General features: G+C 26.9%; 1 protein-coding gene across 2 annotated transcripts; it reads left to right on the forward strand.

Moving 5' to 3' along the window:
* The first annotated feature begins 2,660 nt into the window (after nt 1-2,660).
* On the forward strand, nt 2,661-105,667 carry LOC129610864 (serine protease filzig). Of its 2 annotated transcripts, XM_055523631.1 has the most exons (8): nt 2,661-3,886; nt 6,265-6,500; nt 82,621-85,782; nt 86,345-86,531; nt 86,744-86,928; nt 91,581-91,696; nt 92,070-92,189; nt 105,158-105,667. In XM_055523631.1, the coding sequence occupies exons 3-8, from the start codon at nt 82,725-82,727 to the stop codon at nt 105,320-105,322; spliced, it is 3,831 nt and encodes a 1,276-aa protein (XP_055379606.1). In that variant the 5' UTR covers nt 2,661-3,886; nt 6,265-6,500; nt 82,621-82,724; the 3' UTR covers nt 105,323-105,667. The 2 variants fall into 2 exon arrangements, with proteins under 2 accessions (XP_055379606.1, XP_055379607.1); XM_055523632.1 differs by lacking the exon at nt 6,265-6,500 and having other exon boundaries at nt 2,661-2,990.
* Nucleotides 105,668-109,166: the final 3,499 nt, after the last annotated feature.

Here is a 109,166-nt window from a genome sequence, read left to right on the forward strand (position 1 = left end):
TAAAACATTTGGTTTTATTGGCGCACTTTAACGATTTTGGTATATATTTAAAGAACTAAATGATAATCTAAATAATGATAAATAATAACAAACTAATCGTGTATCTCGCTGTTTTATCTCATTTTTTATTCAATTTCAAATCAGGATTTTCCTTTTTCTTAATGGATATATTATATTTTTCCAATAAATTCCAAATTATCGACTGACCCTGTCACTTTCAGAAACAAAGTGAATAAATAATGATCAAATTTTGTTCAACATTTTAGAAAAAACGGCATACGCAAGTAAAAATTAATACTTTTAATATTTAATGATTTTAATAAAAAAATGAAAACAAGAAATGTAACTTAAATTTTATTAGTTATTTAATTTAAATAAAAAATTAAATTATAATTTAAAAGTGAAATATTTCATTTAAATTCACGACATTATTATGTTTAATAGGTTAAAAGACAATAAAACTAAGTAACGATATTAAGTAGAGACAATGAATAAATTATAAATTAATTTTTAATAAATTCTCAACCAGTGATTTTAAAAATATTCATTTATAAAATGTTTAACAAAAAAAGAGAATATAGGAATAACAACGCTAATCGTAATTTTTGTAGAATAATTTTAGTTTGTGTATTAAATATAATCAAAATATATACAAAGTAGTAAATAAAAATTAAATTTTATTATTCATTTGTTAATTTTTTTTATATTATTATTAGTGAATGAGAATATAAAGTTAAATTTTAGCTTCAAAAATTCTATATATATATATATATATACATTCATAAGTGATTTAAGTTAAAAGAATAGTGTAGAAACAAAAAAAAATTATAGCAATTGAACAATTTTATTATATTTCACAAAAATTATATTATAATAATTATACCATATACATATTTATATATATATATATATATATATATATATATATATATATATACATATTATATTACATACATATATATATTAATTTTCGAACATTTATTTATTTATTTATATATTAATACTTTACTATATTAAGAAAATTCAATTGAAAATAAACAAAAAACAAAAAAAAGATTTTCTTTAAGGTATGTACTTTTTTTGCTTTTGTGTTCTCCTCCGATTTATTCTTACTAATTTTAGCAGCAATAGTTTTTCAGATTAGGTTTTTCTGAAAATGCAATTCTAACATAATACTGGATTACAGCTTGTATGTATTTGATAAGAACTGCTTAAACTGTAAAACGGTCCTTTTGTAGAAATTATAGAACTGTTAGTAGCTTTTTGAAAATTACAACTTCAAGTAAGACTGTGTTTGAAATTTCACGCAAATTTGCATTTTTCATTTTCTCACTGCGATACATTTTGTCTGCGATCAGACAAAATGTATGTACAAATTTAATTTTTTTATATCATCTTTTTCCAAAAATAGCTCTATTTTTAATTTTCATATGTATGACAAATAGAATAATGACAAGTTCAATTTAGTACTAGAACTATATTTTTTAAAAATAGCTTAACCTAAGATCTTAAAAAAGTCCTTAAAAAACCACTACAAAACAAACCATAAGTTTTCTTACTTAGTTTTAAGCAAGAAATGCGTACGCATATGCTGCGTTTTCAGAAAAAGATCATATTTTTTTAATCAAACTTCTAAACATTTTATTGTTTCGATTGTAATCTAAAGATTTGAAAACAAAAATGGTTATACTTTCGGCAGTGTTTTTAAATTTTAATATGATATTTTAATATAATTTTATTTTTGAGTGTATTCTGAATTATGATAAAAATCAAATTCTGAATCATCAGAAAATTACAGAATTTTATTACAACTTGTTTTCTTGTTCTTGGAAGCATTCTCTATAGTATTCAGTAGAATATTTTCTTAACATTTCAGTATGAAAAGTGGAATTTAAAATAAACTTTAAGTGATGAATTAATCTGTGATCTTTGTTCATATAAATTCAGTGTCCTTAATCTATGCATTTTCTATGCAAAGATTAAATTTAAATAGAATGTCTTACAAGGTAAAAATTTTCAATTCAATCTAAAGTTCAAATGGACTGACTTTTTTTGATTAGATTTGAACTTGTTTTGATCTTTAAATTTTCTAAAATATTTTTACTTATTTTTAATATTCTCCAATATTAATAACATAAAAAATTTATTTTATACTTAATAACATTTACGAACGTTATTTTGGAGACATATGGTACATATGTTACTACTAATATATTTCTCCTGAAAGTATGCAAAAAATTATTAGCGTTAAAAAACTACATGACCGATTAAGTTGATTTGTGTTTTTTTTCATAAGATGCGTATGTGTACATATATATAGTGTGTACCTATAGTTTATAGTATATTCATATACGATTTGTCACAAGTAATTATTTTAACGTGTGTATTAATATAATTCTTACTTTTTTATGATCTAATTATAAGACTGTTATAAAATATGTAATAAAAGGAATTTAAGTAAAAAGAGTGCTAGTTAAAAATTATAAAGTCTTTTCATAAAGTATATCGCGATATTGTAGTGAAAATTTCGATTTATTTGTGTTGAAAAGCAAATGTTTTACGTTATAAAAGAACCAAAGTGTCGCGTTAAAAAAGAACAAAAATTTAATATGAGATAACGTTGCCAATTTTATCATTTCAGTTATTGAATGAAACTTTATACTGCGTAAATTACAATGAAAAAATTAATTAGGATTTCTGACAATAAGATGAATCTTATTGTAATTAAAATAATTGGAAAAATCAATTCGGTCAGCTGCCATGCAATACAAGAAGATTTTAAAAACTAAAAAGAGTACTTAAGAAATATTTCCAGTTATATATCCGATTTCGGTTCAAATACATTCTTCATATTGTGCGATATCAGTGAGAGGTTGATAAAAATACTAAATACGAGCTTTGAGCAGTTTAATCCCAAGGTTATATGCATTAATGCAAAAATTTTGCATAAAGTCGAAGCCTTTCTATGCAATTTAGGTAAATTTATATATGTATGTGTGTAAGAATGTAGATTATGTATCATAAAATTATGTTCTGCTTAAAGATATGAACTCTTAGCATACATATATTCCGTGCTGTGCTTATTACTTAAGTGAGCTTAGTGAATAACTCCGTAAACTAACGTTCGACTAATAAACACTGCAAATTCGGAAATTGCGTTTGTGCTTAAAACTCTAAAGCGTTTTAAAAATAATGCTTCAACAAAAATGACATATTATCATATATGAAATTCGTTTTCCTTTTCAGAACTAAAAGCGCGAAATATCATATATATCGGCTGCTCCAAATAAAACTATTCGAAGTTGATTTACAATAAGAGCCTTCTCTGCTTCTATTTTTTGAACATCGATTTATTTGATTGAACACCATTTTAATTTTTGATGGTCTAGTTTTAATAGAAATTCAACAAAAAAAAAACTTTTGGTGTAAAGAATAAGATTTTTTGGAAAGAGTTACAATATTTTCATAAAAAATGCATTTGTTCTAACTCTAGCTCTCCTTACATTTGAAAACATTGCTATTTTATAATTGTATGCACCATTATTAAATATCGTCGGCTGAGGACTATTTTGATCCATACGCCATAACTTTTGAATCGAGAAAATCGCGTTTGAAGTTTAATAACACTTTATTTCAAACTAAACGATGGGATTTCTTAAATTTTTGTTAGTAGTTTTATTATAGTTTTAAGAGTTTGACTATAAAGTTTAGTACAAATGGTACATTCAATAATTTGCATATACTATTATATTACAAAAAATGTTGCACATCGACATAAACTAATATCGCACAGTATAATACAATAAAAAATTTATTTACTTCGCGATTGTATGTCGACTTTCAGTAAAAATTTCCACTTTTTAAAGAAAGAAAATTGATTTTAAAGGTAATTAAAAAAAACTTTGAATTAAATTGTTGAATTAAAACAAAAGCATTCAATTTTAAGCAGGATTTATTAAAAAAAATTATTTCCAATATTTTATTTTTATAACATTACGATATTTCTTATTTATAACAATATGAGAAGTTTTTTGCTCCCCTAAAAACCTATGTTTTGGAGATATAATAGTTGTAACCGGAACCATCGATATCTAAAGAACCGAAATCTATCCATAGGACGGAATTATATCCATGGAGTCGAATTATTTCCACAGGGCTAAATTATATCGATAGGAACAAATTATATCCATATGACCAAACTGTATTCATAGGCCCAAAATTATGTCCATAGGACAGAAATATATCCATAATACCGAAAAATATTGATGGGACCGAAATATATCCACAGGAACAAATTATATCCATGGGGTGAAATTATATTCATATGAACCGGAGTATATCCATAGAACGGAAATATACACATAGGAACATAATTCGTTCCTATGTGTATATTTCTGACCACATCGGATTTTCTTATTTATTATCACCTTCACTGTGATTTGAGATAAAGTTAAATTAATCAGAAAAAACTAGTTGAAAAAATTTTCCAGTCCAATATTTTTTTATGCAAAATTTTAAAGCCTAATTTATTTACATACTTATTGCACAATAGAGTTTTTCATCCTGTACTTATTCTTAATTTAATTATGATTTAATATATAATTTTAAACTAAAATAACCTACCTACTCGTATTGTATACACAATACGGTCGGTAATTAACGGCTGTAACATTAGTGAACCCTGAAACGATAATAAATTTTTCATAAATTTTCAATTAAATAATTATCTTTGAACATATAGAAAATTATAAATAAATTGTTTTTTGGAAAAGTGTTTCAACAATTAAATTTCATTTGGTATAAATTCTTTTTCTTGAATTCTGAATTTTACGCTTCATAGACTAAAACAAAATTGCAATCACATTCTTTTCTTAAAATGCTTTTAGCACTTTACAAAAAAAAAGTTTTTGAAAAAAGTGCTTATTAGTTTCACTCTGTCCGTCCGTCCGTGGATATTTTTACAAAACTTCTATGCTCTTCGTGATATAAAGCCGAAATTTTATACATATATAATATAAAACTAGAAACTTATTCCCGTAAAAGAAAATTTTTTTCTATCTCCGCTCCTCTAAAAGTTATATCCCCCTAAAACCCTAAAAATGTCAATTTTCAACTATTTATTGCAGCGAAATCATAAGCATTTTTGTAATTCTGCAAATGCATAAAAATGGCGCCTCGTTTCTTCCACCGCGGCATACCATACTTGAACTTTTAAAAAGCAAAATGGCCGTTAAAATTTACTGTTATCTAACACCCGTTTTTTCAAATTTTCGATATCGTTTTTCTTCTAGACCGCAAATTTTAGGAATCTGAAATTTTAACAGCTTTTAGACACTAATAAATAGTTAATTTCGTTAGAAGAAATTTTTTTCTCCACTCACTCAGAAGTTATCGCCCCACGAAATTTGTAAAATTTGATTTTTTGGCACCTTATATTTCCAAAACTGCGAGCTTTTTCAAATTTCTAACTAACAGTGGATTCCATGCCACTAAAAATATAGTTGTTTGTCTTAACTCACGCATTTAACTCCAAAAATCGATTATTATGTTAACACCTCTTTGTTGTTTTTTTTGCTTTATTTCAAGGACTGCATAAATTCTTCATCCGAAATGTATGGAACCATTGAAATAGAATCATTGAATTTCGTATATGAAAGAAAGCAATTTTAATAATGTAATAATTCTAGGTACAAAGGTTGTTTTTAAAGCAGTATTTCGAGTTTCGAAAGCAGTAGTGTTATAAGCACATTCTTATTAATTCCGCAACTATGATGTTGTATTAGTAAAATTCATAATTTAATTAGTGCAATAGGCACAATCCTATAAATATATATGTTCTTGTTATTGTGTGTTTCAATAGTAGATTGTATGTAGCAATCAATGTAAGCAAAACAAATACTTAGTAATCATGTGAATTACAGTATAAGCAATGTAGAGAATATTTCGCCGGCAATTTCTTCATGCCTCTGTAGCTCAGTTGGTAGAGTGTTCGCCTAGAAAGCAATAGGTCACTGGTTCGAGTCCAGTTCGAGGAGAAAAATTTTTTAATTAATTTTTCTGCCGTCATCCATCTGTTCTGCAGCAGTTGCATGAAGAAATTTCCATTAAGTTAAATTGAAGCAGTATTTCACTTGTTGAAGGGAAAAGTGCTACATTGCAAACCATTGGTTTGACCCTACTTTATTTATTTTTGCATTAAACCCGTACTTGATATTTTTAACAAACTTTCTCTTGTGAATCTAATTTATAAATATGTTCGTCGAGTTTTATTAATCAAAATGAACACAACAGAAGTTTTTGACATAAAAACGCCCCAACATCATTGAATAAAGAATTCCTAAAAAAGAAACAGAAAATAAAATAAAAAATCGTTTTATAGAAATTTTTTTTAATAAAAACAATAAACCTAGGAAGAAAGTACGTGTGCAAAAATTTAATTACAGTCACGCTTTAAAAAACAAGAATTCTTGAATTAAAAAGAAAAAACTTCTCAAAAATCGGTAAGTTTTATTTAATAATTTCTGTTCAAATTATTTATTTCTTTAATTTTATTTTATGGGCATTATGGCCCGAGCAGAGATACAGAACATTTTTTGCCTAATGTATTACGCCAGTCCTTTTGGTACCGAACTACACATGGGAAAATTAGTTGAATAAAAATATATTGCGTACTTTTGTTGGATTATTTATTCGGGGTTAAGTTAATTCCAGTCGGGGCATGGTTTTTTATTAATTTAGGAATTATTTTTTTTTGTTAATGTAATTTTCTTAAATAATTTAGTTAATTAGCCATTTTAAAAGTTTAAATCATACAATTTTATCCCGAAACTAAAAAATGGGTTCCAGGTTTGCTACTACTGCTTTGATTTATCAGATTAATAAATAAAACAATAATAATAACAAAAACATGATGATGACCGTAAATGATGAACTGTGTTTTTTGTTGTAATTTTTCTACTTATATTGCCATGCAGTGGAGATGATGGTGTTTGCTTACTGATAATTCTAGCGCAATAACCTTCATCAAATATCATTTGAATTGCACTTTCTTTATTACAAAAAGAAGGAAAAATAATTCGAAAAAAAAAAACTTCTGTCGAAGTCAGAAAAAAAATTTTTTTTTTCGTTTTCACACATTTCAAAATATTTATAGACTTACGTATGTATATATAGAATTTATACGTATATACATATTATGTATGTATTCACATTTAAGGAATAAGAAAACCATTCATAAAAATTATGTATGAAGTGATTGCAGTCCTTATTAAACTTTCTTGCAATATTCATATGTATGTAAACATTTATAAACGAAAGTTTTATGTATGTACCCACCTTATTATAATAAAAGTAAGAGTTCGCAGCCAAAAACAACTTTAAGCAATTTTGTGCTGTTAATAGACAATAGACCTATTCGCAGCGTGTATGTATTTATAGACACACCATGTATAATAATTTTCTATAAAATTTGCAATTACATACGGTATCCAGAGGAAAATCAGTATTATTGCTTGTATGTTTGGGATATTCCGCAAAAACAATATTTTTCTAATTTTAGTTGCACTGGTCATACAAAAAATTTAGTTTTTGGTTTAAACAACGGTTGAACGTGCATTGAGAAATAATATGGTTGCCAAGTTATAATTAAATATAGAAACCACATAATAGAACAGCTGTTACTAATTACATACTATACAGCTAGTTCTTTTGTCTACTCATAAACTTGCTATAATATATGTATTTGTAACATATGTAATTTAAGAATATTTTTAAGGATGTTTCCATTTAGGTTCTTAACCTTAAAGTGCTTAAGCAACGTCTATAAATCGTAATAGTCTAATATTTAAAAAAATCCGAAGTGGTCAGCACATAACCGACCATAATGTGTTTTGTGTAATTAAGTCTATTAGTAATATTCTGTAACAGTTTATATTATAAAAATGCCTGTTAAATACTTCTTATAAAATTTTGGGCATTAGTAAGCGTATAGTTAACATACCCAAAAAAATGTAAATTTGGCTCTTAGTAGAGTTTCACTTTGGGCTATCCGAATTCCCTGAAATGCTTGTCTGTTAGTTTTGGTAACAACCAGAACTCAAATATGAAATTTCAAGAAACTCCATCAATTTGTTCCGTAGATGTGGTAAAAAATGTAAAACCGGCCCTCAGATCAGTTTCTGTTAAGAAAGAATTTAAATATTAATTTCAATCAAAATCGGTTCAGCCAAACTTGAGATACACGCGTACACACACAGACCGACAGGTTGCTAAAAATAGTTTATATCCACTTCCCTACGATGGAGAAGTGCGTTCCCACCGAAAACTCGATATGCAAAATTTGCGGTCGGTAATAAATAAGTATATAGATAATATTGAATAAATATGTCCACTCACATACATTTGAAAAAAATTTTTTCTTGTGCCAATCAAAAGTGTCAATCAAAAGCTTCTAATATTAAAATAAGTATTTAATTCTAAGTTTGCAAGAGGATTTTCCAAGAGTCAATTGAATCCGATCTTGTTCGACCTTGGTCAATTGAACGAAAATCAACATCTTTTTAAGGAGAGTTATTTTTGAATATTTTTCATTGCCTGTTTCCATTTATCAAGAAGTAGGGTAATGGATTGCAACTTGTATTGCTATTAAAGGCAGCACTTGTAGTTTGACGATGCATCGCGACCTTCGAAGATGTATTGAGTGCCTCGCAATCGTAAATGCGAGGAATCCTTTCATAGCACTTGCTTAAGTATAGGAAATCAATTTGAAAAGTATACTCGTATAAAATAACATAGCCTAAGTGCAATATGAGGACGTATTGGAACATTATAAATGATTAAATTAAGTTAACAATCATAACTTAAAATTTTTGACTCATTTCCAAATGAACGCATAATGGGAATTTCTAACAAGTTTCAGTTGTAATGAGTAAATTTCTGAATTAAAGTAGTACTATATTAGAATTACCCATATAGCCACAGGTGATTAAGTACCCAAAGCATTCCATATATATAATACAAAGTACTCTCTAATAGATGGCTACAAAATAATATTAAAAAAATATTGGAGAAAAATGATAAGCCAAAATATTCAATTTCTATTACAACATTTTAAAGTTAATAAAAATTTTATTTGCTTATTATTATTTTTAGTAAAAATTATTGATATTGATAGACAACGATGACGGAATGTGACGAGGATAACAAAATGATAATGATGATGAATTGGGATTTTTTAATATTAAGTATATTCATTCGACTATACACTCATAAGAATTGAAGAGAAAATTTTTATAAAATTTGACCCATTATATGTTGTGATCACAATCGAAACAGAGATAGCCTCAACGAAAATGAAATTTTTCTTTCTCTTAAAAGAAAATGAAACTTTAATTTTTCCAGTGTTACCCTATTATGGATTTTGTAATCAAAAAATAAAAATAAAAAAAAGAAAAGGAGAGGAAAAAACTCAAACTTACAAGTAAGTCTCTTGCATTTGATTCCAATTTCCAATTATGTTCATGATTTTATTAAGAATTAGTTGAATGATTTGGGTGAGAGTTTTCAACCTTTGTAGGTATACGTTTGATAATATTATAGTTATTATAGTTTTATAGATTTTTGAAATGTAAACATTGAAAAATTAATAATAATTTTTTTCTTATTCTTTATTAGTTAAAGGCGGTGTATGAGGAGGAAACGGCTTGCTATACATTGCCAGTTACAATTTTTCTTTACTTTCCTATCAATGTTTCAATAAAATACAAGAAAAACATGGAAATTTTCGACACAATAAAATGAAATTATTTTATTTGAATGAAAACTTTACATTTGTATCTACATATATACTTATATTTACCGGGCGGGTATTATTAACTATTGGAAATAAATTCGAATGTTAATGAATTTTCAAAGCAATAATTATACTACATATTATTTATTATTATATATTATTACATAGATAGGAAAGTTATAGGATTTTGTAAGATTTCAACTTGAAAGTTTAGCAATTGATACGGAATTCCATTTTATTCTGCACTATATGTTTGCATAAGGTGTAAATAAATTCAGTGATGATTCTTTGGTCAATTTCCAGCAAAAGATTGATTGCTTGGGGGAAGGGGAAATGCACTCGTTTTCGAACTACAGACTGTTGAAAAAAAAGTATCAGATTTTTTCTGCACATAAATAAATGCTTATAACTTAGAAACCATGCAACCTGGAAAAAATCTACATTTCTACGCTACAATCAGAGCTAAAAGTTAACCCATATAACATTTTCCTTTATTTCCCCTAGTTTCGCTAGTAAAACGTTTTAAATATGTTTGAAAAACATGCAAAAAGCTATGGATACTGAAGAACATTCTGAAAGTTTACTTCTCTATATACACATTTCGCGTTGCTTCAAACAAAAACCTTAGAAATTTTGATTTTCTTCTCTTCTACCTAGTCATAAAACATCTTCCTTAATGATTTTTCTTACCAAGCTTTCTAATATTATTTTACTTTCTAAAATTATTCTAATTTCAACACTTTTTTGAGTTCTTAGCTTTTTGGATATTACACGTTAAAATTGTAATCAAACAATCTAAAAATTTTTCCCAAAATTTCTCAAGGTACTTAATGGTACGTTACTAGTTATTTAACATGATTAGCAAAATTAAGAATTCTGCTAAATTGTGAATGAAATGCGCTACTTTAGATAATATTTGTAGGGATTGTGATAATTTGTGCAAACTTTAAAGTTAATGAATTCAGTATTTTTGTAGTGTCTACTGTTCTCGTACCGGTCCTTTATCCGAAGGGTCTCGGGTTCAAACCCCGGTCAGGTAACTATAAAAATTATATTCAATATTATTATAACTTAATATATACAATACTAATAAATATTATACAAGTAATTTTCAAATATTCCTAATATTCGATATTAAAAAAACTAAGAAAAATAAACAATAAATATTAATAACCTCAAATAATTGTAATATAAACAAAGCTACGGCAGGCTACTCACCTACCTAGTTAAACTATATGACGCTATGAAACTAGTGCATGATATCAAGCACTAGCCCTATGCTCCTTCTAGGAGTGAATAAGGAAAAAAAAAACTGTTCTCGTATATATTAATCAATTAATGATTTGATAAAATAAAACTGAATATAAAAAAAGAAGAAAAATCCTTGAGGAATAATAAAAGTTTCTCTTACTATTACCGCACATACATAATACTCGTATGTCTGTACATACATTATAGTTGTTTGAACTTTAATTATTCAAGTACGCAATAGAAATTATTTTCAATTTCTTCCCAAAATGAAAGTTCCACATACCTATTCATAATGCACTAAAAATTATTGTAAAAAAACAAAATTTTTATCACTAAAATAAAAAAAATTTCACTTTTAAAGTTTTCAATTTTTTCACTTTTTTGCACAATATTTACTTTTCACTTTTAAAGGTTATCAGCGTGGATTTATCCTAAAATTTCAAACACAATTTCCTCTCCTGTTCCGAATAGTTCTGAGATCATCATAAATCAAAAAATTTAAACAAAAACACAACTGTAAATTAAGATTCTCTTTTCTTTTAATTTGTTTTTTATTAATTTCTTAACTTTAAGAAATCGTAAGTAAAACTCTTTTGCATATTTATTTCACGCATCAGGCAACAATCATAGTTTGTAAAATTCGATATTGAATAAATACAATTTATTGTCAAAAACAAAAATAATTGCAGAAAAATCAACAAAGTTCAGAAAATCTTACTGAAAAATTTTTTGTCTTCCAAATCATACTCGTACAGCATAGATGGAATTTTAAAACAAAAGTGGCAATAAAATTTTACTTTTATCCGGTAAATAAATTAATTTTTTTTGTATTTTATACAAAATACCATAAGAGGGAAATAAAATGAGGTCCAAAAAAAGTTTGGAAGAAGTCAAATAATTTAAATTTCTAATGACATTTAGCATAATTGAATTTGGATACATAAAGAATTTTAAGTTTTGAATTTATTACGTGCATTGAGTATATCCGCGTAGTCTTCACATATTTAATATCTGAGGTCATCACAAATTTTGTTGCCTTTCTATAACAATTGCATACAATAATCTTCATTGAAGTAAAATTTTTCAGTTCTTTAAATAAATGTACTTCTTATGGTAATCTTGAGAACAATGATAAGCCGTTATATTTTTCTAGAAAGAACGAAAAAATTTGCTTCATTCTAATTCTTCTCTTAAAAAGTCAAAAAGAATGTATAACAATAAATTGAATCTTGCATTACCATACAGAATGCTTGCAGTTGTTTTAAGGAGTTTTACATATGATTGTTTAAGACTTAAGTGTTTACTATGCCGATTTTTTTAGCTATTGCTCTTATTAAACGAACTTTCAATTCCAGTTTTTAGAGATGATTCTGCTATGCCTATCAGAATTTCGAAGTTTAATTATGTTATCAGAACTCTTTTTTGCGCTCTCAAGATAATTTTTCAAAATTTTATAACAATAATCGTAATTTAACGGTGGAATATGTGATAAATAATGGTCGAACGACGATTGCTTCTGTCGAAATTTTAAATTGTAAATTCTTCGTCACAAATTTCTTCGGCTTTCGTGACAAATTTTTTGTCCTAACCAGCGCAAATTTTTTCTTTTAAACCGTAGACAGGGCCAATTTTACCAGATGAATATCTCTTAATATCATCTCCTTTTCTAATTCACATGTAATCCTTAACAATTTTTGTATATACAAGTGGTTAACTTTTCATTCTAACTGCCACTCATGGTCTAAATAAAATTAATTCCAAGTGCCTTTTCCCCAAACATTTCAACATTTTAACGGCCTACGAATTTTATATTGTACTTTGCCAAGTCTTTTAGGTTTTTTATTGATACTTAATGGCTAGAATCGCATTCCAGTGGTACCAGAGACCGAGGATTTTAATACAATCATGAATTTTAATAACTCTAATATCCGGCACTGTCCATTAGATACACTGATCCCATAAACGCCAAGATGCCGGCCTGCGAAGGAGATGGATTTATAAAGAATGGCATGCCATATGCAGTAATTCTTCCTTGCATTTTATCTATCATTTTTTGTATATATCCGGACAATCATTAGCATAAATTAAGATAATGATAAGAAGCACCCACTCAAATTTGAGCCCGCTGAGAAAACGTTTTAATGGCTAGAATCGCATTCCAGTGGTACCAGAGACCGAGGATTTTAATACAATCATGAATTTTAATAACTCTAATATCCGGCACTGTCCATTAGATACACTGATCCCATAAACGCCAAGATGCCGGCCTGCGAAGGAGATGGATTTATAAAGAATGGCATGCCATATGCAGTAATTCTTCCTTGCATTTTATCTATCATTTTTTGTATATATCCGGACAATCATTAGCATAAATTAAGATAATGATAAGAAGCACCCACTCAAATTTGAGCCCGCTGAGAAAACGTTTTTTAACACTATTATCTTAGTGCGGAATCTTATACTGCAGATTTTTCTATGACCAACAGATAGGCGATTTACAAAACTAACTCCAACGTGATATAAGTAAGACAGTTATAATTTTAGAAAAATCATATGCTCAGCTTAATAAAGGTAGTATGCTGTAAAATAGCAAAACTGAATCATATAAAAACAACTGTCTGCAGAAGAAATCATAGACATACCATAATATATAAACGCGAATGTGAAAATTTTTATGAGACTAATGCTCTGAAAATTTTCTAATATTTACATTAGAAAATTTTCAGAATATTAATCTCATAAAAAATATCACTTTTATTTTCAAATTGTCAAAAACCGAATATCACATTAGTTACATAATAACAGAAAGATTTATTTGTATCATTAAACTAAGGTTAAGTAAAATTTGAATCATTTAACAATAAAATTTCATGCTTAATCTGTATGAGGTTGCCTATATTAACGAAATGTTTGTATAACAATATTATTATAAGTAATTAAGTAAAAGGGAAAACATAAGAGAAATAAATAAAAGGGAAAATTTTTCACATGTACTAGAAATTCCCATTCATACAGGAACTTTTAATGTTATGGAAAATTACTTGTGCTTGTACGTATACGAGTATTATATGTTAAATGAACATCTAAATTATATGTTTAAAAAAATTTTCTTCTCAGAGAAAACAAAAATAAGTACATGACATTTCTTCATTAAAATGATTTTAATATTAAATTAAGAATTTGTTATAGTTTTATCAAAATAAAAATTCAAAAGAAATCATCAATTTAAATTCAAGTTTAGAAGCGATTCAGATATCAAAAGTGAAATAACCTTAACAGGTACCACTAACTGCATTAAAGGTATGCTGTTAATTCATCTTAGTCGTTCATCTAAAAATAAATGATGCAGAATATTTAAAATCTATTATACCTATATATATGTTCATACAATATGACAGAACCTAGAATCTAAAAATATTCAAAACTAGAATTATTTCAAAAATTTCAAATCTCTAAAATGGTGTGCAAATCTCGAAAATATATTATTCCATTTGAACACTTCTCTCCCCATTTCGGGTTTCTTCGAATAAAATTTTGCCAAAATAACTATTTTTGGTAACCCATTGCTTCGAAACCTCAAGTTTAAGTTTCATCAACTTTCTATTAAGGTAAAAAAGATGAAAGCAAAATCTTATCTACACCCTTATGTCTAAACAAACTTTATTAGCAATCTAATTTATTCTTTAGTTTAGTGCAACTTGAAAAATAAAATTATATCTTTAAGACATCCATTTAAATTTAGATTTAATTGTCTTCTCTCGCTAAAGATTTTACTATTAAGTTTTTACTTAAAATTATTAACAATATTGAAGCCTATGTCGCCTGTTATAACCCCAACAATAGCCTTACATTTTCGTTTTGTCTTTAATTACTTTTCATGAGAATTTGTAATTTTTTGTATCTACTCTGCAATAATTCATAGTTAATTGAGTAAAAACAGAAAATAAAATCCAAATTTTTAACACGAGAAACAAAACAATAGAAAATTAAAAAATTATAATAAGTATGTATGTTTGTATATCGCAGGATGAGTTTTCTTTAATGTTAAAAAACTCATATTAAAAATAAAGTAAATGAATATCATAAAAAATAAATGATAATTTCTGGCATAGGTGATTTAAGATGTTGATGAGAGAGAAATATGAATGAAACAAAATTTATTCATTCAAAATTTGAATCAATTAAAAACGCAGAAAATGTGATATTCATCTTATTTACTCCAGTTCAATGCATACACCATCACCCGAGCCGAAACATTCTTTAAACTTCTTTTATTCTCGTTTTATCTTTTTTTTCTGCCTGTAAAAGTTTATGTGCGTGTGTGTCAAAAAATATGACAATGTCATTAAAATTTATGGACAAATTTACTTTCATTCTATTGTTTCGTTTTTCTCCATATTTTTCATTCATAAAAGAGCAGGAATTTTTCGCATGTTGTTCACATTTTTCGGCCAGGTAAATATTGTTAAGAAGAAAAAAATTTAAATGAACATGAATTGGAACACTAATTAGTTGTAAAATAAAGGAAAAGCTACTACTCGTATATTGTGGTATTTTTTGTATTATTTAATGGAGTTTTTTTTTCTAATTATAGGTAAACAAAAATTTATTCGAGAAATGAGAGAAAAATAATAGGAATATTAAGTTTTAAAGGGAAAACAGATTCAAAAGGCATTCATAGAAAGTTTTTATTGTGATTTTTCAAGATGATTTCAATTGTAATTGTAAATTTTATTACGATGTTGTGTGGATTAGGATAATTTTGCTTTCAATAACATTTTAATTACAATGTTTTTTTTGCAAGCAAAAAGTAAAATTATGAAAAATAAAAATAATGAAATCTATTTGTGAAAATAGTTCCAAATTCAGGAAAATTCATGAAAAAAAGACATAAAAAAGATGTTGTTAATCGCATCAATGGTTTCTTTTAAAAATAAGATCAATATTATCAGTATGTAATCAGTATGTAACTATGTAGATGCAGGAGTAAAGTTTAAGATATTTATAAAATAGATTTTAAAAGGGCGATTATAAGGAAAGTCAAACGGTAAGTAGAATTTCTTCGAATTAACGTTTATGCATATCAACATTTTGGCTTTTGATTTGTATGTTGAGACGCAAATAGCGAACCAGTTTACATGTTTGGTACCATTTAATATGTTTAAATCGAAAATTGGCTTCAATTCCGAGTATCACGAACCTTGTTGGGATATGAACATTATTCCCTACAAAAATTTTACCTTCTCTGTGAAACGTTACCCTGGAAAGTATTTACACTTGTAAATTTGAATATGTGTGTATGTATATGATCAAATATATTATAAACAATACATAATTTTTACTCGCTTAAGGAGCGTAAAATAATTTCGTAACGCCTTCACTTGCACTTATTTCGTTTCCAAAATTTTTCAATTATTTCGACCGCTTTCATAATCGAGCTTCTTCATGCTTTTTTCCGTTTGCTTACTCTTTTTTCATGCGAATTCATTCTTCTCTGTCTAAATGCTAAATTGGTTTCATATTTGATTTGTTAAAATTGACGGTTCGTTCTATTCTGATCCAATTTTATATCAAATAACTTACAAAATAAAATGAGATTTTTTTTTTATTCTTATTATACTAGCTGTTAAAACTATTGACAAAATGTACATAATATATTTTTTCTATTAGTCAGCTATATTAACTACACGTTAGCCTCTATACCGTACGTAAATACGTAAATTGATTAACTGCTATTAAACTTCCTACTTTTTTTATGTGTAAAATATTGATTCATCAGCATTTTCATTAAATAATCTCTTCTTAACTTTACCAATATAGCAATCTCACCTTAAAAATAAAAGAAAACACATTATAACGTGTCACTTGTTGACTCAACATAATTATTTTATTTTTTAAATAAATACCAACATAAAGTTAAATGACCAAAGTTAAATACAAAAACTTCGAAATTACAAAAGAAGAGTAAAGTTCAGCATTCAAAACATAGCACCTTACATATAAAATATGTAAGTATGTGTTAATAATATTTATTTTATGATGTAGTTAACATTTTCATTAAAAAACGGTATAAGATCAGAGTGAAAAAGATAAGTAAAAAATTTATTATTCAAATGTAAGACAAAGTAAATCAAACATAGGCCAAATATGGGTCAACGCATTTTCATTTCATCATTGTCAACATCACTATCATGATCATCCTGATTGCAGTTTATGTACATAATAAAATATTTGTTGTCATATTGTGATGACCACTTCAGATTATTTTTTTTTACTACTGGTGATTTCTATATACCAGTGGATTTCAACCTTTTTTTTACTTTGTGACATAAAATTGCAGTATAAAACTCATTAAAAATTCATGAATCTCGTTGGGAAGTTTCACTTAGTGAACTTTTTTCTGATGTAAATAAGCCAATTTTCTCAAATCGGGCTCCATAATGAAAAGTAATATTTTTACAAGTTTAGATTCTGCTTCATTAGATGGAAATATCTTCCAGAGTTCTCTCTAGCATTTATCGCATAAGTTTAAATAATTTTCTTATAACGATTTAGCCGCATTTCGACTTTAAAGCAGCTTGCAGCATATCTCAGAGCATATGTAGACTGATAAACAGAAACATTTATTGTTTTATTATATATAAAATAGTTTCTATTTAGTAAATTGCTAATATTTTAAGAATTTTATCTTAGATTTACGTTACCCAGAAACAATGCATACTCATTACAAATTTTTGCAAAATTGCTGAGTAAAATGTTTTATATCCCAGAATATTTTACATTTTAGAATCGCTTTCATAACAATTTCTTATACGATTTTCTTAAAAATAAATACACAACTTACACCGGAAGATAAGCTCAAATATTCGCGTGTTTGAGTAATCTACCCGCGTTTGCAAATATTAGTAATTGTCACGAAAATATTTTTTTTTCTTGTTAATATACATGTATGTATAGTTATGTAGTTGTTTTTTATTTTGTTTTCTTTTTTAACATATTTAAAGTAATATGTTAGTGAAAATCACTGTGGCCCCCAAAAAGGTTCCGTGGCCGCTCAATTTTACTTTTTCTTTCCGGGCTGGGAACCACTGCTATCGAATACATATATCGCAATCGAATAGATATATTTTTAAATAATAATAACAATAATAGTAATATAGTTATAATAATAATGGCATGGAATAAAGTTTTAAATATTTTATGAATTGTAGTGACACTATGACATTGTTATGATGCCGACAAATTTTTTATAGTGTTTCTTTCTTTTTCATTACGTTGTTACTGTTTTAATTTATACACTTTTCTCATTAAAATTATAAGTTAGTATAAAATACATAGCATTTATAATATTTATAATAACAACTATAAGACATACATATCTTTGTATGTACCTGCAAACATAATTTATTAATGTATATGTATAAAATTATCAATTTGACCAAACCTTTGTAGAAATCCAAAATAGACACACAAAATTATGAAATTTAGATATAACAAACAGAAGTAAAATCACAAAAACAAAAATAGGTTGGTTTGACCATGTCAACTCTGTGACACCCATCCATATAGATATGAACCAATTAGTCATCTACGAATTCAATGAGAAATATCATTTCCTTTCATACAATCTCAGCGAAAGTTTTTTTTTGAAAAAATGATATTGGTTATAAAACAGTTCCGGTTAAATTTATAAATGATACTATAAAAATTTGATGAAAAATACCGCGAGACCTCAAACAACTTCGACTAAATATTTTGCGAACATCTGGCCTGAATATATGTATATTTTTGAAAAATAATAGAATTGTGTTTTTCCAGCTAATCGTAACAACTCACACAAGCTTAACTCCATTTTTATGGATGATAAAGAACTTCGCCCTGTTGCTTGTACTCGTATTCGAAATTGTCGTACGATATTTTCAATAGTTTTTAAAATATAGGCAACAAATCACTTTTGAAATTGCATAGAAGGTATGTATACCCGAAACACTTGATCACATTCAAATTAAATGCATAAAACTTTTTACTATGAACCATTTGTGATAATGTTTACAGATATGTTTACCTATATATACATATGTATATGCATTTATTGCATTTATATGTATAACCATTATTTCTAAATTTCGTAACAAATAGATTGGAATTTTTATTATATCCTACGCATATATGTTTATGCGAGTATAGCAAAAACAAAATTGAAATTCCAAAAATGTTTTTGGATAGTTTTGATGCTATCGTCTTGGTAATGCAGGAAATTATATTAATTTTTATACCTTTCTTTGGCAATAATATTATACAAAAATGAAAATCATAACTATGCATAAGTGTACATACAGAAAAGAATATAGCCAACAAACCTATTGAGGGTAAAATAGCACAATTCCATTTAACGAATTCAAGTTTAAAACTAGTGCAATATTCCATTTCTTATATTATGCAAGCATTTTAAAGTTATGGGTTACATAAGTCCCAAATTTTTTAAAAACCTACATCAGTCAATCTTTATGACAAGAGGAACACTTGTATCTCATTTCTTCATTTATAGAAGTGCATATTGTTCAAGAAATAGGGGGGAACGAAATTCATAATTTTTTACAAATTTGAAATATACAAAGAATTGCTGTATAAGAGAGAAAAAGTATTACAGTAGGAGACAAATTAGTTAGAATTTTATTATAAAAAAGAAATTATTAATCTTTTTGCTGTAAAAAATTAAAATATTTGGCACATCTACTTGTCAAAAACTTGTTTTTTAACAAATTTGAATTTTACTAACTATAACTTGACGGAAAGGCGAGATATATTAAAAATGTTTTACAAAAAAAATATTATGTTCGCTCAAATCTATTTTTCAAAATTTCACTCTTCTGCCTCAAACGTTGTAGAAGTTTTGTAAACAGGTGGACAGACACTAACTTTTTCAAAAATTATTTGGAAAAATATCTGAACAATACTGATATTTTCAATTTAATGAAAAGAAAATTGTCTCAAACAAAAAGTGCAGCAAAAGCAGCAAAAATAAAAAACCTATATTGTACCTACTTATATAGTTTGTAGCTATATTGTTTCAACACGTTACTATAATAAATTGTATGTGAATATACTAGTGCAAAATAAATGAAGTTGATGACATTGCAATTGTCAGATTTAAAACGTCATAACACATATTTTTTTCTTTATTCATAAATATTGTTAGAGTGCATATAATATTGTAAATTTATTATTCCATTTGCAATATTACAAAGACGTCTTGAAACATGTAATTGCTACGTATGTTAGTATTCAAGATAACCCAAAAATTGCATTTTTTGAGCCACGTCATTGTTGCGGCAAAAGAGCAATATGACGTACATATGTTTAATGACATTTTTTCTTTCAATTAGAGATTTGTCACATTGATATGCTTTTAATTATGAAATCAAATGGTTATGAAAGTCGACAATAATGCAACACACAAATTAATGTCACTTATTTAATTCCAAAATGATTAGAAGTTCCCAATAAAAATACCAAAATGTTTAAATTAAAATTAAAGTGTCGCAAGTTGTGAAATATAGTACCTATAATGCTTTCAATGCTACCTACAAAACTTTTCATTTTTCATATGCAATATACTTAATTTTTTATTTTTATTTAGTTTCTGTCATCTGTGTGCAATAAAAAAAATATCATCGTTTATTTTGTGAAAGTAATTTCACTTCTTAAATCGAAAAATCATTTTCCATTACATTCATAAAATTCCTACTTGCGTCACTCAATTTGGTATTTGGAATCATTTACAAAATAGACAATATTATATTCAGGACAATGACTTGAATCTGGTTTATTATATTTCAACTTTTTATAACAATAAAATATTATTATGGAAGTCAGTTGGTTGGTAATAATGTTAAAAGAAAAACAACACTAGACAGGAAATAAAAGCAATCTAATGATTTAATTATGAATAAGAAATAATGTGTTGTGTGTACGTTTATAAAATCTTGTTTAAAAATTACCTACTTAAAAAAGAAACATTTAATAAGAAAAGTATTTCTTTCTATAAAATTCAGTCATTTTTTTTTTTGGAATTAATGTGCAATTGAGGCTTAGTTACTTTTAAAGCAGGGAAATTTTTGTTCAAGAGGAAATGCAAATTTATCTAGAAATTAATATTTTTCTCAAGATGATTATTAAGTTAAAGACAGAAAATTTTTTGTAGTTTTTTACAGTTCTGTCTGAGAAATTTCTTATATTTTTAAATAAAGTATACGGTAGATATTAACAGTACTCTACTAACAAGTGTAGTTACTGTTAATGTCTATCAAATAGGTCTTTTTCGTGTATTTAAACTGTAAATTTTATAAGACCGAACGCACGGAAGTTATTGATAGAACGAACGCACGGAAGGATGAGCAAAAAAATTCTTTTTTGTTAAAAGTTTTTGTAGGGCTTGAAGCTGACTAGTTAAGATGAGTATTATATAACTAAGACGCATTCTGCGATCTTAGAAGAGAGGAATTTGTTTTTCCTAGAGATTTTAAAAATTTCGCGAACACACTAAAATCTTTCTCTTGGTATCCCACAAGATTATAATGATATTTGGTTCATTTCTAGTATTTCTGGGTAGATTAATTTAACTTCATATAATAAACTAATACATAAAATAACATTCAGCTCACCAGAACTTGGTATACACTTAAGTCGCATATTCAATATCTTACAGATTTGATTTCTCCGTGTTTACTTACGCACATTTAAGAAAAATTATAAATTCCACAAAACCTATACTCTTTCAAACTCTTAGTCTTTGAGTTTCTATATGAATTTTTATTTTTGATAAAAAAAATTTTCTGAGCTCTCTAACTCATCTCGAAGATATAGCATTTAATAATAATATGTACACATATTTTACATAAAAGAGATATTAAATAAATAATTAAATAAAAATTTCCACTTAAATTTTTATGAGCCTACATGCAAGTAGTATGTACATTATGTATATTATGTACCTACATAAAAATGTTAATAACAAAATAAACAGCAACCATTCATTACTCATATGACACTCTATAAACTTTCCCTTTTTTCAATTAAACTTATATGCTGTTCCATGTTTATATGCTGTCTTGAACGTAGAAAAATATTATTTGTAAAATAAAACATTCAATAATCATTTGTCTACAATTATTTCAAAACTCTATTTACTCTAGGCGACATTAGAAAAATTTGATTCTTGTGTTATCTTTCTAATAAATCAAAATTAAAGCTATAATGAAAGAGAAATTCTCTTCTTTTCATGCATGGTTTTTTTTGTTTGTTGGAATTATTCACATCGGTATGTATCTGAATAGAATAACAATGTAAGTATATGCATTGGGCAAAATCGAGTTAATTATGCTCTAACGACAGCATTAACTGTTTAACTCAAAATTAATATTTTCGAAAAAAAAAGTTAAATGAATTGAATAAAAAATCGGGCATGTATTTTGAAATTTAAATATTTATTTAAATAACTAAACAAATTAGTTTTTCGGATTACAATACTAATTCAAGCTATGTGTATATCAATTAAAAGAGTTTTACAAAAATTTGGAAAATTTTGTCGAATTAATATAAAATTCCACACCAATTGTAAGATTAAAAACAACAATTCCTACTCGCATGTTTAATGGCTTATAAAATAGATTATTTCCTTTAAACAACGTTTCCTCCTCCTCCTCGTCACAGCAGCTCCCAAGTTCCATGTCACGCATGCCCAAGTTCTCCTTTTCAGGTAGAATACCGAGGGTCGTTCCATGTCTCGCACATTATATTTATAGCTTTTATGCAAATTTAATGGCAAGTTTATAGTTTCGAAGACATTTTTCCCAAAATATAAAAATTGAAATGTTTAAGAAGTAACAACTAAAAGGAGGAATTACAAAGAAAACTTTTTGTATTCCTCCTTTACTCTTGAGAAAATTAAACAATTACAAATATTAATTGTTAAAATTTGAAATGCACGCGAAATGTAAGAGAAATGATTGTGCACTACTTGTGGATTCAAAATAATATTTTAAATTAGAGAATATGTCTTTGAAGGTTTCACAATTTATTACAATATACTGACATTTTGATTTAGACGTTTTTTCCTTTACATCACACAATAAATAGAAAACGAATTTAAAAACACATACAATCAATTTATTTTTCTCTTTATTTTTTAAAATTTATTACCATCTCAAAAGAAATCTTATTCTTTTCTTATTTTTTTTTTCATATTACTGTTTTTCTATTATATTAGCATTATTATAATTGGTATTGTTACTGGTAATGATTTATTACCACCTTTATAAAAATCTAAGGCAATCTTACATTTTATTTTTCTCTATATTTCATTATTTACTTTTTAGATGCGGATAATTATCATGATTAATTAGAAAAAATTAATTTTAATAAAACCGTGAAAATCAATCCTTTTATCGATAAAAAAAAATTTATTGGAAAAGTACATGACCTTACAATATAATTATTTAATTGAATTGTGTTACTGTTGAAAAGTGTAATCACTTAATAAACATTCGTGAACTGGAAAAAGGCCGAAAATTTAATAGTCTTTAATATAGCACCTCTTTCTAACGATAAGTTCGGGAATACTTAACAATTATAATGAAAAACGAGAAAAGATAGAGTTGACCGGGTCAACTCTGTGATATCCGTACGAATTTGTTATCCTATGTGCAAATAAATATGCCATAGGTGACTATGGGACAAACTATGACTTTAAGTTGTCGTAGTACCATATTAATTTATGCAAAATTTTACTACTGTGTTTTTAATATTTTCTTAGATATGGCCAAACTACTATTTAAGTTGTATGGCTGCTACCATAACCGGTACCCCGGACATGTCCAATTTAAATAGGGTTCTGGCACTTACTACAATAAATCATTTGTGAAAATTTGGTAAATTTACCCCAATTAGTTTTTGAGTTATCATTGGGACGAACGAACAGACAAAGCTAAATCAACTCAGAATTTGACGCTGATCAAAAACATACACTTGAGTCTATATCTAACACCGTTATTTCTTAGCGTTACAAACGGTAAGGCAAATTTAGTATACCCTTCGAACATACGTTCGTACGGGTATAAAAAGACAAATTTAGTATACCCTTCGAACATACGTTCGTACGGGTATCAAAATTACTTCGAAATCCTTTAAAATTTCTTCGTTATTTTAATTTCTAAATTAAACAGAATTCCAATCGATTGTTTAACTTTAATATCCCGGATAAAATTGAAAGTTAATATTCTAATATTCAAAATATAATTTTAGGAATACTTTACACATGGTATGTTATGGCAATGCAGTACGTTAAGCTTTGTAAGTCGAATTTTATTAATTTGACAAAATCATAAAAAGATTGTCTATAGAGAAAATAAGTGAAAATAGAAATGAATTAATTGCAAAACAAAAACCTATTCATTAACTTTTATAACTATTAAAACTAAAAGTAATGAATAAATTTAAAAAAATAAAAAGGAAAAACAAATATCAGCTTTTCCTTGTTTCATTACTTTTTCATTTTTCGTATTATTTTCTATTATTTTATTTAAATATTTGCAAAAACTCAATTTCACTTAAAACTTTGTTGTTTATCTTCTTTTTTAACATTTTTTCGTATAAACGCACAATAGATTGTGCAGAAAAAGAAACTGAGTTTTTAGTAAACAAATAAAAAAAGTAAAGCTTCAAAAGAACAATAATTGCAACTTATATTGTGTCAGGCAAACATAAAAGTACCCAGCTTGCCAAATACAAGAAAGATGTTCAAAGTAACAAGACTATATAGCGATGAATACTTGCCGAATCATTTACCCGATTAAAAAATTGTGAAAAAAAATCGCGAAAAGCTTGAAAAGTTCGCACAGAGTAAGTTTTGCTTTTTTCTCTTCAGCTCTTTTCGCTGTGTGCCAATTTCGCGGTTAATGTACACGCTACATACATACAAAAACCATTAAATTTCATTATTCTCATTATAATATTGTTGTCTGTTTTGTCAACATGTAAGAAAAGTACATTAAATATCCGTGATTAATAAATAATAATAATGAATAAAGAAAAAGATTGCTTTCTTTGGAATTTATTTATAATATGTAGATTTCACATACATATGTACATATATATAATACATATATAATTATTTTTATGGTGAATTATAAAATTTAGACAATAATTAATACCAATCTTCTTAATTTGAGTTCATTTTTCTGTTTTCTTTTGAAGCCCAACTTAAAACTAACATCGCACAGGGGAGATTTAATATCTCTCATTCTTTATGCAGAAAGCGAAATTATGTCTTGCATAATTTAGATCAAAATCTTATTGAAACAAGTAAAAACGTTTCAGTCGGTATAAACCGATTGAATTATACCCTGCACCTTTCGTTATTGTGTAGCAATTACTTGAACCTCTAAAATCATTTTATAGAAACTTCACGGACATGTCTGACCTATAATTGGACATACGACTGCCAAGTTTCATGAATCTGACCTTATAATTTTTCCAAATGTTTAAAATTAGCTTTTGGAGTTGTATGGTAGGTACCTGAACCTGCCAAGCAGTTCCACCAAACCTTCACAAATATATCTGATCTATTATTGAACAAACAACTGCCAAGTTTCATGAATCTGACTTTATTATTTTTCCAAATATGTAAAATAAGCTTTTGGAGTTGTATGGCAAGCACCCGAACCTGTCAAGCAATTTCACTAAAACTTCACAAATATATCTGATCTATTATCGGACACATAACTGCCAAGTTTCATGAATCTGACTTTATTATTTTTCCAAATATTAAGAATAAGCTTTTAGACTTGCATGGGAGCTACTCGAACCTGTCAAGCAATCGCACCAAAACTTTAGAAATATGTCGGACCTATAATTGGACACACGACTGCCAAGTCTAATGAATTTGACTTTATTATTTTTCCAAATATTTAAAATAAGCTTTTGGACTTGTATGGGAGCTACTCGAACCTGTCGAGCAATTCCACCAAAACTTCAGAAATGTATTTGAGCCATAATTGGACACATGATTGCCAAGTTTCATGAATTTGACTTTATTATTTTTCCAAATATTTAAAATTAGCTTCTGGAGTTGTATGGCAGGTACCCGAACCTGTCAAGCGATTCCTCTAAAACTTCAGAAATATATTTGACCTATAATTGGACACATGACTGCCAAGTTTCATGAATCTGACTTTATTATTTTGCCGAATATAAAAAATTTGCTGTTGAAGTTGTATGGCAGCCACCCGAACCAGTGCAGCTATCCCATTATAATTTTTATAGCATGTGTAGAATATAATTGGACACATGTGTACAAAATTTTATATTTATACCTTTATTAGTTTTTGAAATATTTAAAATAAACTCTTTCAGTTGTATGGCAGCTACCCGAACCCGTTGTCCGAATTAGTCCAATAACAATAGGGCTCGTCCTTGGCACAAAAGAAAAAACTTGTGAAAGTTTGGTGTCGATTGCATTATTCGTTTTTGAGTTATCGTGCGATCGGACGGACGGACGGACGGACGGACGGACGGACGGACGGACGGACGGACAGACGGACATGTCTAAATCGACTCAGAATTTTACGCTGAGCAAGAATATATATATATGTCCATACCGCAGATGACTCCTTCAAGTAGTTACAAACTCCATACCAAAGTTAATATACCCTTCACGAAGTGCAGGGTATAAAAACTTCTAATTAAGGTAGAACAAGTAAGTATAACGTAAAGTTATTTATGAATTGTAATGCAATAGTAGCCAATTAGTAAATAAATTCGAAGTTAATAAATATTCCAGAATTATTGTATTCTTATGGGTAAACTTTGTTATTTCAGATTATAATAAATATATGTATACCTGCAGCAATCGAATATAGATACCTGCACATTATGTAATTTTAAATGTAATTTTATTTATGTTAACCTCTTGTTTGTTTACCCATAAAATAAATTTGTTTCAGTTCACTGTTGAATTTCGGTAGCAACCAGAATTTAAATATAAAATTTCATGAAACTCCCTCTATTGGCTGCGTAAATTTGGTGCCATCAATTAAACTCCCTTACTGTATACAATGCGGTCGGTGGAAAGGAATTAAGTAAATTTAATTAAAGAATTAAGTAAATTTATTTCCCGCAAGTATCATCAAAATAATGCGCATAAGTCGTTTGTTAAACAAAATTTGATTTTCGAAATCTTCAAATAAACCAAAATGTTCTTTCTTTAAAATTTTGCAGCAGTACACACAAATTGGCTAGAAATCAACAAAAATGTGCATGACAAAGACTTTTGTCGCTGAATACAAGATCGATAATGTACTTATAGTTTCTGAAATAAAAAATTCAATATTGTTGATCGCAATAGACTTAATCAACGCTCAACAGTTTTCATCAATGTAATTGGCAAAGCGAGTTTGTAGAGTTCCCAAATTCTATTTCTAACATTATTTTCATTTTTACCGACCGTATTGTGTAAACAATAGGTAGGTTATGTGATGGCAACAAATTTTGCATATCGAGTTTTCGGTGGGAATGCACTTCTCCATAGTAGGGAAGTATAAGTAAACTATTTTTAGCAACCTGTCGGTCTGTCGGTCTGTCCGTCTGTCGGTCTGTCGGTCTGTCGGTCTGTCGGTCTGTGTGTGCACGCGTGTATCTCAAGTTCTGCTGAACCGATTTTGATGAAATTTTACATGTAAGTTTATTTCCACCATGGCACGGATTGATCAACTTTTGGGATATATCAGGCCTCGGGAACTGCACTTTTTAGCGAGCCTGTTTTACATTTTTGAACATTTTGAAAAAAGTATTCAATCGATTTACTTGAAATTTCATATATAAGCTTTGCTCGATCGTCCGCGAAAATTGCTAACTTTTGGAAGAAATCAGGCATCAGCAACTGGACGTTTACTAGGGGCCAAATATACATTTTTGTGTATATAAAGAGAAATAATCAACCGATTTCATTGAAATTAAATATTTGAATTGCTCGTATTAAAGCAATGAACATGTAAATTTTTTGGAAAGATCAGGCATCGGCAACTAGACGTTTACTACGGGCCAAATATACATTTTTGTGAATATAAAGAGAAATAATCAACCGATTTCATTGAAATTAAATATTTGAATTCCTCGTATTAAAACAATGAACATATAAATTTTTTGGAAACATCAGGGCTCGAAAACTGATTTGCGGGCCGATTTTACATTTTTCACCATATCTACGGAAGGAATTGATGGGATTTCATGAAATTTGATATTTGAGTTTTGGCCATTACCAAAACTAACTGGTGGGCATTTCAGGGAATTCGGATAGCACAAAGCGAAACTGTACTAAGAGCCAAATTTACATTTTTTTAGATATGTTAACTATAAGCTTACAAATGTCCTTAAAATTGGAAAGAAGTACTTAACAGACATTTTTTTAATATTCTGTATCACTTTCACTCAACTAGACAATACACAATACGGTCGGTTATGTGCTGACCACATCAGATTTTTAAATATTTTTTATTTCCAACGTAAACTTTAAAATACTAAAGCAGAAAATTATACTCTCAACAATTTTCACATTTTCTCTACAGTTATCAATAGTGTTAAAAATTAATACTTATTTTTGAAAGCCTTAAAAACTAAATTATTTTATTGAGAAAAGTTAGTAGCTTTATTTGAAATAAAAATTATTTGCAAATTTCAAACAGGTTCATATGAATAGGCTGAATTAAAAGAGATCGAAGTTTAAAAAAAATTGTATTCAAATTGTAATAAAAAGTTTCAGTATTTTTATTATTTTGGAAAGTTTTTCAAATACACTTTTTCTTTCAACACGTGATTAACTGAAGTCTCTTCTTTTATTACATCATCATAAATGAAATTTTGGTCACACCATAAAATATTTTAATTCCATTATTTTTAGGCATCATGCGCCAAAACTTTTTAACAATTTTAATTTTTTTATTTTTTGCAATTGAATATTTTGATAAATATTTGCCGATAATAGTGTTATTTATAATTCAAGTCAATAATAGTTAGAGTGGACAGAGCGTTATTGTATACTTATTATAAATAAAACACACCTGTATAGAAAAATAAATTTTTGGTTGAAAGAAAACTTTTTGCATATCTACATAGCACGTACATATAAGTACATAAGTATGTATTTATTTAAAAACTTTAACAAACAAGTGAAATCAAGTTTTGCTTCCTCTTTTTTGATTCAAAAAAAATAATTTCAAAGTAGTTTTGGTCAGCTTCTAAGTTCAATTAGAAATTATTAATTTAAAAAAAATATATAGTTTTTATATTTTAATGAGAATAAAGTTCGAGTCAATGTCTTCTAATTAGGAGTTGTGGTATTAGGGTGAAAAAAAAATATTTGATTTCAGTTGACGTGGCGTAATTTGTTACACAAATAACATTTTATTTTAAAAAATCCGGCATCATCTGAATTTAAATGACCCTTTTACATTTTAACGCTGCTTTTCGACAACTGTTATCAGAAAAATTTATGACAATAGAGCTGAATTGAATAGCATTCAAAAGCAATGACTACAGAGCTGACGTTGAAATATTTTTTAGTAATTTTTAAAGTGAATACATTACGTGTTAGAAAACTATTTAATCTCTTAAAAATTTCAACAAATAGATAAGTACATATGTATATGTATTTCATATTGAACATGGCCTCCTTTTAAAGGAAGCCAAGTTTCATATGAAACATATTGAAACTTAGCCTCCTTTAAAAGATTTCTCTACTTGCGGCGATTGATCTCCAATTTCTCCGATTTACATTTTCAACAATTCTTTCGATATTTTCTAGCCAACATATAGTTTTGGCCTACCGACATTTCTCTTTCCTTCTGAACCATTTTTAAATATCTTATATATTGCTTTATCTATGCTGTTGTTTTATTTATCTTTGATGGCCAGCTCATTGAAATTGTTGACTACTAAATGTTTACTCTTTTAGAAAGTTATAACATTATTCATTGGTTCTTACGCGTATCGAACCTTCGTCCTCTATTCTTTGCTCCAAAATCCGTCTAATTATTTTTCCGTCAAAGATGTCAAGTTAGTTTTCATCACTCTTTTCCGCTGTCCAAGTTTCAGCACCATATATAAAAACTGGTACAATATTAGCGTTTTGTATAATTGGGTCCTTGACTTTTCTTTAAATAAGTTCGACCCCATAATTTTATATAAAGATGCGTAAGCTTTGTTTGCTGTTTTTAACCGTTCATTTATTTTTTCGGGACAGTCGTTTGTTTTATTGATAATCTACCCAAGATATTTGAAACGATTGATCTTTTCAAAACTATGTTCATTTAGAACGATGATTTGGAAGTAGTGTGCTGGTTACTCATGTACTTCGTTTTGCTTCATTTATAACTAATAGAATTTTGAAAAGTGTGGATAATAAGATTTTATAGACGAAGTTGATCTTCTTGTAACAAGATCAATTTCGTCTCCAAAAGGTCAAATTGGTGAGGATTTCAAAGGCAGCCATTTGTTTCAATTTTAAATAACGTGGGAGAAAGTGCTTCACTCCATAATTTGCTTCAAAGGGCTCTGACAGTTCTTCTTGAACTCTGACGTAGTTTTGATTTTTACTTGTGGCCATTTCTGATAAGATGACCAGTTTCTTAGGTTGACCGAATTCCACCATGGACATCCATAATTTATCACGTGTAAAGAGTCGAAGGCCTGTTTGAAATCAATAAAGAAGTGATGAAATTTATAATTAAATTATGTGCTTTTTTCAATTAATTGTCTGATGGTTAAGAATTAGTCAGTTTTCGACTTTCCAAACGTGAAACGAGCTTAGGACTCACCAATAATTTCTTGGGTATATTTAATGTATTGGTTAATATAGAAGTGAATATTATATAAGCTATACATAATTGTCTAACTTCTCTATAATATTGGCAATCTATTTTATCTCCTTTTTAACATTTTTCCAAAAAAACTTTAAAAAAAGTGCTTATTAGTCTCACTCCGTTCGTCTATCCGTGGACATGTTTACAAAACTTTTACACTCTTGCAGATAGAAAGCTGAAATTTCATACGTACATAGATCTTTACTAGGAACTTATTTCTATAGAAGAAAATTTTTACCTATCTCCTTCCCTCTAAAAGTTATAGCATCTAAATATTCTAATAATACCGTTTTTTAACTATTTATAGCAGGTAAACCATAAGCATTTTTCAAATTTTGTAAACGCGGACAAATAGAAGCTGACTTCTTCTATCGCGGCATACTTGAACCTTAAAAAAAATAATGGCCTTTAAAATTTATCATTATCTAAAGTCCGTTTTTTCCGAATTTTTAATATCGTTTTTCTTCCAGACCGAAAGGTTTAGGAGTCTGAAATTTTAACAGCTTTCAGACACTAATAACAAGTTCATTTCGTTGGAAGAAAATTTTTTCTACCTCCACCCCCTCTCAAGTTATTATCTCACGAAATTTTGATTTTTGGCACCTTTTATTTTCGAAACCGTAAGGATTTCCAAATTTCTATAATGGGAGAAAGCTAGCTATAAATTTAATACCACTAAAAAGTATAATTCACGCAAATAACCCTAAAATTCAAGCTTTATGTTAATGTCTCTCTCAATTTTTTTGCTTTATTTCAAATATTGAATACATTGGTTATCCTAAAGGTATGCAATTTTTGAAATATATTCATATATGAATGAATGTAATTTTAATAATATAGCACATAGCTGATTGTTCTTAAAAGCAGTACTTTCGCTTGTTGAAAGGAAAAGTGCTAAATTACAAACCATTGGTTTGACTCGACTTTATTTATATAAAGGTACAATTATATCTTTATCCATTCATCATGCATACTTTCTTCCTTTCAAATCTTTTTTACAAGTCTATGTAGTTCTTCTTCTAAAAAAATACCAACATTTTAAAATATTTCGCCCAGTATTTCATCAATACTACTGGCTCTGGAATTTTTTACTTTATTTATACCTGGATACACATCATGTTCTATGGGCTCTTCGATATACACTTTAGCTGTACTAAAATCATATATTTTTTTCGTTTGTTATGATGATGTTTAAATTATGTAAATCATTAATTGATTATTTGATATTTTCTCTTGCAGTATATCTATACAAACGAGAATAGTAGGGCTAAAATCAATCCTAAATTCATTTAATTTCTTTGTAGAATTTTTTGAGTCTTTGATTTGTCTAAATTTTCAATATTTCTTAGTTTGCTTTCTAGCAGCCCTCTTTTCTTTCTCCTAAATAAATTTTGTGCTGCATTCCTTAGTTCTTTATATTCCAGAAAAGTAGTTCTTGTATTTCGATGTAACCTTCTTTTACTTGGCATAATTTTTTTATTTGCTATTAGGCATTCATCATCTTACCAACTATTTCTTTGAGCTCTATCTGTGGTTTTTAGAACTTCATCTGGGCTTCTGTGACTGCCGATTTAATTCTGCTCCAGTGGTTATTAATGTCCGTATCATATTTACTGCTGCTAATTATTGTTTGTCAAATTTTGATATGTATGATCAACGAACTGATTTTCAATGTAACTATTTTTTAGACGACTTATATCCTATTTTTTCTTTCTCCTTTTCCTTTCTCTTCTTTCGGACGATATATTGCTTTAAAAATAGCTCGCACCAGGAAATTACCAGTATCATGTGATGTCCCTTTAAAACTTCTGACATCTTGAATGTTTTTTCGATGTCTAGAATCGAATAGAAACTAGTCTATTTGGGTTTTACAATTTGTACTTGGGGCAATCAACGTCTCCTTAAGAATACGTTTATGTTCAAAGGTCGTGCTACTAATAATCATTTTACGGTATTGTGCCAAATCTACTACTCGACAACCATTGTCATTTGTTTCTGTAAGCAGACTATGTGGAGTTGGTGCAGTTCTCCCTATTTGAACATAAAAATCTGTTTCAATTATTTTTCGGAAATTTATCGTACAACTGGTTTAAGTTATTATAAAATAAATTCTCTTCTGCTTTACTTTTATCTTTTGTTAGGTATTCTCATTATTTGAACACAAATAATCGCTAAGTTGAAAAATTTTGTTTTAATTCTTAAAGCACATAATTTTTCATTTTTTGCTTTAAAGTCTATAATGTTATTAGTTAACCCGATCCAAACATATGTACATTAGTTTTGTTACCACTAGAGTTAAGATTGACTAGAGTTAAAGATTTTTTCTCCTAAAAATCTAGTTTCCTGCATCGTAGTAATTTGTACTTTATGTTTCGTTATTCGTTCTATTATATTTTTAAGAGCGCCAGGCTTAAATAAACCTAATACGTTTCATGTTCCTAATTCCATTTTCATCTCATAATCCGTGTTCTTTACAAGGTCTTTTCCCGTTTGATCAAGCTGCTGTTCATCCGGGCAATCTTTCTAGGTCCCAACACAGAAATGTGTTCCACGAGACAAGGTTGTAAGTCTTGCGCTCAATCCCCTACCAGGAGCACTGGCAATTAGTATTATAACTCCTAAGAGAGGGTGGTCAGACTGTCCTCACAGACACTGGGGTAGATTTTACTGGGGATCGAAGTAACATATGCCTTAAACCCTCCTCCTTTTTCTAGGCTTGAGACCGGCAGATAGCATATTGTAATCAGGTGGAGTTAAACAGTTTTTACAAAAAATTTCGCTCTCTAATTTTCTTAAAAATTAGTTTTCTCTTTGTAACAGTTTTTAGAAAAATTATACTTTTTAATGAAAATTCTTCAATTCAATCAACTGGCTCAAAAATATCAAAACATTATCCAAACTTGAAAGAGGTTTGTGTACTGATTGCATAAAAATGAAGCCCAAAATTAAGCAAAAAATTTTTTTTTGTTGCTGTTTTCTTTCCAAAAACAAAGTTTCATACAGTACACGAAAAGTCACGCCTGCTTTTGCTGTCATTACATTTAACATAACTAACATAAGTAATAGTGAGTACATGACAATATTGTCACACGATGTAATATTTTGAAGTTTCACGCTGTTGACGTTTTTTTCAGCATACCTGCACAAATAGTTAAATAAACAAACTTATGTTTTTCCTTATATAACTTTAAGCCTTACTTTAAAATAAAGGATTGATAATTTGTTAATATTTGCAATTTTCTGTAGATATTCATAAATAAACAAAATTTCCTATGCCTTATTCAACATACCTATATATAAAAAATATGTACTATATTATACTTGACTGTTATACTTAACAGTCAAGAAATGTGAAAATGAATAACTAAAAACCACTGTTTAAACAACGACATTTGCAGGAACATTTTTTTATTTTGTTTCTAACATTCATTTTCGAGCCATCAGCAGAGTTAAGAAATATTGTCCAGACAACAAACACACTATATAAATACAAGTAAAAAGAAAAACTTTTTCCCACGACTAAACACTTCCGACATCATAAATTTTATCTGGCAACTGAAAAAAAGAAAAACTGTGATAATTTTAATAAAGATCACGATATTGCTGAAAGTGATGATGATAATGATTAAAATGATTATGTATATGTATATTTATTCTTATGATTTTATAAATATGTATACATTCGTTATATGCACACAGATATTTAAAAATTATGGGCAAAAACATTGTATTCCAAGCAACACTACGTACCGCTGATTAATTTAAATACGCTTAGATTAATTAGGGTGATGTTAAGGATAAGAATTTGTATTTATTTCTTGCATTTTTGCCTACGCAGCAGTTATATCAAAGTTAATTGTCATCAATGAAACGCCGCTATGAAAATAAATATTCGATAAAATACATTTGCAGAAGTTTCAAAAAATTTTTGATATCGTTTTTCGTCTAGATGGTAATTTTAGAAGTCTAAAATTTTAACAGTTTTTATATACTAATGAATAATAAATTTTGATAGAAATTCTGCAATAATAGTAGAAATTTCTACAAATATAGAACACTAACGATTAACACAATGCTATTGATATATTATATATATATTTAACTTTACCCACGCAATCAACCCTTGAATTCCATTATGTCAATGTTCCTTAAATTTGTTTTTTTTTTTGATCATCCTAAAAGTATGGAATAATTGAAATATTTTGGTACATGAATAAAAGCAATTTAAATAATGTAGTCGATTGTGATTTATGCAGTATTTTCACTTGTTCAAGTCTTGGTTTTACATTTAATTATTTGTTAAAATAAACATTTTTTAACTGTTTTTGTAGATGCAAAGGGAAAACAAGGTTATAACTCTCAACATAATTTCTAAGCTGAAAGGATAAACATAAAAAAGCATGCTTTCAGAAAAATAGAAAATTTCAATGAAAATATAAAATATCTTGTCTTGACGAACAAGAAGTCTTGTTTGCAGAATTCTTGAATGTCAATAAACCGCAAACACCCCATATAAAACACCCTGTTTTAATGTTATTTATCATGCATCTAAACTATATTTTTCGTTTATACAGAACTAAATCGACATAAAACTAGCCTATTAAAAACTTTTAAAAACAAAAATATTCTTCACAACTTCACATGACTTCATTATAATCTAAATTTAATGTTCTATAACGTGTTAATTAACATATTTGCATTCCTAAAAAAAATATTAAGAAAAAAAAATGCTATACATAACTTCATTCCAAAAACCAGCACCATAAGTAAAAAAAAATCAGAAAATGAAGATAAGTAATCATTATCAAAGCTAAAAAAAATTGGGGCACTAGTGCGCACGTTAGCGGTATTCGTTGACCGTAGAGACCACTTGAGAGGAAAACCAAATGTTTTTCTTTAATTTTCTTTCATTCTTTTTCTTCTCTTTAACGTTAATATTTTTTGCTGTGCTTGTAATTTTTTTATAGGTTTTCAATCATATTGTACCGCATAACACCCCATATCATAAAAATAGAAGAATCAAAAAAAAAATATCATTCCAACAGTATTCAATGAAAAGAACTTAGTCTAATGATTTCAATACTTTAATCCAAATTTTAAATAAATATGCTGTGATCCATACATACATATGTACATTTGTGGCACTATAGTAATAAAAATGTTGAAGTCTAAGAAAGAAAATCACACTAAAGTTAAAATTAAACGGAAAAAAAACTTTATTTTTATTTCTTTTTTAACTATCACAGCTTATAATAGCTGCGGTTTTCACGATATTTAGAATTCAGTTCAAACGATCATTAACAGGTGATTTAACTATTGTAAATTTTATTTTTATTATAAGTTTTGCTGTATTTTCTTTTTAATAATATGAATTTCTACACAGTGTTCAAAGTGGATTTGAATGTGTTTGCGTAATATTAACATATTTCACAAAAATTATTAAAATTTGTTATTAAAATTTAATAAATAAGTACACAAAAGCGTAACATATTTTAAACAAATGTTTACCTTCCTATTACGGCAGAATAAATTTGTGGCAATGGAAGGTCCCGAATCTTAAAACGAAGGTACTTTGTGAGCATGAAAAATTATTCAGTCCAAACCAGGTTCGTTTCAGAATTTGAAAAAAAAAGGTTAGTGTATATACAGGGTGATTCAGAAAGCTATATAACAACATACACCGTTAAAAGATCGAAAATGGGTAAACCTTTTGTTCCGGGCTGGGTGCCAGGTCTCAAGGGTTTCCGAGCTCCAGACGTTTTAACGAATTTTCACGAAATGTTGACTTATCCAAGTTTTTTGGATTATAACTTTCATTTCGAAAAAGACAGGAACTTCAAACAAAGAGTTTCAGAGAGGCCTAGTAAAGGGCTTAAAATAGATATGCTGCTTGATTCTGTATTATATGTACCATCGGAATACCAAGCATTCGAACTTTGGGGAAAATCAAGTTTTTCCCTTGTTTTACTTTTTAAATTTTTTCTAACTGAATAATTTCGTTAGGAAATTTTTTAAAATTTGAAATTTTTTTATAGAGTTTTGCCCAACAACTTAAGCTTTAATTTAAGTCCTCAAAAATTAAAAAAATTTTTATTTTACAGAAGATATAGTACAAAAACCACAAATATTGTGGACAACAACTTCAATTAAAATCAAACCAGGTGTTGATAAAACTAAAATTAAATTCAACTTAATATTCCTTTATCCAAAAATTTTACAAATTTCTCAAAACAAACACCAAATCTCCTAGGAAATTTATCTAATTCGACAAAAATTCATGTTTTCCTTCTTTTCATGATTGAATAGAAATAGATTTCTATTCAATGGCACATTTTAAATTACATAATTGCTTATTTATGTAATTAAATTACATAACTGGAACATGCAACTAAAAAGCATCAACCATATACCAATTTTAGTTCAGAAATTTGATTAAAATTTATTAATCCTATTAAATTATTTATTAATTATTTATTAGCTTCATAATGTGAATACCATATCATTTACAAACTCCATTTTGTGCAAACAAAATAGAAATTTTCCTATTGAAAAAAAATTTCTATTAGATTTAATGTCAAAATTTGTATGTCATGTGTTTAAAAATACGCTCCAGCTGGATAATTCTAATAACTTCAGATGCCAAATGGTGTCTAAATCCTGAAAATATTTTTTTTAAATTTTTAAATTGCACCTAATCTGAGAAAAATGCATTTAAAAATTTCAAACCATATAGGTACCATTTCTTATAAAATTTGGCAAAAATTAAAGACCTATTATTTTTTTTACCAAGAAAAGTTTCGAAAAATAATTTTTGATTACTAGATTTTTTTAATTTTTCCAAAATGAAAATTCTAGTTTCTTTTTTCAAAAATTTAAAATTTTTTAAAATCAATTTTTGTTTTTCAAACTAAAAGTTTGTATAAAATTTCTTTTCAATTTTATTGTTATTTGTTACATTTCAATAGAAACATTAAAATTCAGATTCTTTATCAAAAGAACGACTCTTAAAAATGTCAACTGTTTTTTCGAGTGACTTTCGTCATCAAAAATTAATAATAGTTGATAGTCACAGCGCTTTAAATCAATTAGAATCAAAAATAGCGAAAAATAAAGCCTTTGAAATCTTCATTTAGAAATTTTACGAGTATTTGTGCTATATCTTCTGTAGCCTTAAAAAAAATTTATTGCTTGAGCAGCTGGGCAAAATTATGTATATAATATATGTACCGAAGGTTATATTTAATTATATAATTTATGTACAGAAAATTATTTTTTTGAAAATTTGAATGTTCAGCTTATGTTTTAGAGCAATTTAAAAGCTTAAATGACGCTGAGTCATTTGAAAACAAACTTAAGTGACGTTAAGTTATAACCAATTTTTTATTCTGAAACAAGTCTTATTTCAGGAAGTTGTTTAAGAAGTTGTGCATCCTAATTTACTTTTTGCAACTTCATGAAAATGTTCTAAAATGAAGCAGGAAAGGGTCTCAGCAAAATGGTTTTAATAATGGGTAGATTTTGTATTTTTATTATGTTTAGAAAAATATAAAACAGATTTTCTTATAATTATAAATACATAAATTTTCATCTGACAGAATGACGTACCACTAAGCTTTTGGACGAAATAAGGTGCCAATTAAATATGTTATGCAAGAGGAATTCGGCTAACTAGATTAATGCTTAATATGTCTGATAATGTAATGCATCTGCATTAAGAATGAAAGAAATCAATAACGCTACTTTATTTTCTACTAATATTTTACTAATTGAATTCTATATTTAAGAAGTAAAACATTGATTAAATAGAAAATTCCAAATTTTAATATCATAAAAAATTTTTTCCGAAAAATATTTATTTAAAAGTATGAAATGAATTAAAACGAGAATAGATATTGTTGACCGTATCAACTCTGTGATATATGATTTTAAGTGCTGGAGATAATTGACATAGAGTTTCATATGACCTTTTACTTCAACGAACGGACAGACGGTCAAACGTGGCTAAATCGATTCTGAATTCCACACTGATTATAAACATATATTTGAGTTTATACCTCAGACCATTATTTCTTAGCGTTACAAACGATAAGACAAATTTAGTATAATCTTCGAACATACATGCATGTATTGTACACTAATTAATTATTATGTTCTCGATCTACAACATAATTTTCATTTCTATTCTGAACCTTTTCTTTCTAGGCATACCTTTGTTTATTGCAATTTATTTAATGCATTCGAAATGTATAAGTTCGTAACAATAATAATAACGAAATTTGTCTATATAAATTTGCGTGATGTAATTCAATAATTTCACATTCAATTGAAAAAAAAAGTAAATTTTCAATTTCAAATTCCAAAAATAATAAGAGAATCAAAATGCTGCATAGATGCAACACAGTTAAACACGAAGTGTGTTTATTGTTTTTTTAAATACTTTCACTATTCATTCCTGAAATCCCTTTGAGTGTTTAATTTAATTGCTTTTATATTTTTTAATATCTCTGTTATTATTTGTTTAACATTCTCTCCCTTTTCTTACTAATGAAAGTTCTTCAAAACGTAAAAAAAAAATTTTTTTATTTAATAAACAAGGTAAAAAGTAAAATTTAACCTTATAAGGAATAAAATATTCGTGGTGACATACACCGTGTATTTAATTTCAACAACTATATAAATGAAATACACATACAAATGAACATAAGTAGATATGAAGAAAGAAGATTCGAATCATTTGCATTTGAGATCAACACAATCTTGTTGTTGTTTTTTCTGCATTAAAACGAAAAGTGTTCCCTGGGAAACGATTAACTGCAGTATTTGCAGTAAGGCATATAAAAAGAAATGGAAAATAAAAACATGTGGTAAAAGCTAAAGATGCAACTGCAAATTTCGCTTTATTATTAAGTCATCTTAAATTTTTAAGTACTTTATAGTGAACTTTCTAGTAAACTTGTAGGTAAACTTATAAGTTTATATATGATTTACTCTTGAAGTCAAGAGTACAAAACAAGATTTGAAAAGAATTTTAAACTATACATGGGTTACACAATTAGTTAGAAAAATTGTAGGACACTCGAAAATTTTTGGGATTGCACGGTAAAAAGTATAAACAATGATTTCGATTAGTCTTTTATCGTCTTGAAAAGCATAACCTTTTCTACATTATACCTGTAAAAATTCATTAAAAATAATTTTACATGGATTACATATAAGATTGAATGGGAAATTTCAGCACATGGGCCAAAGTTTTCAAATTACTTCAAAGTTTTTTGTTAATTTAGAAAAAGAAATGTCATTGCCACATCGATAATACCAGTACTTTTTGCTCGTATAAGAGTGTAAAATTTTTAAGAAATCGTAAATCGCATATTGACATGCCAAAAAAATCAACATATCTACACCTTCGATAAATGTACCACAATATAAGGCTAAGATTTTAATTTTTCAGCCGATGGAAGTTTATTTCGCATTGAGTTTATTTCGCATTAAAAGTGATTTTGTCACCTTTAAAACAAAAATGAAAATAAAGTTTTAATATTAATAATTTACCAGTAATAATTTTTAAAAAAATCTTTGAAAATTTTGCGATATAAGCGTTTTATGTAATTCTAATAATTTTCAAGTAACAAAATAGCAAGTTAGAATTAGATAAACCATTTTCGTAATTATATGTAAATTGAAATACAAGTATTTTGTGCCGAACTGATTTCTCAATTTCAATTCAATTCAATTTTATTTCATTTATACTCGTAAATTCAGCAAAAAATTAAATTATTTAAATGCACTCTGTGCAAAATCTTGCAGTGGCGAGTGCAATATCTTTTCCGAATGCTTGCGTTTATGTTTTTTAATAACCTAATTTGAATTTTTGATGATAAATATAACTATTATCTTGTTTAACTTTCAAAGGGTATTGAAAAACTTCTTTGAATGTTAAGGGTTCAACATTGATTAAAATGTTAATTAAAATTAAGTTCGGGAAAATATAAATTTTTAAAGCAGAAATAGCGCAGTAAATTTTATGTGAATTTGGTATTGACAAGTAAATTCATTTACCTGTCAATTCAATAATTTCTGATAGAATCGATTTAATGGAAATGGCATTGACTTAATATAATTATAATCATCAATAAGCAAGGAACGGCAAAAGTGAAGTTGCTCAACATTAATTGTATGCCCTTTATTGCTTTAGTTCAAATGTAAGTCAAAAATTGAAAAATTAATTTTCTATGGTTTAATAAACGGTAAAATATTAAAATAAATATAAATAAACTTGATGACTATCTCATAAGAGATGCAGTGGTTAGAAGAAAGAAAACCAAATGAAATTAAGAGACTTTCGCCATATCTCCCAGTCATTCCGTATGGAATATTGTAAGAAGTTAAATTATTAATTTTTAAGTTTATTGAAAATCATCAAACAAAAAAAAACAACAAACAAAACATTTGCATTAAAATTAAAATGTAGGTGTAGCCCTTTATTAATAGGGGGCATCATTAAAAAATATTCTTTTATAGCGGCGATATTTTTATAAAGAAATTCAATTAGTCAATTTAAGTGTATTCAGTTTTTAAATTAATTTATAAAATAAAAAAAATTATCTTATAGATAAATTTCACTTTTACATTTAGTGGAAAAATTCCAATCTATTATGTATATTCAGTGGAAGTTCAATTAAAATTCAATAGTCATTTTGTATTTTTGGAAAGTAAAAGCAAAATTAATCATTTAAACGATCTGCGTATGTAATAACTCGGTGACTTAATTTAGGGTACCATTCAGATACGTAGCTGTTGGTAATTGGAAAAAGAAATTATTTTTTCTTTTCATAATTAACTCTCTAATTAATTGATGTTTGATGACTGATATAGCAAAATATAAAGAAATAATAAAAAATAAGAAATTGTTAACTATCATCCAGCAGTCGGCGTGAAGGCAATTATGTCACTGTAATTTCAAAGCCTATCCAAGTGTCCAGGGAACACTCAATTTTCATCTATTATGAAGCAAACTGTACCATTTAAGTATATAATATTTGTGATGATGAAAACAAACATATAACGACAGTTAATTAAGCAAAATTTAGAGCAGGACTACGGAACTGATCCTAAATTTCTGTTATTATCGTCAACTTTTACTACAATATTTTTAAAAAACGTATAACAGTATTATAGTGTAGCTATACTCTGACCCCTGAGTATTAATTCTGCATGAGAATTATTTTCTTTGTCAATTTTACGGTTTTGATTACTGTTACGGTTATAATTGGCTTATGACAACGTCTTTCAAGCTATTTAACTGTTGCTCTCGAATTTTGTTTCATATTTTTCCCTTTTAATGAATGTGAAAATTTTTGCCAGAATTTTTAAAATCTCTTGTTGGAAAATATAGAGTAAAGTGTTTATTTTGTGGAAGAACAGGATTCTAAATATCGCAAAAGCAGCCAGACTTATTGAATAAATCTATTAAAATAGTCAGAAGTCTGATAAAAATTCGAACAACAAATATTATAAAAAGCTGAAAAACGTATTGAATATATCTGCAAACTAAATTTTAATCCCCATGTTCGTAGAAATTTCCATTGGATCACGATATATTATTGCAATGTTAATTGAAATAATTGGAAAATGGTTCTATTTTCATGATTCAAAATCCAAGTACTCCTTTTCCAAAATTTATTTATAAAAGTACCCAAGTTGAAACAACTAATACTGATTAAAAATTAAATTGCAGATTTACATTGCAGCTCTATTTTTATTATTTTATGACAACTAAGTCAAAGCATATTGTGCCAGCACAGCTTTAAATTGTAGCTGATTTATAGTCAAAGAAAAGAATATTTTGAGTCGAAATCAAAATCTAGTACTTGTTTAAAATTTAGAATTTTATTGACAGAATGTTGCTTACGATTTCTTATATTTTGTTATTAAAACTATAAATTTCGCCTAATTAAAAAGGAAAACACTTCCAAGTTGAAATAACAACGTTATTTTTTTTTTAATATCATTTAATTATGTTTTAAAAATTACATGTAATTTTAAAAACAGAAATATTTTATCTGTTTATTATTTTAACAGAAAATTCTGTACTAAAATTGAATTCATAAAAATAAAACAAAACTACCAAAAAATAGTTTTTTTTTTTCCTCAACTCAAAAATACTTTCAACGAATGATAATGACACTTATTTTTATTTTATTTTCTTCTTTCCTTCTCTTACTCATGAATGATAATTCTAAATATACATAACACTATAGATAAAAAAAGAAAAAAAGCAATTTTCCCAGTAACCAAAGTCACGGCCAACCATAAACTGACGAGTGAAAACTTTTTCTTACACTTTTTCTCTTCTCATTTTTGTACTTCTTGCAACTCTTGTAGTGCTACTAAATTAAAAATTAAAAATTTACTATAACTCAAAAGAATAAATGCGATGAGCATAAGTTGCATTACAAGTCTTTCAGTGCCTTTACAACAATGAATGCAATGGTATTTAAAATTTTTTGTTCCTGGTTTGAATACTTTATTTATGGTATAAATGCAGAAAATATTGATAGATTTTTTTTTAACTTGTAAGATAATAAATTCATGCACTTAAACACTTTAAACAAATTTATGCAATTACTACTCACTATATGGATGCACCAAGACAATGCCAATGATGAATTTGAAAAGAAGCCAGAGAAAAATAAAATTTCCATTGGAAAATATTGAATTTATCAAATACATATTTTTAGACCAAGAGTTTATTCACTCATCTTAAAATTTTGAAATTGCAGGAAATTTGCAAATAATGCGCTTTATGATAAAAAAGTGCTGTACCCAAAACCACTTTGAAAGAAAATCAAATTAAATATTTTAAAACAATTTTGAAGCTGTATGAGATTTTAACTGGCAACTAGTATTTATTATCACATCTAAACTAACTCGTTTACGTACAATTCCACGATTTGACATACAACAAAAATTAACACTTTTTGAATAACAGTTACAATGTCTTAATTCATAATGAATTTATACATATGTTATGTGATTGGCTTTTAATACACACACAACATTAATAAAAAGTAGTTAGTGACTTCAACTTTGTTTTATTAAAACACTTACAGGCAGTTTTTTTAGCTCTATTTTTAAAGAATGATTCAAAGCACTTGAATTTAATTTGTTTACTATTCATCCTGGAATATTTACATAAGTTCAAAGTCAAAATCATCAAAAGTCAAAAAAGCATCAATCTCTTCTATTCAAAATTTAATATTGCAACAATACGACACAGAGCAAACAATTTAAAAAATTTCACATTTCTCTTTAAGAAATTTTTAATAATGCAAATGTACTATACGTAACAGAAGAAAGAAAAAACTTATAGTTTTAAACATATACATACGCGATTGCATGGTAAAGTTAAAATTAAAACATAAAATTTCTTGGAGAGGCAAATGTAATACAAAGTTACCGTTGTGTTTTAAAAAGAAAATTCCTAGTTCAAGTAGATTTAAAAAAACATTTGTTTTAGAAACTTGTAAACCAGATGATGTGACATGTTGTTGAAATAATCCTAATTTTGTTATTTAGAAAATAATTTTTCAGAAAAACTAAACAAAATAAATAAAAGTACATGTAAGCAAATAACCTATGTAAGAAACGAAGCTCAAGATTTATTGAATTGAGTATGATCTTTTTATATTTTATTGAATTGAGTATGCTCTCAATTATAAACTAGAATAAGATAAACACAATGTAAAATAAAAATGCTGTAAATAATAAAAATTATTAAATTATAGTGTGGCACTGTTAATAATCTTATCAAAACAGATATGTACATAATTATGTATAAGATGTTTTAATGGAGTTGCTGTTTTGTACTTTCATACGTGCCGCATATATTTAAAAATAAAGGATTATTTATACGTAAGGGATTTCTCTTTGTCACATGAAAATATTTTAGAAGATTTGTTTGAGGGCTATTAACCTGTTAAGAAATTATGTCGTATATAAGCGTCAATTTCAAAAGTTTATTTTTTAGTTAATGTCGTGTATGTGCGTCATGCCGAAAAAGAAAATTGCATTTGCTATGAAATTTAAAGTTAAGCAAACAACGAAAATTTCCCTGTTAATAAAATTTCGTAAATACACGTCTTCGTTTGAAAATTTAAATTAATTCAGCACAGTAAATCGAGCTGTCTAAGAAAAACTAATCGCTCAACAAATTAAAAATATTAAACCTCATAAATATTTCGGAGTAAAAACTACTCCGATTATAAAAAACCTGCAACTTTGTATTTTGACTTAAAAAAATTAAAACGAGAAGAAAGAATGAGAATGAAGGAAAATAAAACAACACTGTTACTGTTTTTAAATATAGAGAGTTGAAGTTATAAGTCGTTTGCTTATTGATAATAAACTAAATTTCAAAAGTTTAAGTTTATGACTGTACGGAAGTCTTATACCGCTAAGATATCAAAACAAACTTTTAGTTTAATATTGTTAGCGGTAGTGAATAGTTACGCGGGAGAATTAAAAATTCGTTTTTTTTTGTAAAATTTTTAATTTTAAATAAAAAAAAAAAACAATTTTTCCAACTTTTTGATAAAAAATTAAATTTCTTACATTTAAAAGTACGAAAGGAAAATAGAAGAAAATTGTGGATTTATGTACAAAAAAAAATTTGCTAGTGTTTCAGTGTAATTCTACCCTATTTTCCATTTCTTCTTTTTGAATTTTTGCCAAAAATAAGTCACGAAAATTTCAGTGAAAGTTTTATATTTTTTTTTGGCTCAAAATGTTTTAAAAATCGTTCTGTTTCTCTTTCTTTTTTTTCATTTTAATTAAAAATGTTAAAAAGTAAAACACGTATTAAAAAAAGTTATTTATAAAAAATGTTAAAATGCTCAATATTAATTTTTAAATTAAAAATTTTTTAACTTACTAATAATAATTTTATCTAATAAAAAAAATAGTGATTAGTTGTTGAAAATATGTACAAAAGAACATATCGAGTTTAACTTTTCATCACTTTTGATATATGTGTATATAAAAGATAATTAAGGTGTTTTAAAGAGAGAAATAACAGCTTATGCATACATTTACATTTTAAGATCAATTCTTAAATGCATACATATAAACGATTTACGGTTATTTAACAGAATATTAGAACGCAATAGAAGATAGGTAACCAAGAAAAACAAAAGATAACGATAATAAAAAAAATAAATCGATTAATCGATATCAAAAAAATTTCATTGAATCGGATAGAATAATAAAAAAGAAGAAAAAAGAGAAAATTTCTCTGATAGTTTTAAAGGTGATTTTGTTTATATGAGCATATCATAATTTACAAGTTATGTTCGTATGTTAAAAATTTTCATAAATAAATTTTTGGTATTTTTATAAAAAATAATACCTATATTTTGTTATTGTAAACGGAAAAAGTCAAATATTACAGCATTAAAAACGGCGAAAATTAGTTTATTTATTAAAAATAGAAATAATTTTACTTCACTTTAACAATTAAATTAAAAAATTAATTACAATGTCAGTTAAACTTAAAGAAACTATTAAAACAATAATAAACTCTAAATGGTTTATTAAAAATAAACGATTAACAAATCATTTAAAAATATCGTCATTACCTTTAATAAAACCATCATTAACATTTCAAATGTCATCAATAAGAAATCATCAACGGCAGTGTTATTCAGCTTTAATCATTTCAACTTTGTTATTTGTTACATTTATAACACCTTTAGTTACATATGCACAAGAACAATCTACATTTAATGTTAGTAATGGATTATATTCAATAAATTCAGAACGTGGTATGTTAATCAAGAACACTTTTATCTATCTATTACTGAAGTTAATTATATAATTTAATTCGATTTCTAAATGACCTGTAAATGTTTAAATATCAATCAGATATTCTTTTTATGTCCACTCATACATACGACCTGCATTTCCGTAAAGTTCTGAAGCTTCAAATTTTTAAAAAATAATTTTGTAAATTCTAGCTAATATTAACTGTCACCCTCTTTTTGTAAACAATTTTTTAAAACTAACTATATTTTTACCTGCTTTAAGTATGTATTATACATACACTAATCTTTGCTAAGTGTATAGCGGAATATGTTCAATATTCATATTGTCCTGAAACAAGAAAATTATTAGAATAAAAACCGACTATTTAAATATTATGGAACATAAATATTTCTCTTGATATTCATATGCATATACTATCTTAATAACTGTGCATATTATGAAAAAACTGCACTTACTACAATCTAAAAGTTATATAGAAAACTAGACTCAAAACATAAATTCAGTTTACATAAATTAATATTTGAATAAAAATCAATCATAAAGAAAAAATATTGCTAGATTAAACTCTTGTAAGAATTGACAGTATTATTGGCAGCATTATACTCAGAATTACCTGAACTCGGAAAAACTATTGCATAAAAAGTTATATTTGAATTTTTTTTCCATTTTAGATATTTTATTTCTCAACCAATATAACCATCATGTTTACAACTTAAGTAATTTAAGAACAATTATAAATAAGGTATTATTTGGGACCTATTTTTTAGATCTCCAACATAAAATACTCAATATCTTTAGCGTTTTAAGAATAAGACCCCACAAAATTGGCATGTTTGAAAACATATTACTACTTTTGGTTAGGAGGGTTTTAAACAAATATTTATTTAAAATTAATATTTTTTAAATCTTAGTGCGAAGTACTTAATTAATTAGTGAACCTAGATATATCGCTTTGTAAGTTATATAAAATTGTGGAGAATTATTATATACACGAAACATTTGGTTTATTTCTTTTAAATTTTATATGAAATTACAACATTGCCTTAAAAAATCGAACTATAAATGTCCCACAAAAACTAAAAATTAAATTAAAATCATTACAGAAGTGCTCTGGACTCGAAAATTATAAAAAATAAATTTTAAAGTGTATTTTATTTTGACTTGTACTTGTACCTTTAAGTAAATTTTATAAAATTTACCTTACTATAATAGTTATAAATAACGTATACGTATAATATTTATAATTTACAAATTTTATATTATATAGATTTCTTCAAGAATAATATACGAATTTGGTTGGTAATTGGTAAAACTAATTGAAATGTATTTTGCTACGGTCTAAAAGGACAATATAGTGTAAACCCGATTTTCAATCATCTTATGCAATACTTGAAGTCTCGTCTCATAGATAACAAATTTTCGAAAGTGCCGTATGTCTTTCCATTATGACGTTTCTCATCGACTGAAATGCCGATTTGTTATCTTGCGAATGGAAACGTCAACAGTTTAAAATCAAAACGTCACTATTGAAAAACTATTGCATACAAATATATTACCTTATATTTCAGCTATAAAAAAGAATAAAATTGCTTCAAAAAAAAGCACTTATGTATATCCTCAAGTCATTTAAAGAACTTTAAAAATATATAGATATTACTTCCTCTATTTAGTTTGCTCAATTCACAGGATGCTAACAAATTTGTTTTAATTTAACGTGATTTGAATTATTAAAAATGACTTTTATGCAACGTAAAATTGCAACAATTTTTTTCGTGTTAGTTACTTTTTGATTATATTAAATACATTATTTCAAATATATTGGAAACGTACCTGAAAACTTCAAAATATCAAAACCATTGACTTGCTTTATAACTAAATTCCAAAGCACTAAAAATATGAAAGAAATAATAATTGAAACAAGTAAAAAAAAATTTTTTTTAACATTTCAAAAACATTTTGGGAAAAGTGTGCTTAAAGCGCATGAAGCTGTTTTTGTCCGTATGACTGTCGTTTACCACTTTACAAAATTTAATATAATTCGCTTTTGTGGCTTTTTTGTAATCAAGACAAACAATTTATCAATTTGTATCAGATTTCTGATTTTTAAAATTAGCTTGAACGTTCAAATAATGTTGTAGAACTGTGTTAATGCTTAAAATTCAAAGAACTACTGAGGAAAGCGAATTTAGATACTGATAGGATTTGCTGGTTTTGCGGAGAAGTGTGCCAATATCGAATATCTGTTAAAGTTGAGAGCAAATTAAATTCATAAATATAACTGTAGTGTAGCGTTACTCTGTATCCAGAAAAACTGAATATTTGTACTTATAATAAATTTCTCAAACGGTAATTCAGTTTGTCTGGCGACTCAGCTTTTCTTTTGTTATTTTTAATAACAATACCTTACTTAGTTATGAATATTTTGAGCCGGGATACCAAATTGTTTCTTAGAAATTTATTTTTCTGTCTGATTTCTCGATTATTTTTTTTTTATTTTTTTTCATTATTGTCGTTCGTTTCTTTGCGGTAGTCTGTAATTTATCATAAGTTTGAAAAAAAAAGATTAAATTCATTACGTTCATTTACCTTCCTTTTGCAAACGCGTTTTGTATACCATTCACCTTATTCTTTTACACAATTAATTTATTCTAATCATTCTTTGTTATTTTTATATTCAGAAATTGTTACTTGAAGTCAAATGATTTTGGTAATTTGATATTTTGAATGTATCGATTTATGGCTATTGTGTTGTACAAGTATGGCAAGTGTTTTTTTCTTATTTTTTAAATGGTTTATTAGAGTTCTTTTATTATAACCACCTATTTACATACACTTATTCACTTAAAACGCAGGTGAACATAAAATTCAGGTAGCTAAGAAAATATTATTTTATTTATAGTTATTATTTTCTTTTTAATTTTTGATTAACAAATAATATGGGTCCTAAGGTACAAATTGAAAAAAAGAAACATGGGTTTTGTGATCAAAATGTTGAAAAATGTTTCTTCTTTCTATCTATCTTTTCATGTTTAAATTTGTATGGCAATTGCATTATTGAAAATAGTTTTTATAGCGTATCAGAAATCGTAGGTGAAATTTTGAATAAAATTTAAATATATGCACTAGTTAAAATTCATTATAGAAGTAAAAAACCCAAAATTCATAAAGAGCATTTCAAAGTCGAATAATTTTTTTCAAGATAATTTATCCAAATGGATGCTGATAGACTTTGCTATAAAACTATTCTCTAGGAAGTTTTTTGTGGTGCCTTGGCTTTCAATATTATTCAATGAATGGAATAAAGTTTTTTGTGATAAGTTACATGAAAAATCGTTCCAAAAAGAGTCTCTTTAGCACTTGAAAGTTAACTGCAAAAAATACTTATTCTGTTTCCTAGGAATATTATGAGACAACAACTATCCATAACATCAAACTGCACTGCCTCCAACTTCTATTCGTAATAAGTAAATATTTTATTCAAAAATCACTACAAATTAAATGAATTTATTTAATGCGATTCAAAAAAATTTTAAAATAAAATGACTATTCAATAAAAATAAAGCGATCCCCCTTAAATATCCTTAAAAAAATAATTTTTCATGTGTGTAGAGTTTTGTAGGAGGAATCAGCTTTATGATAATTTGTGAAATCAGAATATTGTGGATCAGTGTTCAGTAAGGAAAATTTAAAGATTTTCAATCATTTCAAAATTGTGTGAAGTGCTATTGAATGAAATCCAATTTATAAACAAGAAGAAATTTATTGATAAACTTCCAAAGAAAAAAAGGTAACCAGCACATCCATTTAACAATATTTAATAGTGTTATGATCATTTACTTAATTAAGATTCTAGAAAAGAAAAAAAGTAATACAGTAATCAACGTTTCCATTATTCTCAATTATATAAATATTATTTTAAACTTTAATTTTTAATAAAACAATTAAATTAAATTAAAATAATTATTTTTATATAGCATCAATTTATAAACATAGTTGCTCTTTCTTTTCTTGGCGCTAAATTTTAAAATTCTATTTAACATTATGTTTAATATTTATATGAAGTGCAATTTTTATACATTCACCTTTATGCACTAATTAAGAAAAAACATGCAATTATTTTAAAATTTTTATAAATAGATTATATAGTAGACAATATATGAACAATAATTAAATTGCAATTGGAACAGACAAATGTACGATTAAATATTCTATTGGTTTTATTTACCATGTGCAAGAAGTAAAGATCAAAAATGTATACTTTAAATACAATTAATACAGATTACGTTACGCTAGATGTAGTTTAAACGAACATATATATTTAGCATGGTTTTTAAAAATTTCAACAACAAATAATAAGTATGATTCAAAATATAAAAAATTTAAATTACTTTTAAAAATTTAAGTGGTAAATTTATTAAATATTGCCCTTTAAATTTTACAATTTTGCAAAAAAAATAATTTATTCTTTTTTAAAAACATAATGGGTGTCTACCAAAACTGCAAATATTTTACGTAGAATATGCAATCTACTTTTTATTAAACATTTTGGTAAACAAGTGTAGACTGGCAATTTTACTTTAGTCAGCTGTGTACCTTCAATTACAAAAAAAAAAACAAAATAATTTTCCACTTACTTTTTGATGATTCTTTTTCAATGCATACTGAAAATTTTTGTCTGCAAAAATATGTCAAGTCTGCGTCAATTTTGCTTGTTTTTACCTTAATAGTACAAGGTGAATTCAGTACATTCTTACCATTGTTACGAAATTAGATTGTACCAAAATTAAGAACGTCCAATTGACTGCAAATGTCTTCGCTAACTGTATTGTTAAATTGATAGCAGCAGCTAAATAAATTATAAATTTATTTTATGTATTAATGTCTTAGAAAAACAGTAGAGACAAACACCGAATTATAGGTTAAAAATGATAAATGTGGCATAAATAATAGTTTTTACTTGCAGCTTTACAGTTTCAAGTAAGTGGTTTCTTAGTATTAATAAATATTTATCAATTAAATTAATTAGTTTTGAATCAAAATTGTTAAGTTAAACCAATTCCCAAACATATTTTGTAATAAAATTTATTAATTCATTTGTTAAACACAAAATTTTTGATATTATCAGTTATCATTCAAAAAAAAAATTGCTATTCATTTCCAACCACATCCCCATGAGGAATAAATTGAACAAATCATAGACATTGATCATTTTCAGACAAAATTAGAAAAAAATTGTTCATTTGTAAAATGAATACTCTTATAGTCAAGTTGTAGAGGACAATGTAGCACGTCGAATAATTAAGGTTTTTTGAAATAGTTTCAATTTGACAAATCAAAATTTCATTTTGGAGCGCAGCTATTGCTCGAAAACGGTAAATCTGAAAATAATCGTTGACATTACAATTTTGTAAATCTATTAGCTAAGCTACAAAAATGCGAAAAACGCATTATTCTAGCTTTGATGCCTTCTTTATTTTGCACGACTATTTTTAGAAGTTCGAAATCATCCCCCCGTTTTTTCAATAAACAAATTTATTATATTATATTATTCTTATATTATTTATTGATTAAAATGCATATGTATACTTTACATGTATGTAAAGCTGAAGAATATGTTCTTGCTAATTATACCCCTACGAACGTATTTTCGAAGGGTATACTAAATTTGCCTTACCGTTTGTAACGCTAAGAAATAATGGTCTGAGATATAGACTCAAGTGTATGTTTTTGATCATCGTGAAATTCTGAATAAATTTAGCTTTGTCGGCCAGTCCGTCCGTCCCGGCGATTAATTTGATCAGCTGGGTCCGTCCCAGCTTTGTCAAAAACTAATTGAGCTAAGTTCACCAAATGTTCACAAATGATTTAGTGTAGTAAATGCCAGAACCCTATTTAAATTGGACATGATAGGAGTACTGGGTCGGATAGCTGCCATACAACTTCAAAATTTATTTGTCTATACGAGTATATCTTAAAAACAATGAAAGTTGTGATATAGAAATTTGGTACAGGTAAATATATTAGTAGGGCCAATGTATTTGATAAAAGTCATGATAGTCTGTTCAATAGTCAGGTATGACATATTCACTGGATCACATAGGATTCGTATGGGTATCACAAAGTTGACACGGTCAACTCTATTTTTTCTCGTTTTCTAACTAAACTGTTGTTCAAAACTTTTACTTGACATTTTTCTGAAACAAAAAATTGTATTTTGTAAAACTATTGTGTTATTTTTTAATTTTTACTTATAGATTTCCAGTTTATTTATATTTCCTATGTATTAAACCAATATTTTTCATATTCATTTTATTGTATTTCTAAGATGCAGTTTACCGAACCTGATTTTCATTAGATAACGGGAAAACTCAAAAATATGTTGCACAAGATTAAATTCAAAATTCTTTTACAATAACGTGATTTTGTTTTCTTCGTTTTTGCAACTGAATATTTTATGTTTTTCCATAACTTTACTCTTTCTGAATTTCGAACGATGAAAATTGTGAGATAAATTATGGCAGATAACAAAAATTTGCCTTGTTTATTGTTTTAGCGAAATTTTCATTATAATTTTTCAAAACTAAATTTGCAATATTAATAATATTATACGAATAAATTGAATCATACCAGATGCGATAATATGGAAATATATTCTTTTACGTAAGGGGTTTACAAGAATATTTTTAATAAACAATTTAACCGAAAATGGAACCTCCTCTGAATTTTGTTCCAGTTAACATAATACAGGGACCCATTAAAAATTCGAAAAAAAATTAAAATTTACTTTTCAATTACAAAGAAATTGTGGAAATTAAAAATGCATGATTTTCATTGATTTATTAGGTCCTACCGTCATGATCTATACTTCGGCCTTTTTATATCTAGTTTTGCACTTTCAACTGAATCCTCGTTTACTAAATCTCACATACTCGTATTTTTGCAAAATTTAAATAGTATGATATGAATAGCTATATTTTTTTTCATATTCAAAAACTATTAGTCCCATTTTGGAGCTGAAGAGGATAGTTTTACAAAAATGAAAGAACATGTAATTTAAAATTAGAACTTATATTTATTACTAATTACAAATTGTCTTCATAATTCAAAATTAGGCTTATAATTTTATTGGAAGATTGATTGAAATTGAGTGTTAAAATGCGCTTAAAATTCATCTTTTGTATCAATATATAGTGTCAAATTTACTGTATCATAAAACACTAATTTTTATGTAAATTCGTTGAAAAACAACAAAAAAGTACAACAAACATAAACGTTTATTGTATACAAGCAGTTTTTAAAGCTTAAAAACACCTGCTTTTAGTTAAAATTCTAAATAGCATTCTAGCATTCCTGTTATTTCATTGATATAATTTTACTATTTCAGCATTCTTGTATGCTTTTTAGTTTACCTAAATAAACCAGACTAGAAAAACCTGTTTCGAATATTTGAAATAGTTTTTTTTTCTTTACCCCAAAGCAAGTTTTTCAAATTTGATTTTTAATAATTTTTAATTTTTTTTTTTTTGCGAAACGTAAGCTACCATGGAAATAACGCAAAAGGTAAATAAATACTGTAATTGTAACTAGATTACAGAGTTTGTTAATGTTGTGAAGCACAACCATATTAATATATCGTACATAGCTCATGAGATTTTAGCAGGTTATGATTTAAGATATAATTTTAGTAACGGATTCTTCCAAATAAAGAGACATCTCACAGTGTGGATATTTACTGAATAAGCTTCTGTATAACTTAACATCAATATTACTTACAAATATTTGAGTTGCAACAGCAATCAAACATAATTTCTGTATTTTAAACAAATGTGCATTTTGCTCTTTCCATTAAAGATAACAAAAGTTTAAAATTCATAATATACAGCTAATCAAATTCAATCATTCAAATAAATATGTATATAAATGAAAGGAAATAAACGGTTGCGGCCCCATTGATCAAAAAAATTACAAAACCCTGAAAATAGAAAAACATTTATCGTTTTACTTAACTTCACAAAATATCTAAGTATTTTCTTGTTTCTTATTTTCTGGTTTTTATTTTTTGTTGACACAATCTTAAAGAAAATAAAGTTAACGTAATTCTTTTCATGCGAAATCTAGGTCACTGTTACGACACTCACAGCATACATTATGTTTCACATATGTATGTATTATGCTAATGAACCTATTTAATAGAATACTCATGAAATTGTATGCTGATACTTTATAAATAAAATATTGAACATACACATAAAATTGTCATCATTGTATGAAAAAAATTAACAACAGTGGGAAAAGATAGAGTTAACCTTGTCAACTCTGTTTTACTTGTACGAATTTAATTTACTTGCATAGGTTTCAACTTATATAGCGGAAGTTTTAAGGACTTATGTAATCATTACCAAATCTTATCTGAACACCTGATCGTATTACTAAATATTTTATTCAAAATTTGAACACTACTGTAACGTTTAGTTTCAAGGATATAACCAAAGTATTTTTGAAAGTGTATACAAGCTAAGGGCCTTTTTGATAATTCAATATGCTTTCGCATTTCTAGCTGAGAACTTCAATAGCTTAGACCACAGCAAGGCAAAAACTTTAAATTTTACATTAGCATAAAAAACAGCTTTTTCATGAAAGTTCTAAGATTGTCATAAAATGTTTTTTGAAGTTTTAAAAATGAAATCACAAAATTAAATATTTTATTATTTCTAGTTCACTGAAATATAAATTTAAATTTTTTATTAAAGTAATAACAAAATTTAAAAGAAACTTATTCTAATAAGTCCTGTAAATCGGACTTTATTTTTTTAAGCACAAAATAGTTTTTGCAGCAATAAAACCAAAACTGAGTTGTTGCTCGTATATCTTAACAATCTTAAGAGCCAATTGTAATGATAAGATAAACTGCAAAAATAGTACAACATTGTCAAACACATTTCTTTAAGTACTTTATTGTCAAACATTGAACACATTAAGTACTAAGTTAGATCTACATTATCAAAAAGCTGTTACTCAAACATCTTCTTAGATCAAATACAAATTAAATTAAATTCATACTAACTGATTCTTTGTGAAAATTTTGTCTCAAAATTTGTGTTTTTGAGTCCTCGCTAAACAGTTGGACGATATGCAAATATGGTGTGACTTTCAATAATACAAATAGCTGTTTCATTAAAAACTCTTAGATGCAGGAAATGAGCGCGTAGAGCACAATTCATTTTCTGGCTGATTTTTTATGTTTTCTCACACTGGTAATTTGACTAATCAACAATTAATTGAATAAATAATACAAAATATTATCATTGTAACTAATTTAACGCAAATTTGTGATAATCGAACGAACATTATGTACTTTATCAGCGGACCAAATTCAATTTTCTTTCACTGTTTATTCCTGTCACATTTAATAAATAAAAAAAAAATATGTTCTAAATCTATTTTTACATTTACATACAAACGTACATACGTAAAAGTAAAATTTCCCCCAGAGATCTTCTTTTATTTTTCTTTCTACTGTCGGAAAGAGAACACGTTTTCCAGTCAAGTCAAATTTCTTCAATTTCCTCCTTTCAAAAAAATATATTTTTTTCCGCTACTTTAAGGGAAGTATATAAAAATGAGAGCAATTAATTATATTCATTAAATTTCGTTTTTTAATTAAAATTGTTTAAATAAAATTAAGAATAATTTTGACACATTCATATCTAGTCTTCCGCTTAGGTATCTTTACATTTAAATAAAAGTATTTATGTAAAATTTTAAGATATTTCTTATTTTGAAACCATTAACGCCATATCAATCAATAGAAGTCAGACATAACCATATTCAATATAAACAGCAATATTTTAAATTAAATTTCAAAATTGACATGAGTACTTAAGTACATAATAAAAAAAAATTGGAACTTTCAGGAAACTATCATTCTTACGAATTACAATATTGTAAGGAAATGCTAAATGCGTTAAAATTTATAACAATATTGCATCCGTAAACTTGCAACTTTAAATTTATATCAACACGTACTTTGTTTGCTTTAATCTAAGGCAAACCATTAATTTTACTTAGATTTTCATTTTAAAAGAAGTTCATTTGCTTCATACATAAAAATTATAAAAATTTTTTAGTATTAGAATGCTGTACAATTATAAAAATCATAAATTTGATGTTGTAGCACCACAAGTTCGCCCATTAAAATTATTTAGTAAACCAATGCTTTTAATCCTTTAATTAAATAAAGAGTTGGTAATTTCAATTTTAAACTCAGAGAGTATGCCAAATGCTGAGTTTTTCATCTCACATTTAATTGTTGTGTTTACAATGAAATACACAAAAATGAAAGTAAGTGCCACCAACACATTCATATATATGCTCATTGAAATTAATTTTTTTTTCATAAAAATTTTTTTGATAAATTCAAATTTATTCATGATTGCAATCTCCATTGATAACATATCATCTTTAGGGGTTTTTCACCTATAAAAAACTTACACTGCCCCACATCATATCATATCTAATTCTTATCAGAAATAAAACTTCAGTGTTACATAAAGTACTTGTATTTTGTAAATAAGCAAGCTTGCGATTTTTATAAAATTATAAATACGAGTAGCTATACGAAAAGATCAAAAATAAGAACGGAAATAAAAATTTACATAAGTAAAAGTATAAAACGTAGGTAAAGGAAAGTAAAATTTTTTTTATTTCAAATTTCCAAAAAGTTTCAGTTAAAAATATTTTAATTTGCGTGTATATTGTAGTGATGATTTTATCAAGTGAAATTTCAAGTTACGGAACAATTCCAATCAAATTTTTGATTTTATCAATATTCTACTGAGTGGTTATATGACCTACATGATACTATGTTCAACTAAAAGAGAAGAAAAAGAAAGTACTTACAAAATGTATACAAATATTTTGTCAAAAAATATAAAAAATTTTTATTATTGTAAATTAGTTTAATGTTGTGAATTCGGGTTATTAAGGAATTGTAAGAAAAGAAATAATTTTATAAAATATAAATTCTCAAAATGCAAAATAATTGCCACTTCAATTAGCTAGCGTTTTGAAATTAAAAAATAATTCTGGGCTGCATTTTTGAATACTTTGAATACTAGTATTGAGTTTAGTTTGAATAAATTAAAATACGCCATTGTTAGATTTAACGAGCTATACAACCTAATACAATTAGGCAATAATGTAATTTTGAAATTAAAATAACATGCCAATCGAATCAATAAAATTTAGAAAAATAACTTTTTTATAAGCTATGCATAAACTCAACTATAACTTTATTAATTATAGTAATTAAAGCCCATACAACAGACTCTACCAAAATCAATTTAAATTCGTGTTTACTTTACTTACCAAAACATGGAATATTCAGTAAAGCTTTGTCATACTATGCTTAAACTTTTTAATCTTGCAAAATGTGTAATACCAGATTCAGTTGTGTAAAACGGTGTTTCCAAGTTTATTGAAATGAAAACAGAAAACGCAAATGATATCTTAGATTTAAAACAAACTTGAAAAAAATTTTTTTTTCAGTTTTACTTTCAAAATTATGTTTTTCTTAATTTTTGTTTTGTTAAGGAAATTTCATATAAGTACGTAAAGTAAGTGACTAGAACTTCAAATTACATGTCTTTTTGCGAAAATCACAAAAAAAATGTTAAAAGCAAATTTTTTAAGTGAGCATATGTTTTGTTTTTTAATTTGAGATCTTTGAGCAGATTAACGATTTTTACGTTTATATTTAGTAATAAAATTTTATTATAAAATAAGTACAATTTCACAACATATACATACAAGCATAATAGTAATGTATCGCCAAACACGCTACCTTACACACAAAATTTAAAACTTCTAAAGTTTACAACACAATTTGTCTATTCCTGACCGCTTGTGAACTTTAAGATAAAAGTGAAGTTAAAACTACTGGAGCGATTACATTTTAAATACTTCCTCTTAAAATAATTTTGTTTTCAAATATCAAATAAAATTATTATTTGAATATTGTACAAAAGATAATGAAAAATATCTTGTTGTTAATAACATAATTTTATTCAAAATATTCAACCCAATTTCTTTTTACCGACAGCATTGCATATATATATGTGATGGCACCATATTTCGCATGTCGAGTTTTCGGTGGAAACGTAAATATAAACTATTTTTTTGTGAAGTTTCGATCTTTCGGTCTGTTTCAAGTTCAGCTCAACAAATTTTATTGATAAACTACTGGAATAAGTTAGGAAATAGAACTGATATTTGATCATTTTCAAGAAAATATTCATCAGATAAACCTAAAATTTTACACATATAAGTTTCGCTTAACAGCAAGTAAAACTTTTGGAAGAAATGTGGTGCCTAGAATAGAATTCTACTACTAAAGAATTCCAAAATTTTTTAGGAATATAAGGGATCGGAACCCGAACATTATTTTACATTTTTTATATCTAACGAACTAATTGACGGAATTTCTTGAAATTTAATACACTTGTGTTCTGTTTGCTACCAAAATTAAATGGCCAACTTTTCCAGAGAATTGGGCCAGCATAAAGCGAACGCCTGCTTGAACGCCTGCGATTGTCTTGGCTGTAGCAATATTCCTTAGTGCCATTCATAAATAAGACTGGCTATGTTAGTTCATTTGTGATTAAAACATTCAGTACAAATAAAAAATTAATGGGAAATATGCGTATAATTTTGTTTTACATTCTTGATTCAATAAAAAATTCTCTACATTAACCTTTTTATTTTCTGCAAGATGCAATACTCGTACCATCTGCACATAGTTGCAGACTTGTTAGTCCTATATGTACAATAAATTATACAAAAAAATATCTGAAAAAATCTAAATTTGTTTTAAAAATTTTATTTTAAAGAGCAATCACATTTCAAATTTTTTTTGCTTGTTTTGTAAAATAGTTTTTGGGGTTAAAGCGATAAATTTTGCAAGAAAATATGCAAACATACTAATATAATTGTATTAAAGTATCAGAATTTCTCAACCTCTTTATTTTTACTTATTATAACATTTTTCCAATAAAAGTATTATCATTAATTTAAAATACATGTTTAGAATTTTCTTTTTCAAGATTTTCTAGTTTTACTAGTGATTTTCGTATTATAGTTTTTCTGCATAAAAACACGCTTTTGATTAGGATAACATGAAAAGATTTTACTTTAAATTTAATTAAAATTATTGGCAGTTCATTCAACAAAATGACCTTTAAATAAATTCTCAAGAATAATTTTCAAATTAATTTCTTGTTTAAAATTTTTGAATACGAATATGTGCATAGTTTTACTAGAGGCTGTAATTTGATTGAATTTTTGAAACAAAACTTTTTGTATCAAAATAATAAGCCAAAATAGACTCGTTTATGATTTCGAATATGATTTTATTATAAAAGACTAAAATATTTAACAAAAGGCTCTACTATCGGCTTAACTTATAATGCCTATTTTAAAAAAGCAAGCTTTTCTTCTATGAACTTATATTAAAAATTTTTTGACTCCCATAATTTACTTTGAGTATCTTAATAGAAATTTTTATTCATCTGCATTTGTAACAGAGTTCGTACCAACTAGGCTCAGTTCGTGTAATAAATCATATAAAATTTTTAAGCCCGAGTTCCAAACATGTGTAAAAGTTTTCAAAACAAAATTATTTAAAAAACCTTGCATTTTTAATGGCAAAAATTTTTCTTAAAAGTTGTTTAAATTTCTGGATAAGTGATATTTTTAAAGAGTTGATCACTTACAATGTGGGGATTTATTGAAAATGAGTGAAATCGTCTTCCATAAACATTTATTTGAAAAAACAATTACAATAAGAAATTTTGGCCGAAATTCTACGTTACCATATGTCGACACTTAAGACAAGATTTTTTTGTTGCAGTGAAATAAAGTCACTCGAATTAATAGTTTTTTAGTTTTTGTTAATTAGTTTTTTCTCTAAGTACCTAAGGATATATAGCCCAATTAACCTTATAACAAATGTAAAAATTTCAACATACATACATATATGTGTAATTTGCTTATAAATTTTCCATACGTCGTTTGTTTTTACAATTTTGTTTGCAATAAAATTTTTTATTGTAGTTTGTGCTGCAACGTTCAGAATTTTTTGGGACTTTTTATAAATCTATCACACAAAAAACACTAAACTACTTAGACAATAAACCATTTCAAATGAACATTGAATTATGCTAGATCTACATTAATTGAACCGTCAAATGAAGCAGCAGTTTAGGTGAGAGAAAGATGATTGGCATGGATAGAATGGACGAAAATATCACCTTGGTAGCAGTATTTTAATATTTTAATGGCGGTTTTTTTGATGTACTCATGCATAATCTTTCACTTTCGACATAGTGGTTAATGATTCTCCAATTTTTCTTTGCTCCTTTGCAATAGTAACGGGAGGTTCGAACCACATATATTGGCTTAGATGTAGAGCTTGTCAAGTCAAGGCTTGTAAAGTTACGGTGTATAAATTTGGAAATTTGGGTTGGTAGAGATCTGATAACTATCTAAAATGCAAAAGTGTATCTCTTTACTAATTAAAAACAAGTCTTTCTAAAAATTTCACAAAAATACTTATATGAATTTAATATAACAATTCAATTTGGGCTTATTAGGAGTAAACTTAATTTTTTGTCAAAAACGACAAATCGAATGAACTTACATGAGTGCATTACATAGCGCAAGATTGTATGAACTTTATGTATCAGGAAAATTAAACAAATGGCATAGAGCTAAAAGAAAATTTTTCACTTGAATTTTACATAAAAATTTCATTTAACTCATACCTGTTCTGAAATTATGAGTTATAAAACTTTTCTTTCTATACATAAGCGAGTGTGTTTCAATTTAAAAGTACTTTTATGCTTCAGAATTGCCACGAATAACTGGTTCGAAATAATAAATATAATGTAATATTAAAGACTTTACTGCTTTCACTAAGATGACCATGCCAATCGAAAGAATAAACAAGTTCGAGTTAATTTAGTTATTTTGTTGAGAGGAATATTCTTTTTAAAAAAATAAAATTATACAAGATATTTAAAACCTGTTAAAAAGCAAAAAATAGAATTCAAAATTTTGATAACGCAATGTTCATATGTACATACATACATGTACATACAAGACTTCAAAAGAAATCCCATGTTGATTAAACCTTAAAATAATATTTGAATGAGAAAAAATTTTAAAATCTAATAACTTGTAAACCTTTTTAGATCAAATTATTGCTTTTCCTCCATCGTTGCAAATTTATTTTAATATAATAAAGACCATAAAAAAATAATTGCAAAAAAATTGCAAATAAATACAAGTTTGTTTGAAAAAAATGGTTAAACTAATTGGAGCATAATAAAGCAAATTTGAAAAAGGCCAAGCAATTCATTTTCTATTCAGATTGAGAACGCAAGAAGCACGACATTACAAGTTGCATAATAAATAGATTGTTATAATCAGACGAGGATACTTTAACCAAGGCGTATTTACCTTTCTAGTCACAATACTCGATTATTACTTACCTAACAAGGCCGTTATGAATTTACGAGAAAGAAAGGAAAGGCTGCAATTAGTTTAGAGTAAAATAATTCGTTGAACCGATTTTAGTAAAATTATTTCTGATTTCTTTTTTGTGGATCAAATTTGATCAGATTTTATAGTACATTGAATCCCGGCAATTTTATATTTTAAAACATCACTTAAGAGATGAATAATAATTTTCAGGTTTTGTTGCAATCTTATATCTTCGCCTTTTTCAAGGGAAGATGCAAATTTTCTCAATATACAAATACCAATAATTCTACTCTAATCTATTAAATATTATGCACATAAATTTTATTAACATACATTTACATACATACATATAGTAATAATTTAAAATGTCTCAAATATTTGCTTACATCATAGAAAAAACTATTATTATAGCGAAATATCTTCTTCTCCACATTTACTATCTTTCTTAAATATGCACACATATGTACATAAACTTTCTATCTCTTTATTTCCATTTATTACTGACGAACCATATCTTCTTTACTTACGAACCAAATGTTGACAACTTTACATGTCATTTATAATACGCAAATGCAAAACACGAACATATTTGTAAAATGCACAAATTCAATAACCTGCTATTCTATAACTACATTTTTATTGCTGGTTCCTCACAATATTGTTATATTGTGAACATACGAACATACATTTGTATATAACAAACATGTAACAAATTCATCAATATTAACTTATAATAATATGTAATTATATTTCATATTAATACATTGTATGTACATATTCTACATACATAAAAAATAAATATTCTAGAGGAACGTGTACATATATGCGTTTTTAACCTTCGTTCCAGTTGAAAAGCAAAACTCTATAAGTGTATTATTCATTTTGCGCTTTTTATTGCACTCATACATATACACATCGCAATTAACGTGCAGGCAGAGCACAATACACTTTTTATAATAATTATTTATGTAGACATACTTTTACACATACTTACACACTTTGGAAATATTAGGTGCATTCCAACCGTATAAACATAAAGCATTGATTTCAGTCAAGTATTTAGGACATAACGGGATTAATATAGATATGTATGTACATATTCTGCATGTGGATATACGTACACAATAATGAATAATGCCTTTTTTTTATAAAAAATTTTTTTTTATTCAATTAAAAACAATAATAAATACAAAAAATAACATAATTATTTAAAAAAAACTTGTTGTAAAATATTAAATTGGTGCCACATAACATCAAATTTAGCATAAGAGACAACAAGTTAAAAGTTCAGAACTCTCTAAAAGTAAAAATTTGCGCTTATTTTAATTTAATATTATGCTATAAAGTTTTAAGTTTATTCAGGCTTATATGTACGTATTTCCGCTGTTTTGTCGTATACAAACATACATACATGATACAGATGTGTATATCTGCATAATGTATGTCCATAAATGAAACAATAAAGTCGCGTACATGGTATATTAGATAGCGAATATAAAAATATTAGATAGCGAAAATTAATGTACATATATACTTAATACATTATACGAATGCATAGGCAATATACTTAACTCACAATTTTTATGTTTGACAACTCAAAATTGGAATACAAAGGAAAATCTACTTTCAACTTCGCATTCGGAATTAAAATATTGCGTTTGACTACAATTTGACATTTTTAATATGATACCGCCAAGTATGAATTTATCATATCAAAAATACGAGCTAATAGAATAAAAAAAATTTGGAAGTTGTTGCACTAGCAGTTGAACATTCGAATCGGAACCCAAAAGATTCAGAAATGAAAAAAAAAAGGCTTGGCTATCCCATCCATTCTAAACCCTAAAAACGTTTTTATATCAAATATCTATGAAGTTCCTCTTATTAAACCCCGCCGAATAGCCCTTGTTCCTAGGAAAAAACAGGAAATTGACTAATACTTTGAAAAAAGTTTTTGAAAATTTTTGATCTCATTTTTGTTTTTTAACGAAAATTAAATAATTTAAAAGAAACTAAGCCGCTGTTTATAATTCTATTTCAAAAGTGGCGTGATTCTTTCTACACTCTTAAAATTATCCAAAAATTTGACCACACGGAAACAATTGGCATAAATGTTTAACTTATTTCCAACTCTGTTAAGATTTAAATTTCTCATCAGAAATCATTTGTGAACTTTCTATTAATGTTAAGCCTGTAGGGCAGCAAGAACTTTAGGTTTTTGCTTTTTTTTTTTGAAAATGTGCATTTAAACGTTCCTTATTTTAATACTTTTGATAGAATGTTGCTGTTCCGATAATTAAACTACGTATGCATTTTTAAAATAAGCGTTGAAACCAGAAAAAAATATTAAAGGAAATTTTAATTGTTTTCCAGTTTTAAGTTATCAAGTCAAACAAATACTTTTAGTTATAGACATTTGATATTTTGTACTCGTAACTAAGCTAATAAACTTATACAACTCAGATATAGCATATACAATAATTCTGTTTCACCTTAATGTTCCTTGTGGCTATAAAATGGTAGCAAATTTCGGATGTCAATTTTCCGCTGGAAATGCACTTCACCATGGTGGGGAAGCGTAAATAGACTATAGCCTTTCGGTCTATCTGTCAATCTGTCTGTGTGTTTAGGTTTGTGTATCTCAAGTTCGGCTTAACCGATTTAGATTAAGTTTTATATGTGAGTTTATTTTGGCTATGTTTCGGATTGATCAACTTTTAAGATATATCAGGCCTCGGGAACTAGAACTTTTTTGTGAGCCGATTTTATATTTTTGCGCGTATAAGAAGAAATAATTAACCCATTTTCTTAAAATTAAATATTTAAAATCGGAGTATCAAAACAGTGAACTTATAATTTTTTTTGAAAGATCAGGACTGGGAAATTGGACTAGGAGGCGATTTTTGCGGAACTAATTGATGGAATTTCGTGAAGTTAAATTTGAACTGACGAACTTTTCAGGATATTCGGATAGTACAAAGCAAAACTAAGGGCCAAATTCATATTTTCGCAGTTATGTGAGCTAAAAGCTTATTAACTTCCTTGAAATTGTAAAAAAGTATTTAAAAGGCATTTCAATTGATAACATTGTGGAACACTTTCGCTAAACTAGACAATACACATTGTGGTCGAACATGTGTTAAACAAATCAGAGTTTTTTATAATGAAATAAATTTCCTCGACTTATTCTTGCTTCAACGATGATTTTATTTTTATTCTATTTTGACGTTTTTTTATTTTCTTCATATTATATATATACAATTTGTTGGCGATTCCAACGCTTTTATTACATTTGGCCTTAACTTATAAGTTGATTGTCTACTCTTTTTTCCGTATAGTACTTATTGTTACAATAATACAATTATTGTAGAATAATAGAGTACATTATGGAGGTGAGAGCAACAGAAATTTCGTTGACAACATTATTTACTTTTTTTGTTTAATAATGTTAAATTTTTCATACGAAGACTGTGTATGTGTTAATAAATACTTTGGTTTACAGTTCAGCTTCGATAAGAGAGACTCCAAAAAATCATGTTTTTTTTTCATTCATAAAAAGATTTATCTCTTATCAGTAATTTTTTTCAATAAAATTTCCGTAAAATGCTTATATACACACAAAAGAAATTTATATGTATACAAAATTAAATAAACACAATTTGAGTTTACTATTCATTTAAGTACTTAATTTATAAAATTTTTGAAGAATTTTTCACAAAAAGCAAGGCTAATGATTAATTAAATCTAACTTCTGCTAGAGAACCTGCAAATCGGATTTCTGAGGCTGAAAATATTAAAGTAGTAACTATTACTCTCTTACAGAGAATTCATATATTCATGATATTCATATTAATTTACATGCATAAATTAGCAAAATAATTATTCATGTTTGCGCTTTATATAAATATTCAGGTTGTTCATATTTCATGCTTATATCTTTCTTAAATAAGATTAAAATAAAATTAAAATTAGTTTTCTTAAAAACTTCAACTAATTTTAGTCTATAGTTATGGGGCATCTGATAGTACAATTTCTATTTTGATTTGTTGTACACTTACATTATGTGTATATGAAAAAGTAAAAGGAACTTTTAGAATATAAAAATGAATAACTGCAAATCATAGCTCATTTTCATTTACTGAAAGTGAAAATCCAGTCTTAAAATCTTAAAATTTTCAAGTATCTAAATATTTAAGTAAAAATTCACTAACTTGCAACAAAACGTTGTGGATGATTGGACAAACTCGATCCAATGCGTCTCAAACAAAAGAGTTCAATGCGTTTCAAGTATAGAAACAAATTTACAACACATTAACATTAATCAACTTCAATATATTTATGTGCGTACATTTTAAAGAACAAATAGCTACTATTAAATTCAAAGAATATAATATATTGTTAAATAATTTTAAATGTCACGCCGAAAAGTACAATTCATACAAAATCTCATTAAAAAACCATCAACATTAAGTAAAGGTGAAATTTTTTCACATTGTTTCTCTTTTCCTTCATTTGGTTTTCAATTTCTATATTATTTAAATATGTATATTGAATGGAAACTTATATACAGTCTGGTTCATCAAATTAAAGCCCTTCTACAAAATTAGAAAATAAATTTTGTATTAAATTCAATTTAGTTGATATGAAATTGAATTCTGAATTCATTAAGGTTTCTTTTCTTTAAAATATACTTTACAAATTCTGTTTTTTATTAATCTGTATAAAATAAACAATTAAATAACGAAATACAACCCTAAACATTATTACTTGCCTTAATGAATTACCCTTTATTTTCGTATTGCTTGCCATCTTGGTACATTTTTCGGAATAGCCAACTCCAAAAATTTTTCAGCAGTTTATACTCTTTTTTTGTAAACATAGCAACACTTTAATATCTTTGCCCGCATCCGCGACATTGCTGTAGTATTGTAAATTAGAATTAGCTGCATGAATCAGAAAGTTATCGTATTGGAAAATTCATAAAAATCTCCCAATATCGTCAGATTTATAAATTAATTCAAAATAATCTCAAAAATTTGAATAAATTTCAAAAACGAAAATTGTAAAATTGATTTATGTTATAGTACTCATTTCACAATTTTCTATTTCCATATCAAACACGTCATCTGTCCAGGCAAAACTCTTCTTATCTGAGGTCATAAATTTGTAAGTTGTCACCAAATCTGCCAAGTTTCATTCCAGCTCGATGTCCCAGATTACGTATTTCTTGGCTAAATCAACATTCTTTTTTTATGGTCTTACGTGCTAGGTTTTAAATATGCTTTGCGGTTAGTATAACTCGGCATATAGCAAATTTAATTACGTGTTTTTTTTTGGCAAGATTAATGGAATAAATATCTCATCATCAAAAATTTTCTTGTTGACTTTGTTTTGACGAACCCGACTGTATATCGAAAAGTATGTCGGAATGAAAGAGAGACCGAAAATAACACTAGAACCACAGAGTAACAAAATTTTAACATAATTTGTGCGCTAATAGTTTTTTATGTAAATATACGAATTAACACTTTTTTAAATAAACCAGTATACATACCTACATACTATGTACAATAAGAATGAAAAAGTTACAGCCATGAAAAAAAGTTCAATTTTTTTTATCTGTTTGACACACAAAAAAGCAACTTCAGAAACACAAGCCACAATCGTCACAGAAATTGAAAAGAAAATAAAACCGCAAATGAAAAATGTGAAACAAAAACCATCAAAAGAAGAAAAAATAATAATAATTGATATTTCTCTTTTTTTCTCTTTTTCTCATTTCTTTCTTAATAAATTAAACCAAATTTTTTAAATTCAGTATAAATTCCATTCACAAATACTTTACCATAATAAAAGAAAACAATATTGTCTCGTTTACAAAAGTATTTTTTCAATGAATGACAAAAAAAACCTGACTCAATTCATTTATCACTCTGTTATAATTTGATGAAAAAAGCGGTGTATTCAGGTGTTACTACATGCCTTTTGACCTATCATTAATCATGAATAAGTTCATATGTATCTATGCATAAATCCATATTATGTATGTTTGTGTAGTAAAGGCAGAGTGAGTAATAGCAAAATTCATCAAAATCAAATTTAAGAGAACTTCATTTTGGCTATATGGACTTATGAACTTGCAGCGGTTTACTTTCTAAGCATTCAGCACTTAATTAACTTAAGTAAATTTTAATTGATTTTCAATAGAGAACAGCTATAAAAAAATATTTCAGGCATTAGCGACAAAATATGACTTGTATGGTGTTTATATATATGACATGATCCATGTTTTACAATAAAGTATGAAGCAAAGTATACCTACTTAACAAGTAGTTCGACTCATTCCAATTCGTTAGTTTCCGTTTGCTTGTCACTTCCATTATTGTCAAAATATTCCATTATTATTAGGAAATAGATGGTGATAAGAGTTGTGTAGGCAAGAAACAAACAAAATACATATGCTTATATCGTAAACAAACAAATAAAAAAAATTCACAATTTATATTTTTCCTATTTATTGAAAAATTTCAGCTACAAATTTAAAACTTTTTTTCAAATAATTTTTATCTTTGTATAATTTATTTTTTGTTATTTTTTAAGATTATATTACAAAAACCATAACTCCTTTTTTATTTGAACATTAAATTTTTTTTTTTAAATCGCTTCGCTTTTATTATGTAGATAGTATACCATTTTTGTCACCTTGTACTGGAATGAATTACAGAAAAAAAACCCCGCTTTTGAAATTTTTAATATTTTTCCCGGTTTTTATACTAAAAAATTCCTTTAAAATACATTATAAAAATATATTCTCTCCCAAAAATTCCTTCTATATAAGATCGGAAATAAGGAGATATTTTTCTTAACTCTTTTTACTAAGCGAGTTTTTAGCACTTTTCCAAAACATTTTTGAAAAAAAGTGCTTATTAGTTTCACTCTGTCCGTCCGTCCGTCCGTCCGTCCGTGTGCCTGTTTACAAAACTTCTACATTCTTAAAGATAAAAAGCTGAAATTTAATACGTGCATAGATGTTTACTAGAAACTTATTTTCGTAGAACAAAATTTTTACCTATCTCCCCCCCTCTAGAAGTTATACCCCCCCAAAACCCTAAAAATGGCCCATTTTAACTATTTGTTGCAATGAAACCATAAGCATTTTTGAAATTTTGCAAACGCAGAAAGGCAGCGGTTTGCTTTCCCTAGCGCGGTATACTATAGTTAAACTTTAGAAAAACAAAATGGCTGTTCAAATTTACCGTTATCTAAAGTCCTTTTTTTCCAAATTTTTGATGTCGTTTTTCTCCTATACCCCAGCCTGCAGAAGCTTGAAATTTTAGGGACTTTTAGACATTAAGAAATAGTTAATTTCGTTAGAAGAAAATTTTTTTTCATCTCCACCCCCTCTCAAGTTATCGCCTCTTGAAATTCGTAAAATTTGAATTTTTGACACCTTATATTTCCGAAACCGCAAGCTTTTTCAAATTTATATAAACACAAAAAGCTAACGGTAAATTCCATGACATTAAAAAATATAATTATTTTTCTTAACTCACACAATTAACCCTTAAAATCGAGCATTATGTTAACCCCTCTTTATATTAATTTTTATCTATTTCAAAGACTGCATAAATCGTTCATCCTAAATATATGCAATCCTAGAAATAGTTTCGTTTATGAATGAAAATAATTTTAATAGTGTGGTGGATATACATAGATTGTTTTTAAAAGCAGTATTTTCACTTGTTGAAGGGAAAAGTGCTACAATACAAACCATTGGTTTGACCCAACTTTATTTTATAAATGTTTAGTATAATGTAAACGGAAAGTCGAACTACTTCTTAAATAGAAATATTTTGTTCTGAAGAACTTAGTTTGTAGTGAAGAATAAAGTTTGTCTGAGGTTTTGATTAAATATCGAATATCAACAGTCAAAATAAATATTAATTAAGAAATCAAAATTTTGCTTCTAATGTAAATATTTATATATACAATATATGTATGTATATATTAATTACACTAACACTTTCGCAGGAAATTAAGTTGCTAAAAAACCATTTTTAATGCAATAAAGGCATTTTTTTATAAATTAAATTTTTTAACAATTAATTGTTAAAAATATGCTATTATTGTTTATTAATTTATAAATATAACAATATTTTATCAATGATGAAACTCTCAATTTATTAATTACAAGTAAAACGTTTCAATTAGTCTAAACCGACTCAATTATACCCTGCACCTTAACAATAAAAATATAAAAACTTGTTTTTCAAATATTTAGAATTAGCTTTCATAGTTTTATGGCAGTTTCTCGGATCCGTCAAATCATTGCGAAAAAACTTCAAGTATATGCGTGATCTATAATTGACACATGACTGCCAAATTTCATGAACCTAACTTTATAATTTTTACTGACACCTAATATTGGCTTTAAAGGATGTATGGGGGTTAAATAATATTTTTGAGTTGTATAGCACCTACCCGAACCCTTTATCTGAATTGGTCTAATTATAATAGAATTCGTCCGACAAAAGAAACAACTTGTGAACGTTTGGTGATATTTGCTTTATTCGTTTTTGAGTTATCGTGCGATCAGACGGACGGACGGACATGTGTAAATCAACGCAGAATATTACGCTGAGCAAGAATATATATACATGTAAACACCGCAGATGACTTTTGCAAGATTTACAATGTTGGAGATAATTTACATACAGTCTCATACAGGGCTGTGAACAAAAAGCTTATGAAGTTGTATGTCATATGTATATAATATATGTATCCCAAGAACTTGAAGATCCCTGAAGTTGAACCATCCATTACATATTCGGAGTATATTTCCATAGTCACTCAGATAGATGTTATAGGTACTCAGATTAAAATCGATTCATCTTGAGGTATAAGAGATCGCAAACAGACATCTTTCTATAAAAAAAAGTTCATTTACAAAAGAGTTTTCTGCCGAAGACTCAACTTTCACGAAATTCCCTTATTTTTATATGTAATGTGGTAGAAAAAAATGCAAACAAATACAATTTACACAATTTTGCACTATTACATTAAGCATTACAACGCTTTCATAATAATCCTATTAATTACACATTAATAAATTTAAAAATCAAAAATACCAAAATGAAATTTTCTTTGTTTTTCGTACCATAATTATAGTGTAGTATTACTAACGTTTAAAATGTTAAATCGTTATGACTTTAATATTTTGTGGTTTCACTTTTTGCCTTTTTATATATTTTCACTTTAAAATTTTCGGAGATTTAATTATGTATAATTTAGTATATTATATAAAACAGAGAATTCTTACAAATTCACGGTTAATGAGTTTTTTGCGGTCAATTGGTTTGTGATCGCATAACAAAATTTTATGTTATTCTTACAAAAACCTGTTGTTTCTCTCCGACTAGTGAATTCTAAAGAATGCTGAATATACAACTGCATGTGTATAAATACTAATATAATGTTAAAAATATTAATATTTAACCACAGAAAATCTAAAATTGTTAAGATATTAAAATTTTTAATGGTTAGAAACCATTAAGATATTAAAAATCATTTTGTATATAATTTCACTTTCAAATTACTATTAAATTAAAATAAAAGTAAATCATATAATTAAGCAATGGTTCAGTTGAAACGATTTATTCTATTGTTCTCCCTTGACAAATAGAAAAACTTCTGCATTGGTAACGATGGCTCTAGTGAAACTCGTCTTTCGGTAATTGCTTCGAAAGACTTAGTTTGTACACATATGAAATGTGAATCTATATCAGTTAAAGTAATGATTCGTCATTCAATGACCATACTCGGGCAAGATTCACCAGCTTCTTATTTAAAAAATTTGTGGTGGCTATTAGTTAATAGAATTAATAATAGCAATAAATGCTTATCTTAAATTTGCGGCATTTACACTACTTATTGTTACAACTATTTTATGCATTAATGGTGAAATGAGAGAAAGTGCGATAGTTTCTTTAAAAATCGTTGCACTAATAAAAATGTGATTCGATTGATGCGATGTGGTAAAACTTGCAATGAATACACTGAGGACTTGAGTTACGTACTTTTACGTATATAAAAATATTCTTAATAAATCTCATAAAAATAGAAGTCGTGCATAAAAAAATATTTAGTGTTTAATTAATTATAGCTCTGTTATTTCAATTTTAGGGTTTTTGTTATACATTATAAATGAATTTCAAAATGTAAAATAATGTGGCAAAAAAATGATACACATAAAAATTAAATATGTACGTAGGTACATAAAAAATATAAGATTTCTTTAAAGCAAAATTTTTTGACATTATGGAATGTGCTGCTTAAGGCGACTGGCTATTGCACAAGTTATTAACCATTTATCCTCTTTCATGCAAATATGTTAATTGCCTATTTATCGGTATTTTTTTGTAAATATTTTTTTACTTTAAGTATCAGTTACAAAAATTGATTCCATTAACAGAAACACATTGAATTTAGTATAAAGAAAGAAAATACATTTTTTGGCAAAAGTGGTGACAAATCAATTTTTTTTAAACGCTACAGCAAAATTGTTAGAAAGAGAAAGTAAATTTTTATAGGAAAAAAAATTTAATGCCATGATACATAATAATGGAACCTAATAACAACAAAAATAACCACAACGATAGCCATGACAAACGATAGAGAAATGTTCGTTTCCACATACATACATACACGAGTCAGTAATATTGGTTAAAATATTTATTAATTTTTTCCGTTTTTTTAGCGTTCTGAAATTTTAAACACAAGGGTCATTGGAATATCAATGAAAGTAGATAATATGATTGTGCAATTCACCACATGAATATTTAATAAATGTACAAAAAAATTAACTTTGGCTTAAATTTCTTTTTTTCTTGAGTTGGTAACAAAAGCTGAATTGCAATTAGAAACTTTTTCCCAATTAGCAAATTCTACTAAATGAGAAAACAATGTTCAACAATAATAATTGTTGTTCATAAGTTTATATTCAAAACTTTTAGTCGCGTTTTATTTGAAAATACAAACAACTTGATTAATTCGTAAAAACTGTCTCAGAAAAATACTCAAAAACAGAATCAAAATGCTATTGCAAAAAATTAAAGATTGTGGTATACGAGTATATTGTGTTAAGATTTAATCTTGGAGTCTTAATTTTCCTAATATAAGTAGACAATAAAATGTATTAAATTACATAACTTGTATATTTGTCAAAAAGTTTTAAAGGGTTAAAGAATATCATATATTTAAGAAACTCTACGTGATGACTATCCAGGACATTTTCAAAGCTGTTGAAGCTAGAACCGTATATTTTTCTCAAGTAGAAGACCTAAAACTCTTTTACCCAAGTAATAGACCCGCATGACAGTTAGATTTACTGTTGATGTGATGTAATGGTTGATATCAGACTTTCCGTTTCCAAGCAATAGCTTTAACCTCTACAAATTAATTATACATAATTTTCATTCTCACGTACCGTTTGTCAAGTAAAGTAACAATTTATGTTTGAAGTATAGTTAAAGTTTTATACTGTGTTAAAGAAAACTTTGTATTTTGAATTCTGTAAAAAATTATATAAAAAAACATAAATAAAACACAATTTGCCAAAATGATTAAAGGATTGTTTAATGTTGTGACAGTTTTCGTTCCTAATTCTATTTTCTTTTTAACCCATCCACGAATCATTTCATTCTTTCATTAGACATTGCAAACATTTTGCGCTTTTGCTGGGAAAATACAGAAAATTTTGGATCTGCATACCATCAAATTTTTAAAAAGCATTTATCATGTAACAATGTACGTACATATATTTTACTCGTAAGTTGTTATGAAACGTTGTTCTATATAGTAACAGAGAAAGATAATTATTACTCATATTTACTACAAGCAGAGACATTACAAATGAGCAAAAGCCGTCATAGGAAATATTGTTGAAAAAGTTTCGAAAATGTTTGTTCTCGGCAATTGTCATATAGGAATTCAGATTCGGAGAAATTTCTTTAAAAATATATATTTTTCTATGCTTTAATTTCTTTATTTTTCGTATTTAACTACAAACTTGACAAGACCAAAATTAGCCAATTTATTTGTTTGTTTTACACGTGACTGACCGCATATAAAAACCTCATAATATCTTAAAAATAAGGTGCATACCATAAAGGAGGTGTCTCTTGAACTGGAATATTCCCTTACTTTTGATGTAAATATGTGAACAAAATAATCGTTCATCCTGTATAACCTAAATAATTAATAATAGATTTTAAACAATCTACATAATCTAAGGAGCATTAAATATTCAATCCCACATATAAACATATTAATAATTAGTAAAATAAAGCCATATAATTTTGTTTAAAATATTAAAAACAACTTTTAAATTTTACAACATTTTAATACCGTTTAACTTACATATTTATTACTTAAATTTTAATAGAAAGTTGAAATAACTAATAAAAATCCCATTATATAAACATTATCTATTGTTGAGTTATAGAGGTTAACAAAATAGCATTTGGATCATAATTTAATTAACATCTAATGAAATTAAGGCAAACCTCTATAACTGGTTATACTTACATATACATACATATTATAATATACAATTTTAATTAAAATGAAAATCTATTATTTATTTTTATTGAAATTATTTATTTTCAACTTACCGTATTCAAAAATAATAAATTAATTTATAAAAGTGCGTTATTTAAAAATTTAAATAATTTTTTATTTTAAAATTTTAACAATAAAATAAGATATAAAATGTTGTAAACTAATATAACTTTCTTTTATATGGTAATTTATTTAATAAATAAAAAATTAATAAATTCCAAAATTACAATTTTGTAAGAGTAAATAAAAAATAAAGTGAATTTGATAAAATACAATGCTTTGTTTAAAATATTTATTATTTTTTAAATTACAATATGAAAATTTTATTAGAAAATTTAATTAATCAAAAAAACTAACTCAGTGACTTTTAGCTGAAAGTTTTAAAAATTATCAATTTAAATTGCTAAACAAATTGCCCTAAAATAGTCACAAAATAAATAAATGCATAATTACTTATAAAATATTAAGTTTGTAATGAATTATTTATTTTGAATAAAATGCTTAATTCTGGAGACAAACAATGGGGTCTTTTTCAAATATGCGTTTCAAAATGTGTTAGTAAGGTAATCAGTACGGTTCTACTATGATTTCAAAGTTTTTAAAACGACTACATTTTTTAATACTGCTACATTAAAACTTTTGCGGCGTCTAAAGTTTTAATAATATTTATGCATACTTATTTGAAAAATACTTTTATTTTGCTATATTTTATAAAAACAAATTGCATTTTTACACTAATTTTAGAAAAAATAGTCAACAATGCTAAATTGTCAACAATAGGCGTCCGAGCCTACGCTGATGATGTTGTTATCATTATTAGGGGAAAGTTTGAGGAAGCTCTTTAGGACATAGTGCAAAGAGGCCTGCGGGTGACACAGGCCTGGTGTAGCACTGGGGGGCTGTAACTAAACCCGACCATGACGAGTTTGGTGCCCTGCACTAAGAGAAAAAAGGTGGAGCATCTGCGCACTATACAAATATTGGGAGAAACATTAGAAAGGAAAACAGAGGTGAAACACCTTGGTGTAGTATTTGACAGTGGGCTTCTTTGGCGAAGACACGAAGAAGTGGTAAGAGCAAGGGCTGCAAGAGCGCTCATGATGTGCAAGGCCATCTCAGGTAGGATGTGGGACCTATTATGAGAGTGAGCATCTCCACTTTACTTTGCATTCCCTGTATGTATCCCAAATATTTTTCAACAGTATCCAATATTAAGAGTTTTCATCAAACTTTTATGAACTTTTATGGTTAGACCAACTTTTAGGATATATCAGGTCTCTGGAACTGGTTTTTTTTTCCCTGATTTTATGTTTTTGGATATTTTTAAGAAAATAATCAGATTATTTCGAATATTGCTGTAATTTCATATATATAGTCTGAATTACAATTGAACAAGTGTCATTTTGAGGAAATCAGGTGAAATGAACTTTATCAAATCTAAATTTCCTCGAATATTGTTATATAAATTCACGATGTTAAAAAAATGAACTTATAATTTTTTTGGGGACATCAGAACTCGGAAACCATACTTTAACAGGGGTCAATTTTGCATTTTTTGTCATATCTAACGCAATACACCTTGCGGTCGATTATGTGCTAATTACAACCGATTTTTTGTTCAACCTTCAATGTAAATTTTATTGAAAAATTATTTCAAATTTGTGTTATGATCAATGTTGAAAATTAAATTTTTCTATACTTAGTCGAAGGGTAACAAATAAACTTTAGTTTGAACAATCTAAAATTTTAAGTATCAGTAAATTTTGAATGAAAGTGGACAATAAAGAATTTCCTCTTCCTCTTCACAGAATTTCTCTTTGTTGAGTTCACTTTCTTAATGCATTTTAATACTTTAACAACCAAAAAATATTAAAAAATTATAATGAAAAAATTTTATTACGTTTGTGCATAATTTAAATATGCATTCATTCACAAGAAAAACAATGTTAAAGTAAATGCGATACGAGTAAAACATTTCACAAAAACTAGATGGAAAATCAAAATTTTAAAAGCAAAAATTAGGTAAAAAGTGAAAGAAAAATGGAAATGAATCACAAATGTACAAAGATTATGTTTTGTCAATAAATTTAATAATGTAAAGTTATGTGTCATTAATACCGTTCAAGCGTATCATATTAAATATTTTAGATTTCTTTACTACTTATTAAATAAAACAAATTTTATTGAAATTTTTTGAATATTTTACTTTTACATAACGAAAAAATGCATTTATTTTACAACTTTCCTCCCATTTCCAATTTTTTCATTTGATTAAATTTTATAATTTCATTTAACCTTTAACTTTTACTTTTCTTATATAACTTTGATATTTTAAATTTTAATCAAAATTAATCAACTTCTAATACATTTTTTGATTTTTAAAATCACTAAAATGAATTTAATTAAAAATTTAGCTCTTGGCAAAATGCGCTTATTTGTGATTAAAGTTCATTAAGACTGTAGCATAATTGTAAGTCAGCATTACCGCCAAGTCACAATTCTTTTCTCAAATACCTTACATCACAATAATTTTAATTTGCATATTTTGCTTTGTTTAATTTATGAGATGAATTAAAAAACACTTATTTATTCAATTATTAAATTAGTCCTTACGCAAAACTTACATTGAAGAACTAGTTTATGTTTTGGCGGGTATTTAGAGATTTCCTATGCTATTCACATTTTTGTATTTGAGAAATAAATTTCAAAACAATAGCTTTCACATCACCAGAAAAACTAAACTAACCAGTAGAACACAGTGTTATTTTGAAATTAATAGCAGACAATTTACTAATTAAGTATTCGTTTGTTAACAAAATAAGTAATGTTCCAGTTTAAAAACAGCAAATATACAGCTCCATTTTTAACCTCAAATGCTCCATTGCTGGAATTTTAAAAATTAATTTAAATATCACGTATGTACATCGAATGTATCCTAGTAATTAATTGTATGCTTCAAATTAGTCGTTGCATTGATTTTAAGGTAAACATATTATGTATATATTCAGGGTGATTCTGAAAGTTATACAACAACATATATCATGGGTTAGAAGGTCGAAAATGGGTAAAGCTTTTGTTCCGGACTAGGTGCCAGATCTTAAGGGTTTCCGGGTTCCAGAGGTTTTAACGAATTTTCACGAAATTTTTACTTATCCGAGTTATTTTGATTATAACTTTTCCATTCCATTCCAAAACAGATAGGATCTTCAAACAAAGAGTTTCTGAAAGGCCTAGTAAAGGGCTTAAAATAAACATGATTGCTTGATTCTGTAATTTATGTATCTTCGGAATACCAAGCTTTCGAACTTTAGGGAAAATCAAATTTCGTACGAAATTTTTTAAAGCCTTGAAATTTTTTTAATAGAATTTTGCCAAGCTGCTTAAGCTTTAATTTAAGTGCTCAAGCATTAAAATTTTTTTATGGTACAGAAATATAGCACAAAAACTATTTCTAACTGAAGATTTCAAAGACCTTATTTTTCACTATTTTCGATTTTTATTGATTTTAAGCACTGTAGTTCTCAACAATCATTAATTTTTGATGACAAAGGTCACTCAAAAAAACAGTTAAATTTATTAAGAGCCGTTTTTTTGAAAAAAAATCAAAATTCTATTGTTTTTATTGAACTGTAAGAAATAATAATAAAATTGAAACGAAATTTTATAAAAACTTTTAATTCGAAAATCAAAAATTGATTTTAAAAAACTTTAAATTTTTAAAAGAAAAACTAGAATTTTCATTTTGGAAAAACAAAAAAAATCTAGTAATCAAAAATTATTTTTCGAAACTTTTCTTGGTAAAAAAAATAATAGGTTTTTAATTTTTGCCAAATTTTATAAGAAATGGTACCTATATGGTTTGAAATTTTTAAATGCATTTTTCTCAGATTAGGTGCTATTTAAAAATTTGAAAAAATAATTTTCGGAATCTAGACACCATTTCGCATCTGAAGTTATTAGAATTATCCAGCTGGAGCGTATTTTTAAACACATGACATACAAATTTTGACATTTATTCCAATAGAATTTTTTTTTTTCAATAGGAAAATTTTTATTTTGTTTGCACAAAATGGAGTTTGTAAATTATATAGAATAAACATTATGAGGCTAATAAATAATAAATCAATATTTTAATGGGATTAATAAATTTTAAACAAATTTCCACAAAAACTGAAATTGGTGTATGGTTGATGCTTTTTAGTTGCATGTTCCAGTAAAACAGTTATGTAATTTTAAATTTGCAATTAAATAGAGAAAAACAAGAAGTATTTGAAAGAAGAAAAACATGAATTTTTATCGAATTAGGAGAATTTCCTAAGAGATTTGGTGCTTGTTTTGGGAAATTTGTAAAATTTTTGGATAAGGAATTCGTATTTTTCCAAATATTGTGATAAAAAATTATTAAATTGCATTTAATTTTAGTTTTATCAACATCTGGTTTGATTTTAATTGGATTTGTGGCTTTTGTACTATATCTTCTGAACCATAAAAATTTTTTTAATATGTGAGGACTTAAATTGAAGTTTGAGAAGCTGGGCAAAATTCTATAAAAAAAATTCAAGGTTTTAAAAAATTTCTTACAAAATTATCTGGTTAAAAAAACTGAAAAATAAATTAAATTAATAAACTTTAAAATAATGTTCCAAAAACTTTGCTTCTCCAAGTACAAATGCATTACTTGAAAGCCTCTTGAACAACTTACAACAAAAGTTTTTATATATTATTGTGGAATTTCTATTGAAGCTAGGTGTATAAAAATTTGTATGCACATTCGCATGGTTATAGAGCATTCACTGAAGCAGGATCAACTTCTCTTAGTTCTCTACTGAGAACTTTTTCATGAAAATCGTTTTACGCCTTATTCTGCTTATATATTATTTATATTACCTAATTATACATTCACGCATTTTATTCGCGTGTATTATAGAATCCAAACACATATGTGTTTGAATTTTAGTTAGTAGACAATTATTTTACGCGTATTTAATTTAGTAACGATCGCTTAAAATGCTTATTGCCAACAGTAATTTACGATTTTAAGTAACATAAGCTCAAAGCAAGGTTTTAAAATAAATTACTAAAAAAATATTAGATCAAAAAAGAACTAATCACTTGTTTAATTATGTTCTTTGTTTTAATTATTTTTAAGATCTTTTCTTATTTTAAATTTTATGTTATTATTTATTAGGAAAAAAACATATCTATATGCATATGTAAACTTAAAATAATTTCAAAACTATACAGGCATTATACTTGCAAGGCTTACAATGCAAGCACACACGACCAGTTTTTTTTATATAAAAGTATTTAAATAGCATTTATGTAGATACATAATAGATCCTTCATAGTGAAAACTTTATGATAGGAAAACATAGGGATATTTGCTTTCCCTCTCTTTCATATTTCATACTCATACGAATGCTTTTCAAGAGTATGTGACAGTTCAAAAAAGGAACAGTTACTATTTATTACTTCAACACTACTTATTTTGTAATTTTATTACTTCTAAACTTTCATATCAGCTATTTAATTAAACAAAAATTTTAAATTTTATTAAAAATTTTTTTATAAATTATTTCTATGAACAAGAATTATTTAAAATATAATTGGATATTCAAATTTTGGGCAAAACACAAAGGAACCTTTTTAGCACTTTTCCAAAAATTTTTTGAAAAAATGGGCTTATTAGTTTCACTCTGTCCGTCCGTCCGTTCGTCCGTGGACATGTTTACAAAACTTCTACACCCTTGAAGATAGAAACCTGAAATTTAATATATACATAGATCCTTACTAGAAACTTATTTCCGAGGAAGAAAGAGACTTATTTCCGAGGACCTATCTGACCCCCTCTAGAAATTATACCCCCCCCAAAACCCTAAAAATGTCATTTTTTAACTATTTATTGCAGTGAAACCATAAGCATTTTTCAAATTTTGCAAACAGAGAAAGACAATGGCTTGCTTGTTCTATGGCGATATTCTATAGTTAAACTTTAAAGAAACAAAATGGCCGTTAACGTTTACCGTTATCTAAAATCCGTTTTTTTTTTTCAAATTTTTGATGTTGTTTTTCTTCTAGACCTCGGGTTGTGCGTGCCTGGAATTTTAGTAGCTCTTGGGCACTAACAAACAGTTCATTTCCTTGGAAAAACTTTTCTTCCCATCACCACCCCCTCTCAAGTTATCGTATCCATGACATTAAAAAATATAATTATTTTTTTAACCCACGCAATTAACCCTTAAAATCGATCATTATGCTAACCCCTCTTTAAATTTTTGTTTTATTTCAAAGACTGTATAAAACGTTCATCCTAAATTTATGCAATCCTAGAAAAAGTTTCGTGTATGAACGAAAATAATTTTAATAGAGTGGTAAGTATATATAGACTGTATTTAAAAGCAGTATTTTCACTTGTTGAAGGGAAAAGTGCTACAATACAAACCTTTGGTTTGACTTAACTTTATTTCTTGTTGTTTAAGTTTCGCGAGCATTTATAATAAGCGAAAAAGCTTAAATCTTCGAGTCTTATGATTATTAGGTCCCGAATACAGGATGAATAGAAATCGTTTCAGAATTTATTGTTTCGCCAATAATTGTTGAACCTAAAATCTATGCAAAATATCTATCGTTCTATGTTTATTCTGTGGAAGACGCTTTACCATATTGAATAATACTATTGAAATTACAGTGCCATTAAACAAAATTTCAAAGTTTTTTCTTATCATTTGTTTTGCAAATCTATGTAAATTGCCTTTGGAATTAAGAGATTTAAGACAAATTCTATATAGTGCAATCAATAAACTTTGTAAATTTTATTTGATATCAATTCAAATAGAAATTTTACAAATGTGAATTGAACATGCAATTATTGAAAAGTGTTAACACTAACTTTTAACTATACATAATTTAAATATTGAAAATAATATTGAAAATTGAAATAAAATTAATTTTTATACACCGAAAATGATAGTTGATTTGCTAAATGGTTTCTTCACGATTTCAAGAAAAACGAATGCAAATACAGGTATGCTTACAATAAAATAAATAATAATTTGGTTCAGATATTCTAGTTTTTACATGAGTACATATGATTGGAAGATACAACAAAACTAGGTTTTTATGTCGCTAAAATTTACATATTGTAATACACGAATGCAAATAGCATACAAAGTAAGAGAAATAATAGTAAGTGAGCGTATATAAAAATTACTAAAGTTTACATAAATGCATGATGTGAATTTGATGTTTAAAGATATAAGATAATTGATTTTCATAATTCAAATGCAGCTCAATAAATGTCTGTTATACATGGTGTGTGCGCATTGAAATTATATTGCTTCGTTCCTTCAAATAATAAAATTTTTTTACAATGTATAAATTATCTAGCAACCAATTTTCTAATCAATTGAATTTATATTTTCACATAGTCAGAACTTTCACTTCTAGAAAATTAATAATATATGCTACCTTAATCCAATTGTAATACTCGTATGTGTTTATTTTCTATAAACAGTGTTATGAGACGCTAATGATTGAATATTTTTTATTTATCATGTATTTTTGGATATATAAAATAAAATAATTAAGCAGGATGTATCTATGTATATATATAACTAACAACTCTGACTAAAAAAAAATATTTCAGAGAAAAAATTACTTATACCTATTTTCTTTTGAATTTTACAGGTGCTAGAAAATTGTTTGGTGGTTATAGAATAACTCCTAGGATATGTAAAGCATCAAAAATATTACCTAGATCTGATCCAAGATCAGCAGGTCCAACGATATGTATGTTTAATCATGAATGTGCCCAAAGGAATGGAGAAGTTGTTGGTGCATGTATGGATGGGTTTCTATTTGGTGCATGCTGTCAAGTGCCAGGTATTGTTGATACAACATTAATTCAAAATGCTCAAAAGCCGCGACCACAAGTATCATCGGCTTATGAAAGTTATGGCAGCCAGCAGGCTACAAGTAGTGAACAAGGTCCTACTGGCAGTTTTTATGATAGTGCAGCTGAATTAGATATTGATGAATCTGCACAACAAGAAAATGTCTACACAAATACAAATCACATTGATTCTAACCAAAATCATAACTTAAATAGCAACAAAAATAATAATAGTAGTAATAAAAATAAAATTCAAAATCAATTTTATGTTGAAAAAGAATCTGTAACAGTGTCTTCACCATCATCTCCACCACCATTACAAATTAGTACGCAAGACTCGTATTTACCAATTCAAAGTGTCACGAAAGTTGAGCCTTACTTACCACCATCATTGCAATCAAAACCTAATAATGATAGGATTTCGAGTTTTTCTACTGAGCTACCAATGAAAATCTCATCTTTATATGGTAATAATCCCAATCCTTCTATTGGTATATCATCAACTTTACGACCACCATATCAAACACCTACACAATCACCACAAAAAATCGATCCAAATAATATATTGGCGAATGGAGAGTTTACTCACAGTGATATTACTCATCCAGCAGCAGAGTCAGTTTTAATTGAAAATGACGCTAATAATTATGAGGACCAGGTTTTTTCGAATGGGTATGGTCCCTCAACAGTGTATTTAGCGCAATCACAAGCAACTAGAACGCCCCCCACAACACGAACGCCTGAAATTAGTACTTTAGTAGAAATTAAAGTTACACATAAAAAACCGGTCTTTAAACCAAAACCGATTGGCATCAGCACCACGACAAGAAAGCCAATTGAAAATGGTAACCAATATGAATATGAAAATTATTCTACAGAAAGTAATAGCCAAAAACAAACTTCCAAAAGGCCAATGACTGAAGATACTTTTACAACAAATAATATGGCTTCTATTGAATCTATTATATTAATGTTAAATGACTCGAATCCAGGGCCAAGTTACAATTGGTACAACGGAACTACTGAAGCAACAAAGGTTAATTTGCAATCGTCTTATGGTACACAAAAACCCCCCTTTTATAATACAAATTCGGTTAACTTGGATAAATATGGCGAAAATAATCATTACTATGCTCCTAGACCAGAAACATATCAATTAGGATCTAGCACTCATACGCCAATAACTACCCCTCAACCGGTCATAACAACAGGTTCAGGAGTAGTAATAAGCGGGGATCAAGATGTTCCATCAAGCACTTTAAAACCCCCTATAAATCCGCATGTTACAGCAACTAGTGCAACTAGAAGACCTCCTGCTAAAATTACAACAACTGAGCTCGCCCCACAAAAACTTGATTCCGAAATCTTAACTTCTACGATTCGCCCTGTAATAATAACATCAAGTGGCACTAGAAGACCAACAGTCACGGCTCATAAAAAACGGCCAACATTACCGTCTTCGACGACCGCTCAACAAACTACACACTCAACAAGCAAACCTAATACTTACAATGTTATTAGCCAATCATCACATGATAATTATAATAACGAAATTATTATCACACCAACAAGACGTCCTGGAATCAAATATCCTTTACAATCCACCGTGACGAGAAAGCCTCCTTCTACAAGCTACGTGACTGGGCCAACCCCCCCGAGGCATCCGTCGACACAATCTTACGTTGGTGTTAGCACTTTAGTAAATCGTATTAGTACCGTTGTATCAGGCGAAGTAAATTCTGACAGTACTGGTTCTGTAAATTATCCAGGTGCAGAATCGCAGCATGAAATACCAACATCAACATACGGAACTTTACAAAACGTGGAGCAATCTGATCCTATGGATAAATATAAAATACCTATACATGAAATTTCTAATGATGCTCCTAATACACTAAAACCTCATCCTACTGTACTGATTACGCCTAAACCTACACCGACGAGTTCAATTAAGTATCCTACGACTTCTGTTCCTCAATCTCAAAAGCTTCCTAGCACATCATACGTTTTTAGTCCAATTGTCACTAAGAGACCAGATTTCTTAACTAGCACAGCAGATTATGTTAATTTGCCACCTGTTACATCAAATGACTTCGACGACCCTGGTTATTATGATGGTGGAATCAACACAAATCGTCCAGCGTATACACCACAAGCACAACAAACGTCAAATCTATTATACTATTCAACAACGAAACCAATCGATGAAAGACCTTCTTTCCCAGGTTACTATGTTCCATCATCTACCCCGTCCTATTCAACATTCGGAAATTTACCAACTGCAGTAGTAGACAAAACAGAAGAAGAAGAAGAAACATTTACATCACCAAATGATTTTGTTAATTTCCCGCCAGTTCGTCATCCCAACTTAAACATGTCAGCAATTTCTACTTCAGTAACAAATGATCTGTATATGTCTACACCTGCTTTTATTCAAGATGACGCATTAAAAAATAAAATGAATTTACTTGTTAGTAAAATTGTTGAATCCCTACAAGGAAACTTCGAAGCCCTCGCTCATTTGGTTGAAGATGATAACATTACATTTCCAAGTTCAATAACTAGATCTACAGCAAGACCAAAACTTCCATCTAGACCAACGTTATTGAAAAAACCTCAGACTTTTCCAACTGCAAAAACTACCAGAGTTACAACAAAAAAACCGCAAACTTCAAGGCCGGCGACACAGTTAGTACGCATTTCAACTACAAAATCGACAAAAATTACGAAACGACCGACAGTAATTACTAAGAAACCAATAACAGTAGTAACTCAATTAACAACAACCAAAAAACCTCTTACTCGAAAGCCGCAAACTACAACGAAGAAACCAAAGCCAACAAGACGCGTTCCAACTACAACAACCCAAGAGCCTCAGGAAAATGAAATAATTGAAGAAAATCAAGAGGAAAATGAAATTGAAGAGGAAGATAGTGATGAGGGAGCACGAAAATTTCGTAAGTTTTTATATTTATTTACCCATACATATTTTGAAGAAAGAAACGCTTAACTTGTATTACATAGCTACTATGATGTTATTAATCAACCTAATATAGACAGTCAAAATTGATTTTAAAAATCAAAAATATTGTTAAAAACATGCAAAAAGAAGGTTGTTAGAACCACTTTTTAATAACATTCGATTAAAACTAAAACGTTCCGAAAAGTTTTAGCATCAGTTCATTAATGGAAGGTTTTGATCCACATGCTTTAATGCATGTAGAATACAATAATTCAATATGTTCCACACATTATATAACAGCCACTTGTTAATACAAAGGTGGATATTATTCAAAAAATAAAAAAAAATCATAAAGTAAATTTTCCATAATTTGAGAACTAACTATATCTTATTGTTATGCGCAAAAATTTAAAACATCAGTTCTGAAATACTGCAATAAAAATCGATATTTAAAATAATAAGATTTTTATGCAGTTATTAATGAAAACTTTCCAATGTATATTTAAATTATAATTTAGTCTGTATATTTTCATAAGATTTAAATTAATAAATTACAGAATGCGGCGTAAGACCTCATATAAAATCTGGTCGTATTGTTGGAGGTAAAGGAGCAACTTTTGGTGAATGGCCATGGCAAGTTTTAGTACGTGAATCTACATGGTTGGGACTTTTCACAAAAAATAAATGCGGTGGAGTACTTATTACAAATAAATTTGTGATGACTGCAGCCCATTGTCAACCAGGGTAATTTTTTAATTACTGCAAAATAAAAAAATTTCAAATTTAACAAAAAAATTATGTATATATCTTTACGTACTCTGTTCATACAAAACTAGTACGAGTGAATACTGTACTCACTATTATTTATACATGAAACAAACAAACAAAAAATATTTCTTTAATCACACATATTCTAATTCCTAAACTTTTAATTTATTCTAATTTCTTCCATTTAGATTCTTAGCATCTTTAGTTGCTGTTTTTGGCGAATTTGACATCTCTGGTGACTTAGAAGCCAAACGATCCGTTACGAAAAATGTAAAAAGAATTGTTGTTCATAGGCAGTATGATGCAGCAACATTCGAGAATGACTTAGCTTTATTAGAATTGGAAAGTCCTATCAATTATGATACTCATATAGGTAAGTTAAATCATTATAATTACTTTAGATGGTTATGGATGAGTGGAGATCTAAAAAAATTTCCTTCTAAAGAAATAAACTATTTAACAGAACTATTTAACAGTTCTTCCAAAGATCTAGGATCATAACATATAATTACCTAAAATTTTTTGACCTTGAAAACTTTAATTTTGACAAAGTAGTTTTTAGCTGTTTCGTTTTTTTGGCAAAACTTATTTCAAATCCTTTAAAATATAATTTGGTTTTGCATACAAAAGTTATTTATACTCTTTAGAACATTAATATATTAAATATAACATAATTTTTAAAATACTACTTGTATATATATAATATATGAATCTCCAAATTAGTGCTATTAGTTTTTATATATAAGAAGTAATTTCTTAGAAGAACAGACAGGATAATAATTGTATATTAATGCTGCCGCAACACAAGTAATTTATAAGGCGAGTGAAGTTTTAATAGTGCCTTATTCAGAGTGTTCCAATGGCAGATATAGTTAAATTAAATTAAGTTGTCGATAAATATCTTCTACAACCATAGCATTTTAGTTTCAAAGTGAAAATGAAAACATCTAAACGAAATCTTAATTAATTCAGTCTAAAATTAATTTATGTAATATGTTCCAAAAGCGATTGCGCTTGTTGGTAAAAGAAAGGGTTCATTCAAATAAGCAATTTTTAAAAAAAAAGCTCACTAAATTAAAAAATTTAATACTTATACACAATTTTGTCGCAGCAACATTCAGCAAGTTTTAAAGAAAGAAGAGTTTTATTATAGAGTCTACAATATCAAACCCAATTGAAATTGTAAAGTCTGAAATGAAGAGTTGTTTAACAAGAAAGTTTGCCCAGAACCTTTTTGAAACTTGTAAATACATAAATATCTTAAGAGAAAGTTAATTAGAATTGCATAAACTAGAAATCTGTGTTAGTATGAATTGAAATCTGATTTACTATCATATTAAATAATTTATTTAATTTTTTGAGTTTATTATTCTAATTGAAATTTTTTAAAATCATAATATTCTCTTATTTAAATTCATACACTTGTAAGTTCATATACATCCATTACTACACTCCCGTTGTAAGTTAAAATTTTATAGTTTTGTTTACAATTACTCAAACCGAATTCAAACCGCCTTTAGGTCATTGTGATCCAAAACACAAACTGTGTATTTAATTATAACACAATAAAAGATTTCGAACTAATTTGCGTGTGTAATATTTTATCGCCTCCAAAAAACACAAAAAATTTTGATATACAAAATATAAATATTTTCCTTCCGAACCGTTTAATTTTATGAATGAAGAGTTATTGAACTTCTTTTAAAATTCTTAAATATTTAAGCAAGTGATCGATATACAAAGTTCAGTTCGCACTAAGTTCACATTCAACCAATGCAATTAATAACAATTCAAATAGATCTATAAAATTTTAACACAGCAAAGGTGATATCTGGTATAAGTAATTTTATATTATTTTCGATGCTGAAAACTAAAATATAATAAATTAACATTTTAAAACTTCTCTACAGCTCTACATCCCTACAGCATCTCTATATCTCTACAGCTTACAATGTATACAAAGATAAAAAATATGTCCCAGTTTTATGTATGTATGTATGTATATAGATATATGTAAATAATTTTGAAGGTTTTGGCCTTAAATGGAACCAAATATATACTAAAAAATTTTAACTAGTTTCCTTATATACATGTACTACCAGTATTTATTTTTAAATATATTTCAAAGCGTACATAACGTATAACAATGTAAAAGATTCCAATGTACGAGTATAAACAATCCTGGAAAAAGTGTGTACCTCCATATTTTCAAATTAGGTCACTGTTAAATACATACTACAATAAACATTGACCTTGATATCATTTTGTCTTTGACCTGATTTTCAATTTTTCATTTTGCAGATAAACCAACTATATATTATATAAAGTCAACCTTGAACTGATTCCCATTCAAGATATGTCCTTTAGGAAAAAGAATACATTTATTGATTTTTATACTTTTATCTACTCTATGTCCTTATATTGTTAGAGACACCTATACACAATATAGTTCGTGAGTATAATTTAACTACAATTGACATTCATAAATAAAAATTTTTTAGGATATTCTGTTGCGAAAACATATTCATTCTATAGTTTTTGTGCTATGCCATTATCAAATATAATTTAATATAAATTTTTAATACTTCTGAACTTAAGTATACTAAAACATTTTAAAAAAACTCTTTTAGCAACTATTTCTTGTGAAAATATTAGATATTGCGAAAACTGATTATATAGTTAAATAGAAATTTAATAGAATATTGATTAAATTTTTGAAAAAAATTGTACTTGCGTATTCTTGAAATATAAAATCAAAAACTTTTCTATTAATCTTTTTACTTGTATTACGATATAAAAAATATACACGTGTGTCCTAAAACATTCTGAGAATCGTTTTAGCGCATATATGTACCTTATTTTTGTACAGCTCGAACGTTTGTTCGAAGACTATTATAAATTTGCTTTACCGTTTGTAACACTAAGAAATAATGGTCTGTTATATGGACATTAATGTATGTTTTTGATCAGTGTCAAATTCTGAGTCGATTTAACTTTGTCTGTCAGTCTGTCCGTCCGTCCCAACGATAACTCAAAAACTAATTGACCTAAGCTGACTAAATTTTCACAAATGATGTACAGTATAGCAGACACCCTATTTAATTTGCTTGCGATTGAGCCAAGTGGTCCTAGTAGTTTCCCTACAACTTAAAGCTATTTGGCTATATCTGAGAAAATATAGAACCGAAATTTTGTACAAGAGAATGTATTAATATTACTGTTATGTGTGATAAAAATCGTTGAGACTTCTTGACTTCTTGTGGTAGCTGCCATATAACTTGAAGAGTAAATAATAAAATGAGAAATTTAAATGTAAATCAAAAAATGAGAATAGGTAGAGTTGACCGTCTCAACTCTCTGAGGCCCGTACGAAAAATAGATTTAGGTGCTTGTACGCTAGTTGCCACACTTTTTCACACTTAATCCTGATTTTTTTTTTCTTTTTTTGTAAAAGCTAAACTGCATAACAACACATTTAAAAACAAAATGTAATTGTTTTTATTGTATTATAATTTTTATTGTATTTATTGTATTATAATATAAATGACGATATTCCTCAAATCTTAGCGCATTTCCAACAAAATTAAAAAAAAATGTGCTGATTAGTTTTAATCCGTTCGGTCATGCATATGTTTACAAAACTTATACATCTTTCAATATAAAACTCTAAAATTTTTATATGCAGATAAATCTCGATGATAGACCATATTAATAAGATAATAGAAATATAATTTTTAATTGCCTCCACAATGTTAAAGCTCAGGCGCTCTAAAATGTAACTTTTTAAAAATTTATTTCAATAAGCTAGTAAAAGCTAGAACCATTTTTTAAATTCCGAAAAGGTAGAAAACCAGCAGCATAGCTAAAGCATAACATTAAAATCGAATTTACAAAGTACTTTTTAAAGTTATCGTTAACTTACGCCCGTTTCTTGCATATTTTTTGTATAGTTTTTCTTTGAAATGCCAAATTTTTGCAGTCTGAATTTGTAGAAATCAAAATTCTCTTTTATTTCAACTCACTTAATTAGCCGTCAAATTGAATAAAATTGGTGAGGAAACAAAATTATTCTCAAATTAGTGAGAATGGAAAACTCTTATATAGAATATTTTCAGTGATTCATGGAACAATGAATCGGAAATGTGCTACTCAAACGGTTTTTTTTCAAAATTTTTTCTTCAACACAGACATCTGTTTTACTTTCATTTTTCGTAAAATTTGAGTTTTTACTGAATCACTTGTTCCAGAGTAGAGATTTTTTAGAGTAAAGACCTACGTATAACATAAATTTTTCAGTTAAGGGATGTTTAAAATTGTAGGTGTTAAAATAGCTAAAAGGTTTTTGATGAAAAACCAGTGAGATAACAGTTATCGGTTATTTGTTGTCTTACCAATTTTGTTCAATTTAACGGGTAACTAGGTGTGTTGAAATAAAAGAGAATTTTGACAGTTATTAGTTTTGATGAATTCTTTTTTGAAGAATTTTGATAATAATAGACGGTCTTACAAAATTTTTTTACTAATATTAAATGAGACAATTCAATTTAAACCTATAAGGAACGCTTTATTATTCATGTTGTAATAAAAATCTATTAGAAGACAAACTCCGGGAATATAACGATTGTTTATGAAATTACAGAGATTGTAGCGGAGAGTTTATTCACCATATGCATATTTAAATATTTGATTTTTAAATTTATAAAATAATTATACAATTTGAAAAATGTCAATTTGTCAAATGGTACACGCTTTTAAAGAAATGTTGTGTATGTAATGACATTCTTTGACGTAAGATTTTCTGTCTCTTTATTAAATTCCAATAGAAGCTTCCGTCTCAAACTTCAGACCTTACCCCAGGTTTTTCATTCCCGCAATTTATATTTTTACTTAATAAATTTATTAATTTTCACTTTGAATCCTCACAAACTTTTTTATATTTGTTTATTAGACTTTAATTAACCTTTTTTGATTTTGTCTTTTTTTTAATTTCTTTTCATTGATTTTTTTTTGTGTTTAATTTTCCAGTTCCAATATGTATGCCACCAGATACTGCTGATTTTACGGGACGCATGGCAACAGTAACAGGTTGGGGGCGTCTTAAATACGGTGGTGGTGTGCCATCTGTTCTTCAGGAAGTTCAGGTATACTGAAAATAGAATAAAAAGAGGAAAATAAATATAAATGAAAAAAGTTTTTCTTTAATTTTTAGTTTATTACTTCTATTTATTCTTTTCTTTTTTGATTTTTCCTTTCGGAATCTTCAAAAAAGTTTTTTTATTAAATATTTTTACATTTCTTATTTATTCTTCTTTAATATCTTTTAATTCCATACGTTCTTAACATTTACTATGGATACGATGATGATAAAAGTTTAATAAAAACACAAATCAATTTTAATCGTCATGGCAAACATAACATTTTTCACTTACATTTTCCTTTATTTTTATTTGTTTTTGTTTTAATATAAGTACTATGATTACCAATATTGTATATAAAAATGTTTTTATTTTATAGGTCCCAGTAATAGAAAATAGTGTTTGTCAAGAGATGTTCCATACAGCTGGACATAATAAGAAAATTTTACCATCATTTTTATGTGCAGGATATGCGAATGGACAAAAGGACTCATGTGAGGTAATTTAATGTTCATGTTGAAGTTATTATGTTTTCTATGTTGCTTGAATTCCGATTTTAAGCAGAATATTAAAATTAAATTAAAACAAATTTAACAATTATGGAAGATACCTGTGAATAAACGCTACATTTTGGTTTACCGTCAGGATTTTTGATTTAGAACATAATCTTTGTCATTTTGTTTACCAGAAAAAAAATAATTGCCATGGTATCGGCTTGTTTTCAACTCGAAAAATACATAGAAGAATAAATAAAAATACAAAGAAGCAATAAATAAAGAATTTATTTCGTTTTCCCCCAAATTCATTTTTCCTGACATACTAAAATGGTTTACAAGTTTTCCTTGAGAGCACAAGTTCTAGAAAGGAGATCAAAAGAACCAGATTCCAAAGTACCAGATAGCAAAATACCTATATCTATATTAACCCAAAACACTAATTTCTGGAATTCTTAATATTAAATTCTTAATTTTCAATAGAATCCAGATTCCTTCCAGTTTAAGAAGAACATGAAGATGAAAAATTAGTGTTTCATGTGCTGTTCAAATTGGTGAACTTCACACTTCATGCAATTGTCACTGTCGCAATGTCCAATAATGTGGCATAAAAATGATGAAATTTTAACGGATTTGAAAAAAACGAAAAACGTGTTAAGTTTCCCGAAATTCTCTAAATAACTCAAAATCCTCCTTTTAAGCTAAATATAAATAATTTTTTTTAAAACATATAGGTTTAAATTTAATTTTAATTTCCATTTTGCGCAACTTTTCATTTTGCAAAAACCCAACATTTCACAGTGAATGCATTATTATATCAAACTTTGCTGCATTCATACGAGCAGAAATGGTTTTTTTTGTTTCAGTGTGTGGTACCAAAACATATCAAACCTAGTTAAAATTTAAGTACAGTTGAAATAGGTAACATTTTTTGATTCTGATTTTAAAATCTAATCATGTGAATTTTCGGAAATATTAATAACTACTACGCTTCCAATTCAAAACTCTTTTGTCTGCTTCGATGAAACCTTCTTGTAGTTTCTAAGAATGCTAAATTTGAAATAAAAATTTTCTTTTAAAATAATTAAATTATTATGAAATTGCTACGTGCTTACATTCAAATTGTTCTTTCCTCTGTAGACATTTATATTGGAAATTCTTCCAGTAAAATAGGAAAAAACACTCTGCTACACCTTCTTCGTTTCATCGATTTTGTTAAACAAATGTTAAAAAATTTTTCATCCCATATAATAATTATTTTTATATAACCAAGGGTGATATTATCCGCAATTAATCTTTTTATTTTTGCTAATAATAATAAATATTAATGCAATTTAAAATAATTCTAAATAATTTCTAGAAATATCTTTGATATCTTTGGGGAATCTATGTATATAATAAAATTTTTTTAAATTTTCTATAATCATACCTTTAAGTAATTTTCTGTTTTCAGAATATGAATTTCAAGGTAAAACTTTTTTTAAACAAAATAAAACGAATTCCGGTGCAAATTAATTTTTTTATTAAATTATATATTCGATCTCATATACCGTATGTACCTATACATTTGCTACTTCTATGCTCGTTTACCATAATGTAGGAAGTACGCAATTTTCAAAACTTCTATTTATAATATAAAATGACAATTTTCTTTTAAAAATTTAAAATGAAGTGTGGAACTAAAGAATAAGTTAATTAGTCCAAGAAAGACAAAATTATAATTTAATTTTAATAATAAAAATTAGATTTTTAAATTATAAAAATCTAAAACCTGCTTATAGTGAAATGAAATTTCTTAGTCTTTAGAATGCTAAAAATTGGTCAACTTAACTAGTTTTATTCTGAAATATCAACAAACTTCTGTTAATGTACCTGTATGTAACTTTGTGATACACAAAATGTTAAAGTTTATTTATACCTTAATAATGGAATTTTATGAAAACAGAAAATGTAACCAAAGCACATTTTCGGAATGCAATTTGCTCTATTTTGCAGGCGTACAAAATGAAGTAAATAAGCAGATTTTTTTTCGAATTTTATAGCAAATATTTATTCATTTTCGCATCTTTTCTAGTTTATGAAAACGACCTATATAAACTTCTTTCAAATTTTAGCCATTTGAGTGCACACTTATTTTTTAGGGACGTTGAGTACACACATGTACCACTTTTGTCTCTTGTACTTAAATTTACAAAAAAAAGAGCTCAAATTTTTTAATATCTCTGTGTAATAGAAACACTTACAGTTTCTTATATTCTCAAATTTTTTGCATTCGCTCTTGAGAGTTGAAAGTAAACTAATTAAATAATTTACAAACGATCTCTCGATTTTTAAAATATTGCTGGACAAAAGTGGAACATGTGTGCACTCAAAATATTAAGAACGCTAGTAAGCTTTTAGTTACCATAAGTAAAACCATGTGAATTTTGCTTTTAGTAGAGTCTTACTTTCCAATTTCGTGAAATCTAAATTTTAAGCAAATCGGTTAATTATTTCTCTTTATACATAGTAGACGTCCAGCCAATTTCCTCTGGCATCCAATTTCCTCCAAATGTTTGGTGGTTTTTCATACTGTCAAATGAAGCAATATATAAAATTTCAAGTTAATCTCTTGGATATTTTCTTAAAAATTACCAAAATATAAAGTTGGCGCATAGTTAAGTCTTAGATCTGATATACATATACCAAAAATTTATCAATCTAAATAACTAAAGTAAACTCATGTACAAATTTTTATGGAAATCGGTTCAGCCGAACTTGAGATACACATCACCACAGACCGACAGAAATTTCTCTAAAAACAGTTTATTTACAGCATTGTATACAAAGGAAATAACAAAGGGAAAAAGTAAAAAGGAAATATTTTGCTTAAATTTACATAGTAAGGGCAAAGAAAAGCCATAATGACTTTAGCAAGAAATCTAAAAATATTTTAAATTATGAAATTTTGTCTCCCAAAATAAATTTACTGGTTTCTTTTTTGTATACTCACATAAAACCTTTTTAAAATTTGAAAGGTGACACGTTCATGGCTCGTTAATTATGTTTATTTAAGTTAACTATACTCTGGTATAGTGAAATTAGATTTGGTCGCAGAAATGAAAAAAAAATTAAGTCCTTAATGCTTTTAAAATTTAATTGCACTTAAATCTTAAGGTGAATGACATTGAAAGACTTTCATTTATTAAATCAAAGATATTTCGTTTTGCTTAAATTTAATATTTGTAAATTTGGTTAGATTATTTAAAAAGATTTATCAAAATATTGGCAAAAAGGGAATACTTGAAAATTCCTTTAAAAATTTTTAAAAACGAGAAAGTAGATATTTTATAATGAGATAAGAAAGTGAAAAATTGTAATGTCATTTCAAAACAGAACATCCTTTTTTCCTTTTTTCGCGCGAACGTTATTGTTTGCCCATAACCACTCACGAAATATGTGTGTTTCTGAAATATTTTTGTTTATTATTGAGAATTCAATTAATATTTGTGTAGATTTCAACTAAAACTCGTTTAAGTTTAAATTTTGCTCACAAGTTGTCGTTGAAGGTTGTGTCATTTAAAATATACGCTAAAATTTCCTATAAATAAAGGAAAATACAGTTATCATCCTATTTCATACGTGAATGACTTATTCATTTAAAACAAATTCAAAATGCCTTGACAAAAGGTCCATATAAGTTGCTTTTTAGGTTTAAATTCAAGAAAAAAAATTTACAAATTCAAAAGTTTGATATCGAAAATGATATTTAAAATAAAAACTTAAAGGATGCAAAAAGCAGTACTGAAATCGATTATTAATATCACAATTTCCCCTAAAACACAGCTAGATATCCATACGGTTCTTTATACCTTTCAGATATTATGATCATGTCTTAAAAAACCGCCCTCGATCTATAAGTTCTTCTTCCCCGATATAATATTATCAAATTAGCTGCCTCATACTTCCACTTTATACAAAAAATGTGATTTTAATTTTTGAAGTCGCATTTTAAAGGTTTCGTTTTTTTAATTTACTACATCCAAGAAGAAAAAAACGCAAAATATAAGCTACTTATACACAATAAATTTTGTATGTATGTGTTCCTTCAACATTTTTTTTTCATTTTACTTTAAAAAAAAAACTGATTTTCTCAAGGACATCTCTTTGGTATCGATTGAAAAACTCATATAGACAAAATTATTTTTTACGTATTTAAAATTTCACCTTAAAATTCAAATAAAGTGAGGTGATTTTGGTGCTGTATATTTTGTGAATTTTGGAACGCAAATCATTATCCCGAGCCACTGGTTAATACGCTTTAAATAATGCAAATGTTTTCAATACTTTTAGGATGAAATCAAGTAGATTTGTACAATTAACAAATAAAAAAAGCCTTTTATTGCTTAAACATTTTCCCAAATCAATACATTTTGTTTCACAAACACTGTTACATAAGTAAAATACAAATCTCTTCTAAATTAATTTTCCAAATTAATTTTCACGAATGAATTTGACCTTAATTTAATGTCATTATTTTTTAAATTTTAAGGAATTACACAAGATCCTTTTGTGTGCTAACCAATAAAGCATAGTGAACAAGAGTATAAAAGGTAAAATATATCAACACCAATTCCTTTAAATTTATTTTGGTACAAAAATAACAAATACAAGGAATTTTAATTAAATAAAAAAAATTCTTCATAAATCTTTCAAGCTTTCTCCTTTAAAATATTTAATTAATTTATTAGCAAATAGCATGAAAAAAATAATAAATAAAATTATTTTTAAAAATTCATCAAAATCCTAGCACGTACGTATGACTTGCATTTTCTTTACTTCTTATACACAAAAAAAAAAATGTTTAAAATTTTTTGATAAAAAAATAAAAGTTTTATCGAATTTGCGTTACGACGATGAATTTTTAATGCTTACAACGAATTTAAAGTTTTCCAAATCAAAATCATAATCTTTCCATTCATTTGACTTTCGTTCTGAACATTTTTTGAGGAAATTGTTTTTCTTAAAAAACTAATTAATCATCTACATTAACGGAATAAGTTGTAATAGAGGCTCTATTTGTAGCTTAATCGTTGGAATTTCAGAAAGTTTTGCTTGTGGATCTTTTAAAAATCTTGGTTTTTAATAAAAGAAAAATATAACTGAAACTTAATTATTAAATTAATATCAAATATTTTCAGAATTTTAAAACTTAAAGTGACATAAAAACAAAGCAATTTAGAATTATTCTATCCCGTTCAACTGATTCGAACACTTTTTTTATTCGAAATCTGTTCCATAAGCTGTCTGAATTTATTAGACAGCTTGTGAAATTAAGTGCTATTTAATTTTAATATTAACTAAGTAAGCTCGTACTTTTACAATCTGTTAATCTTTGCTATTTCAACTCGCAAATAGTTTAAAATGTTATGATTACGGAGGAATGTCATTTTTAGTTGTGCATTTGCAGATCAGAAAAACAAAAAAATATATTGCTTTCTAGGCTTTTCTATATAACACAAACGATTTTATTTTCAAAAAAGAAAAATATATCTACTTATTTCTTTCTCTCAGTTCTTCCGTCCGTCCGTCCATTTTTTATTAAATGTCTTAATTTTTTAGATAGAGAGTTGAAGTTTTGAAGAGTTGAATAAGTAAATGGTTACATTTCAAATTGAGTATTTCCCTAGAAAAACTAGTTTTACCGAAGTGATGGGTATAATAAATGGCCCTTGAAATCAACAGCTATGTGAAACCAGTTTTTTTATGTCGTCATAACCATATACCTAAAAAAAACGATTCGAAAACATTAATAATTGTTAAAAATAATAACCAGTTGTTTAAGAAAAATGTACTTCGTTTCCGATCTTTCGTTTTATTCGAATTCATTTCTTAATAAAAAACAAATTAGATTATCAAGAAAAATTTCAATTTCAGTAGTTATTCATAAATGAAAAATTTATATAAAGAGATTCAAACTATACCTCTCATTTGAAAAGCATTAGAAAGCGAATCATTTAAATTCACTTTTGACATTAATTTTACAAAAATTTGAAATTCTGAAAACATAATACGGTAGTTCACAAAAAAGAAAAAAATTTTTAATCACTTCTTTGCGAACAAGCACATTTCGCTTAACCAATTTTTGATCTTGAAAACCTACTTTGGCCTCTAATGAAGCCTTCCAAATTACTACAGAGCTTGCTTTACTTTACCTTGTCTTCTGGAATAGAAGAAGAGAAGATTGTTTAAAAAATTTTCATATTTCATAAAAGAACATATTTTCAAAACTAAGGGAACTAAGGGAATATAAAATATTCATAGTTTGAGTAAGAGATTTAAATTATGCCATTGTGAATACCGATAAAATATTTGATGGCATACTCTTGATAGAAATTTAAAAAAAAGATTCTTGTTTCATTCTTACAAATTTTCAAGAATGAAAAATAAATACTAAATGATTAAGGAATTGACACTGGTTGTATTAAGGAAGTTTTTTTTCGCAATTTAATATTTTTTTCTGAAATGGTACCAAAATCCTGAAGATGTTATCAGAAAATTTGTGAAACTGAAATATAATTTAAAACTAATAATTCTCCTTCATATTGGATATGAAAGTCAAGGAAAAATCAGCATAATTCGTTGTTTAATAAATTAAATTGAACTTTTAACATTTTGCTTAAGAAAAGCGCAGGTAAATTTGTATGTGCACATTGTACAGTGTTATGAAGTATCGTAAGTATACTAAGCTTTTAATATTCATATTCATATATTACACCTTTTATTCTATAGACCTTTAAATTATTGAGTATCAAAAACTTTAAAATGTCACGTATTTTAGATTCAGCGAAAAAATTTGTTTCCCATCTATTATATTAGATTTAATGCGAGAAAATTTTATTTTAACTTTAATCTGTATTGTACATAAATTTGTTCTATATTATATAGATAGTGTGTATTTGCCGTTGATGTATAGAATAGTCTCAAACTAACGCAAATACATAGGAATAATAAAAACTTTTAGTATGTGAATTATTTGGATTATGTAGGGACTTGCCAAATTTGGACTATGTAGGGAATTGCATTTATTTCACATCTATTCATTGACAATTAATCAAATTTCAAGTAAAGTATGAAAAACAACACGAAATTTTTATATAAATATTAGAGGGAAGGATCCTTTATAAATAGAACAACATTAATCAAATTCATTGTTTCAAATTTAATATTTGTAACATTTTTAGTACCAAACTTACGTATTTTTAGAAAATTTTTAGCATATCTAAAAAAGTTCTTGTTAGTTTAACACCATCCATCTGCCTGATCTATTTACAAAGCTTATACATTTTATAAGATGCGCAGCTGAAATTTGTTTTATATAAAAATATTTTATTTAGAACCTACACACTTTTTTTTATCTCACTTACTCTTCAAAAAATATAAAATTCAGTGAAACGTTATTAAATTTATTAAACTTGTAAAAATGTTAACAACATCATTTATGTAAATCGTTTCTGTAAGATTTTTGTAGAACTCAAAATTTTTAAACTGCCTTTTGAAGTTGCATATTAATATGAGGACCGGTCTTCGAATGCATTGTTTCAGAATAACTGCAAAATGTCATACTATTTTTTATTCACAATATACGAATATTACGTTTCGTGACTTATTTTGGCATTTAATTACAACATTTGAAATGAAATATTATGAAATTTTAATTTGAAATTTTATTTTGACCCAGCTTTCGAAGGTGCCCAATGAGCCATGAGTAATGCCAACTTAGGCGACTTGTGAGGATTCTCACTCGGTTCTTGGACAACCCTAAGGCTCTCAACGCAACTTTGAACCATTTCCGCTTGCCTGCATACTCAACTAGACTATGCTATGGTGAGAAAGCTGCCCTATAAACTACGAAGTATGCTGATGCCACCACTACTTCCATATTTGTAAACCAGTGTGATGCGGGTCATCCTTGGCAGGAGTTAGGTATTCCGATAGGAATTATAATTTTAGAGCCGGTATTTATTAACGAGTTTCTCAATCTTTTGCTTCTACTTAAGAGCTCCAATCGCATGTAATATCTGTCATAATGCCACAAAAAATGTATCAATATGTTATTAATCAACGTATTGAGTTCCTTCTTTATTCCAACACTTATTTTCTTCACATCAAAAATGCTAATGACCATGTATAGCACAACGAAATTATCGTTCGCTCCAAATTTACTGACACAGCATTTACAGATTACATGAAAACGAAAACACGACTAATTAGAATTAGTTTACAAATAGTCTAAATTTAATTATGGCTAATTTAAAGAAAGACTTATTAACTTAAGTCTAATTTGTTGTTAATTAATTTGAATTCTAATACTTTTTCATTGGAATAAAAAAAATAATGAAGTAGTGTTTGATTTAGTTGCAAAGTATTTTGAAATAAAGCTATTTTTGTTACTCTTGTTTACGCCTTCATTTTAATTACATTTTAATTTCTTTACTTTGTGAAAAGTTCTAAGGCTTGTTTAAAAAAAAAATATTTTAGTATTCCTTTTTCGTTTCCATTAAAGTAACATACACCTATCTCGTTACGTAATTAAATTCTCATTACCTGCATAACATTTCCGAAAGAAAAACATTTGCAGTAAATTAAAAATTTCAAAATGCAATTTCGTTTATATAATATTAAAAAAATTTAAAAAAAATTATTATAAAAACGGATCCAATTCAAAAACGATAATAATTTTTGTAAAAATTTACATCCTTCTGGTATTTGTAACATTCTATGACCTTTAAATTGAAGCAATTTATTTTTGTATATCCTACTTATTTTTTTCATCCACATACGAATTTGGTATCCATATTAAATTTGTTAATATATACATATGTATGTAGGTAGAAATACATGGTTCAAATAGCATATGTGCATTTATATTGCTCGTTAACTATTCGAAAATAAAATGAAATAAAACTTTTATGCAACTACCGTAGGTGCAATGCAATTAAATTTTGAGAACCAGCAAGTGATGTGCAGTTTTGTAGATGAAAACAATTTATACGAGTAATAGATTACAATTGTACGGTATATTTTTTTAATAAAAATTATAAAATAATAATTGCTGTAAGAATCTGTAAAATATTATTATTATAAATTTGTCACTCGATATATGTTTCGCTGTCGAATAAAATTTTAAGACTTACGTGTAAAACTTTAAACATATTTTGCAATATTCTATTCGATCTTTCTTTTATTTAAACATCTCTTTCAGAATTCAAAAAATTATTAAATTAAACATAATTACGTTTTATACAAAGGTACTCAATTGCTTACACAAATCCGCCGTTTATCATATTTCAAAGATATTCTATAACTTTAGCAGGCCCGGTTCTGACTTTTTCGGCGCTTTACGCGCTTTCCGTAACGTACGCCCTCCCATTTTCAAAGAAATTAAAAATATGCAATCATTATTGCTTATTGCGCTTAATAATTTCGCCCCTGTGTTCCAGCGCTCATTGCATAATGCTTACTTTGCATATATGGTAGATCCGGCGCTGAACTTTAGCAGCCATATCTAGACGATCCTTTTATTATTTTTAAAATAAAACCAATTCAAACTACAGGTCCTTAAGATAGAACTCAATTCAATCATTCATAGTAGTATCACAAAATTGATACGAATAACTTTATCTAGTCTGATTTTTAATTTTAATTTTCATTCCGCGTTACTATATTTTCATTGCTTCAAATTCAAAACATTTGATAGTTATTTATGCAAGTTTACAATTTACATAAATGCCTGAATGCGTTCAATTTTAATTTTCATGCACTTTTCAATTTAAAATACATAATAGTTCATATATATTTCTGCAATGTTTTCGAATAAATATTATTACACATATTTTTATTTCCAAAAATATTTTTATTTCCAAAATAATACGTATTTTTACATTTCGCCCATTCAATTCAGGAAAATCTTTATTGACACTGACACTAAATTTGACACAAATTTTAACACAAGTAAATTCTTCCATTATTTCCGTAAAAACCAGGCAATGAGTACACTCCTTCACAGTTGTCAAGCTCTATCGACATTGGCGAACAATTTTTGAGTAATCGGATTATTTAGGGGTGGATATTTGGTTGACGAAATTTGCTAGATATTCGAAAAGATAAAATTCTTACTGCAAATGTCACATGCAAAAGAAAATGCACAGAAATTTTATGCTTTTACACCCTGTTAAATCTAAAAATGAGCATTTGTGGTCCTGATACCACAGAGCAGATTTTCGAGTGAGGGTTAGAGATAAACAAATGAAATGGCATGGGGAACATGGAACATTTCCTTATGGAAGGGTTAAAATTATTACTGGTATAATGGTTCAATCCTAAAATTTAGAAAGCAAAATAAGGGAAAACAATAAGGTGTTGAGTAAAATCTACCTAACCAAAAATAGCTTTAGTTTAACGCAGGCCATCTTACTTCGCAATTTTATAGTGACAAAGTGTAAACAATCTCCCTTGTTTGCTATTTAAACCTTAAAGTGCGTTAATTTGCTAAAATTAATCTAACTTCCTAAACAAAATTAATCATATCACGTTTCAGTTTCAAAGGTTCATGATTATTGTGTATTATAAGGCTTGTGTTAATTTTAATTCTAATTAAATGAGTCTATGAATATTAGAAAGCACATCTACCTAGTATAAAATGACTCTACTATAATAGGTACGAACATTCAAGAAAGTAAATGAAATCTTTAATTCGCCTACACATTTACCTCTTCAGATAATTAATTAATACAAATAAGGTGGTAACCTTATCGGAAGAGCTCACTTATTTCTTGAGGAAATAAATAAATTTGCTTCATGTAACGTATAATTTTCTTTTAAGCAAATATTTTTATAATTTTTTCAAAGAAAAATGATTATATCATTTCATTTTATGATTTTTGAAAATTTTCTCTAGAATTTTCCTCTTTTTATAAATATTTATTTTTTATCTTTAATTTAAGAAGTATAATTACATGTAGGGCGGAAGAGTACATAAATGAGTATATATTAAAGTACTCCACATGATTATAAGGATAATAAGGAAAAATAAGTACTCCAAATGAACACACTTAATACTCATGTGATGATATTTATGAATACATATTATATTAGTTCAACATATCTAAAAGAACATGTATAAGATATATGTGTAAGAAAAGGAAATGAAAAACAATTTCTGTAATAGAAGCAAGCATTTAGAATTTTCTTGCCAGTTTGTTTGACATAGCCTCTATGTTTCTTACTTATTTACAATTGTACTGGCTGGGTTTTTTTAGAGACATACATTGCTGAATATAGTGTACGCTGGACGAGTGACTTGATGTAAGTTGCGACATGTATCACATTTTGCCGGCCACAACTTGACATAGAAGTTATGTTATGATTTATGAATATCTTTTTTACTATGTTATAGATCATAATTCTATTGGCGATTTTGGGAATTTTTGTGTTACTAAAGAATAATAAAAACAGAAAGAATAATTTTCGTAATTGCATAATTGTAGTGGACAATATCTTATTTAAAAATAGTCTAGTGATTGTGTGTTTCGATTTTCGACGATCGAACAGATCGCATGTAAGCAAGACATATAATACTGCAAAAAACAATGTAGGGAACAATTTGCCTATAATTTATTTATTACTCTGTAATCCAATTGGTTAATCGTCCGGACTAAAAATCGGTGGGTCACTGGTTCGAATCTTGTTTTGTCATCCTTTCTGTAGTTGTATAAAGAAATTTTTTTAGTTTATTTCTTTGAGAAACTACAAGTTCTTATTAGCTTGTTGGTACTTTGTTTGTACAATCTTATTTCAGTTTTATGTACTCCAGCGCCGGGTGAAGGTTTATAGTTTAAATTAGTTTTTCCAACATTTTTGCAACACAACACAATTTTATTTTTCCAACAACGTTCCACATAAATTAATTTTTAACTACGTCTTTCTCATGTTAAAAGTACACATAATTACCATTGATAATAAGGAACTATAAACTTTAATAACTCAATTATAATGAATTTTCTTACATAAGATTGACCTTTGTGGAAAATTTTATGTTTTATTAGAAAAATCAATTTAAAAGATATTTGCATTGTAAATTATTTTTAAAATATCCTACATATTATACTGTTCTATGCACATAGTAATATACGATATATATTATGATGACTTACGAATGAGTTTTTATACAAAATTGTATGTACTTCGTTGTCTATATTAGATTTTTTATAATATTAAAATAAAAAATGTAGAAACGTGTATTCATCCAACCATTTTCAGATATGCAACAATTTTTCTTTCCTGAATTTCTTTTCTATAAAATATTTTCAATCGCTGTATTCTCTTTTTAAACATCAACCCCTGGAGGTTATGCAAAAATTCACAATGAATAAAGATGAAAGATCTCTTAAGATTATCCTGATTAAAAATTTATTATAATTTGCAACTCGTTATAGCTTCGTCAAATTATAAAATTTTATTCTTTCTACATTTTCTTATTTTATTTATAAATTGTGAATACAGATTTAATACAAATAATTAAAAGTTAATGATGAGAGTTGAACATTAAAAAAGTTTTAAAATATTTTGACCTCATAGTTGATTTTAAGCATATGTGCCTCTATGATTTCTGAATGGATATCAAAACTCATTTGCTGTAGTTAGTCAAATTATTCAAAAGTAAGAAAACCTCTGGTTTTGAAAAATAAGTGAATTATTTTGTTAGTTATTTTTTGATTGCTTTGCTTATAATGTCATAATTATTTCCTGTACTTACAATTGGAAAGATTCGGAATGAGATAAAGCATTTGGACATTACATTTTTAAGACTATACAATCTGTTTCTGGATATTTATAAGGATCCCAAAAATGGTTCCGGATTCTTTATAATACAAGAATAATTAAATTCATAAATTACTCCTTTTAATGTTACTCCTTTTTATTTTATTTTTAGGGTGACAGTGGTGGCCCATTAGTATTACAACGACCTGATGGAAGGTGGGAATTAGTTGGAACTGTATCACATGGTATTAAATGCGCAGCACCATATTTACCTGGTGTTTACATGCGAACAACATATTACAAACCATGGTTAAAACAAGTAACTGGCGTCAAATAGATACTTAAGATTTAGTTAAAACAAAAACATATTTTATTATTACATAATACAAAGTAACGCTAAATGTATTCAAAAAAATTAGAACCCAGTTAAAAAATTAGCGAGAATAACTTATAGATTAATTCGTGCAAGTTATAAGATCGCGTCTATTAAAAAAAAAAATTAATACAAATTAAGAATACAAATTTTTTTTTTTGTTACTAAGATGCAAAACTTAATTTTTACTAAAATGTTGAAATTTTTTAAGTAAATCAAAATCATATTAGCTAAAATATTAATCTAATCTTGACAAAAAAAAAAAAAAAAATATGTATCTTTTGCATATTTTTCGGAGACGAGCATTAAATGTTCCAGCATTTTTATTTTAAAAATAAATATTTTTGTGTGTAAATGTTGTAATTTAAATGTAATTTTAAGCGAATGAATTTGAAATTTAATTAAAAAATAATTTATTATTTAATTTATTTATAATCTTTTCATTATTTAATTTGTTTTATAAGAAATTCAAATTTTATTATTTTAATTTATATAATTTATTTATTTATTATTAGTATTTATTAAAAAAAAATAAAATAAACCCTTTTCGTCTTCAATTAAAAATTAATCAATCGAAATATTAGAAAAATTGAAAACATGCCTAAAAGTGAACATCATCTAATTATGCAAAGTTTTTTAGCTCTGGTTTATATTCTAAAATTAAAATATTATAGCCTTTAAAATTATTTTTTACTTAACACACTGAATCTTATAAAAAGTTTCTGCTAAAAACAATGGCTATTTTCTGGATTAAAATTTTAATTAAATACCAATAATTTAAAGTTTGCCTAAAAGTATGCAATTTTCGAAAAAATCTAATTCCATACAAAGCTGTTGGGGAAACTACATCCCTACAACGGCAGACTATTTAAGGTATTTTTCCTTAACAACCAAACTGAGAATCAGATATAAAGCACATAATACTGCAAGAGAATAAAAATTATTTTAATTTTGAAAAGCAAATGGCTATCAGAGCTCAAAGAAGTCACTAAACAATTCCGATTCCGTTCACATATTTTGGGAACATTCCAACAATCCATAAATAATTTCTTGAGCATTAAAAACGGAGAAGCAAAATAATTTTAATCGTAAATTTTTTGAGAATATAATTTAAAAATTCACTTAATTTCAATGAATCTTTCGAAATAACAAACAAAATTCGTAAGAAATTTATTTAATTTAAAAAATTTAGTTTTTAAAAAAAATAAAATATCACACCATTACAAAATAATTTCAAGCAAACAAAAACAAAAATTGTACATTAAAATATTTAAATTTTTATTTTAATTATTTTTTTAATAGTGAAAATCCATTATGAATTATTTTACTTTTATTATTGTTATTCATTTTATTAAAAAATTGAAAAAAAAAATATTTTTGTTAAGTTTTTTTATGAATTTTCCAAAATAATTTCTAATGGCTTTTTTAAAATTTGTACTTTTAATTTTCATTTTTTGAATATTTTTTTGATTTCATGATTTTAAAAAATTAATCAAATGTTTAGTTAGCGCCATATGGTAACTAACTTTTGAATTGTTTAAAACAAAAACAAAAACGTATTTACAAAATTGAATTAAAAAAAATTCAATTAGTTTTTCGTAACTATACGACGATGATTGTTAGATAATAAATATTTATGGAATCTAATTAAAAAAAAAAATAAATTAAAAAATAATACTCGTATTTTGTTATTTTATTTTAATTAATTTAAAATCTGTTTTTAATTTTCTTTTTGTTTAAGGTCTACATAAAAATCTCTAAAAATTGCATGAAAATTATTACAGCTATAAAGTTGAGATTTGAGGGGGAAAATTGATCAAAATTGCGAAAGTAAATGGTGTCTTATGAATTTTCTTTTACTAGAAAAAATTCGAAAAATGTATTTTTTGAAATATACATGTGTCCAAAGGCAATAAATGCATTCATTCAATTTTTGTCCCAAAACTTTTGAACGTTTTGCACGTTTATGTGTGACAACCATCATAACAGTTTAAAACTAGCTCCAAAAGATTTAAATTCCCTGCTAAGCAGTTAGGCAAACATGGCATCCCCCCATTTGACGTTGAACAGCAAAGTATACAAAGAACTTCGAAATATCCGCGCTATTTCTCGTTTGTCTAAAATCTATTAAAGTTGAAAGCTGTCAGCTCTCAAAATCGCAACTCAGCTACTATTGCAGCTGTAAGTGTAGCTGTATTTGGTACTACGTATCTGTATATAAAGTAAAATTGACTTTTGGTAGTGTTTTGTAAAATGTCAAAGTTCAAGTGAACTTGTGAAATTCAAGTGAACTTGTTAGATGAAAGAATAAAAATTACGTTGAGAATTCTTAAAAAAAACATTGTATATTTGGTTCAAAATTGTTTAATTTTTAAAAATATGCAAATTTTATTACATAAGCATATTATGCAATTTATTTTTTTAATTGACATATGCTCGGAAGAGCACGTCTCTTTTTGCTTACCAAAATAATTAGCAAAAGTATAAAATTTTTAGAAAATTGTGTTGTTTTCCGAAATGCTAAGTAAAAAATAAAATTCAAACTTAACGTCAAAGAGCTTATTATTTATAATTAATTTTTTTAGGATTCCTAAGCTTCAGTTAATAAGGCAATATCCATTATATCACCTACTATCATCTACTAAAATATATGGTGCTTACATTACTGATTGCGTCTTAATTTCCATGTATCCTTAATTTCAAGGTAAACGCATCATTATACTTTAATTTCAAATCAATAAAAAAAAAATTTTAAAACAGTACAAATATGAATTACATGCGTACATACTTACAGATATTATACACATATTATTAGAATATATATGTACATATGTATGTATAACGTACAAGAAACAAAAATCCCATTATTTCAGAACTTCAAGTATTTAAAAAGTATTTCAAAAAACTGAAAATCATTTTAAAAGTTGTTAAAAAATTTTTAGAAATTGAAATGGCAAAAATGAAGACGGGAAGAAAATTTAAATGACAATTTTAATTTTCTACCAAAACAAAAAGTTTTTTAACTCGAAACTTCAGAAATAACGAAAATTATTTTAAAATGTGGGAGTATCAAAGTTCAATAAAATAAAGAAAAATAAAAATAAATTTTAAAATTTAAAATAAAAACTGAGTCTTAAAAATAAAGGAAAAAGACGAAGCACAAATCCCATTTTCTTGTTAATTTCAAATTTTTCATTTTTGTAAAGATTTCCTTTTTTTATGGTGACTACACATACACGACCTTCTTTTTAAATTTTTAGAAGTAATTTGCGATAAGAAACCAAAACTCTAAAAAAGGGAAATATTTACGGTATTGACCAAATTGTAGCCTTCCAAGTATTACTGCAGAAGATATACTATTCTCCCTTGACTTGCAATATGCTGTAATACGGCATTACACACAATTCAACTTATGAGTGTAACTTGTTGAATCGTATTTCAATTCCATATTATTGCATTTTTGGAGAGAAGACTTTTAAATCCTTGTGAAATAAGGTTTTGTACGTTATTGAGAAGTTTAATTTCTAAAAGTTAAGAATTAAGAATTTCTAAAAGTCGACAAGCTGTTTTTTTTTAACTGATGTCATGCTTTGTAACAATTAGTGTATGTTTTACTATAGTCAGTTGTACTTCATCATCCAACTTCATATTGAAGGCTATTCAAAATGTTTTTTTTTCAATCAAAATTTTTGAGAACAATTTTAGTGCTTATATGTACCCAAATTTGAAAAATATTTACAAAGGCCGTCAGATGTCTAATTATATTATACATTTTTAATTATTTAAATTTATAAACAATAAACCAAGC

Source organism: Condylostylus longicornis, unplaced genomic scaffold (assembly GCF_029603195.1).
Source record: "Condylostylus longicornis isolate FDR11 unplaced genomic scaffold, ASM2960319v2 ptg000048l, whole genome shotgun sequence".
Taxonomy (NCBI): Eukaryota; Metazoa; Arthropoda; class Insecta; order Diptera; family Dolichopodidae; genus Condylostylus; species Condylostylus longicornis.

Coding starts and splice junctions, on each gene's coding strand:
- LOC129610864 (XM_055523631.1), top strand. CDS start 82,725: ATGTTTAATCATGAATGTGCCCAAAGGAATGGAGAAGTTGTTGGTGCA. Junction 86,929..91,580: donor CAATTATGATACTCATATAG/GTAAGTTAAATC, acceptor TTAATTTTCCAG/TTCCAATATGTATGCCACCA. Junction 91,697..92,069: donor CTGTTCTTCAGGAAGTTCAG/GTATACTGAAAA, acceptor TTTATTTTATAG/GTCCCAGTAATAGAAAATAG.